Source organism: Oxyura jamaicensis, chromosome 17 (assembly GCF_011077185.1).
Source record: "Oxyura jamaicensis isolate SHBP4307 breed ruddy duck chromosome 17, BPBGC_Ojam_1.0, whole genome shotgun sequence".
Classification (NCBI taxonomy): domain Eukaryota; kingdom Metazoa; phylum Chordata; class Aves; order Anseriformes; family Anatidae; genus Oxyura; species Oxyura jamaicensis.
Genome location: NC_048909.1, coordinates 1,324,094 through 1,460,046, shown reverse-complemented (window position 1 = coordinate 1,460,046; position 135,953 = coordinate 1,324,094). Strand labels below are relative to the sequence as shown.

The 135,953-nt window shown below is 53.9% G+C and overlaps 3 protein-coding genes across 8 annotated transcripts; 1 reads left to right on the top strand and 2 right to left on the bottom strand.

The window, feature by feature from the left end:
* Positions 1 to 5: 5 nt before the first annotated feature.
* ALAD (aminolevulinate dehydratase) lies at positions 6 to 10,178 on the bottom strand. The gene is made up of 12 exons (XM_035341607.1): positions 10,108 to 10,178; positions 6,019 to 6,166; positions 5,743 to 5,793; positions 3,836 to 3,932; positions 3,152 to 3,287; positions 2,581 to 2,664; positions 2,225 to 2,313; positions 1,866 to 1,921; positions 1,130 to 1,217; positions 525 to 611; positions 172 to 301; positions 6 to 85 (listed from the first exon to the last, which is right to left on the bottom strand). Exons 2-12 carry the CDS (start codon positions 6,129 to 6,131, stop codon positions 6 to 8), a joined length of 1,011 nt encoding a protein of 336 aa, XP_035197498.1. The 5' UTR covers positions 6,132 to 6,166; positions 10,108 to 10,178.
* Positions 10,179 to 11,318: 1,140 nt separating this feature from the next.
* On the bottom strand, positions 11,319 to 14,374 carry POLE3 (DNA polymerase epsilon 3, accessory subunit). The gene is made up of 5 exons (XM_035341624.1): positions 14,340 to 14,374; positions 14,112 to 14,188; positions 13,402 to 13,487; positions 12,612 to 12,730; positions 11,319 to 12,140 (listed from the first exon to the last, which is right to left on the bottom strand). The coding sequence occupies exons 2-5, from the start codon at positions 14,175 to 14,177 to the stop codon at positions 11,980 to 11,982; spliced, it is 432 nt and encodes a 143-aa protein (XP_035197515.1). The 5' UTR covers positions 14,178 to 14,188; positions 14,340 to 14,374; the 3' UTR covers positions 11,319 to 11,979.
* Positions 14,375 to 26,430: 12,056 nt separating this feature from the next.
* RGS3 (regulator of G protein signaling 3) lies at positions 26,431 to 101,390 on the top strand. Of its 6 annotated transcripts, XM_035341563.1 has the most exons (23): positions 26,431 to 26,619; positions 32,455 to 32,505; positions 33,988 to 34,046; positions 34,688 to 34,782; positions 35,666 to 35,734; positions 36,364 to 36,424; positions 37,944 to 38,034; positions 38,380 to 38,447; positions 42,565 to 42,646; positions 43,487 to 43,592; positions 43,866 to 44,205; positions 44,647 to 44,686; positions 48,886 to 49,076; positions 50,596 to 50,679; positions 58,846 to 58,957; positions 65,057 to 65,097; positions 77,688 to 77,810; positions 91,662 to 92,294; positions 95,058 to 95,131; positions 98,396 to 98,497; positions 99,187 to 99,248; positions 99,854 to 100,020; positions 100,106 to 101,390. In XM_035341563.1, exons 1-23 carry the CDS (start codon positions 26,535 to 26,537, stop codon positions 100,289 to 100,291), a joined length of 2,922 nt encoding a protein of 973 aa, XP_035197454.1. In that variant the 5' UTR covers positions 26,431 to 26,534; the 3' UTR covers positions 100,292 to 101,390. The 6 variants fall into 6 exon arrangements, with proteins under 6 accessions (XP_035197454.1, XP_035197455.1, XP_035197456.1 ...); XM_035341564.1 differs by lacking the exons at positions 26,431 to 26,619; positions 32,455 to 32,505; positions 33,988 to 34,046; ... (3 more) ...; positions 37,944 to 38,034; positions 38,380 to 38,447 and adding an exon at positions 40,037 to 40,194; XM_035341565.1 differs by lacking the exons at positions 26,431 to 26,619; positions 32,455 to 32,505; positions 33,988 to 34,046; ... (3 more) ...; positions 37,944 to 38,034; positions 38,380 to 38,447 and adding an exon at positions 40,079 to 40,167.
* Positions 101,391 to 135,953: the final 34,563 nt, after the last annotated feature.

Genomic DNA, 135,953 nt, shown 5'->3' with positions numbered 1-135,953 from the left:
CGCGCTCAGGCCCGCCCCGCTGCCGCCTCCTCCTTCAGCCAGCGGAGCAGCTGCGGCGCGAAGTACGTGATGATGGCGTCGGCCCCTGAGGGAGGAGGAGAGGGGCCGGGAGCCGGGGCTGGAGCCGGAGCTCCCCCGGTCCCCCCCGGCCCCATCGCGGCCGGTTCTCACCTGCGCGCCTGAAGGCGGCCATCGCCTCCATCACCGCGGCCTTGAGGCTGAAGGCTCCGGCCTGGGCGCCGTGCCACAGCATGGCGAACTCCCCCGAGACGTGGTACACGGCCAGCGGGTGGGTGGCGTGCTGCGGACCGGGAGGTCAGCGGGGCAGTGGGGGACGCCTGCCGGGTCCCATCGGCCACCCAGGGCATGGAGGGGCGGCGTCCCCTCCCCAAGCACCCGGCTGTCGCGCTAAGTCGCATCCCCTCCGGTTTTGAAATGCTGTTGCTGGCCACCCCCAACCTGCTCCCCTTCCTCGGGGGTTACCCCGGGCCCCCCTGTGCCTGCAGGAAGCGTGCGGGGCTTACTCGATCCTTGACATCCCGCACGAGGTCCAGGTAGGGCATCCCGGGCTTCACCATCAGCATGTCTGCGCCCTCACGTACATCCCGGTCCTGTGAGGAGAGCACGCGCGCGATCCCTGCAGCTCACAGCACTTGTCCAGCAAGCGCCCCGTTGGTTTTCCCAGCAGTTTTGACCCGGTGTTTGCTTTTCCCAGGGGCCCAGAAGGGTTGGGTGAGCTCCTACAGGCCACAGGAGCCCATGGACAGGCTGCGATGGAGGAGCTGGCGCTGCTCTCACCAGCTGCCTGGCAAAAGCCAGGGCTGCGTGTTCCTTGTCCAGGGACACATCCTTGTTCCCCCAGGCCCCAGCAGGAACAGCACACCCAGCTCCATGGCTCCAAACACGCAGTCCTTGGGTCCCCGCTGTGTACCAGCTCTCTGGAGAGCTGGTGGGCACCACAGCTCTCACTTGTGGAGGGCGAAGACCCTCGGCCTTTTTGGCTGGTGTGCCTCCCCCCTCCTGCCTCCAGCTTGTCCCAAGCCCCTCTGCAGTGCTGGGTGTAAGGTTTCTTGCTTGGGCGCTGTGTGAGGGTTTTCCAGTCCCCACAGCGATAAAACCATGCACTCACCACAGCTCGCAGCGCCAGACCTCTGGCGCCTGGCGGCAGCTGGTAGCATCGCCGGTCTCCGAAGGCGGGTTTGGATTGTGCGGCATCCCTGGGAACAAGGCAGAGGGCAGAGATCGGCACCAGCACGGCTCCCTCTGCCTCTCACCCTGCACAGCTTCATGTGTGAGGACAGGCTGAGTCAACAGCCAGAGCAGCTGCTCCTTCTTCCCCATCCACACCAGGATGTGGGAACAGCCCCAGCAAGTGCAGGAGCTGTGCTTCCACACCCAGAGGGCTGGAGTGAAGTTATTTCAGACATTTCCCTTTTGCTCTTTTCTGGGCCAGGTCCCTCAGGGACTCTCTTGGAGTCATGCCTTTCTTGGGATGTCTGCTAGCTGGATGAGCAGAGGCTTGTCCCGAAACGCACCCTTTGGGGCAACACTGGCTCCTTTGACTCCCCTCATTGCTGCTCCTGGCAGCTGTAGGCAGCTCCCCATGCCTGCCACGGTGAGCAGATGCAGGGGTGGGACAGGAGATCACCCAGGAATTCACCCAGCACTTTCCTTTCCTACCAGCCAGCCTCTCCTGGGCAAGGTACATTCGTTCCTTCTTTCACCAACTAAGTAGGAAGAAGGTGCTCCAAAGCAACCAGGTAGGCTCCAGCCGCGGCGCTGGCTGAGCCCCATTCCCAGGTAACGAGCTGGGACACACCTGGCCAGCCTGGTGCTGCCTGGGGACATTCCCTGCAGAGCCTCACCTGAAGGGACCGTAGAAGCATGAAGCAAACTTGGCGCTGTAGCTCATCACCGAGACCTGCGGAGAATGGAGCCATGAGGGCCAGAAGCTCTGTGCTGCATCCTAGCTCTGGGGCAGGAGCAATTCCCTCCTACAGCTGGTTTATACTCTGCCCCACATCCTCCTTCCCCTGCCGCAGGCCTGGCACCTTGCTTGCCCGTGTGTCTGGCCGAGGACCTTCCCTTCCTGCACGCAGTGGGGCAGGAAAATGCCTGTGGTGTGCCATGAGCACGGTGAGGGTTCACTCCTTCCACCCTTTGCCCAGGTCACTTCGTGGTGTGGCTCCCTGTTGGTGTTGCTCCTGACAGGTCCCACGCTCACCTTGTTGCCCATGTCACTGGAGATCAGCGCCTGCTTTATGGCCGCGATGCGCCCATCCATCATGTCCGAGGGGGCAACGATGTGGCAGCCTGCGGGGAAAGGCCGGAGATGCCGAGACCTGCCCGGGGCTCTAACTGTGGGCAGGAGGTGACCCCAGACATCTCCCTCTTAGGGCCAAAGGAAGGGGTCTGGGGTCCCTGCAACTCCCCCAGGAGTGGCAAGTGGAGGCTTCTGCAGCCCAGAGTGAAAGCACTCCCACTGGAGCCAGGGCAGGGTTGGCTTTGGGCCAGCTCTAAGTGAGAGGGGGCAAGTTTGCAAGAGCCAAGTGTGGGTGCTGCTGCCCGGAGACTGCTCACCTGCTTTGGCGTAAGCCAGTGCCACTTCTGCTAGCCGCTGGCAACTGATTTCGTTCTGGATGGTGCCATCTTCACGCAGGATGCCTAGGGGACAAACCTGGAGTCGGGCACTGGGCAGCACAGCTGGGCGACTGCCTCGGTCCCCAGGGTGGGAGCGTGGCTCTCAGAGCAAGCTCTAGAGATGCTCAGAGCAACAGCGGGGAACGCATTAGAGAGCTGGGTAAGGAGGCCAACAGCACGGCCCCCATGGGCTGGACTCAACACGTGGGTGCTCCAGGGGAAGGAAGGCAGCAATGGGGGACCTGGACGGGTGCTCAGACAGATTCAGGGACAGGGAGCAGGTTCTTTATCCACACGTGCCTCCCACCCTGCCCAGCTGTTACCAGAATCCAGGAGGTCTCCCAGGCTTGATGCAAGCACTGGGAAGTCTTGAGGCAGGAGCTGGCCTGGGCCCACCAGCACCCAGAGCTCTTCAGCGGAAAGCAGCAAATGCCCAGAGCCCCCGTCAGGGGAAGGCGCTGCTGCGGGACGGTGCCTGAACAGCACCCTGGGACCCAGGCTGTGTGCTCACCGCAGTGCCCGTGGGAGGTGTAAGGGCACAAGCAGACATCACAGGCAATGAGCAGCTCTGGGAAGGTGGAGCGGATCTTCTTGATGGCCTGGATGGCAGGTGTGTCCTCTGCATCAGCGGCAGAGCCTCTCTCATCCTATGAGAAGAGAAATGCCTCAGGACACAGAGCTGAGGGCCTCCCACCAGCTCCTCCATGGCAGCAAATCTGCCCAAGAAACACGTTTGGACAGTGAGACCCTGTACCACCGAGCGCTGTGATCACCAGTGGTGGAAAAGGGCAGTGGAGCAGTGACACCAAGGTGAGCGCAGGTCTTGGGGCCACCCTGCAGCAGCTCCCAGTGCCAGGCAGGGCCAGGAGAGGGAGCACAGGACACGCTCCTCTCCAGCCACCCATCCTGCTTTCAGCAGTGCAGAGCTCTGTGCTCTCATCCACCCTGCAGTGTCACACTGCGTGCTCACAGGAACAGAGCAGAGGCACCCAGGGTTTCCGGGAGCATTTCAGGTGCTGCTGTGGTTTCCCATCCCCCCATCCCCATCCTGCTCTGCACAGTGGGGTACCAGTGTGCCACAGCCCCTGAGCTGCCCATGTTTGATATGGAGACCCCCCCACCAGTCCCACGCTGCTCTCCCCCACCTCCGTGGCCACCCCAAGCTCCCTGCCACCACCTGCTCACACACACTGACCTTGGGGACCTTGCTGGGCACCCCGAAGATAAGCACACACTTGAGGCCGTCCTCGACAAGGGGCCGCAGCATCCCTTCCAGCTTGTTGACTCCGTACCTAAGAAGGGCAAAGGGAAGTTCAACAAGGCCAAGTGCAAGGTCCTGCACCTGGGCTGGGCAGTCCCAAGCACAAATACAGGCTGGGTGGGGAATGGAATGAAGCAGCTCTGAGAAGGGTGCTGGCTGATGAGAAGCTCAATGTGACCCAGCACCGTGCTCTTGCAGCCCAGAAAGCCAACCGCGTCCTGGGCTGCACCAAAAGCAGCACAGCCAGCAGGGCGAGGGAGGGGACTGTCCCCCTCTGCTCTCATGAGACCTGACCTGGAGCCCTGAGTTCAGCTCTGGGGCCCCCAGCACAAGAAGGACATGGAAGTATTAGAGTGAGTCCAGAGGAGGCCAGATGATCAAGGGGCTGGAGCACCTCTGCTATGGAGACAGGCTGAGGGAGTTGGGGTTGTTCAGCCTGGAGAAGAGAAGGCTCCGGGCTGACCTTACAGTGGCCTGCCAGTGCCTAAAGGGGGCTGCAGGAAAGCTGGGGAGGGACTCTGTGTCGGGGGTACGGTGACAGGACAAGGGGTAATGGCCTTAAACTAAATGAGGGGAGGTTTAGACTAGACACGAGGAAGAAATTCTTTACTCCGTGGGAGATGAGGCCCTGTCCCAGGCTGCCCAGGGGAGCTGTGGGTGCCCTGGCAGTGCCCAAGGCCAGGCTGGATGGGGCTGGGGGCAGTCCCTGCCCATGGCAGGGGTTGGAATTAGATAGGCTTTAAGGCCCCTTCCAACCCAAACCATTCTGTGATTCTCTGGTTCCATAAAGGGGGGCTGCCAGGCACCAGCAAAGACACCGCGAGCGCCCCCAGTGAGTACCCACAGTGCCCCCTGCCCTAACAGTGCTCGGCCACCCAGCCGGCCGTTCGCAGGGCCCTGTCTGCGGGGCCGCTCTGATGGATCTGGGCTCATCACTAACTCGGGTGCTGGTCTGCAAGCAGCACCACACTGCAAGCAGCAGCGGGAGGTACAGGGGAGCTGGTGCTGGGAGGAACAATGCAGGACCTTATCTGGGGCTCCAGGACAGTTATCTACCCGGCAGGGACAGAGGGGGCTGAGCTCTGCTCTGTCTCTGCTCTGAAAGGACAACCATGCCCTGCCCTTGAATCCCTTATCTCAGCTTTCCTGTTGCAGCCCTGAAAGCCGAGTTTGGGCTCAGCACGGCGAGCGGGGCAGCAGGCGCAGTGCCCGGTGTGGCGCAGAGCACGCACTCTGCTGCGCACTCTGCTTGCACAACCGTGGCCACGTGCCCAGGGCCAGCAGAGCAGAGCCGTGAGCAGCGAGGGGCTGTGTACGACTTGGCTGGGGTGCCCGATGCCCTTCCCACACCAACCCACCTCCTGCTGCCCAGCAGCCAGGACAGATTTGGAAATCCTGCCCTACACAAGGGAGATCCTGCCCACCTCCTGACGGGAACCTCCCCCTCTGGCCTCCGACCAAGCCTTGCCAACGCAGTAGGGAGTGAGGACAGGAGGTGACGGAGCAACAGGACCTGAAGCAGGACAGGAGCCGTGTCCGGTGCTGCTGGGCTCCCCGTTCTCTCCCAGCTTCCCTGCATGCCCAGCCCACACCGTGCGAGTGCTTTGCAACATCACAGGGCCCTGGCACCCTCCCTGCCAGTCGGTATTTTCCAAACATCCCGATCTGATTCCTTTCTCTCCTGAAGCAGAGGGATGGTCCCACCCTGCCAGTTGCTGGGGAGTCCCCAGGGCAGGGAATATGAGGAGCTGGGAGGGTCACCCCTGGCCCGTGCTCATCCCAGGCCCACGTCAGCCCTGCTCGTGGCAGGGACACACAGCTCAGCGGGTCTGCGCTCTTACCTGGCTTGTCCAGGGAGGCTGGCGATTGGCTCCACCGCATCAGGGCTGTCACTGCAGAAGTCGGATGGGACAGAGATGTGAGCACTTGGTGTGAGAAGGAAGATCGGAGGTGGGCAGTCCCCAGAGAACCCAGCCCCAACCCAGGCTCCTCTACAGGGCATGTTTTGGGGGGGTCTGAACCCATCTGACTGCTCAGGGAGCACCCAAGCCCGTAGCTCTAAGTGCAGCCAACCTGAGCTTCGTTTGTCCCTAACCCAGAGACCAGGGCTCACTCACGTGACAAAAATTGGGTAGATGAGGTTGGAGGCATCGAAGGTGGTTGCTGTGCACTGCCAAGAGCGTAGCACGGGGTGGAAGTAGCCACTGTGAAGGAGCGAGTCCGCCTGCATCTTGGGAATTCACAAGGAAGCCAAGAAAGGAGACTCTGAAACACCAAAAACATCAGGTTAGTGGCTGGGTGCTGGTAAGCCGCTGCTGTCAGTGTGCATGAGGAGGGGGCTGAGGCCCAGGGACCCCGTGCAGAGCTGTCCCTGCGCTGCACCTGTGGGGAATGGGAGCTGCAGCCATACACAGGGATGGCACCAAGTCCTCCCTGCAGCCCCTTCCCATTCCATGCAGGAAACCACCGATTTAGGCCCACCAGCACCCTCCCGCAGCACAGCCAGGCTCACACGGCTCCATGTCACCACCCTGCAAGCTCCGCACAGCCCCGTGGGCTCACAACCCGGCCAGAGGGCACGTGGTGCTGGGGCACCCCACGGATGCCCCCGGGCAGCTGCTGCTCCCCCACAGCTGCCGCTCGCTGAGAAAAGCTCATTTATTGCCCTGTGCTTGCATCCAGCACCTCTTGCCTTGACAGGTACCAGCTCGAGAGCAGCAGGCCTCTGCTGTCAGCTGTAGGGGAGCCGCCCCGCTCCCTGCTAGCTGGGAATCCCAGCTGCAGGACTCAGCCAGTGACTGCGAGGTGCGTTAAGGGAGAGCGTGGCAGCCCAGCCTGGTTCTGGTCGGTATCTGGTGAGCTGCAGCAGGGCAGCAGCAGTGAATTCCCCGGGGCATCTGCTTCCCAGGCTGCGGGGGCGAAGCAGGAGCTTCTCACCCTGTAACCCAGTAAATACCGTAACACCTTGTTAGTGCCCAGCCGCGGGCTCTGTACCACCCCTGCATGGCCTCAGGACTTGCCCAGCGCTGCCTGGTGCTTTGTTTCAGCTTGTGGGGCTGGAACAGCGATTTTCTGTGATGAGATGGTCTTTGTTTAATTCACCCTACTTTTGCTTAGCTCCGTGTGATACAGCTGGGACATACAGACAGTGCTCCAAAGTTGGGCTGTGTGGCACAAAGTGGTCATGGTCGCGGTGGGAAAGGGCATTTACAGAAAGGTACGGGCGGTGCGTGAAGAAGAGAGGCACGCGGTGGTGCTGAAGCCACGAGGCTATGAACCGCGGTTACACAACAGCAATGCCCACTTACGTACCTCCTGATAAAGAAATGCAAACGTGGGAGGTGGGCAGGAGTGCTTACGGGGTAACGAAGAGCAAGTATTGAGCATGCACAAACCAAATTATGGCTGTGTTATTGTTGAAACTTCTTCCTTTAATGCTTTCTTTTTTTTCCCCCTGCAATAATTAGATCTCACTAATAACAACTGTGACTAGATAAGTCAGACTTAAGTTTCACAACAATAAATCCTTTGCTTTGCTTAAGCCACCCTGCCTTTTGCCCACAGAAAACCTGGGGGCGTAGCATAGGGCTGGCACCAGCGCACCCAGAGCCGGGGGAAGCAGCTGGAGTTTCCCAGGGATGAGGCGCTCGGCGCGGCACAGGAGCAGCTGCTGTGGTCGGGATGGCCTGGAAAGCACAGCTGAGGGGCAGGCTGCTCCTTCGGGGCAGCTTTGAGCACTTCTGGCTGCCCACAGCTGCTGTGAGCCCTGGGATAACCCCAGTGGAACCGGCAGCGCCGGCACCCTTGGGCCTCATCCAGACAAGGTCCTGCAACCACCCTGAGCGGAGGAGCAGCGGTGCCGGCCCCGGGGCGTCAGCGCAGGATTTAGGGCCCCCGGAGCACAGCAAGAGCAAGGAGCCCAGGCAGCTCCTGGGCAGAGGTCACGGCCTCCCCCCAGCTCTGCCTCTCTCCCAGGAGCTGAGGTTCAGCTTCAGGAAAAAAACTGCACAGCACGGACTTTGTTTTGAGCGCTTGAGGGCAGTGAGCTGGGGACGGGCTTCTGAAAGCAGCGGAGGTTCCTCCTCAGCCTGGCACCCCCCCTGCAAGGGGCTGCACGCTGCGGCCAGCCCAGACCTGACTGCGTGACCCATCCCGGGAGCAGCCCCCATCCCCAGTCCCATCACGGCCCCAGTACGATCACGGCCCTCCTGTTTGCTGCCGTAAATCCAGGAACCAGGAGGGATTTCCCCAGCATTAAGCCTTGCTGATTCCCTACCCAAGCCCCCTACCCAGCTCTCTGCAGGACACAGAAACCTCTGGGTCTGCCCGCCAGGACCGTGGTCCAGGGAAAGACATCTTACACGGGCACGTGCTACAGCAGGCAGCGACAGAGCTGGTCAGGAGATGGCTCTGTTCCTCTGCAAAACCTTTAATTTGAGGTGTTTTAATTCCTCTGCAAAACCTTTAATTTGAGGTGAGTGCTACACTGGGATAAGCTCAAGACCCTTCAAATATCCCCCCACAGAGCCAAATTCCCAGTCTGCATCAGACCACCCCACTTGTAACAGGGGCATCACGTTCAGGCCGGGCTTGAAGCGAGTCCTGGCATTCCTAGCTTGGGGATACAGAAAAGGCACCTCTCGATCACTTGCCAGCTTACATACGTAAAAGCACTGTAAAAAATGACAGCGGTGTTTGCGTGGGATGCAGACGAGCTGATGGCACGCTGGCAGTGTCACGGCACCACCGAGGAAATAACCAAGAGACTGGGGCTGCTGCAGCCCGTCCCTGCCCATGGAGAGCCCCCGGGCACCGCTTGGGCAGGGCTCCAGGCAGGCTGGCAGCGGGCAGCCACCAGGAACAAAGGGTTCAGTGAGCAAAATGCGCCTCGAGAATCCAGAAAATGCTCTGGCAGTTAATCCTGTGGGAGGCAGGGGAGGGGGACGGGGTGGGATGGGAGGCAGCCGGCTGCGATTGTGCTGTACGGGACAGATAGAGGCCACCACCCTAAGTGAGGAAGGTCCCAAGGGCCTGCGGAGCAGGGATAACAGCCACAGATGGGGGTACCCCGCTGCCTGGGGCCCCTTTGGCAGAAGCCGAGCTGCTGCATGCCCCAAAACCGCCTGAAAGCCAGGACAGGGCTGCGGCGGGCAAAGGAAGGGCAGCATGAGCGGCTGCGAGGTGCGGCCTGGCCGGGAGAGGTGTCCCCACGTGCTGACGGCCCCAGAGTTACACAGATCCCCGCACAGCTCCCACCCTGCTGCAGCTTGATTAACAGCCACTAACAAAAAGGTCAAGGCGTTAGGAAAGATTTCATCTTCCACCTGGAAACCAGTGCACTCTGAGATGCCGAGGGAGCATCCATGTGGCAATCGGCAGGGTGCCAGCACTTGCTGCTTTGCACCTTCCCCATGGCCCCAAAACCCGGTACAGGTCACAGCCGGGCTCGAGCTCTCACAGTGCCTCAGCGCCGGGGTCCTGGCACCAGCAGCGGGCACAGCACCGGGTGCCAGCTGGGTGCCTGCCACCGGCTTCGTCATGAAGCACAGCCACAGAACAGCCCGAGTTGGAAGGGACCCACAGGGGCCATCGGGTCCAACTCCTGGCTCCACACGGGACCACCCCAAACCAGCCCGTGCCTTGGAGCTTTGTCCAAATGCTCCTTAAGGAGCTCCAGCAGCTTGGTGCCGTGTCCCTGGGCAGCCTGTCCCAGCCCCCGACCACCTCTGGGTGCAGAACCTCTCCCTAACACCACCCTGACCCTCCCCTGTCCCAGCCCCATGCCATCCCCTCGGGTCCTGTCGCTGTCCCCAGGGAGCAGAGCTCAGCGCCTGCCCCTCTGCTCCCCTCGGGAGGAAGCTGCAGGCCGCCAGGAGGCCTCCCCTCGGTCCCTTCTGCTCCGGGCCGAACACACCGAGCCCCCCCAGCCGCACCGCGCCCCCAGCCCCTCAGCCACCCCCGCAGCCCTGCTCGGGGAACGCTGCAGGAGGACGCGGACGGGAAAACCGCCGGGCCGGGCCGGGCCGGGCCGAGCCAAGCCGGGAGGGCGCTTCCCGGCCGCGGAGCGCTGCAGCAGCCCCGGGCACAGCGGGGGGACGGCGGCACCGGCGGCACCACCACCACCACCACCACCGGCCCCGGCCCCGGCCCCGGCCCCGGCCCCGCGCCGCCACCCGCGGGCTCCCCGCGCCCCGTCCCGCGCTCACCTGCTGCCGCCGCTCCGGCCGCGCGGGATTTGCATGGCCCCGCCCCCTGATTTGCATGACCACGCCCCCGCCCCCCTTCCCGGGGAGGAGGCGGGAAGTCTCGCGCGGCGGGGCGCGGGAAGGCGGCGGAGCGCGGGAAGGCGGCGGCCACGGCCCCGTGCGCGCCCCCGTTCCCTGCTGCGAACCCCCCCCCCGCCCCGTGCCCACCCGCTGCTGCCCTCGGCCCTGAGCCCAGCCCGTTCTGTGGAAATGAAGGAGGCAGCGGCTGCAAAAAGAGTCTGGCTTTTATTTAAATATTGGTCCCAAATCCATACTAGAAGATTAAAAAAAAAAGCTAGAAAGCTAGAAGCACCACTTCTCTGTTACATAGACCAGGAAGACGTCAGCGCAGTCATTTCTCCTGTTACTGACTGCGTGCCAGGGGAAACCGGACAGCAGAAATTCCCTGGTGATTCAGCTCTCTCCAGGATCTGGGTCTCTGCGCATTGTCAGTGTGCCATAAAACTGGCAAGGCTGGAGAGCTCTCAGGGGGGTTCTGCACCCACTTTACAAAACACAGGACATACTACTCCCCTGTGCTTATGTTTAAGCTGCACATCAGCAAAAACGGGGGGTTTACTTAAATGTACCTAAAATGTTCATTTCCTTCGCTAGCTCTCCGTTAAGTTGAAGTATTAGGTTTATTAGTCTTGAAAAAAGACTAGTCAAATAATAAAGCACTGCATCCAAAAGAAGCTCATTCTAACAGGTAATTCTGCTGGTTTGACCCCATTTTCTTGATGGGGGTATATAAATAAAAATCACAGACTTGAGGCTGGCCTTCCTACGTAGGACTGCACTGCCCTCACTGCACTCCTGGAGGTAGGCTGCACACCCTGAATGTCCTTTGAAGTAATTAGTCCACTCCAATTCAGAAGAAACAAACACACACACACACACAAAAAAAAAAAACATCAAAAAAACAAAACCAAAAACAAAACAACAACAAAACCCACTGCTGTTCTAACACTACATCTAGAGTTGCAGAAAAACCGCCAACCTGCCTGCAGGAACTGCAGCTCTGCAGAGGAGGGAGGTGAGACCACCAGATCCACTGCTGCCCTGCAAACATCCCACGTGAGCCAGCCCTTTTTACTATTCCTCATACACATTTTTCCAGTTAGTTTTACTTCAGATTTTTCATTAAAAAAACCTTCTTTATCTCCAAGGGCTTTAAAGACACAAAACAAGCACTTTTGGTATTTAGTTTGCATTGTAAGTACAGTGAAGTTTTTTGATTTAGATTCATTTAGGGGAGAAAACCAGTTCAGTTCGCTGGCCCTTGTACAGTTGTGCTGCATGGCTGCATGCAGCTGGTAAGGCTGAAAGACACAGCATCACTGTCAGAGAGCAGAAACACAGAAGGCACAGACAGAATGCAAGAAACTAAAGAAAAAGATGTTACATAGATAAAAAGTTTAAACGGTCAGCTTCTAAGGCTCTTAACGTCATCGTGTAGTCTCTAAACCCCAATGGGTTAATGAAGATTCAGCCTCTGACTTGGTGTAAGGAGCTTATTCAATAGATCTCTCAGGTTCTCCTGGCCAGCTTCTATTTTTTTTTCTATTTCAGAGCCAACCCAGCATAAATAGCCCGTTACTGCCAGCTCAGAACCTTGGGAAGCTGCCAAGTCCCCTGCGCACAGGGATGAGGTGGTCCACCCACTAGAAATGTTTTAGCCAAATCCTTTATATACAAACTGAAGTCAAAAAGAGATGGACCCCAAAAGAACGGTACAATGCTCTACTGGAAACAAGAGGGGACACAGCAAGATTTCTTTACAGCATTTATATCCCTACAAAAACCCAACCCCTGCATGTCTCATCATAAAGCTCAATTGTCCACCTCCTCCTCCTCGTTTTGTTCTTCTTCCTCCATCCTTTCATCATCGTCATCATTCTCTTCTTCTCGGCTCTTATCTTGTTCCTCTGAGTCTGTCTTTTTGTCTTTATCTTTTCTTGCTTCTTTCTTTCCTTTCTGTTCACGTCTGTAAACTAAAAAGAGAACAGTGAAAAACTGCAAGCCAGCCACTGCTTGAACATTACAGTAGCTGAAGTCCAACGTCCACTGGCTCTCCAGGCTTACAGCAGGAGCAGTGAACTCAGAGCAGCAACTCACCCTATTATTTGAGCTGTGCTGACCAGCTCCATAGGAAATCAGGTTAAGTTTCAGCAGAAAAATGCTGAAAAGGTCGCAGGAGTTCACATTTACAGGCAGCACCTAAGATTTCCCTTAGATAAGGTAATAGGGGATTGATACCAGATGAGACTTTCTCAATCCTCATCAGTTGTGAAATAATGTTATCCCAGTTCTGCTAAGGTGCACATTATTAATCCCCAGGCAACCTGCAGGGTAGGATGCTGGGCAAAGAAAAGAGAAACAAGACAGGCAAGTAAGTGTTGCTTGTCCAGTGTTCAAGGACTTGCTGCTACCTCATTTCCCTTGACTTGAGTTGAGGACGATACCTTCCAGGGATTCTTTCAGAGGGGCTACAAATCGCTGAAACTCCATTTCCTCCATGGCAGAGAGCACATCGCCAGCGTTCAGGGTTTTCCTCTTCCCCTTCATGGCGAAGTTATTTGCACTAGGCAAAACCAAGGAGAAGACAGATAATTGATAACTGTCATCAATTAATTGTTATTTATTAAAGTCACAAACAACTTCAGGAAAGAAAATCTCCTAAATATTCAGGGCTTTTAAATCACTTACTATAATAGTTTAAGAGGCCCTCTTGCTTACACTGGCTGTTAGTGTTTTCATCTAGTTGCACTGCTTTCCCACATCTTTAAGTTTTCTGCTTGCATGAATCTTTTCTATGAATAGCCAGGGGGAAAGAAGGAGAAAGCCTGAACACGGGCTACAAGGTGGTAATTCCATAAAGCCAGGAAACAACACCAGGAAAGCAACTGCTGGCAGAGCATTTTCTGGGCAAACGCCCACCCTCATGCTCCCCACCCCCCAACGACGTTGCTGTATCCATGTGGCCAGCTCCAAGGCTGACTCTGCTGGCTCACATGTGCCCAAAGACAGCCACATGGCGAGCTTGGAAAGGCAGCCAAGGGTTGTTGCCTTCATCAAGTTGTAAAAGGCAATCCAAACCCAACTGTGGCAATCCGGTGGCCTGGGTTATGCTAAGGATTATTTTATTTAGTCAGACAATGCCAACACATGCACTGAAACAGATCTCCAGGACAGCCAGCGCAGAGGTGAGTTATAAACCCACTGCTCCAGTTACATGATGTGACAAATTCTTACCACGATGTTGCATAGAGCACGAACACACTTGCTGCTCGAGATATTGCGCTCCGAGCTTCTTTGGAAATGTTCACTCCATCAGGAAGCTAGAAAGCAAATTCAAGTTGTATCAGCAGCTGCTGTAAGTGACTTAACTTGCCTAACACACGTGTCGGTTCTCTGACAGCATTCAGGGAGCTGAGCAGGACTGGAAACTCCACTGATCTCAGATGCTACTGCAGGAAGTTTGATGCCAGCCAAAGGCCACCAGAAATTTGACTGTTTTCTCTCAAGCACAAGCCATGAGGAGGCAAAGACCCTTCTGCCTCAGCAGTGGACGCGGCCACCACCCCACCTGGTGACCGCCACACTCCCAATACCCTGCAAGACCCCGGGCTGCTCGCTGATGCCAGATGCCCCCAAAGCAAGCTCCCCGCTATGTGACCAACATGTGGAAGGCCCCTGCCCAGGCAGGGCATGGCCTCAGCGCTCTGCCCTCGGCCCGGGGCGCTGCGGGCGCTGCCCTGCCCCAGCCCCGCCGCGCTGCCCGACAGGGCCGGAGCCCCCCGGGGCTTTGGGCGGCAAACCCGCGGGACAGGGAACCCGGGCGGGGGTCTGTGTGTGTGTCCGTCTGTCTGTCTGTGTGTGTGTGTCCGTCTGTGTCCGTCCGTCTGTCTGTGTGACTGTCCGTCCGTCCGTCGGTCCGCCCGCAGCCCCCGGCCGGCACCCACCGCCTCCTTGATGATGCGCGTGATGACGGCGTTGGGCAGGTTCAGGTCCTCCGGTCTCTCCGCCATCCTGGGACCCCCTGCAAGGCAAAGACGGTGTCGCGGGGCGGGGAGCACGGACCGAGCCCAGCCCAGCCCAGCCCAGCCCAGCCCAGCCCTGCCCTGCCCTGCCCGGCCCGGCCCGACCCAGCCCCGGCCCGGTCCCGGTCCCGGCCCCGCGCTGCCGCTCACCTCCGTCCCGTCCCGGCGTGCCCCGCGGCCCGCCCTTCCCGTCCCGTCCTGCCCCGCGCCCGCCGTTGCCTGGCGACGAGGAGGCGCCGGAGGGGCGGGTGGGGGGCGTGAGGGGGAAGCTGGGGGGGGGGCGAGGCGGAGCCGTGGCGGTTCGGGGGAACCTGAGGGGGGCTGGGGGGAGCCGGGGGGGCTGAGGGAGCTGTGGGGAGCCCGACCCGCTGGGGACCGGGGGAGAGGGAGATGGGGGCAGAGGGCGAGAGCTGGGGGCCTGGTGCGTGTGGGGCAGGATGGGCGCCCGTGGGGCAGGGCTGGTGCCCGTGGGACAAGATGGGTGCCTGTGGGACAGGGCTGGTGTCCATGGGGCAGGACAAGTGCCTCACCCCCTCCATGGCTCCTTGCCTCTCCCCGCAGCAGGAGTCCCCACTGGGCTGCCGCAGCACCCCCAGGGCACCCCCGGCCTCAGCTCCTGGGCCTTCGCCTTGTGGCTGCCGCAGCAGTGAGGAGCCTCCGGAGGGAGAAATTCCTGTGCTGGCACCTGGACCTGGCACAGCGTGGGTGTCGGGGCGTGCAGGGCATGTGTGCTGCCTTCAGCGAGGCCATGTCGCCCGGCAGACCTCCACCCCAAAGCTGTTGTGCCTGGGCTCAACTTCTGTTCTGTTAATTTCACGAGTTTTCCCCTCTTTTGATAACCTGATGCGGTAATTAAGTAAACTCACAGTGCAAGAGGGTAATAGGTTAGTCGTAGCACTGTACTGTGTTGGGGTGATGCTTGAAGTTGGGAGCAGTAATTGGCCGTGCAGCCTTTTCCCCCATGAAAACATGCGTTTTCCTGTGGCAGGGGCAGTATCATCGTGGGGATAGTTTATGGGCATTCGTGAGACAAGTTTATAGGTAAAGGTTATAGCTTGCGTTACGTGTAACAGCATGCTGGGGATAGCGCCTGGCATTTGGAGCACACAGAGGTCAGACCTGAAGGAAGGCTTGTGTGCGTGACAGCTTGATTACTTTTCCACTTATAGTGATTGAATTAATAAAGGGCTATCACTGTACATTCAAATCACGTCTCTCGAGTCTCATTTCCAGCACGCTTTGTTCTGCTGTTAACTCTACGGTCACTCCGTGGCTCTCGGAGGTGAGATGCTGCAGCAGGTGTTGCATTACTTTTTAATGAAATAACAACTGATCGAACTGCTCCGTTTGTAACTGTAACAGACGGTGCTAATGCCGGCCTTGGACAGGCTGTCGACTTGCTGTTGTTAGAAGAGTCATCAGAAGCTTGGTTTGTTTTCTGTTTTGCCAGAGGGCGAGGTTGTTTCCTATATGCCTAATTTAAGAACAAAGCAGAGTTGTGTTATTGTGTGGTGGAGGGGGTAGGCTGGAGTTAAAACGGAGATGATGCTGGCCCAAAGCCAGGGGCACGACCCAAGGCTCCTCTGCCAGGAGCAAGGCTCGTTACAACAGACCCTCTTTCTTGGATGCAATGGTCACTAATAACAAGAGTGTGCGTGCTTCACTGTAAGCTGTAAATGAAACTTAATACTGCAAGTCATGTTTTACGTGTGTTATACGCGATGAGACCAGAAAAGGTATCTGAGTATAAAAGTTCTGGAGCTGTGGGATGTGATGCCAGCTTGTCAGCCTGTGGTGGCCTAGGATGGGAGAACCCACAATCTGATTCTCCACAGTTTTGTGCTGTTAACTTTATTTTACACTGTATATATCCTCTTTATTTATTTGTGTTTCCTGCTAAATTAATTTGCACAAATTTTCTGTTCTGCAGCCTGTTTAAACAGATGATGCCATCTTCCTGCTCTCCCGACTGGGGTGGTTGCAAAGATGATGCCTGCAGACGTGAGCCAGTGGGGTGAAGCTGTTTGTGGTGTGGTTACTTGAAAATATCTGCAGTGCTGGGATACAGTAAAGAGAACTGGGGAGGAACGTGCTTAGATCTGTTTAGGAAACTGATTCAGGTTTTACAGCCTTAAAGAGGAAACAAAGTTATGGTTAAATCTTAATTTCACTGAAGGAAGGAAAAGAGCATTCTTACTCTTGGAAAAACTAACTTAGAATCCTTGCGAAGTTAAGGCGGTTCTTGTTTTTCACGAGACAGTTGGTCGAGTTGAACACTTCTCACAGATTTAGTTTATTTTTTAAGATGGAAGTGATCATTAGGTTGCCCAGTCTGACCTATATAAAAGGTGTCTTCACCAGAATTTATCTCAATAGCTTGTTCAAATAAAGAATCTCTTCGGTAAGGTAAACTTGGCTCCTGACCTCAAGGAGACCATTTATTGCTTTTCTTGGCAGGTGGTTTCAATGACTTGTTGTGAAGTTTAGGAGCTCAATTTTCAACATGATTTTTCTCCTCATTTATATGCATAAAACTTCACTCATTAATGATTTAATTCTATGTGAGAACCTCAGCAACTTGCTGTGGTTAGGTCTTTGTAAATGAGGTTTGTACATCAGACTACCAGGAACTTGCTTTACGAACTCATTGATCACCACTTTGCTAGTGATTGCCTGTGGGTGTGATCTCCCATTTAACCAAGTGATTCATCAGTATTAGACAAAACTTGTGGTTCTGTCCTTAAAGGGTTTTCTTCTGGCTGTCCTCAAGAATTGGATCACCAGTGACAGATAATCAAGAAGAAGGAATTGCTGTGCTTGCCTTCTGTAATTTCTCAGGGTAGCGCTGTGCACAGGACTCTGGCTGTTGTGGTTGCAGTAACCTTCGTGCTCTTGGAAGGGCTGAGGGTCTGCAGGTCTCCTGCATGGCTCAGCAAACACCGTGGTGTGGGAGATAGCAATTTCTTGCCTTTTTAGCACATAGGCCCTAGGACAGTGGTCTGCATAAAGAAAAATTACAGTTGCTATCAGGTGAATTCTTGTTTGCTTAGCTGGAAATGCTGGCTGCTGTATAAATGGGGTCAGTACACTGACGGAGCTGCTGTGGCAGTACACTCCATAGTTTTAGCTATTTAGTCTTCAGTGCTCACCTTACGTTTGCTTTACTTTTCTCAGATTAATTTCTATCACCAGAACTTGTGAACATCTCCCTGAGCCAGTCTTCCAGGAGATAGAGCAGATGTTCCAAATGTCACAGAGCTCTTTCCACCTCTGTTGCACCCTCTCTTCTAAAAAGGTCAGAAGAAAATACTAATTTCAGGTGAATTACTCTGAACACCCACCTTCTGTGAGTTCTAAGCCTGTGGTAAGGGTGTACAGGAAGGTGGTAGCCTGCTTGTTTTTCTCAGAATTTCACAGAAATATTACATATATGTTTCTGCTGCAGTGGACACAGAGCTTACCAAGTGCCTTCTGTACTGTGAGGAACACACTGTTAGTATAAATGTTTTTGAATCTTGCTTAACTTCTGTGAAAATGATATTTCAGTATCATCATGACAAAAAAAATTATTAAAAAAAATTCAGATTATTCTCATGTAGAGTGGTTACAAATACATGTAGAGTGGAACAAATACATCATTTCCATTATTGTTGAAGCCCTGCTATGATAGATGTGATCCAAGAAATGCAGGTCCTGTAATATTGAGGCTGTTAATTTAATAATTTAACCTCTTCCTCTCCTCAAAACTGGGGAGGAAACATGCCAGAAAGTGGTTCATATACCCGCTGAAGCTCTGATCTGTGCAATCTGTGTGCTGAGCACCGCCCCGCTGGTTCTGCCAGGGTTGCTCTCAGGCTGCAAGACAGGTCCCTGAGCCTGCAAATTGTCAAGTGTATTCCTAACCCCTGTAGGCTTGCGAACCAATTCACAGCCCTTCCCCCTCGATGATAGGAACCCAAGGCTGCTATTCCCAGCCAGTTTTCATTGGACACAAGACAGGGGACTGTGAAGTGCTCAAGGCCGGAGCTGAGTGCATGTCTTACTGCCTCTGTCAGTGCTTGTTACAAAGAGGAGACCAAACTGAGACAAAGCTGAAGGCAGGCACACAGCTGAGATCAGAGTGACTTCAGTGGTATGGGATAATGGGATATCATTACAGGCATTTGTTTTTACTATCTTGTAGTTTAATTTGTCTTAGAGACTGTCCCTGGCTGCTCTGCTTCTTTTTTTTTTTTTTTTTTTTTTTTTTTGGTTTTGAGAGCAAATAAGTTTATTATTTTTATTTTTAATATCTTCCAAATTGTCAAGTATAACAGTCCTGAAATTTGATTCCAATGCTTGGAATCATTCCTTTTTCTCCATTTCCTACAGGAAAAAATAGCCATCGCCAAGAGGAGCCCAGTTCCCAGTGCTAGCACATAGGTGCCACTCACACTCTTCTCTTCCAGCCTCAGGTCTTGTCAGGGTAGATCACCTCTGATTAAGGTTCTCAAATCCAGTTCTTTCATCCTTGAGTTATCATTCTGGGATCCTCTTTTACCATAAGCCAATTCAGTGGTTTTGACTTTGAAAAATGATCAGCCTGAAATTCTAGTGATTGAACAGATGTTCCTATCTGACCGAAGAAAGATATTTGGACAAATTATGTGTACAAGTTAAGGAGCTATTTTCAGCTGCATGTACCAATTATTACATTAATGGTAACTTTGTTAATTCACTTTGGAAAGTTAATTCACTTTCCTTTTGAAGAGGAAACCTGTAGGGTAACCTCTGATTTGCCTTTCACACTGTTTGCTTGCATTTGTTTCGCCATGAATCTTGCTTCTATTTGTACTGCAGCTCAGAAAGACCTATTTTTTCAGGCCTGAACTCTGCAGCAGGGTCAGACATTATCTCACCTAGACAGATGAACCTCATGCTCTTTAATAGCATTGGAGAAGTGAATGTTTTCAGCGTGGGGGAAGGAAGAGCCCCTTGCTGACTACACAGAACGGAGCTGTCACGAAGTGAGGTGTGTAATAATCAGGCTATGCTCTGCTAATTGATCCAGAAGGCAAATGAATCTACAGAGGTGGCTTAAGGTGGCCACATTATGGCTGAACTAATGGTATGCCACCGCCCAAATGGGACGGCTTTCGGTGACAGTAAGCTGTTGGACCTGCCTGGCAGTAACGCACACCTTCATTCTTAGGGTTTGGTTTCCAGGCCACAAAGAGTTCATTTTCTGCTGGATCAGTGAGCTAAGCTGGCTCACTGAGGGGTTGGGTACTGCCAGACCCTGGGCGAAGCAGCACGAAGCAGAGCCCAGGTGCCCAGTGCCTGGCAGCTGGCAGAGCAGCTCAGCTTTGGGCTCCGCACACAGTTCAGCTCAGGAGATGGGCAGTAACTTTTTAAGCTGTTTCAGCTTTGGCAAAAAAATCGTTTGCGCTAAGGCAAAAATCATAGTTCCCAAGGAACTTTTACTGTATTAAAACTTATCTTTTATGATAAATATTTTAAAGACTGAGGTCGATCGTTATATCATTTTTAGTGCGTTAAACTGAATAAGCAATAGCTTAGTACTTAGCATTTGTCAACATCCAGTAATCCACAGCAACACTGCAGGCTCAGAATTGGCTCAGAAAAACATACCTGTAGAAGCATCTAATTATGCCATGGCTGTATGCTAGCTTTGAATGTTAAGTGTAATCCCTAGTGCGATAAGGATTCTCCCCTGCTGAGAGGTGCAGTTTTGCAGGAGCATGGTGCCTCGAGTGCATCCTGCCTATGGTGTGAGTGGACAGGGACAGGGCAGCAGTTTGGCGAAGGCAGCAGCAAGGGACACGTGGGGATGCGGTGCTGGTGCTGCGGCTGGCTCACAGATTTGGGCTCCAGTGGGACACGCAGGCTCCAGGATGTGAGCAGAGCTGGTGAGGTGTTTCTAAAGATACCCTTGCAGCAGCGGAAACCTGTCTCTGGTCACAGATTGGAAAAGGATTTACTAATCAGCCGGTCTGTGGCTCTGCTGGTTCCTCACTGGCATTTTTCAGGGAAAGACTGCTGTGCTTGCAGTGGAGATGGTGTTGGGGAATAGCAGCACCCCTGCTACACCCTGGACTCAATGGCTTCTGCAGACCCCAGAGAAGAGAGGGTTGCAGCAGTTCCACTGCTGGAAAAGTGCTGAGGTTTTGTGTCTGCCCGTTATGGCAGACTTTGGCAATCCCAGCAGGATTACCCAAAAATAGCCTTTCTGTTCCTAAAAATCCTCTTGTTGTCTGGGAGGGCAGGTAATTTTCCCAGCCTGATTTAGTTTTTGTAGTTTCAAAGCCAGATTTAACCTTGTAAGTTTTCTGTGTGCGTGTGGCACCGTTTTGACTGGCATAACTTTCTGAGCACGTTTGGATTTGAATATTCAGCCAAAGGTAGATCCTAGTGCTGACAAACTGAAGTTTGTGACGGAGAACTGTGTTAAATTTTAAAAGAAAGTCATTAACTTCCAAGCCAACCAGCTGAATCTGCAGTTTGCTGGGGACTCTAATAAAAATGCAGGTTAAGGTCAGTCTCCAACGGCTTGAATGTTAAGAGGGAAGTTAGAAAGAGTCGGTAACTCGCTGTTGGGAGCCTGCAAAGAGTGGGGCACGTCTCCACTGTCTCCTCCTGGCACACAATTCAATTTGTGACTTCTAAGTCACAAGCTCTGCTCCCTTTGGACATTTCTATGCTGTTTTTTCCCCCTCCTTTTCAGCACTACCAAGGCCAAAGGCTCGTGGCAGCTAAAGCACAGCGTGAGCGCCAGGTGCCGGTGCTCGGACGTTGCTGGAGCAAGGGACTGTCCTGCGTGGGAGCGATGGAGCAGCTGGGAGCACCGCTGCTGGCAAGTGAGTGCTCGGGTGGTTCCTCCGCTGGGTGCACAGTGCTGCTCTGCCTGCTGGGTGCAGCGTGCATCGTGTCTGTGCAGGTGCCAGGTTATCACTGCCGAACCAGGTCATGGTGCTTGGAGGAGATGAGGGACTGTATCTCCTGCACGCCCTTGGTGGGGTGTCGGAGATGCCCAGCTCTTTGTGGGTCTGCGTTTGCCAGCAGCAGACCGTTGGGCTTTCTGTTAGTGCTTTGTGCTGCAGGATGGAGTGGGCTTGAGGCTGCTGGGTTTGAGAATTAGGACTGATTTTTGCAGCTGATGAACCTCAGTCCCTCTGGATTTGTGGGGCTCCCATGGCTTTGAACCCTCAGAGTCCCACAGGGACTCTTCACCTCTTCTGTTATTTTGTTTGGATGGGAAAAAACCTCCCTAATGGGATTCTTTTACCCAAATCTGTGAGACTGACTGCTTTAGAGAAACTGCATTTATTTTTTACTGTCCTGTTTGTCTTTCCTTTGTCCTTTTAACAGCATTTTGCAATAAATACAGGGAGAGGGGAGACTTTGTGTGAGCCTGGGGAGCTCCTAGGAGACAGGATGGCCCAGTGAGACACCTCCAGCTGTGTGTGGCGGTGTGCCAGGGATTGCTGCAGGCTTGGTGTGCTGGAGAGGAGCAATGTAAGCTGTGGTCTTGGTGCTGCCGTGGGGATGTGAAGGAGGAAAGGACAGGGCAAGGCTGGGGCTGGTGCACACTCCGATTGTGTTAACAGAGATTCAGGGAGATAACTGGGGCTGTGGAGTGGATCCCGTGCTTGTTTCCCTGCTGGGACTGCTTGGTGTTGTGTGTCCTGTGGGTTGAGATGTGTTGTGCTGGTAACTGATAGCTGGGATGCTGTTCCCTGAAACATGCAATCCCAGGTGTGTCCTTTTATTTATTTATTTATTTATTTTCCCAAAGGGATAGTACATTTGTTGGGATAAATTCTTAATTTTGATGGGTGGCAGATGGAGATCACCAGGAATGTCAGCAAATGGGTTCAGCTGAACAAAATGAGGAGAAGAGATTTTGATAAGCGTGAAGGGAGAAATGTTCTGAAGTGCCTGTTTCCCTCAGAAGTTGCTCTGTATCCCTGAGCAGTGCCCGTCCCACCTGCTTGCTGGTTTCCGATTGCCCAGGACAGAGCCTTGACACCATTTACTTGTGAACTGGTGTATGGTGCCCCAGCATCAACAAGGCTTCTGGGGGACGCAGTGAGGGATGGATGCTGGGGGTGGTGGCAGGGTCCTTCTTCAACCCTCCCGTCCCAGGGGGTGACAGCAGCTCCAACTGTGACCCAAGGCAATCGGGAGGCTGTCTTCTGGGGACCTCCATCTGTGACCTTGCTGTTAGAGCTGTAAAGGGGCTTTGAGTCTTCAAGAGGTCTGTCTGCTGCTGGGGCTGGGATGATGAGGAGTCCCCGGACCCTCCCTGTGGGGAGGAAGGGAGAGCTCCTGTAATGCTCCATAACGTCGAGACATCTGACTTGGTTCCTCTCCCAGGTGGTGCCTGTGAGGACTGAAGGGGTTCATCCCCCCAGCTTGTCTGCTTTAATCCCTACCCATGCAAAGCAGCCATGCCAGATGTGGGAAGCCAGGTACTTGTTAGGGCAGAGATGCTTTAATCGCTGAGCCCGAAGAGCTGGGTCAGGCCTTTCTCCACCTGCATCCACCGTGCTCCACCAGACCTGGCCCAGGTCCGAGCTCGCTGTTTTGGGTGCCTGTAGGAGAGGAGGAGCCAACAGTGTCGGCTTCCCCATGCATCCCCAGGTCACAGGGTCCTGAAGGACTGGGGAGCTCCAGAGGCTGTAGGTAGCATGGGGAGCTGTGAGGCCTCCTGGTAGCCAAAGGGGTTAAATTGGTGGCCCAGGCTGCAGGACCTGGGCCTGTGTCACTGGGCTGCAAATCCTGCTCCCCTTGCATAGGTCTGACAGTGTCAGCCTCACCAGAAAACAGGGATCTGGCATTCCTCTGTGCTCAAATCCTGCAGTGTCATGGGACAGAAGAGGTGTGTGGGAGCTGCAGAGAAACCATGGAGGGTGTGGGAGCTCCTGGTGCTGTGGCTCTGCGTGTCCCACGGGGTTTCTGCTTGATCAAATAACCTCTGCTGCTTGTGCACCCTCTTAAGTAGGGCAGCAACTAAAGAAGAAAACACAACAATTTAGGGTCCTCCTCTTCATCCCACTCTGATCTCTGGGTCCCCGTGGAGGGGACAGGGGACAGAGCTGGAGCCCGCTGGGCTCCCAGGCATTGCTGTAGCGAGGCCAGGCAGCAGGAGGGCTGCTCAGGTGCCGTGCTATGCCTTGCTGTGCAGTGCCACGCCTGCAGATCACCTGTGGATGGTGCATGGTGTCTCTTCCTCTGTCAGAGGGGATGGATGTGGATCCCTGAGCAGGTCAGTGGCTCCCACACAGCCTGTGTGGACTCGGCTCTGGTGCTGGTGCCATGCTTGTGGCTCATGCTGCTGCGTGTGGAATGGATAATGAGGCACCTGGCCCCCTCCTGCTGTGGGGCAGGAGCTCTGCGTGGGAGCTGCCTGCAGAAAGTCCAGGACCTTGCAGGCTCTAAATATCTTGGGAGGCAAGTAAAGCGGTGGGTGGCGTTAGCTGGCTGCTTGGCCAGGCGCCTTCTCAAGGCCCATGCAGAATGCCAAGGTTTGGGCTGAGCGCTGCGGGGGGCAGGCAGCCCAAACGGGGCCGAGCTTTGTCTGAGGCCTTTGGAGACTCTGGGCAGTTATCTGTCTCCTCCTGCTGCCCAAGGGGGCTGTGATTTATGGCACTGGTACAATAGGTGTCTGTTGGCAATGATAAATTGGGCTGTCCAGAGAGCATCCCTCCCTCCTTCCCTCCCTTGCTCACTCTGTTCCTTCTGTTGCTTTTTCTGTAGTTTCAGACAGTCTTACTGGTGTAAATCCAGCTGGACCTGCCCAGCACCCCTGCCAGAGAATGTCAGACTTTAAGGGAAAACTTTCCTAGCAGGCAAACAGCCTTTCCAATTTGACTGCTTCCCCGTGCCAGGATGCTGTGCTGAGGGCTTGTGAAGATGGAGCTGGGGGCGTTTGGGCACCTGAAGGCATTGTGCTGTATGCTAGGCACTGTGTGTCCTGCTGTGCTCGCTGCTCCCAGCGGCTCTGCCTGCTTGTGGGGTGCCAGCGGTGCCATGTGGCTCCCCGCGATGCTGCTCCTTGGCTCCCTGCCTCGGGTCTGCAGGGAGGGGTTTTGTGCGGTCAGTAAATTGGCTGATTTCCTTAGCGGGATGCTGGGAAATCCAGTGAGTTTTGGAGAGCAGCTGCCCCAGCCAGGCCATGTCAGGGGGCTGAGCAGCACACCCTTGCTCCAGTGGGATTTTGATTTTGTATTGAGATCAGAGATTAGGATCTTCGGCTTTTATGGATGGTGTAGAGGGGCATGGCTGCATCATGAGACAAGGGGTGCTGCTGTGCCCCCTTGCCCTGGTGGGGGAATTAACCTGTGACTCTGCAGCTCAGGACATCCCACGGGACGTTAGCACTGCCTCTGCGTAAGGGCAGCATAAGACAGTTGTGCTGCACTAATCCTGTGCTGCTCACATCTGTGGGAGACACATAGGTGGATATTTATGACTTTGAGTAGTTAAGCTGGGCTGTGGTGGTTCCTTTGTTGCGTGCTGCGGTTGAGAGGTACCTCTCAATCAAGGCTCCCGTTTTTGGGTCTTTGTTGTCTGTGAGCGAGGAGGGGCAGGCTGGGGCCGCTGTGCCATGTGCAGGGTGCTGGCCACAAGTGAACCCCCCAATGCCTCCTTGCACGGAGCCTCCCTGCTGCTTGGAGCCTGAGCTCTGCAGCAGGTTGTGGGCTGGGTGCTGGGTCCAAGCTGGCACCTTGCAAAACTGTCCTGAACACCAAGCAGTGTCATGGCAGCACCTCCACTGTCCTGGAGAACTGTCCATGGGGTAATGAAGCCTGATAGGCTGGTAGCCTGTTTTAAATATAATTGGAGGTAACTGCATTGACCAAATTGACCAAAGAGGTTTTGGCGTTGACCAAAGCCTCTGGGATGCGGTTGGTGCATGGCACAGTGATGGCTGAGGCTGCAGCTGAGATGTGCACAGGGGGCAATTCCCTCTGAGCATGGGGCTCTGCTCTGGCATGGCACTGGCTGTGGCATATCGCTGTCTCTCCTCTCCATCCTTCCTGGGCAAGGGGTGATGGTGTGGGAGAGGGGCAGCACTGCTGGCACTTGCGTGGAGCTGGCCAGGGGAAGCTCGGCACAGACCTGGCAGCGTGGTGTCCTGGAGAAGGCTGGGGGCAAGGCGGGTACACCCTTGTGGCTTTTAAAACAAGGGGTACCACAGTTCTGTGTGTCCCCGCTCCATGTCCTGGCCCTGCCTGTTCCCATTACCTCTTTTCTCTGGCAGGGACGGGGCAGAGCCCCTGGATGCTGGGGCCAGAGCACGTGGCGGCGCTGCTGGAGGGTCAGTGCAGGGCTGTGCCATCCTCCCCACAGAGGCAGAGGGGGCCATCAGGGAGCAGGAGGAAGATCAGCCATGTGTGGGTGAAAGGGAAAGGTAAGTGATGGGGAGGGGGGGGGTGTGATTGCAGGCGAACTTGGGGCTCAGCCCTGGCTGGGAACGTGAGGAGGAGGGCAGGGTGTATGTGTCCAGTGTCCTGGACTGTGCAGGAGGTGTTGTCTGGACTGCTGGAGACTGGTTCCCCGTGGGGTCCTGCTCTGTGGGAGCAGGGCTGCGTGGAGCTGTGGGTGGGAATCAGAGAGCCCAGCCCAGGCACAAGGGAGGGGTTTTGCTCAGAGAAACCACCTCCACCTTTTCTCCGCATGCTGCAGACCTTGTGCCCCCCTCTGGGTGCCTCGCAGTAAGCTGTGGCAGTGTCTGCAACTGGTGGGCGTATTGACAGCCCTCAGGGGCTGGGAAGGGCTGCTCTGGGGTCTGCAGACCTGTCCCCCGCAGGGCTGCGTGCCTCTTGCCCTGTGACACGAGAGCCACGCACATAACCCCTGCCCTGCCGCCCCTTCCCTCCTTGGTTAACCCCCCAGAGGTGAATTCTCCTCCACCCCTTCTTTGCCTGTGGAAATTTCCCCAGGGAGCTGTGAATGCCGCTGTCCTGAGCTCACGCTCCCCAGCCCGATGGCAACCAACAGAATTACAGCCTGGCACGGCGAGCGGGAGAAGAAACATTGCAAGGTTTTGCCTTTTCCCAGCAGTTTGTTCTCGGCGTGTGGACCGGGGCTGGCCGGGGAGGGCAGAAGCTGCCTGCAGCCCAGTGCTGGGGCCGGGGCCTGTTTGCTCACCCAGGTGCGGTCTCCATTCAAATCCGCGGGGCCAATGGGAGCCGCGCCGCTCAAACGCCCGGCGGTTGGACGGCGTCCCTTGGAAACCCGGCTGCACGCCCGCCTGGCCCTCCTGGCTGAAACGGCCGCTCAGCTTTCCCAGGGGAGGCGGGGGGGCTCCAATTGCTGGCTAATTAGAGGTGTCCGGCCATGGAGTCCAGCAATGTCCGCAGGGTCTCGCTCTGCACCCGCCAGGCTGAACCCCTGGGAGCTTCCTTCTACCTCAGCACCTTCGGTAAGCGGTGAGCCCCCAGGGTGCTCGCGGTGCTGGGGGTGCACGCGGTGCCGGGGGGATGTAGCCATGGCCCTGGGTGGCACAGCACGGGGAGAGCCGCAGCAGCCCATGGCTGAAGCCCCCGTGGCTGTAGGAATGGCAGGCGCTGCACCCCCAAGGCGTTAACGCTGAGCAGCCCGCTCGCTTCTGCCTCGCTGAGCTGGAATAATGCGTGGCTCGATGGAGCAGGCATGCCGGGCAGCGCCCTGAAGCCAGGCTGCAGCTGCTGAGCAGCACTGTAGTGCTCGGCCAGATGCTGAATACCCGGGTTGTTTCGCCCCCTGCATGGGCACAAGCTGGGATTGCTATGTGTGGCTGGCCAGAGCCCCCACAGAGCCCCTGTTTCTTTCCTTGCCATGTGTGGGTGTTTCTGAGGCCACCTCGGAGCTGCTGTGTGGGCTGAAGAAGCCCGCGGGCTGTGGTGGGCTCTGCAACCTGCAGCCGGCCCGGCAGCAAGCCCCGTGCGGCCACCCTTTGAGTGGGTGACTGCAGCAGCAGGTGTCACGGCCTTTGCTCGTGGTGTGTGGCGGCTTGTCAGAGAAGGAAGCTGGGTGCCCTCCACCACCTTCTAAAGCAGAAGTTTACTTTCAGAGCTTCTGCTTGTTTCTGTAGATGAGCAGTGCAGGCAGTTATGGGAAAGAGGCCACAGGGTTGTGGAGAGGCTTACATGAGAGGAGCAGGGCATCCCTTGGGCAGCCAGGGCTGCTGCTCCGTCCCCTTTTGGCTTTTGTGCATCAAACTGCTCAGGACAGCATGGAAGCTGAAATCCTCTTGTTTTTGAGCCGAAGAATTTATCCATGCCCAATGCTGTGAGTTTTGTCGTGCCTCTTGCACTTGTAACTGAGCTGGGGCCAAGCATCCTCTTTGCAGCCGCAGCTCTGTTGCAGGCTGACCAGGCGTGGCGAGACGTGGTGCTGCAGGCAGGAGCACCCAGGCAGGGCAGGGCCAGCGCAGCCCCACTGTGTGGGTCACTGAGGTCACTTCAAAAGGGCTGGTGGCAGGGCCTGAGGCCTTGGGGTGCTCCGCCTTGTGCCCATGGGGACCTCCCGCACAGACACTGCTTTCCCCTGCTGAGAAGGCCCCCTGCTCCAAACAGATGCCATTCGTATGTGCCCTCCTTTAGCCCAGCAAACTTCTCTAATGGGTGGGAACTTGTTCAGTTACCAGCTCCACTTGTTCCTACCTGCTTTATCCATCTCCTTGTGCCAGCTTTGTTCTTCAGCTTGAATCGCCTCTTTCCCGGCTCCTGGGGGCCAGAAGGACGGGTGCTGGGTGCCCTCTCAGCAGCAGTGCTGCGAGCCTGGCTGAGCCCCACTCCCTGTGATGGGGTGGGCAGCCAGGAGCTGCATGCGGGTCCTGATGTGGGATGAGCTGCCTGCTCTTTCCCCTTCCTCTGACTTTTCACTGCACCTATTTTTATTTATATTAACCTTATTGATCCAGGCGACTTGAGAGAGCTGTGCTGGGACCCTCCTGCTAAAACTGTTTCCCTTGGCTCATCTTAGGGGTGCACTGAGAAAGGTAAACCAGGGGAAAATATTTTTCTGACCTTTTCCTTGTGGTGAGTGGTGGAAATGCAGCCTGAGAGCTTGCCTAGACAGGGGTTGTGTTTCTGCTCACCCAGTTCTGGAGGAAGGTTACTGCTCTGTGCATCTCAGAAAATGTGACCGCTGCCACTGAGCTGATCTGTCCAAGTGCACGAGATGGTGCAGGAAATCCCCTCCACCAGCTCAGGCTGGACTGGCTTCTTCAACAGCAGCTTTGCTCTCCCATCCTGGCTCCACAGAAGCACCGGAATTGCTGCAAACCCAGGAGTGCTTCCCCTGCGTCAGTGGGCTGGGATGCCCTTGGGGTCAGGCAGGGTGGCTGGGGCACGTGCATGAGGTGTGCGATTTGTCCTTTGTGGCTTTAGAGATGCTTGGGAGCAAAGGCATTGTGAGAAACATTTTCTGCCCCTCATGGGAAGGAGAGGACCTTTCCCACTGATAGTCCCACATCCTCTCCTACTGGGGGCCAATTTTTGGTACTTCTGGAGAAGGCAGACCTGCTTGTTTTCTCCTTGCTCTCTTCTATTTGGTGCTGGTGTCACCAGTGACAGAGGGGCCACAGGCACTGCCTCTGCACAGCTAAAACCAGAAGCAGCAGCAGCAGCAGTGCATGCGGTGCCAAGGCCGCGGTCCCATCGGACCCAATCCCTTGTTCCTTGGCCCTGGGGGCTGCCCCAGGAACTGAGCGGCCCCAGCCACTCTCAGGCCAGGGCTGGGTATAGGAGATTCCTCCCCCTGAATTACCCAGCACAAAAGCTTCCTTTCTCCTCCTCAGGGCTTATTCATTACTGGCCTGACTCCTCGTCATGCTTGGTTAGACAGGGCGTTCTGCTTTTGCGCTGCAGTGGTTGTTAAACGCTAATAGAAGAACAGCGAGATGGTTCCCACCGCGCTGGAGATCTTGAGATAGCAGAAGGGTTAAAGTCTTAAAAGGCTGGGGTGGCTCTGGTGGCATGAAACCAGGGGCGATATCCTCAGTGTCATAAGTTAATATTAGACAGAACTGTCCTGATTTACTCCACCTGAGGAAGTCTGTGTCCTGTCTTTACTTTCTTGCCTTGGTTTCACTTGCACATGCACACAGGCATACATTTCCACATGCACACATAGGTGTGCACTCTCAAACACACACGTGATCTGGGGAGGCATTTGAAAGTTTTCTGTCAACATTCTTTTATTGAGTGAAAAATGAGGTACAAGTTCTGTTAATTGTTTCAGCTTAAACAATCCAATAAGATATCCCCACCCTAGTAAATCGTGTCTTTTACTTTTTTTTTTTTTTTTTAAGTTGAAGTGATGTCTACATGTGTGCAAATTATTTTTGCAAGTGAGTTTTGTGTTTTTGTTTGTTTGTTTGTTTTTTGTATGCCAGGAAAAAGAAGCGTATCTGGGCTATTTTGCTTTGGACTAAATAAAATGTTGCACCAGAGATACTTTCCATCTGTTTGATTCTCCAGGAGTGTTTGAGAATGATTGGTTTTGGGTTGGTCCAGGACAATTACACAGATGTCAGACCCTGCATCACCCCCAAAATCTGCACCTTATACCCAGGCTGGTGTGGCGGCAGGCAGCAGCTCCCTGGGAGCCATTTCAGAGGCAGCTCGGGTGTCAGAGCCCGCTCCCAACAGCGGCGGTGTTTTGCCTAGACCCTGGAAAGCGCTGCCAGCTGAGCCTTTGTGCCAGCCTGGGTGCTGTGGGCAGGCTGCAGGGCTGATGCAGAGTTGAGAGTGCATGGGAGTAAGGACGTGTAGGGGTGAGCTGGCAGAGCAGAGCTGCTGCCTGCAGACCTGAGCTCTTGCTCAGCCTGGGGGTGGTTGCGTGTGGGGCCCTCCCAGGCACTGGGACCTGGGAATTGGGCTGTGACCACTTGGCTGTTCAATGCTGGGAATCAGCTGCCTGCGGACAGGTCCAGGCAGTGCCAAAAATCACAAATTGCAGCTCCAGATAAGAAGCGGGAGCTTGGGGATCTGGCATGGGTGTTGTGAAAGGCAGCAGGAACTGCAGGTTGGGTTCACAGCCGTGAAAGAGCTGGGTTTTATTCTCAGCTCTGCTGAAGGGCCATCACCTGCATGCAGTGTGGGCTGTAGCAGTGTGTTCTCCAGGTGTGGATGCTGTGTTTGCAGGTGGTGACTTTGTTGCCAGCCAAAGGTGTTATTTGGGATTCTCCTTTGTTGGCTTGTTCTTTAGAAATAATTCTCCCATCTGGTCCTTGTGTATCTGCAGAAGGCTTTCTGGATTCAGAAGCCAGCCTGGGTCCTCCAGCCTTTGCACTTGAGTTTCAGCTGGCCCTGTCCCTGACAGACTTTGATCTCTCTTCTGGTTTTATTTCCCCACCTGCAGTGGGGCAGAAGTGCTCTCAGAAGTGCTCTCGCTCTGCCCTCACCAAGATCTGCTCCCTTGGCTTGCTACCGCTAAGGGCAGGCATGGCCGCCCTGGCCTCTGCCCTGCCAACCCCCTTTGCTTTTTTATCCTTGCCAGGGCTCCTGGGGCCATGCCCAGATCTGGTTCTGACGTGTCCCACCTGCAGGCAGACCTGCTGCTCCCCCCCTGTGGGAGAAGGGAGGCAGTCCCACAGGAGGGAGCAGGGCTGCTGTGTGTTATGTGTCTCACTTGGCCCCGTATCTTGCCATTGGGTTGGAAGCATGATCTCCTCCCTGCTCTGGTCTCCAAGCCCTGCAGAAATGCAGTGTAAAACTTCCTCCCTTGTTTTTGTCATCCATGGCCAGAGGTGCTTGGTGGGTGTCTGGTTTGTCCCATTTTCTCTCCCCACCCCTCTGCACAGCGTCAGGCACTGCTGTGTGACTCCTGCCACAGACTCGGTCCCGGCCGCGGTGGTTTTAGCAGCTTGGGTAGGTCCCGATGGTCCAGGCGGTGCCGTCTCCCTGGTTTGCTCCCTAACTTCCATCTTTTGGTCAGTCCGATTCTGCTCCTGGTACAGACCCTCAGAGCCCAGGGCCAGCTTTCTGGAAATGGTGTTGGACCTGGAAAGCATGCCCGTGGCTTTGGCATTGTGGTGGTCACGTCTCACCCCCAGGCTGCTGGAGCCGTCCTGCCTGTGATCTCCTCACTCTGCTCACGGTGATGACAGGCACCGTGCCCACAGCCTGGTGGGGGGTTGCGGCCGAGCTGGGGCATCGGGGCTGGGGGATCTCCGTCCAGTCCTGCTGCAAAGTCATGTTGTGTTCATGTAGCTCCTTGAGGCTCTCCCTGACCTCCCTGATCAACAGCCCGGGGCTGCAGGATGGCGCAGAGCTGCTCGGCCTGGGGTTGGCAGCAGCTGGCCTCGTTGGCCACCTGACAACTATTCAGTGTCAAAACACGTCCGAAACCATTCTTGTTTAATCCTAGATTAAAGCAGGCACTGACTCCTGGTTTTAGGAGATTACCTGTCTGCTACCAGCCCCAGCTGGGATCCCCAGGGAACACAGCCCCGCGGGGAGGCTGCAGTGTGGGTGCCCTCCCCGCGCTTTGCTGCCTGGCAGCTGGGCTTGTGCTGCGAGCTGTGTTGTGCTGGCCCTTGTCACCACGTCCTCTCTGCTCCACAGTACATGTGATAACGAGCTGTTGCTGGATGTGACAGCCACTGAAGGGCTTTTAAAGCCTCCCCATTTCCTCCGCACCCCCGCAGCTGAGGCATGCAGCAGGGCAAGCAGGGGAGGATGTGTGCGAGGAGCATGGTCCTGCAGCAGCAGAGGCACCAGACTGGGTTAGTGCCCTGGCTGACCCTGTGCAGGCATCTTCCTGCCACTGAAGGCACTGGTTGTCCTTGGCCTTCATCCAGGCCGTCTGCAGCTTGGCCCACTGTCACCTCTGTGGAGGTGACAGCCCCATGCCCACACAGAAGGTCAGGAGAGAGGTGCAGGGGAAGTTGAATGCGGGCAGGGGGAGGATTTGAGCATGCTGCATCCATTGGCAAGGCTAACCTCACCCTCTGCTAAATTCATCTATTTGCCTTGATGCTCCCCCTTCCTTTCTGCCATGGGCTCGTGCCTCATGCCAGCAGTTTACAGCATGCTGAGAAAATGGTATTCAGTTTTTGTTGGAATGCTTTTTGCATCTGAAGGCGTAAGAGTTCTTTGATAGCAGATGTTCTCACCTCTTTCCCCTGGCTCCCTGAGCGATGCCCCGTGCCCAGGGCAGAGCAGGACAGCTTTGGCCATGCACAAGCCTTGGGGCTGTGAAGTCCCCATGCTGCTGAGCACTGGTGCGAGCTCTGCCTCCCTCACTCTCTCCCCTCTCCTTCCTCCAGGCCAGCTGAAGCTGTCCATTGAGCTACGGGGCCGGATCCTAGCGCTGCACGGTGAGTGTCACCCCAGGGTGCATGGGGAGGTGGCCCCAGAGCCGTGGGGTGGTGGGGACAGCACTGCCATGCCCTGCCTTTGAGCTCTTTCAGACCTGGGGGATTCGTGGTGCCTGTTGGGAACAGCTCCACAGCACAGCAGTTCTTTGGTTTAGTGGCCAAACCAAAATTTGTGGAAACTTTCATTTCCAGGTGACCACGGTGTGTTTTGTGTTCCAATTATATAAAGTTCTTATTTTGCTCTGTATGAAGACATAAAAAGACAAAAAAATAAAAAGGAAGAGAAAATCTGAAATGTTTTGTCTCCTCTGAAATGTCCTTTATATTAGCCAAAAATATTGGCAACAGCCCACCTTAAGGCCAGCCTCACCCCTGCCTGCTTGTAATGAAATGGGGGCAGAGGATGTTTTGAGCCTAGTGGAGCCATGAGGACTGGCTGAGCCATGCTCAGCCCCTGTTCTTCTCCACTTGCTGCCCTTTCCAGCTGTGCATGGAAGCTTTGTAAAGAAACAACAGCAGGAAAATGTTTTTTGGCTCCCACTAACCCAGTTCTGACATAAGCTTTACCCCAAATCCCTGCATTTGGAGCAGCCTCAGCATGGATGCAAGTCACTACCTAATTCTGGATGTTGTCCCCCAAAGTGGGGGCCAGGAGCCAAGAAATGGTTGAGCAGAGGCAGAAGTGTGCCCCAAGGCCTGGGACTTGACATCCTGCCGCATGCAGTGGGAGCTGAGGGTAGTCAGCGTGTGCAGGAGGAGGTGGGTGGCGGTGGAGTGATCCATCCTATTTCTTCATTCTCCACCCCAACGCCTTTAATCCCAAAGCAGGTCTGTCTGAAGCAGGAGACTCCTAGTGGAGCCTGTCCTGAAGGAACCTTGCAAACTGCTTCAGAAGGCACCAGAGGGTCTTGCAGAGCCCCTTTCGCTTTGTGCATGGGGCTTTCTGCCCAGATTACCATGGTTCTTAGGAACACACTCTCTCCCTGACAAAGGCACCCCTGCCTTGCAGAGGATGTTAGGAGCGAGCTTAGCATCACCCTGGGAGCCTGTCCTGTGCTATCGGGGCTCTGCAGCTCAGATATTGCCTCCAGCTGCGTGCCTAGGAAGGGCAGGGCTCTCCAGTGATGGCAGCAGGATGGTGCTGAGTCCTCGCTGCCGTGGCTGCCTCGTGCAGCCCTTGGTATTTAACCTGATGGGGCGTTTGGCACCAGGGCAGGGAGCACAGAGGTGTGTGAGGTCTGGCAACTTGCCATCCGGACACTGAACTAAATCTGCTGCCATCCTCGCCACAGATGCCAGTAGAGCATGGCTGTGTTAAAGAAAAAATACAGCACAACGTCTGCCTGTCTGTGGGTGCCTGGCGGGGAGGTGTGCGGGGTCCAGCAGGACGAGGCAGGTTCGGCCCCGCAGAGCGGAGCGCTGCGGTGCCGGCAGATGCCTTCCCTGGTGCTCTGGGCCTTGACTACCTTGTTTCCTTTCCAGTCATGGAAGCAAAAGGTCTGCTGGGGAAGGAGTGCCGGCCGTGCAATTCCTACGTGAAGGTGGGTTCTGCTGGGGCTCTGTGCGGGGCGCTTTGCTGTGCGGGTTTTGGGGTTGGCTCCTCCAAGCATGCTCTGGGCTTCTCTTTCCTCCTGGGGCTTCTCTGCTCTGGCTGAGCACCCACAGTGTGCAGGGAGGTGGCTGGCCTCTTCCCAACCTTGTGGGGTTTGTTAGCACAGCAGAGGAGGAAAGCAGAGCACACCCTGGTAAGGGCTGTGGTAGCCATTCTGTGCAAGAGCCTCTCACTGGGTGACTGAGGGAGAAGTGTGTGGCCAGCACCACGTGGCCCCAGGCTCTCCTGGGAGGCTGCTCCCGCCACAGGGCACGCAGCGCAGGGAGCATCTGCCCGGCACGGGGGCTGTGGGTTGGAGAGCAGCCAGCAGCATCTGCACACATCCACCCCTGATTTTCTGCTGTTCTCCTTCCCCTGCGCTCTAGGGAGTTTTGTGGTGCAATTGCTTGGCGTACATAGGGTAGAGTAATCTAAACCACCCATTAGCACGGGCTCAGTTGGATCTTTGAGGCTTAGCCACTCGTAAAAGTGGCTGTGCCATCTCCTGCCACCGCAGCAGCAGGGTTGCCAGCCGTGTACCAAGTGCCTGCTTTGAGATGGCTGATGTGCTGCTTGTTTCCTTTCGTAAAGATGTCGATCGTGCCAGATACTGACTGGAAATGCAGGCAGAAGACGAAGACTGTGCCAGACAGCAAAAATCCCGTTTTCCATGAGCACTTTCTTTTGTGAGTATGATGGGGCAGCGGCAGCCCCGGCTCATTGCTCAGCTCTGTTCCCACTGAGCGGTGGGGGACCCGCGTGGCTGCTGTCCTGGGCACCCTCGCGACGCCAAGACGCTGTGTTTGCTTTTGCATTATGATCTGTAATAAACATGCATCATGCATGAGCAGGTCTGCTGCCGAGATGAGGAGTGACAGACGTTATTCTGCTGGTTTTTATAGCTGAAATGCCTTGACCTTTTGGGCAGAGCTTTGTGGAGGCTCGTAAAGCTGTCAGCACACAGCGTGGCAGTGGCGCTCCTGCATGGTTGGACTTTCTTGGTGGGCAGGATCTGGGCAAACACACTCCATTTCCTAGACTTTGCACCTCTGCAATAGTATGGGCACTGGTACAAAGGAAGAAGGTAAAAGGATTTGCTATAGCTAAAGCATGTTTCTGCATGAGAAAGGAGCTGTATGGCACATAACGTTTTGGTAGAGCTTGTTATTGCTAGCAGACCAGTCTGTCAGTCCTCTGTCCTAGTGCAACATTTAATCTGGGTCAGAACAGTTATTTCAGAGCATGAACTGTTCCTTGTACTTGCTCTTCAATGGTGGATGTGTGTCTTTCTGCATGACACTTTTTTTTTCTCCTTAAACCACCTGAGCAGTGCCCCCAGCACCTGCCCAGCAGAGATCCTGTCCCTTTGTGGCTGTTTTTTCAGGGATGAGTAAATCAGGGCAGCAGTGGCTCATGTGGGGAGATTGCCACCTGGGGTGATGCTGCAGTGCTCTGTGCAGGGAGCAGAGGAGAAGACCTGGCTCAGGGGGCCATGAACATGAGGGCAGCCCTTGCTGAGTGCTCCTGGGCAGAGCAGTGCTCATGGGCTGTCCCCTCTGCTTGTTACAGCCCCGTGCAAGAGGAGGATGAGCAGAAACGTCTCCTGGTCACAGTCTGGAACCGAGAGAGAAATTCCAGGTATGGGGCTCCAAGGTGCATTTTGGTCTCTTTAAAATGGGGCTGGCGCCGTGGTGAACCCATCATCTGCTCTGGCCACCCCACGTGAGCTCCTCTGGTGCCTCAGGCCTCGAGCTCTGTCCCTGACGTCAGGGCAGAACGCGCAGGCTGGGGAGAGGGAGTCCTGCCCTTGGCACTGTCTGCATTGCGGCTGCTTGGTGGCTGTTACCGGGGCCAGCATTTAAATGTCCTGGCTGCACCACTGGATAAAGCCAAGTGGGGCTGGAGACTGGGCCAGGGAGCTTCCCTCCCTCCTGGGGCGATGCAGGGAGGTGCAGAAAGGTGCAGCAGCAAGGGGCCTGGCATCCCGCAGGCTGCCTCTGCCTCCTCGGCTGGGCTCCTGCCAGCAGCAGGGAGGCTGGAGGTGATCAGGATGCTGCTGCCCAGCTCCTCCCTGCCCCTGCGGCAGCCAAGCCGTGTGGTTACACCACGTTTGCTCAAAGCACGGGGAGAGGGGCATGTCCTGGGCACTGCCCAGCTGCTGGTGTGGGCAGGGATACCTGCGGGGTCACTGCAGAGATGTATGTGGGGGAGATGGTCTGCAGGGAGGTTTCAGCAAGCACTTACTGATGGTCTCTGACTCTCTGCAGACAGAGTGAACTGATCGGCTGCATGAGCTTCGGCGTTAAGTCCCTCCTGGCCCTGGACAAGGTACCTCCGTGCTGGAGCGCCGCGTGTTGGGCTGGGGCTGACCCTTGCAGGCTGGTGGCTGGACTTGGTGCACTGTTGGGGCAGGAGCAGGGAGGAGCTGGCTTCTTGCACTGCGAGGCAAAGGTGCTTGGAAGGTGCCCAGGAGCTCCCTGGTCCCGCTGCCAGTATGGACGGCCACTGGGAGACTGGTGTTGGTGTGACGGCCAGAGGCAGGGATGGGGAGGCTGCTGGAGGAGGGCTCCGAGGCAGGGGACAGTTGCTCCTTTCTGCGGGGACACAGCAGCCAGGGGCTTCACAGGCGGAGGTGATGCTGGGGAGGATGAACACAGAGGTTGCCACATCTCGAGATGTTCCTGGAGGCAGCGGTGCTGCCAGGTGCCCGTGCTGGTCTGTGTCCCTGCTGTGTCCACTGCTGCTGCCCCAGCCTGGCTGCCGCCTGCTAATACAGCTTTCACACCACCCGGGTTTGCCTTCCTAACGAAGCCTGCAAGGCTCGCGCTGTAAGTGGCTCCTGCTGACCCCCTGAAACACTGAAATGTTTCATCCTAGCCACCAGCGGTTAGGGTTGTCACCCTGGGCAGCCCAGGCCTGGTGTTGGCACATCCAAGAGGACCTAGGGAGGCTGCAAGGGCTTTGTGGAAGCGTTAATTCATCCCCTGAGGTGTGGAAATGTGCTCCCTAGCAAGAGGTTAAAAAGGAGCTATTTGTTGCAATTACCTGAGACAGGGATAAGAGGTAGCCTGAACAAATGAGATGCAGTGTGTTTGTTTTTTTTTTTTTTCTTTCTCTCCCAGCAGTGCAGATAATTAGAGCAGCTCTGAACTGCAGCTGTCCCCAGGAGCAGCCTCTGCTCTGGTCGTGTTTGTCCCCCACAAGATGTTCCCTCCTTGTCAGACTTTTAGATAGATCCCTCTCCTCTGGCCTCTGGGAATGTGGGTCCTGCAACCCCATCTGACTGTGGGGCTTGGGCCAGGCTGTTTTGTCCTCTGTTTTCTGCTGGCTGCCAGGGGGGCAGTGGGAGGCTGCGGTGGCTCCCTGGCAGGGATGTGAGGGGTCCCCAGGGCCAGCTCTGCGCCCCTGCCACGCAAGCGTGGGGCAGGGGCAGGGGGAGCTCCACTGTGGGACACCCAGCTCTGCTGCAGGTTGGTCTGGGCACCCTGCTAGGGTGATGAGGCTGGAGCCGTGTGCTCCCTGCGAGGCTACCAGCAGCTGCAAACATGATGTGGATGGTCTACTTGGGACCAGCTGTTTGCCTGCCCCCCGTCTTTCTATAACACCCTAGGAGCTCATTACTGTTGTGCTGGTTGGTCCCTCCTGCACGGGCATGGGGGTTTAGTGGTCCATGTCTCCTAAGAGAAGGGCTCCAGGCTGAGCCTCTGTGCATGAGTCTGTCTGGGCGGCCTCACGGCTCTGGCCAGGGCAGCTCCAGCAGCAGGACCCCTCTGGAGCTTTGGGCAACCAGATTGAATTAAACGGGGCTGGAGTACCTGCATCAAGCAGCTTCTCTCCTCCTGCTCAGGAGATCAGCGGCTGGTACTATCTCCTTGGGGAAGACCTGGGCAGGACCAAGCACCTGAAGGTGGCTGTGCGGCGGCTGAAGCAGAGCAGAGGTGCGTCTCCCACGGGGACTTGGGGCTGGGCTCCAGCTCTTGGAGTCCATGCAGGCTTGTGGGGAGCTTTTTCTCCTACCTTGGTCTCCTTGACATGCTGCCAGGGCTGGACAGAGCAGGGTGAGGGGGCTGTGCCTCTTCCACAAGTGCAGACCCCCTGGGGGGGGCTTCCATGCAGGGCTGCCCTGGCCAAGAGACGGCCCCAAGCACATAAAGATCTTATTTGCAGTGTGTGGATGTGGCGTGGGGTGAGAGGGGCTGTCAGGAGCTGTGTGCTGTTGGGTTGAAGTGGCTTTATTATTATTAGTAGTATTATAATCATTATTATTTATTTTTTTCCTTAAGAGCCAGTGCCGGGAAGTCAGGGTGCAACGTGTGAAAGCCAGGACACCACCAGCATGAAGCAGCTGAAGGTAGGTGCGGCAGGGCTCTGACCCACCAGGTGTGTGGGGATGTGGGGCTGGGAGCTGCTGGGAGCAGAGCCATGTGTGGGGCTTTCAAATGAGCTGGAGGGTTGGAGTATTATTGAGGATGGTGCTGAGGTGGGAGCTGCGTCATCCTCCCTATCGACACCACAGTTTTTGTCGGCAATTAGTGTTCCCAGTCAAGCACTGATTGGCAGAGGTGGGCAGTGGGGCTGGTAACCCCACACTTGCTCCCTGTTGCTATACAAGGACCTCCTTGTTTTCCAATGTATCACCACAGAGACAAAGTACCAGCCGTGTACAGGGAGTGACGGGAACCAGGAGCGATGAGGACAGGGCTGGCTGGCTGCCGGCAGCACAGCATCGGCCCCTGGCCGGCTCCAGGGCTCCACGGACGGGTGCGTCTGCTCCCCTCCTCCTCCTGGGGCCGTTTGCTCTGGGAAGGGAAAGGCCCACGGTGGAGCCTCAGTGATTTATAGGAGAGGCAAGGATGGGAAATGGGAACGCAAACACATGGCCTGCATCGGAAATCGGGCTCAGCTGGCCCCGTGATTTATCTGTGCTGAATTCCGCTTTGCTGCTTCCCTCAGCTGCATTTTCAGTTATTTGTTTTAAAGCGTAGGATTGAGCAAGACAAACAAAGCCAGCGCCCCTCTCCTCCCTTCCTCTCCGGCAGTCGCCGTGGACTTGAAAGATGGTGGCTGGGAAGGAAGACTGATCCTCCTTCCAGCTCCAGCCCGGCGGCTGGGACAATGCACCCGGAGCAGCCCCGGGAGTGCCTCCGGCAGCTCCGCCACACTGCTGGGTCCCCTGGGAGCACCGGAGCTCCTTGCACAGCCACCCTAGGCGCCCTCGCTCTGCCACCTGGGCTGCTGGGCAAGGGAGTCCGGGGTTTGTGTTTCTTCGAGCCTTTCCTCTCCTTTTCCATCCCCATGTAGGGGTGTAGAAAGTTGTGCTGCGGTGCTGGTGATCGGGGCTGCGCCGTGCAGACTCGGTGTGCCCTGCTTTGTGCCCTGCTGCTGCTGGGGTCGGAGTTTCTCTTTGTCTTTAGTTTTGAAATTACCCCATAGGTACAATTCAGCTGGCCTCTCTGCTCCCCCTCTGTGACTCTGGGAGCACAAAGCATTGGGATGTGCCTATCCTTCGGGTCTGTGCTTCCAAAAACAAACTTTTTTTTTTTTTTTTTTTTTAAATCCTCTCTGTTGTCCTCTGTGAGTGTAATGAGTGCAGGCTGTCTTTTTAATGAAGTGAAGCTCGCACAGCCGGTGCCTGTGAAATGCCGCTTAAACATCCTCAGAGTGTTTGTGAGAACATTGCAATAACAAAGTGCTCCGTGCGGCTGAAGAATGCCGCGGGAACAAAAGCCACATCAACAGAGCGGGGACTAGGGAATACTAAATAGTTGACAGGAATTTTAATATAAAACTCTCTCTCTTCCTTGTCACTTAGGGTTTTCAGGAAGCCCTCTGGCTTATCGTAAAGCGGCATACAGTGCAGACAGGGGCTGGGGAGGTGAAAGGTGGCTTCCTGCCATTCTTCTCTGGAGCTGGGTTCCCATGGGCGGTCATGCCAGTGTGACTGTGGTTTATTCCACACTGGTGCGACACGAGGAGATCGGGATCACGGCTGCTGTGGGGGACTGGATTTTCATGGGCTAGCGGCGAGTTTTGGGTTCCCAGCCATGAACCGCTTCAATGGACTCTGCAAGGTGTGCTCAGAGCGGAGATACAGACAGGTCTGTGCGGCCCCGCGCCCGCGGGGAGATCCGTGTGCCGCAGCGTGCGCGCACTGCTGCAGCTCTCGCTTGAGTTCACAGTGGTCTGGGGGCTTTCTCCCCCTTAGGAGCCGTGTGTGTGTACTGCTGCTACTTGTTGATTTGCTCTCCTTTGTAAATGGTAATATTAGGAATAGAAGGAAAACGTCTTTGGCTGGGCAGCTCTGGCTTATCTCTGCACATTGCTGCAGTGTGCAATGGGGGTAGATGCAGGGAGCGTTTACCGTGTAACTTCAGGGGCTGACTTGGCACGCTGACTATGAAGGTGCTAACCTGAGAGGTGTTGCCTCAATTTAATGCTTATAGAGGACTCGCAGGCACACACGCAACCAAGTCTCTGCCGGGCTGCTGCTTTCTTTTAAAAGGTGCTTTAGCATGAATGCATATGGGAATGAGGCGTTGCGTGAAGCTGGCTGCAGCCAGTGGCGACCTGCTGTGTGAGAAGCAGGTCTCTGCACTCTGCAGAAGCTGCTGCGAGTTCTCTTGGAGCCACTCAGTGCACAACGCTGGTGCTGGTTTTGCCTGCACAGGTCCCAGTCTCTTGCACTTTCAAACAGTTGTTCCACTGTAGTCTGGGCTGGGGCTTCCAGCTTGTGGTCAGCTTTCCTCTGTGCTCCCGTGTTAATCTTCCGTGTCGTGGTTTAGCTCAGTGGGGATTGCACAAAAAATTAGCTTAATTAAAAATGACCAGTTCTTATTGGGGCTATAGTGACTGCCTCATGCAGGAAGGCTGCTCTGTTTTGTATTAGTGACAACAGCGACTTGTGTCTTGGACCTCCTCATTTCGCTGTTCTGGCAATTTCTGCTGCACCTTTTGATGAAGTTTTGGGCACAGTGAGTCTGTGCCAGCCGTGGTCCTGGAGTCTGCACCATCCCGTTGCCTTCCTTGCAGCTTGTGTCAGAAGCTCATATTTCTTAGCTCTGTGCAGTGGCAGCAGGGGATGTTCAGCTCGCTGTTATTGGGCATGGTGGTGGGAGCTGAGGACAGTGAAGATCAGCAGTGAGAAGCTGCTGTGTAGGGAACACAGGGAAGGTGTCTCCATTGGTGGTGGGCAAGGGCCAGCCAGCTCGTGGAGGGGTGGGAGAGCTCTCGGCACGCGGAAAGCTTTGGGCTGGGAGGTGGATGTGGAGGGGAGATGCTGGGCTGGCTCCTACGGTGCTGGTGGTAATGCTTCTGCAGAACTCGGATCCCCCAAGCTTTGCATTTAAGGTGTGAGGTTGGTTTGAAGGCATAGAGCAAAAAGCAGTCTCCTTGCTATTTGTGAATCCACCAAACTCCAGAGAGAAAAAAACATTCAGCGTAGTGGGACTGGACCTATTTTATGATACTGTCAAGCAAAGACAGTTTCTCCTTTGAAGCCTCCCCCCCCACCCCTTTTGTGTGTGTGTGTGCTGAGCAATTAGGTAGGGGAAAGGTGCAAAGAAATGAAAGCTTGCTGGATTTGCCCTCCCGCGGTAAAGGAGTGTGGAAGCAGTTCTCCTTGGCTGCTTCACTGGATTCCTTCTCTTCTCTCTGACTGCTTGTTCTCTAAATAACACAGGTCAGAGATGTTGGATTTTTTCTTTTCTCTGTCCGTAAAACAAGAATCTTGACAAATGTCTTGGGGATAATCAGGTATTTACAGGAACCATCATGCTGAGCTGCTGCTGGAAGCCGATGTGAAAAAATAAATATAATTTTATTAATAAGCTCATTGTTTCTAGAATCAGGAGGAGAAATGAGCCTAAATCAACACAGCATCCATCCTATTCAAACTCAGCAAGAGCAAACATACCCCAGCTAACGGGGTAGTACACGAGAGCCTGCTCCAGCACAGATGCCTTGCAGACAGGAATGCACTGATCCTCATGGCTCCTCTGGAGAAGAGGAGGGCTGCTGTTTGCGTACTGCCCAGCTGGAAATGAAATGTTTAAGTGACTTGCTTGGAGAAACTGTGTTAGAAATCAGTGTCAGAGTCAGACTGCCAGGCTTTCCTTTCCAGTGGCTTGTCTGACCTTTCCTTACACTTGCAAAAGCCATGAACGGAGACTTGCTCAGTAAACACTTGCTTTGCGTCGCTCATCTCCATTGGTCTTTGGACTTGATTTCACACTGCTTTTTAGTGTTCTTTCCATCCCCTCGGCTGCAGCAGGGGAGAGACCCATTGCCTGGGGGGGGTCACAGAGTGACAGTGTTCCACGTGGCAGTTCCTTTGGGCTCTGCAACAGCTTCTGGAAATGCTGTGCGTCTGCGTTTCTGAAAGCAGCATGTGGCTGCAGTGAGGGATGCTCACTGATCACATACGGTGGGTGCTTTCTATTTAAAAGGGTGACTCTGGTGTCTCTTTTCAGATTACGATCCCTCGAGGAAGCGATGGGTTTGGCTTCACAATCTGCTGTGACTCCCCAGTCCGTGTGCAGGCAGTGGACTCCGGTAAGAGATTGGCTCATTTTCATCCCTCTTGATTTGAATGACTTTGCTCCTTTTTGCTTCGTGGAGCAGGCTATGGCTCAGAAGCTCCCGTGCTTTGCTCTGGCTACCTTGAAGAAACTTCACTTACGGAGTTCTCTGTTGCCTCTAATGAGGACAGAGGCCGCTGGATTACTATTTTGGCAGTGAGTTGCTGTAATGTGCAGAGATTTTTTTCCCTCTCCAACCTGAGAACTGTCTGGGTGGTTGGTAGACCTGCAGGAGGCATCTGTTGGGAGGAGCCAGATCAACACAGGAGGAGCAGAACTGCAGGAGCCCTTGGTTGCCTGAATGGATCCTCCTGGTGTGAATCTCCAGGACTCAGCGTCCCCCTGGTGCTCCCCACTGCTTCCCATGTCGGACTATTGGCAACACTCTCTCCATGACGAACAGTGCCTCTGGTCACAAACTAGAAGCAGAGACCCATCTGTTCACGTCCTGGAGTTTCTACACAAAAATAATGCATTCATATTCTTTTCCTAATTCCTAATGTTAACATATAATGCATATTTAACACAGCAAACTGCTGAGGAGATCATTGTGCCTAAGAGCTGTGAAAGGCATGGACTTCAACAGATTTCAATCAGTTCCTCGGTGATGTATCTAACACACAAAAAATACTATGTATAAAACTGAAAAACAACCTTAGCTCTGGTAGGGGAAGCAGATTAGTTTTGTTGCAGTGCGTGGTGCAAGCTGTGAAGCTGTGCTACGTGGGTGTCCCCTCACCTCAGGGCATCCCCTGCCCCAGCACGCTCCCTGTCCAGCAGGTGACTGACACCCACGCATCCCTTCCCTCTGCAGGTGGCCCAGCCGAAAAGGCCGGTCTGCAGCAGCTCGACACAGTGCTGCAGTTGAATGAGCAGCCCGTGGAGCACTGGAAATGTGTGGAGCTGGCACATGAAATCCGGTGAGCATCAGTGCAGGGCTGTGGGAGAGAGAGCTCGAGGGAGCCCAGGGCAGGGGAGCAGGAGCTTTGGGTGGCTGCGGGAAGGGGAAGGCTTTGAGGGATGCAGGACTCTGGGAAGGACTCCTTGGAGGGGAAGAAGAAAGGATGTAGGGGCTGGGGAGGGAAGGGCAGAGGCACTGCAGGGAGGAAGGGCTCATGGCTGTCCAACTGTGCCTCGGGGTGCCTCACTCCCTGCTGCTCCATCTCTGACTCGCCTCGTGCTGTCTCTGTCAGGAACTGTCCCACTGAGATCATTCTGCTGGTCTGGAGGCTCGTCCCGCAGGTCAAATCAGGGCACGATGGCATGATCCGCAGATCCTCCTGCAAGTCTGCCTACGACCTGCAGTCACCGCCCAACAAGCGGGAGAAAAACAGCACCATGCCCCCGCGGGCCGAGCAGCGCCGGAGCTGCCACGTACTGTACGATGGGAGCGACGGGCTGGTGCTGAATGGCTGGGAGAGGTACACGGAGATTGGCAAGCCGAGCCCCAACACCATGCCGCCCCTGTCCCGGGTGCCCTCTGCTGCTGACCAGAACTACATCATCTTAGCGCCCTTGAACCCGGGGAGCCAGGTAGGGCAGCCTTCCAGCCCCGCGCTCGAGTTACTGCACGCGGCTCTTGGCTGTGCTTGCTGGGTTCTCACTTGGCCCACACTTACGGGGCATCTCCTCTACATGTCTGCTGGAGCACATGCCATGTTTCTAAGCCAGAGCTACCTTGGGAAACCTTCTGCTCTGTTCCTAAAGCATTTACCACTGGGACTGTAGAGCCGAGGCCAGTGACCTGCTGCCTCCTCTCAGGGCTCACTCAGAGGACAGGGGTATGGGAAGTGCTTCCACTGTGCAGGCCACGGCACAGAACAAGTTCTCTTTTTCTGGTGGGCATAAAAGATTTTCACCTCTCTGGAATGCTTTGGCTTTGCTGGGTTGGGCATGATGAAATTTGCTGTTGTTGTGACGTCTGCCTTGAGCCCACTTCAGGTGACGGTCTCCTTTCCGGGTTGTGTCTTACAGCTGCTGAGGCCTGTCTACCAAGAGAACAATGCTACTGTGGGTAAGTTGCTGATGTACTGGAAACACTGCTCAGAGCTCCCAGCAGAGCTAGATCCAGCCTTTCCAGTGCTAGCTTTTGCTCTCAGCCCTGCACTGGAGTCCCTTGAATTTTGAGGACAGTGACAGGAGCCTGAGGCTCTTGGCTGTGGCATCTTCCCATTCTTTTGGTCAAACATAAAAGCAAGAACCCTTCCACCATGCCCCGAGGAGAGCACAGCTGCTGATGTGACTGAATGAGCCTCATGGTGATGAGAAGGGCTCTGTGGGTGCTCACAGCGCGGCTGAAGAAGGGAGGCTGGTGGTAGGGGCTTTCGGCTGGGGGATGATGAAAGCATGAAGTGTGAAAGTGCTAAATATTTATGATATGGCAGTTCCCTAGGCATCTATGGGTCTACCCGTGATATGTTTCCCTTCTCAGGCATGATACTGTACTAATTTGCTAATAGTGCTAATAGCGTCCCCCTGCTCTGCAGTTCATTTTATCTCTAGGGGAGTGAGGATGGCCATGAGCTGGATTTGTGCAGGCAGCAGTGCAGGCTGAAGGGCCAGGTTTGGGGAATATTCATTTCCTGGGCTGCTGCAAGGTTGCTGGCAGTCTCTGGACCAGCTCTCCTTGAAAATCTTTGAAGCATAAACTCACTTTTTGCAATGGATCCGCTGAAGAACCATGTGTGGCTGGGCTTACAGGGAGAGTGGGGTGGGGTGTGCGTCAGGGCTGGGGGGACTGCATGAATGCTGGGCTGCGAGAGAGGGAGTGGGGGCCAACGGGAGGTCTTCCTGAGCAGGACAGCAACAGGGGACTGTCACTTGGCAAGGGAGACCAGGCTCACAAGCAACCCAAGAGTAATGAGTTCTGGGGATACTCCCCAGTGTGTTCACTGGGTGCTGTTGACTTTATTAACAAAATTGCAGTTTTCAGCATGTTCAGCTCCTTGCAAAAACACCTTTTGCCTGCTGCTTGATTCAGGAACTTTGGGAGGCAGCACTTGCACTCTGCTCTGTTCGGATGCCCAAGGGTTATCTGTGTGTCCGTAGCAGAGCCGACCTCCTAGGTATGATCTTGCAGGAGTCTTTGACTCCGCTGTCCCTCCCTGGTGCTGGCACTATTTTCAGTGCAATTTCCAGCTAGAAAAGTTTGTGCTGCTTATAAAGATTGGGCAGTGCTCCAGGATGGTGAGGTGTGGGGCTGGCAAAGCCGTGATGGGGACGCTGGGGAGCAGGAGGGAGCCCCAGTCTTTGAATGCCCCCATGCTTGGGGCTCTGCAGCTGGAAGAATTTCCCACAGCTGAGCTGCAGAGGCTGTTCCGCACCTGGGATAACTGCAGCTCTTCCCCGCCATTTGTGGAGCCTGTGCGAAGATGAGCTGAGCCGTGGGGACTTGTTCTCACAGCAGAGTGGAATTTGAAAGACTCAGGCTTCTTCCCATAGTAATTTTTAATGATTATTTTCAGTTTATTTAACGCTAAGCCTTCAGAGAGAAGAACACAGTAGTTATCCTGAGTGATGATTAAGCACGGCAGTGTGGAGGTGGCCACCAGTCACACTGAGACAGGAGCTGATGCTTCAGACAGGCTGGATGTGCTTCTGTGCCAGCATGCAGAAAATGGGACTTGTGCAGGTGATGAATGCCTCAAATGAAATGAGGTGATTTAGGGATAAGTGGAAAAGCAAACCCTGAGTGGCCCAGGCAGTTTATATCTGTCCTGTGTTGGGCTGTCTCTCATGCTTTGGTTTTTATGTGGCAGCACAACCATGAGAAAGGGAAGGAGAAAATGTCAGAATTATTGTACTCAGAGGTGGAAACAACCCCTGGGTCACGAGAACTGCCCCCCTGCAAAGGCAGGCTGTTAAAGCAAACAGTAAACAGCAGGTTTGGATTGCCAGCAGAGTGTGGTCTGGCTCTGCTGGCATTTATCTGAAAGTAAACACACTACTTCCTAATACTTAGCGGAATATATAATGTTGGGTAGGTTCATATGTTTGCTTTGGACCAGACCCTATCTACTCTGAGCCATGTTCAGGAGTGTTTTGGCCCATTTCTGCTCAGGAAGGCTATGGGTGTTTGTTGCGGTGCAGAGGCAGAAGCCACCACGCTGAAAGCTGCTATGATGGGAGGAAGGGCACAGGGCTGCTCGGGGGTCTCTGCTGCGGCACCCTTCTAGTGGGGGCTGCAGGAGGGTTTGCTCCTCATGGTCCTTAGACATGGCTGTGGGTGAGGATCCTGGGCTAATGCTCCAGCTTTTTTCCTGGTCTACCTGCTGGACCTGAGCTGCTTTGGTTCATCAGCTGTTGGAGGGAGGAGATGCTGTAAGTTTTCAGCGGGGCTTCTTCAGAAGAAAGCTTGAATTTTTGGTTAGAGACACATTCATTTCCCAGGGCACTTGTTGCCTGTGAGTTTTAGGACAGAGCAGGGTTGACCAGGGGGTGCTAAGGCTCTGGGACCTGATGGATCTTGTGCTCTCAAGAGGAAATGTTGCAGAGCTGCTCCCTGCTGGCAGCCAAGCTGTCCTCATGCACCAGAGAGTAGAGCAGCACAGAGGGCTGCTGGGCACCTCCCTTCTGGTTCTGGTCCTGCCTGTTGGTCTTCCCTTGGCTCCATCTAATGGGTCTGGGGAGGAGGAGATATGTAAAGACATCCTCAGCACTGCTGCCTCCAGTGCATCTGAACTGTTTTGGTGCTCATAGGTGCTTGTGAGCAGAGGCACCAGCTCCCAACAGTCTGCGATGCTCTCACCTCATCACTGAGATAGTTTCTGCCCAGGGACAGCATCCTCAGGGCACTCTGTGTCCTGCGCCTGCACTCATGAGGCAAAATGCTGCTGGGAGCTGGCTGGATGTATTCAAAGGCTGGGAGGAAATGGTTTAGAAATCCTATACAGCAACCATTACCCAGCAATAGGGGGAGGAAGGGCTCACTCAAGCAGCAGGTAGTATGGAACAAGAGTAATACATAATGCTTTTAATCAGAGAATTATCAATTCTTTTAGAGATTCTGGGACTGGTCTGGCATATCGTCTGATGTCTACTGGCCTTGAGTGATGCAGGCTGCAGGCGTGGAGTGGCCATGGGAGTTGGAGTGGGCTTGCTGGGAGAAGTCATAGCTGTGCTCACCCAGCTGAGGCTGGGTTACACCGCTTCTGTGTAATCCCTCTATTGAGTGAGGCTTTTTGTGGTAAAGTGGGACAGAGCGAAAAGCAGTCAGGCTGCTCGCACTTCTTCCAGCACCAAAATGTGATGCTGAAAGACAGGGGATGATGTTGTGCCAGCCTCATGCAAACTGAGGTCATCCTTTTCAAAGTCACCCACATATCTGAGTAACCATCACATCCCGGAATGATTTGGAAAGATATGGGTTGATCCCCACGTGTTGATGAATGTGTTCATCGCTTCTGTCCCTTTCTCTAATCTGAATGTCTTCTAAAAGCTGTGATTAAAAGCATCAACCCCACCCCATGATGTGAAGTTCCCGTACTTTTCTAACTCCCATGCCCTGAATTCAGCACAGGCAGGACTTCAGTGGATAAAAATGTCCCAGGGCTTACATTTCAGTGTTCTTTCCCCACCCAGAGTTAATCATAGATGATTTTCCCCCACTAGAAAGGGAATGGCTGTAGGTCGGTGGTGCAGGCGGCTATTTCCTGATGGGGGGAAGCTCCTCGGTGCTTGTGTGATTCAGGTTGTGTTTGGGGTTGTCCTTTTTCTTTATTGTTTGTGTTGTGCTCTCGCTACAGCATAGGGAGATATATGTAATCACACCACGTCTCTTTCTCTGAAGCACTGTATTCATAAACTGTACAGAAGACAGCATACACCCAAATGCAGGAAGATGTGCTGGCCTGCAGTGGGGGTGGCTGTGACTTTGGGTTCATGTTTGTGTGCACACGGATGTGTTGGTGCTGTGGGGTAACCCAGTGGAGTCCTGGTCCAGCAAGAACGTAGCTCTTGATTGTGCATAAATGTGACAGGGCATCTCATTTTGCATTAGGAAAAATGAAGTCAGTGCTGTTATTTCATGAAACCCCAAGAGACTTTGACAGCAGAGTGATGAATATCCCTGCAGCTCCAGGCTCCAGCTATTCCCGTTAGATTTTGTGCCATCCTCCAGCCTGTGAGAACAGAAGCCACGCCAGTGATATGCAGTAGCTCTGCGAGAGCTCTCTTCTGATTTTCTGTGTCCTTCTGCTTCCTCTCTTGGTCCAGGAAATGGATGCAAAGGGAAGTCACACATGGGCTCTGGGAGAAAATCGAGGCTGATGAAGACTGTGCAGACGATGAAGAGCTATGGGAATTACCAGAACTGTACCATAGTGAGGCCACACATCCCACACTCCAGCTACGGCACATACGTGACGCTGGCTCCCAAAGTGTTGGTATTCCCCGTCTTCGTGCAGGTGAGTGTGGCTGGAAGTACATTAGAAGTACATACCAATGCGTGGATCCCCTGTCAGCCTCATCTCTCTTCCCCAGAGCTGGCTGTGCTCGGCACAGTGCCAGGTACTTTCTCTGAGGGAGCTGTGTCCTGCCCAAGCTGGACTTTCCCTTTTCAGCTTTCAAGTCTGGCCCTTGGGTGCTTGCTTGAAACAGGAGAAGGTGTACCAGTGTTCAGGCTTCAGCAGCCAACTTGGTGTAACTGAAGATCAATGTGGGTTCTTCGTGCTGTTATTAGTGTGTGGACAAAGGTTTTGTAGTCTAGTTGGTGGCCAGCACTAAAATAATTGACAAGGATCCAGAGCAGTAGTCTTAGCAGATTATGTTCTCGCTCCCCAGTTCCACAAATGACTTTCATAAAATCACACCCTAAATGTGGTGGTGGTAGCTGTAACTACTTCCATGCCTTCCATTTTTGCCCTTCATATGGCCAAAACCCCAGAAGGTCTGTATATTTGGGGACGTTACTGATGGATACAGCATCCCTGAGGCTGTGGGAAGCTATCGGTCCTCCTGTTAGTGGCGATACTATCGTGGCAGCTCAGGCCGTCTGCTTTGGGCTCAAACCCATGATCTCTGTTGTCTGTGACTCTGGCCTGAGATGGGGAACTCCTCAGGGGCAGACTGGGGCTGGTGATCGGGGCTGGCCTTGTGCTCACCTCTGTCCTCCCCAGCAGCACTGAGGGGGCTGCTGACATTAACACCAGCCACGGTTGCGCGCTCCGTTTGGTGTTGGGTAGGAACACAGTTAGCACTCCTGGCTATTTACTCATCTGGCCAAAATTTGTCTTAGGTTGAGTCTGGGCTGTTTCTGCCACTTCAGGAAGTGGTTTTTATGCTTTGCACGGTCTCGTCCTGCACGGCCCCTGTGCAGGGTCCCCTGCTGGCTGTGCTGCTCCGGAGGATCCTTCGAGGGCTGTGCTGGGCTGCCCGGGCTGAGCAGCAGCCAGGACAGCTCAACCTCTCCTGCTCTGCTCTGGTGTGAAACTGAGACGAGCTGGAGGCGCTGACCTGTGAGCTGGATGTGTCATGGGAAGGCCAGCCTTCTTAAAGTCATTTAAACTTACGTGTGAGGCATCCATAAAATCATGTCTGAGGGAGGTGGGAACCTAACGTGCTGCTGCTGTGGTTGTGCTTCCTGCTGAAGAGCACCCATAACCCAGCCTGCGTGGTGCAGAGCTGTTAAAGTACAAAGCAGTGAGCAGCTGATTATTGTCTTTTTATAGATGAGCCTGACGTAGGTGTTAGGTGTAAGGTTTTCTTTTCTGTCGCGGCGCTGGACTGCAGGCTCTCTGTCCTTTTGAGGGCAGCGTGGGGCGGCCCTCCCTGAATGAGTTACAGCCTGAAGTGAAGACAAAGTGGGTTTGGTGGGTGGAAAGTTTTTCTGGCAAACCACACTTCCAGTGGAAGGTTTGACTGTTTCTTTCTTTCTTTCCTTTTTTTTTTTTTTTTTTTTTTTTTTAATTTTCCTTTCAAATGTAGCCCTTAGATCTTTGCAACCCAGCCCGGACTCTGCTTCTGTCAGAGGAGCTGCTTCTTCATGAGAGCAGAAGCAGGACTATACAGGTAAGACACTTTCCATGCTGTCTGAGCTTTCTAAACTCGCTTTTCTGCACTCATGTAGTAGATTGAGAAGGGAAATGGTCTACTGTGCAGTACTTCTATTACTATGATATTTAGAAAAACTTGTGGTCAGGTTACCATGGGATAAACTAAACATTGATATGTCCTTTTTGGTAGAAATCAGCTCTTTCTTGTCTTCCTTCACACTCATGAAGGAGCAAATGTGCAGGGCAAATTCATGCCAGTCTCAGACAGACCCAGGAAGAGGGAGTTTAAGAATATTTTGTGCCAGTTTAGAGACCTAGCCATAGAACGCATCACAGGGCTTTTTAGAAATTTAGCTCATGAAGCAGGTCTCGTGTCCTTTCCAAAATCCTCTCCTTTGTGTTATTTCAGCTTCTTTTCTGCAACATTATTAGAAAGCTATTAAAAATCTGGGGAAACAACTAAGTTTTGGTTGCACGCTGAACCCATGTATTTGACAGCTCTAAACATCCAAACTGGCATGGCTTTGCTCGCTTCTAGCTGTAAAGTCTGCAAACTGTGCAACGTGGGACAGAGAAGGTGTCTCAGTGAACAGTGCAGTTGGGAGAACCCACTCGTGCACTGCTCACTAGTGCTGAAGGAAACTACAGTTTCTTTTGGGGCCTTTTCAGTGAATCTCAGTACAGGATACACTGTACAGAATATTTTGCATTTAGTTGGACTGAACAATGTGTCATCTTCACAGAACCATAGAGGAACTTTTACTTGAGTAATCTTAGTTTCAGTGTAACACCTTTTGGGTAGCAGAATCCCAGAAATGATTTGCTTGAATGGTACAAAGCCATTCAAGATTGCATTGAGTGACCTCTCTCACTGTCCCTCTGGTTTTCAACATGTAATTCATCTCTTATTTTGACTTGATTTATTTATTTTTTTCCTGCCAAGCTCCGTGAAAAATTGTATCACCCATTAGCGAACTTGCCGCTCATTTGTAAATAAAACTCTTCCCGTCTGTCCTGCTGTTCTTTGCTGTTCAGGGTCTTCTGGGCACCTGCCTGAATGAAAAGTCAGATAAATGCATGGCTGTGCAGCACAGCTGTGCTGCGATGGCTTGGAAATGTGGTGGCTACCTTGAAGTCAGGATGCTTCTCCTGGATGGTTTGGAGTTACTTGCCTTCAGGTCAGACTCAGAGGTCTGAAAAAGCAGCCAAATATAAAATAATTGAGTAATTCACACCATTTTTTAGCCGGGGTGAAGCATGTGTGCATGAGGACGTTCATATTTAGATGATGGAGAGTCTCAGGACAAGCATGTTTGAAGGAGGTGTGCTGTTCGGTCACCAAATGGCCACCTTAGCCATTTTGGAGACCCATCTGTGGACAGGATTAGGAGGAGGTTGTCTCAGGGAAATGACTCTGTTTGCTTATGATGCCCTAAGGATGAGCGTGAGGCTGGAAAAGGATTTCCCAATTGGAGCTGCTGCCAGGAAAGGGCAGGATGCTGTACACTGGCCAGGAACGTGAGACAGCCTTTGAGAATGATGGTGCCTTGAGGCTGTAGTATCTGTGAACGCCTGGCAGAAGGGCAAGGCAAGAAGCTGTGACTAAGTGCAGTGAAAAAAAAATAGAAGCACTGAATGGGAACAAGCATGTGGCAGCCCCTGCTTTGGAAGGCAGGAGTCTTTCCCTCAGCATGAACTGGGGTGGGGTGCTGAGCCTGGTACTGTCAGGAGCCAGGAGCCGTAGGTAGGACCCTGGAACATCAGCCACATCCCTGGGAATGTCTGCAGTGCATCACTTACAGGGTCTCAGCAGAGCTTTGAAGGGCTTCAAGGAATCGGTGTGTACTTTTCTGGAAGGCCAGAGACCTCCCTTCTCTGGTGGGGCAAGGCAAAGGTGTCTGCTTTAGTCCTGACAGGCTGTGAGAGAAACTTCTGAGGCCAGCAGGACCTAAAGTAGCCTGGCCACAATGGAGATTCCCTGGTTCAGAAGGGCTCACAGAATCACAGAATAGTCTAGGTTGGAAGAGTCCTCCAAGATCACCAAGTCCAACCCCTGACCTAATGCTAACAAGTCCTCCACTAAACCATATCCCTAAGCTCTACATCTAAACGTCTTTTAAAGACCTCCAGGGATGGTGACTCAACCACTTCCCTGGACAGCCTATTCCAGTGACTAACAACCCGTTCAGTAAAGAAGTTTTTCCTAATATCCAACCTAAACCTCCCCCTGGCACAACTTTAGTCCATTCCCCCTTGTCCTGTCACCAGGCACGTGGGAGAATAGTCCAACCCCCACCTCACTACAGCCTCCTTTAAGGCACCTGTAGAGTGCAATAAGGTCACCCCTGATGCAGGACCCGGCACTTGGCCTTGTTGAACTTCATACCGTTGGCCTTGGCCCATCGGTCCAGCCTATCCAGATCGTCCTGGAGAGCCTTCCTGCCCTCGAGCAGATCGACACATGCACCTAACTTGGTGTCGTCTGCAAACTTGCTGAGGGTGCACTTGATCCCCTCATCCAGATCATCAATAATGATGTTAAAGAGGACTGGCCCCAGTACCGAGCCCTAAGGGACTCCACTAGTGACTGGCCTCCAACTGGATTTGACTCCATTCACCAACTTCTCCAACTTCTCTTTTCACTTGGGCTCACTCCCTTTCCAGGCTTCTCTGCTGCCTCAATAGAGGCCGTCTTGTTTCTGATGGCTCCTTTCTACCTTGCTCCTTGTGTCTTCCCATTTTTCCATTGCTTCTGCCATGCAGCCTCTCTCAAACTGGACCACTGCTCCTGTGGTTTGCAGGGCTGCTTGTTTTTCTGCTTTGCTTGAGTGGCTTGAGAGAAGAGAGCCCAGGTGAAGGGGCTGGAAATGGAGATTGTGTCTCATTTTTATTTTTTAAACCAGAATCTTTTCCCCTTGGCAGTTTCCATGCTTGGCAATGCATCCTTAGCAAGCTCTCTCCCATCTCCTAAAGGAGTCAACCTATCTCTCTGGAGGCTTGCCAGAATCTGTCCTTTCCCTGACCTTACCTCTGGGGCAATCCTTATTCAGGCCTTAATCACATCCTGTCTAGACTTTGTTGCAATTCCCGCTTTTACGGTCTTCTGAAATCCCTCCAGCCTGCGGTGTGCCAGAGGAACCTGTGTGATGCAGGCAACTGCGCTCAAGGTGTCGAACGTGGGTTTTGTCCTTCTTGGTGCCTTTCTAACAAACCTGGAGGCAATTTCCCAATGCCCTGTGGTACTTTCGCACCACAGACCACACTCAGCTCCTTCTCAGCTCTCTGCCATCCTGGCAGGGTGTGCAGGTCATTACGGTCCTCCCTTGAACCCCAGAAGCCCCAGCTCTGCCAGAAGTCTGGTGAACGGAGACCAGCACACCCAGGCTTTAGGCCTTTCTCTGCAAGGCAAGGGCTTTACATTATTTTTCCCAGGTGTTGAATGCGAGTTCTTGGCCCTCCTGGCCATTGATGGAATTGCCATTTCCCTGTTTCAGTGTGTGGCTGGGTTTGGCCAACACAATGGATTGACTAAAACCCTACTCTCTGGCACAGATGTTTCAAGATCCTATTTTCAGTCTTTTTTTAGACAGCTTCATTTGTCTGACAACATCAGAAGCTTGTGTTCACCTCCTCCCTCCACCACATTAGTCCTATGCACTCCATTCCTACTTCTCCACTGCCTCTTTATGTCCTCATCTTCATAATTTCTGAACTGGGTGATACCATTTCCCCATCTGCTCAGCCACTGCTTATACTTATGTTTGAGCATAGATGCACAACCCTTTGAAGCCTTCAGTGCTTGCCCTCTCCAAATGCTCACAGTAGAAAAGGGTTTGATTCCAGTAAGCCAAGGTGAGGCTCAAGATTGACAGTTGAAATCACCACCATGGATCTGCTTTGGGCAAGTGTGGTGTTGTGTCTTCATCAAAGTCTAGATGAGCATATAAACTCCTTGCGGAGTATATAGCCCCCTTGCCAATAATCTTGACAGAAAAAATGTGTGAGGTTGTAAAAGGGTAAATGCATTGTGGGCTGAAAGGCTTGGGAAGTCTTGGTAGGAGAGCATCTACTTAGTACGGGCCCATTTGGAAGTCAAAATCCAGGATCATGGTTAGAGGGCTAGGGCTGTAGCATGGCAAGCAGCGACTCAAAGGCTTTAGCATATACCGAACCTGATAAAGTTTCCCTGACCTGGGAAGTTCCTGCCCATCTCCAAAGCACTGTGCCCAATGTGTGTGCACCTACCCTGCCCACAAACTTAGACCGCTTCTGTACTTAGACTGGGGCTCAGCTGACTGATGCTGATATACTAAGCTGTGGAAACTTGATTATTTTTGTTTGTGTGCTCCCATTCCTGTGGTCTCTGTGAAAATCAAGTGAATTACAGGCCGTGCAGAGAAAGCCCAGAAAGCTGTGACTTTGAAGCATGTAACTGGGGAGCAGCAAATAGAAGTGAGTGGGTGTTAGCAGCCTGTATGCGGGGAGCAGTGTTATTCGTGGTCTGGTGAGTCCACCAGTCATGTCTGCTTCCTAGAGTATATGAATTTGCATGCCCCCCCTCTCCCCAACAGCCACGAGGATAACTCTAGATTTGGAAAATTTGAGGAAGATTAAGAAAGCTTCGTTCATTTAGATCATCCCAGTGACTGGGGACACGTGAGCCTTGCGGGTACAACCCTCATGCTGTTCTAACTGGACTTTGAGGTTGCACCTATTTCTTTTGGAGGAGAATCCAGTACTAGTAAAGGGATACAAAATGTGTGTGGATCAGTCCTAAGGAAAGATGTGTGATCGGGATACCTGGGCTTGCTCTAGCCAACTGCAGACAGCAATCTCTGGCCAGTGATGCAGGCGATCACCACTGCGTGATCAGCACACAGAAACTGCTGCTGGAGTAGGGGAGCTGTGTCAGCAGGCAGGGTTGGCACTGACCCGTCCTGCCGGGGCCGTGCTGGTGCACTGCTGCAGTTACCGGCTGCAGACCCCTCCCTGCCCTACCCCAAACAGCAGCGGCCGTGCGTAGGTGTGCAGAAGAGGACAGGCTTAGGAGGAAAGTTCTTAAGCCTGACTTTGAAGGTGCTTTGGCTGCAAGGCTTAATTCCTGAGCACCTTTTTGTCATGTTTTGTTTTGTTTTCCATGTTTTGCTTGACGAGGCACAGCCATCACTTCCCCCTTCCTGTGGCAGGGCTCTGTGGCAGTGTGGTGCTGGTCCCCTGTTCTCCTCCTGGGGAAGCACATAACCCAGCACTTCCCACCTCCCCCCTGGCTTTCATTTTCTCATGTTTTCTTTTATGAAACTCTTTAAATGTACCTCTTCCTTCTGTAACAATATTTTGCTAGTTACGTTCTGTAGTTAGTCAAATCTACCTGCAGAAGGGTCTTTGCTGCTTGCTGTGGAGCAAGCACACACTGATGAACAGTTTCTGAGCCGTCAGTGTCAGCCTCTCCAAACGTTTTTTCCTGTAAAATCTACTTACTCCCACTGAAATGTCGGTGTGATGACTGCCATGTGGCCATGCTCCACTCTAGTAATAACACAGGTGTGCCTGTCTCCGCCTTCAGAGGAGTCCTTTCATCATCCCATTCATTTTCTTTCTCATTTTAGAAGGCGAAGTTAGTTCTGGAAAACAGACAAAGATATTCGAACTCTCTGAGGAGCAGCTCTGGTGGATTCTGTGCCATGCCTGGATGAGTGCAGGCGCTGTGTTTATTTTTCGTTTGCTCTTTGGGTTTTGTGAGCCCTGTGGTGCATCATGGCAGGTACCAGACCTGTCTGCAAGGGGCTGTTAGGGGCATGCTGCACTTCGTTGGCAGCATGGTGGCAGCTCTGGGCACAACCCCGGCCTGCTGGCTCCAGCCCTAGCCTCTTCTCCCACCTCCTGGCTGCTGCCCAGGGATCGCCAGGGCTCCAGGCTCCGTGCTCAGCCCTGCAGGGGGGTCTTGCTTACACCTCTGCCAGCAGGGCTGGCTCGAGCCCTGCCCCACAGCACTGGGGTGCTGCTGGTGGGCTTTGGCTGCGTGCCTGCGAGGGGCACACTAGCATTGTGTGTCCCCTCCCCTCCCCCCGACTTCTGTAAACCTCCCTGCTGTGCGGAACTGCTCTGAAATCAAACGTCTTCCTGGAAGCAGCATCTAATAGAGATGCTCTTACTTCAACCACACCAACCGTGTTTTTATCTGCTCTGCATCCTGAATTCAATCAGTCCCATCTTCCCGTAAAAGCACAATGGTACCTGCGAACACTTCGCATGTGTTTGTGTTGTCATGATTCCCTATTTAAATCCACTTGGTTTCAAAGTTTTTTCCCTGCTAGTTCTTCTGTCCCTTTTTCGTTCCCTTTAAAATTCCTTGTGTGTTAGGTGTGCATTTTCTTTCCTTCATTTCTACTCGTATCACTTGCTGGTCTTGCTTTTCCTTCCTTGGCTTTGCTGAGCTGCTCTTCTCAAAATGCCTGAACATCTCATTGAGACTGAGGGTCCTGGGCTGGCACTGGGGCATGTCCCTGAAAGAGTACTGCATGGAGCAAGAGAGGCATGGGAGAAAGTATAGTGTGGTTTGTACTTTGTTGTTCCTTATATTAGTAATAATGATGTCAGAAGTAATGAAGAGGGGAAATGTGGGCACTAGGCCAACACTGTGTTGAGAGCAAGGGGAAGGGATTTTCCAAATAATACAGAGAGAAACAGACACTCCCTGGTTTAATTGTCCATTAAAGCTATGCTGGTAGCTTTCTGCTTATTAAGAATCCCACAAAAATGAGTTTGCAGAGCAAGGAGAAATCATGTGGGAAGGGCCTGATTTTGGTTGCAAAGTCAGATCCGCTGTCCTGACACGCGACACAGCGCCGTGTGATAAATTGCTGCCCAGCTTGTCCCCCTCCTGACATGTGCCCGTCAGCCGCCGGGCACGGAGACAAACTGTACCGGGAATGCGTCCCCGTAAACAGTGACTCAGACCCTGTCCTGGGCAAAGTCACCTTTCAGAGGGTGACTTGGTGGTGGCAGTGGTGCCAGCCCCTGGGATGCTGGGTTGTTTTCTGCTTTTGCAAATGAGTTGCTAAAAGGCCACAAAACCCTCCTTGCTGTGGCTCAGTGTTGCAAAGTGCTCTCCTTTTGTGCTGGGAGGCATTTGGGAGCATCCTGAGGAGTGGCTAAAAGCAGCTGTGTGCTCATGTGCCGTGTCCTGAGACCAGAGCAGAACTTCGTTCGGCGTTATGCAGAGTGTCCAGCATCAGTGTGCCCCCTGGCATGCTGCAGCCCCTTCCTGGCATCTTCCAAGCTTTGCTGCATGCCCCCACCTTCTGCTGAAGAGCTGGACAGGCTCAAACCTCAGCTCCTGGCACAGCGATTGCACCAGGCCACACAGCCCAACCAGGCTTCTGGGTCAAGGATCTCCAGTACGGCGGAGGAGCTGATTTTTCCATTTTAAAAAACACAATAATCTGTACTGATTGAACAAGCAACCTCAGGCAAGAGCCAGAAGCAGAACAAAATCTGCCTTTTGAGTTGTGAGCTCTGGAGTAGCTCCCAGCTTCTAGGACACTTGAGTGGCTGCTCAAGCTCAGAGCTGGGCAGACGTGCAGTTCAGTGTTTGCTTTCTACCTGTCAATGGCATTTAAAAGGTATCAAGTTTGCTCCCTGCAACTGCTCTTGTGGGTTCTGCTTTTGTTAAAAAAAAAAAAAAAGGGTGTTGTTTTTTTTTTTTTTCCCTCAAAGAGAACAAAACAGTGCATGCAAAGAGTGAAACCAGGGAGAGGCTCCTCCGTGAGTGTGTTCAGGTAGACCATGTTTGCTTTTAGGCTGCAAATTCTGCAGTGTGCTGGGATTAGTTGGTAACACGTTCTCTCCTCCTGCTCCCCTGATTTATAACTTATGTAAATGGGAAGTGACACGAGAGAGCAGAGAGGGTGTGTTTGCGCAGCGCTGCACTGTCGGGCAGGTTTATCCCTTCTGTCACGGGACTCCACAAGCCTCGGTAGGTGGCTGCCAAGCTGGGGGAGCCTCGTCCGAGGCTTTCTGGCAGCACCCCAAGGGGTGTAGCAGCAACCAGACCCTTAAGGCAGGGGTGTCTGGGCTGCCTCTCATGGCTGGTGCGTCTCCTCAGGGTGGAGGATCTTTCCAAGACACTGAATGCCAAGAGATGAGTTCCTGATACCTTCTTTGCTACTCTTGTGCCATCCAGGTGACTCTCTTCGTGTACTCGGACTTGCTGCTCTTCACCAAGGAGGACGAGCCTGGGCGCTGCAATGTGCTGAGGAACCCTCTCTACCTGCAGAGCGTGAAACTCCAGGAGGGTGAGTGTCTGTGCCAGCAGCTGGAGCTGTTTGGGGCATTTTCTGGGCTGCTAGCTATAAAGCCACCTGGCCAGCAACAGGATAGCACCCCCCTGTCCCATTGCTTCCAGTACACAGCAGTACTGGCCTGCTCATGCTGCCAGATCGTCCTTTGTTGCAGTGCAGGTACAGCAGCACCCTTCCCAGCCCTGCACTACCCAGTCCCCGGGAGCTCCATCCCCTGGCATGCCCCGGGGACACTTGGGTGGCACCTCTTCGGAGCCCTGCCTGAGCAGTTTGGGACTGGCACTCCCTGGGGTCTTGCTCTGCTGGGCTGCTCCCCTCACCACTGTTACCCTGCCTACAGCGAGGGCTTGCTGAGAAAGGAAACGAAGTTTTGAGGTTTTCCCCCACAGTGCCTCGAGAGAGCTCAGAAGTTGTCTCCAGAAGAGGCTGGCTGAGCCCTACTGACCTTTGCTTTGCTACTTCTCCCTTCAGCCGCCCACAGTTTCCCTGCTAGCATCGCTCCCCCCGCACACCCCATCAGGGAGGAAAGAGCAAACCCTGGCCTTGGTGGGAGGCTGTGGGCTGTGCCCTTGCTCGCTTCACCTTGGTTGGGTTTTCACATCCAGCTGAGGGCTCAGGGAGGGCTTTTAGGGCAGGGGCATGTCTTGAAATGAGTTATTTTGAGATGAAATTTTGAGGCTGTGTGGCTATGATGGCCATAGCTACTCGGGGTCAAAAGAGGAAGGAGCAAATTGCTCTACCACATCCTATTTCCTACAGTGGAGCCACTTCTTGGCCACAGGCCCAGTCCCACCTTGTTCCTTCTTTGTTGTGGTCGCTCTTTGGCCACGGGCTCATCTTGTGCATAGCCGCCCGCCTCCGGCCACGCAGGGCTCTGGCAGCCCCAGGCAGTGGGTGTCGCTGGATGGGGCTCATGGAAAGCTGGCGTTAGGTGTGAGGAACAGCTTTCCTGTGATGAGGGTGGTCAAATGCCCAGAGAGGCTGTGGGACCTCCATCCTTGGAGGTGTTTGGGACTCAAATGGACACAGCACTGAGCACCCTGACCTGGGTGCTTTGGGCAGGGGCACGGAGCAGAGATGGCCGCAGGTTGCTTCCAGCCCAGATTGTAGTTGTGTGAGCTGACATCTCTGGGTGGTTCCGTGGCTCTGACCAAGAGGGATTAATCCAGAGTGTAGCTGCTCCTCCAACAGAAATAATTTTCAGGATGACTTTTGTCACTTCCCATGATTTTCTCCAGCCACACAGGGAGCTCTGGTGTTGAGCTGCGGCTCTCCAACTACCCCGCGATGTGTGAGCCTTGGTTCTGGGGATCTGCAATGGCACTGTGGGCTGCCCATCTCTTATTTCCCATTTCCAACAACTTTTCTGCTCCCAGATTCATTCACTAACCTGTTTGGTGGGGGGCAGAAACAATGAGGAGGAAGAGGGACACAGAGAGCACAAGCTGGTTAGAAAAGCCACTGAGCTTCTCTGGGATTTGTTGAGTTTGTTCTCAGCAGCGTTTGTTTCTAAGAAAAGGACAAAAGAAATTGTTCCTTGCTGAAGCACTTGTCAGTCAGCGTCTGCTTCATTGCACGTGCGGTTCCTGGCTTCTCTTAAAGGCTGCTGCACAGCCCTGCTCTTGTTCTCTTCCTTGAAGAAATCACCTTCGTGCTGCTCGTCCTGGCGGTGCAGCGGCGGCTCCGTGCACCAAGGTCTGTTTGCAGCTCGGCACAGGAATGTGGCTCCTAACCTCAGGCAGAGCAGTTGGATTTCATGAGCAGTTTTCTGCCACTTATTTCCTTGTTACCATAATAACTTGGCTAGATCCCATCTGGAGTAGCTTAGGGAGCCTCTCCGAAGGGGATGTTTGTCTCAGCCGCGCTGGACCGCCCCCCGTACGCCCGGAATCCAGCACAGTCGGTTTTCAGGCAGCTTGCCCTCCTGGTTTGGGTAGGGCTGCTTCAAAGGCGGGTGGAACAAGCGAAAAGATGCCTGTCCCTTTTGGCAGAGATTTTCTGTTGGTCTCCTAAATAACTGAATGGCACATTAATAGGAACAGGCGTATTGCTGAGTATAACAATTGAGACATCTCCGGTACACTGAAGACCATTGTGATGTTTCCTGTTTCTGCCGCTCGCTGCACTGTGCGAAAGCAAATCAGTATAATCTGCTTTACAATGCTCTGTCTTCCTGCTTTAGAAGCCGAACATGGCTGATGAGCACCATGCCGGCCAATGTTTCCAGTGCGACAGGGCTGGCTTCCTCACTAGATACTGTGGGAATTTCCATGTTGCTACGGCTGCCTTGCTGGGATCTGCCCCCCTGGGGGTGTGTGCTGGGCTTGGGGACAGAAGAGCGATCCCATTTAGCAACCTGAGTGAGGACCCCCACCCGTGAGCCCCATCCCTAGGCCGGATCCCGCTGCTGTCCCCACCATCCCAGGCTACTCTGCCTTGCAGCCAACAGCTTCACGATGTCCAGAGGCCCAGACTCTGATTTTTGAGGTTTTTGCCCTGCCCTATGGGCTCGCACCCAACCACGCCTCCCTGGGGACACATGCCACAGAGGGTGACATGCTTGTCCACTCCCAAGTGCTCGGTTTGCATGTGCACAGCAGGCTTTCTCACTTGCCACACACCCAGGGCACCCCAGCACCCTGTGAGCTCCTCTTAGGGTACTGGATGCAGCCCTGCCCTCGCTGGGGAGATACAATGACTGGGGAGCAGGGTGCTCTTGTTGTGGCCATTGTCACTGTCCCCTGTGCCACACAAGGAGGCTGTGGAAATGAGGACCACTTTTTCCCATTTTCTCCCATCTTCTTGACCCAATACCTGGTGTGCATCACCCGAATCCCATGAGTGGCACGTGTTTTCCTTGGGTTGCACAGGGAAGGTGGGCAGAGGCAGGGTGGTGCTGGAGGCTACTGCTGTGCTGGGAGCTGCATAAATGCCTGCCCCACATCAGCATAGGCACACGGGGCTTAGCTGGGGATGGGGACGTGTCCCCGCAAACCTCGCACACTCCTCTTGCCTGCGCTGAGCCTGTGCAGCAGCCCAGCCCTGGGGCAGGGATGGATTGAGTTACCCTGAAAGACAAGCCGGTCCCTGTCACAACACGTCATGAAGAAACGGAAATATCTTAAAGTGATTTTTTTTTTCTCCTGCTTATTTCCTTTTAGCATTTCAGGGTATTTGGCTGAGGGTATTTGCACTCTTCGGCTGTTGAAAAAAGGCACAGACAGCATTGGGTGGGGATGGAGCCCTGCGCGGGGCTGCAGCTGCCCCCTTGTCCTTTGTGGCCTTGGGCTGCAGGGCAGGGGATGAGCAGCATGAGCAGGGCAGCTCCAGCCTGGCCCTGCAGAGACTGGAAAATCCCCAGGGGAAGAATCCCAGCAAACCTGGTTTGTGTTGAAATCTGCGCTTGGGTCTGTCCTTCCTGGCACTGCCGTTGCTCTCCTGCCTCCTGTCATGCCTTTCTGGGGATCGGCATCAGCTGGAGCCCAGCTGTGGGGCTGGGCAGCATGAGGAGTCTGTTAGTTCCTAGTTTTTCCCAGCTGAAGGCAATTCTTCATGGAAGAATGGGATTGTGGCAGCTCCTTAGTCTAGGCTGGCTCCCTGCTCTGCGTGTCCGATAGGCGCTGTGCTGCCTGGCCACGTGGATTATGAGGCAGCGAGCCTCAGGGATGGGGACAGGACCTGCTGGCTGCGGAGGTCACAAGCACTGAGATACATAGAAGGGAATTCAGAACGGAACTTAATTCTGATGGTTTTGGGCTTTGTTGGATTAACTTCTTACTATGGAAAGCCAGAAGGGATAAATAGGGGCTCAAAGAGCGGGGTCTTACCCCAGGCTGTTGCACTCCAGCATCACCTTTCCCTGCCAAGGGTGCACATCTCTGGGGGTGGCCTCTTCCTCGGGTCAGACAGGGTTAAAGCTCCTGAGGACAAGTGGCTGGGCCATTGCTTCTCCTGCAAGCTGCTTTGCAAGATGGGCTGGGGAGCTTTGGAGCTGCTCTCTGCTTGCTGCCTGGATGATGCCCCTTGGGCCTCTCCCCTCTGCGGTGAATTTTGTCATGGCTGATGCTGTGCAGAGCCCAGCCGAGCAGATGGGACTTCTGGTGGTGTTGACCACCATGGGAAGCAGAAGCAGCAGAAAGGGTTGATGTGTCCCAGCAGGAGGCTTGGATCCTGTGTCCAAACCCTCCCTCTGTGGGAAAAACTCTGGCTGAGGGACTCCCATAGAAGGCTGTGGCTTAGCAAGGAAAACGCTCCCTGATGGTCCTGCTGGGCTTTGTGGAAGAGGGTGCTGGGAGAGCTTGGGCAGGGCCGTGGAGAGCAGCGGATGGGTTTTGCATGGTACAGAGGTGGGCATGTGCTCTGTCACCACTGCTCTCCTGGAGGTGAGAATGCAGCTGGGCGGCACTGGAGCCTCTTGGCCAGGCTAGAACAGGGTGGGACCCCCACAAAAATACCTGGGAGCTTCTCATACAGAAGGTCCTTGATACCGGTACTGTTGGGGCTGGGCTCCAGCAGCGTGTTATGGCAAGGTGTGCCAGTGTCCCTTTAGTGACTTTCCAGCCTGTTTGCTGCAATGTGCCCTAAAAGCAAAGCTGGCAGCGGAGGCAAGCCTGCCATCCCCCAAAAGGCAGCTGGAAGAGACATCCAGCAAACGGCTCCAGGCTGTTGCACTTGTTCACGGGCTTCTTGTTGCCTGCAGAGGGACTCAGGTGACATCTGAGCTCTTCAGTGGGTCACAGCCCTTATCTTTACCTCTGGGCTGCTGCTTGTGGCAGGAGAATCGCTGCCCTCTGGGAGCGGGGCGTTTCCACCGCTGTGTGGAGCCTGTTCCCATTGTGGGCACAACACGGGCTGTTGAAACGAAGCAGAGCCTGTGCTTATGCTGCTTTGAAAAGGATCTGCAGCTGTGCCCAGACTGTGGAGCTGATCTCACGGCAGAGATAATGTTGTTAAAAGGGTTATGAAAGCTGCTGCCTAGCAGTGCCACACACTAGCGAGGACAAAGCCTTGGCAGGGTACACTGGTGGGAAGCGTGGTGACAGAGCAGCTCCAGGAGGTGGGTGTCCTGCTTCAGAGCCGAGAGGACCCAGTCCCGTGGTGGCTTCATGTCCTCCTCCTGCGAGGCTGATGTGTGCCTGGAGCTGGCTTCCCCTGGGCTGGGCAGACTTGTGTTGCACCAGTGGGGATCAAAGACCAGGGAAACCCTCAGCAAAGCCTTTGCACTGGGGACAGGGAAGGCTGGGCCTGCAGGAGACAGCCTGGTGGGGCAGTCAGAACATGACACATCTGTCCCCAGGGACAGTGGATGGGGAGGAGACTGGGCTGCTCTGTGATTTAGCATGACATGGGTTGCAGCGTTGGCCCTTGCATTGCCTCCAGCACCTTCTCCCTTCTCAAAGCTCTGAAAAGGGAGGTCCCTTGGAAAGGTCTCCTGAGTGGCACCGTGCTGGCAGGACCTTGGGGAGCTGCCCTCAGCCTGGTGGAGCAGGGTGGGCTCTTGCCACTGCCCCATCTCCGTCACCTCCCTGTGCCCTGGGGTTTGGCTCCAACTCCTTGGAGAAGCACCGACCCCAGCTGCTGGCTCTGATGGAGGCTGGGACAGGCAGCACTAGGCAGACCTGCCCTTTCTGAGGGCTCTTGGGAGGAGGGAGAAGCTGGGAATGAGCAAGGACGTAGGAATGGGAGCTGCCCTGGTGAGCCCTCCTGGGAGCCAAGCATTTGTGGAAATGACCTGACTCTGGTGCCCAAGACAGGCACCCAAAATGAATCGAGCTGCACATGCTGTGGCACACCAGGCAGGAGAGTGCACACGTGGCCTCTGAATGAATCAACCCTTTTCCCAAAAGGAGAAGCCCAAAGGAGAATCTGTGATAGCACAGTGAGTTGATCCAAGAAACCATGCAGGCGCGGCCTGCCCGGTGCATGGCCCCGCAGATGCAGCATACATCACTCCCAGATCACAGCCTGGTACTGTAGGATGACAACAATAAATATTCATTAAATGCTGTCTCTTAGCCAATTCCTCTGTCAGTGTCTCCGCTTGCAGAAATGCAGTTGTAGCTTAATTTTGATCCTGTTTTCTCTTCTTTATAGGTTTGGAAGATCGGAAATTCTGCATCCTTTACCTTGCAGAGGTGAGTGTTGCTGGTTTCCAAATTAACTTTCCAGTGGGAACTGATCACGTACTAACAACTCTGCTTCTGTCTGCTGGGGCAAGAAGCACAGGACGGGTTGAATTTAACTTCCTTTTTAATTTGTTTGCCAGAGGTCTGGAAAGGAAACATAATGGCTGTAGCCAGAATATATTAGTAAGAAGCTGCTAAAAGGAGTCTGAGAGCTGAGAGAGGCTGGGCGGCACTGAGACAGGCTTTCTGCCCCCCCACCCCCCCCTTGTGCACTGCAGGTGGACCTTCCTCGCTGCATCTCACCTTTGATTTCTCCTGGGGTTCTTTCACCCGGGGATTCCTTGCCAGCTGTTTTCACTTTATTTTTCAGGGATCTTGCTTTTCTCATTTTCAAGCGGCCAGGTTTGAAGCCCTCTAATAAAATAAGGAAGCTCAGTGTAAGACAGACACAATCATAGCTCTAAAAATGCGCGTGGCTGGTGCACGGCTAAATGCTCTAAACAGATTTGAGATCGCTCAGACGTTGGCACGGTTACTTTTGTGTCGTGAAGCAGCCAAGGAGACTGTGAAATTGGTTCACAGTGACTGGTCCTGCCTAATCACTAAATGCTGCAGCTGTTATTATTTTTTTCCTCTCGACTGACTTTAGCGTGTTCCTGGTTTCAAGGCCTTGTGTTTTCAGCATGGAAGTTTGGGTCTGGGAAAGATCCCCAGGGCGCTGAGGAGAAAGGCAAACATTGCTCAGCAGCACCACAAAATAATAAGCTATTGTGAAAGTTGGATGAAAATGTCCAGGATGGAAGTTGTTCACCTTGAGCGGCTGGGACTTGGGCCAAAGCCTGACTTGCTGCGCAACCGTGGGCTGACAAGCTCTCTGTCAGGTCCCCCTCTTGTTCCTTTCCCGTCTTTATTTCTTCTCGGGGCAGTCAGGCAGGACCTGCCTCCTCAGGGCCTTGCTCAGCGTGGGTGATGTCTCTGTGCCCAGCTGCCCTCATGCTGTGACTCAAACGCTGCAGCAGCTGCCTGCTGGTGCTGTCCTGGCTGGGCGATGGGGCTCTCCTGCCTTCTCTTGTGTTCTTGGAAAAATGCCTGTGGATCTTGGAGTTTAATTCAGAGCTCCAGGCCCCTAAGTAGGAGTAAATGAACGAGAGATGGCTGTGTTTCATGTGGCCCTGTGAGGCTCATCTTCGAGATGTAGCAAGGGCTTAGCTTTCACCTTCTAGTGGGCTTAGGTGGCCCTAGCTCTCAGGGCTCTGCTGAGCCCATTGCACTTGGAGCATTGCACTGCATAGAAAATGTGAAGCATTTTGGCCAAGAAGGCCAACGGCATCCTGGCTTGTATCAGAAATAGTGTGACCAGCAGGGCTAGGGAGGTGATCGTCCCCCTGTACTCGGCTCTGGTGAGGCCGCACCTCGAGTACTGTGTTCAGTTTTGGGCCCCTCGCTACAAGAAGGACATGGAGGTGCTTGAGCGGGTCCAAAGAAGGGCGACGAAGCTGGTGAGGGGCCTGGAGAACAAGTCCTACGAGGAGCGGCTGAAGGAGCTGGGCTTATTCAGCCTGGAGAAGAGGAGGCTCAGGGGCGACCTTATCGCTCTCTACAGATACCTTAAAGGAGGCTGTAGAGAGGTGGGGGTTGGCCTGTTCTCCCACGTGCCTGGTGACAGGACGAGGGGGAATGGGCTAAAGTTGCGCCAGGGGAGTTTTAGGTCAGATGTTAGGAAGAGCTTCTTTACTGAAAGGGTTGTGAGGCATTGGAACAGGCTGCCCAGGGAGGTGGTGGAGTCACCATCCCTGGAAGTCTTCAAAAGACGTTTAGATGTAGAGCTTAGGGATATGGTTTAGTGGGGACTGTTAGTGTTAGGTTAGAGGTTGGACTCGATGATCTTGAGGTCTCTTCCAACCTAGAAATTCTGCGATTCTGTGATTCTGTGATTCGCCTTCCTACAGGCATGCTCCCCTGTAGAGGCGGTACGTCTGGACAGGCCACGCTTATGAGTCTCTGCAAAACTCTTCTTGTTCCTCCTGTCTGCCCTAGGTATTTTGGAGCAGGCAGCCTTGTGCCTGTAGCCAACAGTGCCTGCGCTGTGCCAGCCCCGGCTTTCAGGTGTCTTCAGGGCAGCCTCTAGCTTGAAGGTGGCATCCTGCTGAGCAGGAGATGCCCTGTGCCACCCAAAGACCTCCTCCTGGACCCCTGGGATTGCTTTGGGTCCTAGTGGTCTAACCAAGGTGGGGAGATTTGGTTTGATGTACCCCAGCCTGAGGGGTACGTGGGAGGATCCCCCAGCCCCATGGCCTTGGTCTTTCCTGCAACAACAGGAGAAAAAGGCTTTTCTTGTGGCTCAGTGAACTGTCCTCAGCGGAAGGGGACCTCAGGTGGATGGAGATGGGCTCTTGCTAAGTGATGAGAGGCTGTCCTGTGCACCAGCCTGGGGGTGTTCAAGCATCTTCCTGCAGGAGAGCTAAGAAGAATGTCACAATCAGGTCACCTCTCTTTTTTCCCCCCACATTCGCTTCCCAGCAGTGAAGCTTTAGCTGCAGGGACCTGACGCTGTCACCACGAGGCTTTAAGACTCGGTAGCCCCTGGGAGGAAGAGAACGGTCCTTTTTAAAGGCATTCCTGTGGGCTGGCTGTGCATGAAGGCATTGCATGGGCTTGGATGCTTTGCTAAGCTGGTGGGGGCATTGGCTTTTGCTGTTAAGGGTATTTCTATGGAGGGGCACGTTTGAGACATGGCCTGCTGTTAAATAAAAGCAGTGACTGGGACCCACCGTGGCACTCCTGTGTTGCAGTGGCATGAAGGGTCTGTGCTGGGGGTCTCCAGCCCAGCCCAGCCCCATTGCCTGATGGACGTGGGGTCCGCTGGGTGCCAGGCTCCTGTGTGTGACCTCCTGTTGTGCTGGTGCAAAGCTCAGCATCCTTGTCTGGGTAATGAGGTGGTTTCCATCTGCAAGGATGGCTGCCTGCAGAGAGTGGCCAGCTCTGCTTCAAGGCTGTGCTCGGGGCAGTGGGAGGCTCATGAGGGTGTCCCCAGTGTGGTGGTGGCTCTGGCACACTCCTGGCACCCTCAGGGTCCCAGCACTGTGGTGAAGTAGTGCTCTGAGCCTGCATCCTGATGCTTCTGTCCTGCCAGATGCTTCTGTCCTGCTGCCCACCCCTGTGACAACCCCTGGCAGCTAGAAAGCTCTGAGGAAGGGTGCATAAGGAAAGGACTCTCATGTGGATGAGCCACTCATGTGGCTCTTCTGTCCCTTGTCACCCATGAGGGGTATTTCTCCCTCCTGACCTGCTCCTGGCCTGCCCTTTGCAGCCTGTGCCCCATCCCTGGGCTGGGCAGCAGGGCCTTGTCCTGCTGGAAGCTGTCCGTGGGCTCCGCGCTGCGGGGGCCTGGCTGGGGCATTAGGGATGGTCCCAGCTCCCCTGTCACCGTGACCTGGGCAGACAGGTCCCTGCGCTGCCGTGACAGGGCCTGTGGGTGGGTGGAAGCATTCGTACTGCTGTTTCTTACCCACAAATCATCCTCAATGAGCTGTAATGTACTTAGTGCCTCTGTGAGTTGAAAGGGAGCCCACGGGGCCGGGCTGACTTAACATTTGCCACAGGAATATGGCTTTGCTGAGGCCTTGAGCAGCCTGCTCTTTTCTTGTCCAGAGGGGTGATGTTGTGGGTGATGTTTTGCCCCCAAAGTTGGCATTTGTGCATTTGGATTTAGTGCGATCTGAAATGAAGTATCTTTCAAAATGTCTAGGGGTTGCTTAATTAACTTCCAACAAGAAAGAAAACTCCAGCCTTCAGGGAAACTGGTGTGTCATGGAAAAGCTGCTGTTAGTCATCCTGCCTAACCACGTGTAAATAAGACACTCACAGGGCTTAAATCCTGTGCATTATAGGCATTTGCAGGCAGATGGTAAACTGTGATCTTTACAGCCTGGTGTAGGTTACAGCAGGAGCGGTATTTATTTTACAGGCTCTTCAGGGTGTGAATTGTGATGTTTGGAGGTCCTTGTGCAAACGGCCCTGATCCTGGTGGGGCACATGGCCTCCTGGGTGGGAAATGCTAAATGTAGGTTGGTGTTGGAAAGGGTGCAGGACCAGAGGAGGGTCCTGCACTGAGCTGTCCGCTCTTGGCTCCTTGTAGTGGTCATGGGGTAGCTGTGGTGGTCCCAGAAAGCCAGGATTTGGGTAGTGAGGATGGTACCTTTTGGTCAGGTAGACCTGGAAGCTTGTGTAACTGCTTTAATTGCCAGCTATCGTATGAATATGCTACCAACACATACAAACCCAGTTCTGTGTCAGTATTTTAAATCCAAATGAAACGGTTTAAAGTCAGTTGTGCAGCCCCTGCTGGCAAAAGCTTTGGGCTGAGTCAGTGTGGGCCCCATTTCTCTACCCCATAGGACTCTGCGTATGGGTGACTGGCCCCATCGACCCCTTCCTGCAGGGCACAAACAGCCCCTGTGATGACACGTGAAAAACCTCTCAGAGAAAGCACCTACTGTGCGACGGGAATGGATCGCCTCCCAGAGGAGCTGGTCCAGAGACGTGAGCATGGTCCAGGGCCATATTCACACCCTTTCCCGCTCCGGAAATATCCCACTGATAGGAAACCGCAGATCAGTGTTTTATTGCATTGTTAGAAATTTTTGATTCAAACTCAACATGTTCAGACCAAACTGACCAAATAGCTCATTAAGTTTTTCATTGTAGCAGCGCTAGCAAAATCGATCTTTTTCTCTGGAAGTTTTCATCTGCAGACACTGGTGTTTCTCTGGGGAAATTGTTCTGACAGAAAATCTTTCCAGTAGCAGCTCCTTGGCCTGCTGCACTGAGCACGCTTACAGACCTGAGCAAATTAATGCTGTGGATCTGTGCTTGATCTTGTTCTGCCTCAGAGATGTGTATCATCTGCACGGGAGATCCTCTAGGCAAGCCTCAGAGAACTGACACCATCCCCCCAGCCCTGGGTCTCTACGGCCACATCCCTGTTCCCGTGTGGTCCTGTGGGTGCTGCTCCTGTTTGCATCCCCCGCTGGGGATGGAGCTGTGTCCCAGCTGCTGGCAAGGGCACCCCTTGAAGTGGCTCCTTAACCTGAGCCACTGCTGCACTGAGGGCCGAAACTGTGCCTTGTGTAACGTGCACACCTCCATGGCCTTCCTGGAGATATCCTCGCTTGCTCCATAGGAGAATTAATTTTCCCCGTGGTGTCCTCTGTTCCTCCCAGGAACAGGGCATTGTTAAATTTAATTCCCTTTAAGACCCAGTCTCCACGCAGGGAATCTGAACCTAGAAAAGTAGTTTACTTGTGGTACAGAGGCCTTAAAGGCTCAGGGACACACTGCAATATGGTAGATACTGGAGCAGATGCCCTCAGAGGCACTTGGTTTGCCATGACGCAACACTCAGCCTGGAAACCTAGAAAGACAGGAAATTGCTGTGGTACCTAATAAATAGTTAAAAACCCTGGTCTGAAACCTCAACAGCATCATCTGTGAGCATTGCTCTGCCTGGGAGAGCTCGGGAAGCCTGGCTCTTGCTTTATTGCATCCAGAATTGTTGTTGACATGGTAGAAAACAGCAAATCATGCCTGATAACGTGTGTGTATGACTCAAAATTTGGGGAAGTAGGAGTTGATAAAGAGGGCAGTTAAGTGACAGAGCAGTGGGGGTTAGTTGTTAAGGTGGGTCAAAGCTAATGCTGCTTTCACAAATCAGGAGGTTGAGAGGACTGTACGCACAGGTCTGCAGGGGTAAGAAGTGACTGAGGAAGGTTTGTTGGGGAAAGAAAGGGTAATCAGCAGCCACAAGCTCCAGCAGTGTAAAGATGTCATCAGTAATGATAAAAGTTTGGGATTCAGTTTGGAATTTTCCCTAGTCCTCTCTTCTCTGACCCAGAAGTGACAGCCAGAAGAATTGTATTTTGGGATGAATTTGTTTCCACTCCAAACAGGATATTTCTGGCAGTCAAAACCAAGGAACTTGTTTCCCTTTTCCTTTTTCCTGGCATTTTAGAAGACCTGGTACCCTGGGTTGGGCTCTGTGGTGTGGTTGCCCCTCCTGGTTCCTCTGCTCCCTGACGAGGCTTGAGCGGCCTCCACAATGTTTTGGTCCCTCCTTGTGAAGTGCTCAATTTCTACTTTTGGTGTTTAATACAAGAAAACACCCACAAATGGCTTCAATTCAGTGCCAAAAAGGCCAGCTTAAAGAGATGAGCTCAGAAAACCTCAAGGCTGTGCCCAGCTCTGACCCCAAGGCAGCCGGAGGGCCCGGTGTGTGAGCCCCCAGCACAACTCGCTGCAGGAGGGCTTTAACTGCAGCTGCTGGACAAAAAATAGCAGTGATTTAGGAGTCCCTCAGCCTCAGCTAAACGCGAAATCCTGAGCTTTGTGCTGTGATGGCCTGCCTGATGCTGGAGTGACGTGGGGTGGAGGTAGCTGGGGTTCTGGTGCCTGGAAAAAGAAAGTCATGCTGGCACCGAGTGCTGCATGCAGGATGGGAGAAGGTGGGAGATTAGCGGTTATCTGTGGGGTGGATTATGTGCTCAGTTCAAGTCGTATCTCATTCCCTCAAATTTGTAATAGGAAAAGAGATGTTTGTGAGATCTGTGGGCAGTGTTATTTGTCAGATGAGCTCGTGGCTTGGGCTTGTGCTGCAGTGAGGTGGAAGATTCTCTGGGATTTCAAAGTTCATCTCTCCCAGGGGCTGCAATGGAGCAAACACCTCAGCCAAGGCTAGAAATGTTGGAATTGTTCACACTTAAGGGCTTCAGTAACAAAAATCCAGGCACACTCCTTGCTGCCTGCTCCTGTCAGTTTTATTACGTTAACTTGAACCACATTTAGAGAAGATGTGATGTGCTCCTCTGCATCCCCCTTCCTGACCCCAGTCCTGTTTGGCAAAAAGGATGATTCCCTCCCCTACCCACTGAGATGGTCCTGCTCAAGAGATGTTGCCAGATGAAAAATCCCTTGCTGCTCTTTGACATTTCCTTTGGTTCCTGTGTGTCTTGCAAGTGGTAGTTCATTTCTGGGCTGCTGGAGCTGCACACGCGGGGCTGTGGCGTGCATCACCTTGAGTCACCCAGCTCATGTGAAAGCTGGATGCTTGATCTGCACATGCTGAATCTCTGCCGTGTCATGCCTGCAGCAACAGCTTAACTCTTTCCTGAACGGAAATTTCCATTTTCCTCCACCCAAAGGATGGCAGGTCCCAACCACTGGATTTCTCTGTGCACAGCGCTGGGAAGTCCAAACTGCAGGCACAGGGATCTAACACCAGAGCAAGGCTGCCAACGTCTTGAAAAGTGCTTCTTAAGGATGTCATGATGTGAACCCATGTACAGATTACCCCAAACACTGATGCATTTCTAAAATATAACCCTATCCTGCATCCCCAGGATGTGCCCCACATTTCAGTGCAACTGGAGTGCTTGCAGTTGTATTAGAGGGTCTCTTCTTCAAATAATGTTCATTTGGTTCAAGCCAGCACTCTCCTCGCATTTATGCTGGGCCAGAGCATGCAAAGCTGTGGCTCTGGAGCTGGTGGCCAGGCTGTTCCTCTGTGTAGACAGAGCCCTGGGCTCTGTCTCTTCTGCCAGTGCGTGTTCACCCAGGTTAGATGATATGAAGTGACACCAGCGGCAGAAGCTCTGGGTTGGCAAAACCCATGGCCAGGTGTTACGACAGCTCCCAGTTCAGGGCAGAGCAGGGAGGGCTCATGTTCCTCTTGGAGAAACAGATAAGCCGGGGAACTTTGCTTCCTTGGTTCTGTGAATCTTTCTGCTGTTCAACATGAACCTGAGTTTTGAGATGACCACAAAATGTACTGTTTGGAGAAGTTCTTATATTTTTGTTTTATCCTGGTGCTAATTCTGTGGTCTAATTCCTAGAAGCTGGCAAAAAGAGCAGCTGATATGGTGTGGTTAAAGTCTTAGAGAGATTTAAAAAAGGCTCAGGCACAAGCCCCACTTCCTGCCTGAGAGTGAAGGGTGCTTGCAGAGCAGGAAGGTGCTGGACCTGATCTCTGTTTGCCCAAGCAGTGTTTGCAGGGGGAGCTCAGTATCTAGCTAGTCTCGGGGCTGGGGATTCCCGTGAAGGTTGTCACCTTCATCATGAACCACTTAAGGGCAGCCTGCTGCTCTGCAAAACCAAATTGAGCTCTGTCCTCGTTGGCTGTTCTGAAAATGGGTGAAAAAAGGTTCTTTGTGTTGGCTTATCCTCCTGGAGGCTTAGCACCTTCCAGGCTGTGCCCCTGTGCGGTGTCCCTGTGGCATCGTTCCTCCCCACATGCTCAGCAGCAGCATCACTGTGCCAGGGACTGGCCCTGGGGGAGCTGGGCTCACGGGTGGCTCTGCAGGGGTGGCTCTGCAGTGTGCAGTGGCAGTGCTGCCTTCATGCCGGCACCGCTCCCTGTCCATGGGTGGCTGTAGGACAATGAAAACCCATTTCCAAGGAGCCAGCCCTTGGTGTTGCAAGCAAGGATGGGATGCTTCTGTTCTTTACCTTCAGCTACAGAGCCTCCCTGGCCAAAAAATAAGCCACACAGCCACAAGCTGCTCTTCTCTGCAGAGATGGCTGTGCTCCATGAACGGCTGCTCCATGCACGTCTTCTGCTCAAGCACCCGTGAGCTCCTTTGGTTATCCTGGCTTTCAACAGGACCCGTGCTCTTATCACCAGTGTTTGATTTTTGGGCACCACCGGTGTGCCCAGCAGTCCAAAAACCACAGGAAGAGAATGGCCCCCATGCCCCCCCCAGCACAGGAGCAGACTGAATTTTCTCATCAGACCTAGCTCTGCGGGTCATGAAGTAACCAGCCAGAAGTTGCCCATGTTTTGTGCACAGGATATTCCCAGGGCTTGCTGTTTCTCTGGTGGAGGGTTTGCTCTGTGATTTGAAAGCTATTGTAGTCTGGAGCCCATTTCCGAGGTACTTCCCCTCTGGGATCTCTGCTGGCTTTGGCCGTGGACCAAGGCTCAGAACGATCGAGGCTGGGGGCCGTGCAGAGCTGAGCTGGGCTGTGAGCTGTGGCCCCACAGCACCTTGCCATGAACCTTGCAGGGGGGTTATGGAGCTGGGGAGGGGAGCCAAGCACATCCCCTGATCTGCTGGAGAAAACAGGGACCTGGCTGCCCTGGGATTGCATCTGCTGGTGTGAGGGGTGGTGGCAATGAATGGGCTCAGTCTCTGGGCCGGGCTGGTTGCTGAGCTCAAGGCTTTGAAGGCGTTAGGCTGAGGCTGGCTTGTTATTATTGCATCTCTGCTTTGCAGTGATGTGTAGAGCTGTGCTTGTGCACACAATGCTGTTGTGCTGGGTCCTGCACTGAGGGACGTGTCTGCAGCACAGGGACTTGGTTGTAGGGTCTGGGGGCCCCTCCTGTGACGTGGTGCTGCTCTCCAAAGGCCCTCGGCTGATCTATGGGCTGTGGAGCCAGTGTCCACCGAGGGAACCTTGGAGCTCTGCCTGCCATGGCCCCAGTCCTGCCGTCTCCCCGCAGTGGGGCTGGGGCTCAGCTCGGGGACACCTGCAGCAGGGAGCTTTTCCCATGTAGCAAATGGGAATCATCCTTTGGGCAATCCCTGGCTGAAAGAGGGTGCATATGGGGCTTGTGTTGGCCAGTCTGGGTCCTCCTCCACCTACACGTGTTTTACTCCCGCTCTCCCATGGGCCCGGCCCTGGTGTGGGGTCCGGCGCTGCCCCAGAGCCACGGGCTCACCGGAGGCTCCCGAGTGGCACCTGCAATAACATGTTTTTCGAAACGCTGGGGTGAGCGCAGTCAGAAAGCAACTGGCAGCCACTTCAGTCGCTCACTTTATCTGGTCACAAACGCCCCCTTCACGCCATCTGCATCCTCCTTTCCCAGCACTGTGAGATTAAACCCTGTTTTCTCTTTGTAAATATTGGCAGGCGAAGCGGCAGCCTCCCTGAACGAAAACAATAGCGGGGAGGCTGGTTCCCAGAGCGGCTCCCGAGCAAGGCGGCTCACACTGCAGCCCCGCTTCCCTGCTCCAGGCTGTGCTGAGCTGCTCAGCTTGGTCCCCAGGCTGGGGCTGGCCTCTGGGGACATGTCCCGTTAGGTAGAGCTCCGTCCCACGTAGCAGTCAGTATGTCTTCTGTCTGGCTGGATCCCAAAGCACTTTGTGAGCAGGAGCGTGTGCTTTAGAATCTGGGAGTGCTCAGCCCTGAGGTTTGGGCTGCGTCCTTCCCCAGCACAGGTGCACATTATCTGGGGGAGCAGTTTGATGAGAAATGGTGAAACAGGGTTCTTCTCCTTGAAAATGTGTTGGAGAGGTTTAAGATCACTGTAAAGGTTCTGAGACCTCACTGCTGTAGAGTAGAAACGATCGCAAAATATGTACAGATTGGGCAAATGCAATTTTGGCCATTCACGTCCCACCTCAGCCCTGCCCACGGTGCCCCAGGGATCAGTCAGCCTGAGCTCCTGGGTTGGATAAAACTGAAATACAGCTTGGAAAAAAAAAAAGGAGGGGAGAGCAGTTGGCTTCCCCATCTGACTTCTTGGACTGGACCAGAGGACGATCTCCTCTCCTGGCCTTAATACCACCGAGCTGGGACTGAGCAGTCTCACCGGCTTGCTGAGGCTGAGTGGGAGGCAGAGGGGCACTTTGCTCTCGGCAGCCAGTGGCGTCTGAGCATCGCTTTATGCCAAATTCAATCAGAGAGATGGGGACTGTAATCAAATCAGCAAGGGGCTGCACAGCAGGGGCAGGTGAGCCGTGCATCCATCATGAGCAAGGGGAGATGAGACGCCCTTGGAATTGCTTTAAGCCTTGTGCCCAGGGAATTGCAAAAGCTCGGTAGGGAGCGGAGCGTACATTAGTTACAGCATCATTGTGGTGCTGGGCTCTTTGCAGCTGTGCTGATATTTTTTAAGCTCCATTGAGTCCTTGCCATTGTTTGCTTCTGCCCCAAGAGCAGGGTGCGTAAGTGCCAGCCTGGATTTCCAGCACGGCAGATGGGCACCCATCCCCTCTGAAAGCAGAAACAATTCAGTGTCATTTGAGGGACGAGTGGGTGTCACAGGGGTACAGCCTGGTGATCTGCTGGCATGAGACTGGAAGGAACCAAGACATCAAGTGTGGGAAAGAGCACTGTGCTGCACCAGCAGGTGCACAGAGCATCAGAGCTTTCGGGATACGGGGCAAGGGGAGACACCTGTCCCTGAATCACAAACCTCTGTTTGATTTTGATGGTTTATAAGCAAGCCTGAGTATGCATTTTCAATATTTAAGCCCATTTCTGCTCTAGGAATAGATGTTGTGATGCACAGACATAAGAAAAATCAAATCTTGTCTCTCTGGAAGTCTCTCTGGTGGGGCAAAGAGCTGGACTAGAGATCTGTTTTTCTAGAGCTGACATAGGAGGCTGGTTTGTTTACCTCTTTAGAAGGAATTTTGAATTACACGTGAACGAGTTAGCATCCAATGCAAACAGAGTTTTAAATGGTGTGACTAAATGGCATTTCCCCTTTTGGTTGTGTTGTCTCTGGAGTCACAAAGTGCAAGTTCCTTAGTTCTGTCTGACCTTTCTGGGAAAAACAGGCTAGCAGAGTCCTGCCCCTTTGCAAGGAAATCCTAGGGGGAAATGAAAAGCCTTTTTTATCCCCTCTTAGTGTGCGACTTTTTTCTTCCTTTGCAGTTCTGTCCCAAAGTTCCACTCTTTTTCACATCTGACCACACAAAGAGGTAACCCAGCCGTGGGCATTTCTGGACCCTTTCTAAAGTGAGACCTGCAAAATCCCAACGGGCATCAGTTGCTACTAAAGCCTATTTATTTATTTACTTATTTAACACAAGAGATGAGCATTTTAAGCACTGGGAGACATTTCTAAGAGATTTTGCTCAGAAACTTTCTCAAATGAGAGGGACCTGGCCCAACGAAGACATGTCAAAGAGGATCAGGTCAATATCACAACAGGGCTGTGTAGGGAAGGGGCTAGGGCAGTGGGCAGGCCCTGAGGCTTGCGATGGGCTCAGCTGGGGGTGGGTTCCTGGCCTTTCTCTCCACTCCTCCCTTGCTGCACGTTGCTCACAGGCAGCGCGTGACCAGAGCTGGAGCATCCTCCCCCAAACGACCCCGACACGTGCAGCAAGGAGCTTGGGATGAAGGAGCAAGGGAGAGCTTGGCCTGCCCCTGCATCCCTCCCAGCCCTGCCCAGCCCAAAGGCACTTGTTTTCATCAGTTTGCGTTACAGCCCCTCACTGATGTTTGCGTACAGCAAAGAGCAATTTCCATCATCTAATTTAGCTGAATAAGCAAGTTTGCACTGTGATGGCACAGGGTGCAGAATTGCTGGTGCTCTGCCCACGCCGTACTGCTCTGCTCCCACTTATTAGAGCAGAAATCTGCTGCTCTGCACCACAGCAGCCTTTCTCCCTCTGTCTGGAGGAGATGCCACTGTGCAGCTGATTTCCCATCTGTTTTACTTTCTCATGCCCAGAGCGCCGGACGCTGGTGCGCGCTCTCCCGTTACACTCGCGTTCATCTGACGGTGTGTTGGAAGCGAGTAGTTTGCAAACAAAGCTGGGGCCTGCGACACACAGCTAATGACCTTCTCTCTGCCTGTGTTTCCTTTACGTCAGAAGTCGGAGTGCTTATTAAGTTTGGAGGCTTACTCCCAGGAGCAGAAGAAGAGGATCTGCTGGTGTCTGGCTGAGAACATCACCAAGCAGCAACATCCGGCATCGGCTCCTACAGAGAACAAGGTAAGCGACCCGTGCGGACACAGCCCTGCTGCTTGAGATCCCTGCTCGGAGCGTCACGGGGCTCTGCCTGCGGTGGGAGCTTTCCTCTGGTGATGCTGCTGCCATGCGAGCCGCTCCAGGGGCTGATTTTTGCCAGGTGAGGAGTGAGTCTGCATTCAGACGCTGCTGCGTCTGCAGATTCCCGCCCTGCTCGGGGAAGCAGTGGCTGCATCTGCATCCGCTGACCCGAGTTGAGGCAGACTTCAGCGAGCTGCCAGCTCCTGACGCCTCCTAGCATCTGTATTTGGACAGCTGAGACCATGCAACCCAGTGTACTGCCTCTCTGGAGAGCCTGGCTGTAGGGCAGGACTCAGTCCAGAGGGAGAGGTTGAGGCCATGATCTCTGGGTCCTGATTAAAAGGCTCAGGTCATGGGAGCAGCGGTGCGGAGACGTGTCCTTTCTGTGCACTCAGACGGACTCTGAGGCTTGGTCTGGCCCCCTCTGACAGCCTCAAAGCACAGAAAGGCCCTTTGAGCACTGGTTTTCCTGCCTAGTATGGCTGCACCAGCACTTTCCCACACTGAAGAGGTTCAGCCTGGCCTGGGAGTGTGGTCTCGGCAGTGCTGGCAAGAGAATTGTGTGCGTGGAGCCTGTTTGAAGCACTGTCGGGCATGTGTGCCTGGTGTGGATGTGGTTAACACCTCCGTCCGCTTGCTTTGTAGCTGGAGATGCTGCTAAGGGGAGGTGTGTGACAACAACAGTTTGAGCTGGGCTCCTCTGCTCCCCCAGGGGCTGGGCTCTGACGGCTGGTGGGTGACCTGCAGCTGTGGGACTAGGGAAACACGCTGTGCTGAGCAGTTAAAGTGCTTTAAGTGATGCAAATGCAAATCCTGGGGGCAAAACACCCAAATACCTCCCTGTGCCTGGTGATGAGAAGCTCCCATGCCCAGCTGTTGTCTGGGTGCAGCCTTGGTGCTGGGTCTGGTTGGGCTCGAGGGCAGGCGGCTTTTGCTCTCGCCGTACAAGTGGGCGGCTGCGCTGCTGCCAGACCCAGAGCGCCGCGGCTTGTGCCCTGCAGCGTCCCACGCTGGGTCAGTGCAAACATCAGCTCTGCAGGAGACGGAGCCTCCGGATGCCTTTTCCTGCCTGTTCCAGACCTACCAAAATAGCAACAACACAGAAAGCCTGAGAACGTGGTTAACAACCAAAGCTCTAGCAATGTGAAGAGGCCCGGGCAGCTCAGTCTGGTGACAAGGCTCTGCCACCCCTCTCACTTGCCTGTGCTGAGGCTTGCCAGCACAGTGCGGTGCTGTGGCTCTGCCCCCAGCTAGGTGTGATCCAGCCTGGGCTAGGGGACCCTCCGAGACAAAGCCCTGCAGGGTCTCATTAAATGTGAGCTTCTCCAATGGGGGAAATGTCAGCTCTCCATCACGATATGAGCTCCCTCTCCCTCCCCACGCCAGACTCTGCATCCAAGGCAGGGTATGGGGTTATGCCCTGATTCTGGCACTCTGCTGGACCTACAAGCCCTGCGGCTCAGAGCAAATCTCAGGGGGGTGCCTGCTTCCTGGGCTATTTCAGGGGCCTGGCCACCAGACAGGTGAAAAAATGCTGTAAGAGAGGGCACAAACCTTTCTAAGGCTTTTCTGTGCCTCTGTGAAAGAGAGAAAGCTTTGGAGAGTGGAGGACAGCCAGGGTGAACCCTCCAGGGTTGTGACAAGGGGGCTTTGTCTACAATTGCTGAAGCTGTTGGAAATCCCACTGGTAGGAAATAGGGCTAGAAGGGAGAAAAGAAGTGGGAGCAACTGCCCAGTGCTTAACCGAGTCCATAGCACCATTTTCCATCCCAGCAAGGTAGAAACTGCCCTGCCTGCAAGTTTAAAACAAACCTGGTCCAGAAGGGTGAGAGGAAACAGCGCGGGGAGCAGCTCCCGAGCAGCAAGATGAGGATGCTCAGGGTGGCATCAGAGTGCTAGGTGCCTGCGCACGTGGCCGGGCTGCAGCCAGGGCTGCCGTGAGTGGTCTGTGCCAGGGCAGGCATCCCTGGGGACACCGGCACTGCGGGACGTGTGTGGGGGGCAGGAGCTGGGAAAATGTTCCAGAGGACATGGAGAATGTGTTCTAGAGAACAAGTCTTATGTCTACTACTACTGCAAAGGGGGTTGTGGCGGGGTGGGGGTCGGTCTCTTCTCCTGACCAACAAGCGATAGGACCAGGAAATGGCCTCAGGTTGTGCCAAGGGAGGTGTAGGTTGGAAATCAGGAAACATTTCTTCACTGAAAGGGCTGTGAGGCATTGGAACAGGCTGCCCAGGGAAGTGGCTGAGTCACCGTAACTGAAGGTATTCAGAAGGTGTGTAGATGTGGTGCTTAGGGACATGACTTAGTGGCGGACTTGGCAGTGCTACATTAAGGTCTGGACTCAATGATCTTAGCGGTCTTTTCCAACCCAAATGACTCTGTGATTCTGTGATTCTAAAATCGGTTTCTTCTTGAAATGGAGAAGTGGTCCATTAGCTTTTGCTTGTTGCTTGCAAGCCATTTGATATTAGGGCTATTTAGGGAAATCGGCCGGTGTCTGTGCCCTGTGAACAGGCAAATTAGGCTGGGAATATCAGCTTCTGCATGGCTAATTTCTACTCCAACTGGAAATCTGATTTTCAAAGCCTTCGAAACTGCTCCAGCTTGGCGAGAGGCAGCTTGTCTGGGGACGTGGGCTTTGCTGGGCGGCGGGAGCCAAGAGCCGGCGGTGCCAGGCAGAGCCGCGCGCTGTGCCAGCTGCGTGCTGCAGCCAGAGGAGGGGACGCTGCTTGGGCAGGGAGTGGCTCCTCCGCAGCCCCCACGGAGGGAACAGCTTCTCCCCCCAACACAGTAATGCTGCTGCTAGTCCTGCCCCGAGCACACAGTTTGTGATGGGGTAAAGGTGCTCCTGCAGGACGATCCCATCTGGAGAGCAGGGGCTGGACTAGCTGAGTAAAGTTGCATGGTGGTGTGGGAATTCAGATAGATTTAGCACTTTGGGATGGCACTTCTTGGGTTTCAAGGCCCCCAGGGCCATGTTCTTCTGGCTCAGGGGCACAACTCTGTGCAGCCGCTGTCACCACCTCTGGGAGCATCTCCTGGGAGGTGAAGCTGCTGGGTTCTGGGAGCCACCAGCACTTGGTGCATCCAGCTCTGGAGGTGTAAGGAGATAAAGCCCTGAGGGATAAATCAGCTCCAGCTGTGGTCCCGATGAGCTTTTCCTGCCAGTCAGTGCAGGCTGAATGTGTGGTCCTGCTGGCCAGTCCCTTGGTGCCTCCTGCAGAGGTGATGGGGCATGGGTGGAAGTGGGGCTCTGGTGGCTTCTCTGCTGTCACTGTAAGACTTGGCTGAACTTCCTTGGATGGTGAGCCTGTCCTGTGGGCTGCAGCAGCTCCCAGGAGTTGTTCTGTTGGTATTTTCTCCATCCACAAACCCTTCCCAACCTTGGTAATCAGATCTGGGTCTGCCCTGGGTAGCTGCTCCCTGCCCTGTGGTTGTGCTGGGCAGGGATCTGTGGACCTGCCCTGTAAAACACATCACTGGGGTGACCCCACTCGGTGACAAACGTCCCCAAACAGGGAGGTGTGGAGCTGGGAGGTGGGCCAGTGCTGGTGAGGAACCACAGCCATGGCAATGTGATTACAGCAAAAGCAGCTTTATGAATTAATCGAGTTAGCCAGGCTGCCTCCTTGGTCCAAATAATGGCCATCTGTGCAGAGCACGGTGCTTTTTTTAACCCTGCATTGCTGCACTGGTCCAGTTTCCACATTAGCAGGACTGATGAGAGGGCAATCTGCAGAGCAGGGGCGAGGACGAGGCACCAGGGCTGGAGCTGCTCCAGCTGCTTTGGCTGCCGGGGCAGAAACTAGTGGCACAACACCCTGATGATAACGAACCTGCTACGACCGTCTGATTCTCACTGCTTGTTTCTTTGTGTCTTCCACACTCAGAACGGCTGATTACTCTTCCTTCTGACTTCATGACCTGAGATTACCTCGGAGATGATGGCTGGCTGTATCTGAAAGATGTAGATTATCCTTAAGCTAAATAATTACGGACACTTTGTGGTGTGGACTTTGGGCCGTGGGAGCCCAGGACGGGCGCTCCCCTTGTTTCCCGTGGGAGGTGGTGGATCCGCAGCACTTTTCAGATCCCAGCCGCCGCTCTCTGTCCCGTGGCAGCCGACGGTGTGAGCAGGCGAGGACCGATCCTGCGCCCCGGCCCTGGGGCTGAGCCGCCCACGGGAGGGCCGGGCTGGACCCATCCTGGCCCTTCCTCTGATCAGGAAGGGCAGGGCTGATTCTCTCACTATTCACAGCGTGCTTGACAAGTGCAAGTAAATGTGCTGTCAACAAAAGCAAACGGTGTGTAATGGAGCGATGATTTAAACCAGGGCCCGAGTGGTGCGGGAGGGCTCTGTGCCGAGGCGGTGGATCCACAGCCGGAGGGGCGGCCGCACTCCCCAGGCACCTGCACAGCAAGGAGAGGCTCCTGGCGGTAGGGACGACCCTTCCGCTGTCCCCCATGCCCTGCCTCCTCTTCCTCACCCCCGGGCCCCCGGTGTGCCCCTTGTTGTGTGCCTGCATCCCTCTGCCCTCCCTGTGCCCAGCAGCTCGCTGCCCTCAGCAACCCGTTTCTCTTTCTTCCCCATCCCTTCGGAGGCTGGCTGTGTGCGCCCTTGAGCTGGCACAGCCAAGGTGTTGGGGTGGCCGGGACAGTGCTGGGTGGGGGACGCCGGGGAGGTGCTCTCCCTGACCCAGCACTCATGGGGCACTTGGTCAGCACCATCGGTTTGAGGGGGAAGGAGGGGAGGAATCTGCACCTTGCTTTGCTTTTGGACCAGGGTTTCAGTCCACATCACGCAGTACCCACAGGGCCAGCCCGGCCCCTGCCATGTGCCCTCCCAGCCCCCTGCTCCTGCTGTCAGGCTGCTCAAATGGAGGAGAAAGCATCGGGGTTTATTCTGCCTCAGTAAGGGTTAAAGCCTCAGTTGGCAGTGCTTATGAGCCAGGTTACAAAAGTAAAGCAAATAATTGTGTTGTTCCAAGCCAGCGAGCACAGCCCAGTCTCGCCCTGGGCCGGAAAAACTTGTTATTAAGGACAGCCACAGGCTGCTCTGGTAACTGTGAATTTGGGAAGCTGCAGGAACGGAGACCCTGTCCCCCTGCGAGCCAGGGTCCAGCTCCGCTCTGACCACTGAGAAGTCTGGAGGAAAACATCTCCGCTGGAGGTCCCTGTGCCATCAGAGCGAGCGGGACCTTGAATCCATGCTGGTGACCTCGATGCATGCTGACATCAGGAGCTCGCCCTCGGCACCCGATGGGCCAGCAGGACTTTTAATTCATCCGCAATAGGTGTTAAATAGATAGCAGTTTGTGTGAATGTGAACACAGAAGTAGATGCAGCTTGAGCCACCCTCGATCAAGCCATCCTGAGCATTTAGTGGTCATCTCTCCCGGGAGGCTGGTAGCTGTCTTCCACAGGAGCAAGCCCAGACACAACCAGGCCATTGGAGGTTACGTGGGGGGATGCTACATCTCCCTGTGAGGCTTCAAAGCATGTCCCAAGCATCCCTTTATGAACATAGGGGTGCTCTTTATGCAGGGTCTTGGCCTGACCTGGCTGTGAGCTCCCTGCACTACAGACGAGCCCATGTGGGTGCAGGGGCTCCTTCATCCCCCTGACCCCTTCGTGCACAACAGTTGGCTTCCACTGCCAAGCACAAGGATGTGGTGAAAAGTGTGGGGCGGCAAGGGTTCACCTGGACAGGCTTTTCAGCATTTCCGCCTGCACCAAGCCCTGGCTCCATCATGCTCAGTGTCCACCACTTGACGGTGGCACAGAGATGTGATTGGGATTGGGGCCACCAGCTCGGGATGGCTGCTTGCAGGCTCCCAAGGCACGCGTGTACCAGGAGGGGCGGCAGAGCAGATGGGGCCAGCTGAAAGCCCTGGCTCCAGCTTTATTTGTTCGTTTGCTTAGCTGGACTCCAAAGCCATTAGGAGAGCAGACCTCTCCCCTCCAGCAAACACCAGCTCCTGTTTCTCTGGCGCCGTGCAATGTGCTTCTGTGTGCAATGTGCTCCTGCGTGCAATGCCACTTTCCCCCAGAAAGGAGGACCTGGTGGTGGAGTGGGGGCTGAAGCAGTTGCCGGCACCTCTATCACAGCCAGGGGCATTTTTAAACCCTTGAAGGTTGTTTCTCGTGAATCCCCAGAAGGACTCGTAACAGCGAGCATGCTGGAGGGAGCAGTGCCAGCAGCCGGGGGGGTGGGGTTGAGCATCGTTGAGATCATTTGCACGGGGCTGTCAAAGGCACAGACTAAGTGGTTGAAGCCAGTGCTGATGTGATTTAATGAAGGCGCTGGAAGTGCTTTGGCGCAGTGCTGCCTGTGGCGGGGGGATGCTGGCTGTGCGAGGCAGGGCTGGCACCGTCTGCTGGGCTGGAGCGCTGCTCTCCTGCACCCAAACAGCTCCTGGTTCGGGAAGCTGCTCTTTCCTTCTAGCAGGGGGCTGCGAATGCACAGCCAGGCTGGCTCTGAAGCTGCTGGTGTCTGTGCCCCGTGCTGCACAGCTCCCTAAAGCATCACGTCCGCACAGTGCCAAGGTGTTGATGGGGGATATTGGGGTGGTTTTGCACCAGTGCCCTTGGGGACCCCCTAGTGCCCCAGGGAAACAAGGTGGCCCTTGGGAGGAGGGGTGTCACTGATGCCATTGCAATAGTTACTTGAGCCCTGAAATTTTTGCACAGCTGAAGGATGTTATGTTTGAAGTGCTGGGGGGCTCTGGGTGGTGATGCCAGGGTGGTGCAGGAGTGGGAGACAGCTTCATCCTGCTCCCTGCAGGAGCCTCAGCACCCTGCCCCGTAACAGGGACCTCCTGATGCAGCTGCAGGGGAAGGCTTGGTGACCGCAGGTGGGTTGTGTTTGGCTTTGTAGCCACCCTCGGGGTCTTCGGCACCATGGGGCTTCCTTCAGACACAGCCCTGTCGGTGCTGGTCACAGCCAGAGCTGCTCTGCCAGATCCCCTCTCTAAGGCGGTCATTTCCTTCCACCATCAATGCCAGCAGCAGCAATGGCTTTCAGCACCGACCTTGTGGTCCTGCTGTGAGTGACACCGGGACGAGTCCATCGCGACAGCTCTGCAGTGGCTGAGTGCAGCAGCTCAGGCTCCTGCCGTCACCCCCCTCATCCTGCACAGGGGGACAGTGCTCTGCCCCTGCTGATAACACCACAGAGAGGTTCCCCTCCAGCCAGCACCACACCATGTAACATCTGCCTGCTGCCCCAGCAGGGGAAGGATGCTGAGGGCTCTGCCCTCGGGATGTGGGGACACATTTTGACCAACTGGGTTTCAGCCTGGCTGCGCTGGGTGCGGGAGATGGCTCCGCATGGCCATCAGGTGGCTCACCTATACCCGCTCTGGGGATGCCAGCACGGCCCCATAGCCATCCCCATCGGGCTGTGGGGCTCTCCTGGGGACATGCTGGGGGTGGCAGCAGTGGTTGGGGTCTCCCCGGGCAAGCCATGACCTCTGGGATCACACAGATAAGGGAAAGAGTTGGGATTTTGCTCAGGGCCAGGACAGGACTAAAGGTCGGATGCTACAGGACCTGCTCAATTTTGTGTGCTGATTGTGCCCCTCTCCGAGCCCTGCTGTGCTGCTGCTGCTGCTGGGATCTGCTCCTTCTTTCCCCTTCCCCACCCTGCTGCTTTCTTACTGCCAGGGATATTTATGACCCAGACATCATCTCACTGCCTTCCTGCGCTGGGTTACCTGGGTCGGGGAAGCTGCAGACCAAGGCTGGTGCCCAGCTTGGACAGACTGGAGCCCTATCTCCAAGTACTGGGCTGGGGGTGGTCTGAATCCCAGGAGGCACACCCTGGCACGGTGACACCCTGGGCTGTGCACCCCCGATGAAGGGGAGCTGAGCACAGCATGCCCCTGTGGCCGTGGGCATCCATCAGTGAACGGTGGTGGTGGTGCAGATAACTTCTGGCACACCACACCGCAGAGCATCCCCCTCTTCAGAGCTGCCCCTTTTTCATAGAAAGTACTTTGGAAAAAACCCAACCGCCCACCTGCAGCACGGTTTCATCAGCAGCACCGAAACTGGTCTGCGGCTCAGCGTCGCTCAGGGGCAGGACAGGGCAGGAGAAGGGGAGAGCTGCGGAAGCCAAGGCGGTGGCTTTCGGTGTGATGCATGGCTCTCCCTCCAGGCAGAGCGGACATCCACTCCTACCAGCAGGTAATGGTGCCCCCAGGGATGGCTCGCAGAGCTGTAAATAGCACGCGGGGCACGAGGGAGCGGTGTCTGGGAGAGGCTGGGGAGGCTTCAGCTGCTGCCTGACACAGACATTAATAACGGCGGGGGCAGAGCCGCGCTGCGCCAGCGTCCGCCAGACCGCGGCCACGGGCACATGTCGGGGCTGGAGGGAGATGCTGCTCCAGCTGGGATGCATCTGAGAGCCCGCATTTGGTATGTTTTGCTTGCAAAGTTTGCCGCCTGAGGGCTGTAGCCTTGGTTGGGCGGGATCTGGCAGGTCGGGGAAGCCGTGCCGAGCCTCGGGTGCGGTGCTGTCCTTTTAAATAACAGGTCCCGGTCCCCGCGGCTGCTCCTGGCAGTCTCCTGGGGAACTTGCTCCTCCCGCCCGGCTTTGTTTGTGGCAGCATTGGAAGGGTTGGTAAAGAGCAGCGCTGGGGGGCACAAGGGGGTGTTTGCAGTGATTGGGACTTTCTGAGGTTCCCCTGCAAATGTGGGCTGTGTGTGGCTGTGCCATCGGCTCCACATCGGCTGGCTCTTGCTGTGGAGAGTGGCATCGCAGCGTGACAGCAACATGCACCTTCTGCCCCAGGGCTTTTGCAGCTTTTTGGAAACTCTCTGTTTACTGGCACAGGGCACAAGAGAACAAATTCAGCCCATGTCACTGAATTCAGAGCTGGACGCGTGTTTGTAGCCTCAGTGGGGAGAGAGGGCACTGGGCTGGGGACAGGTCGGGGGCCAGGGCTGGGGTGGCCGAGGCTGTCTGTGGACCAAGGGCTTGGTGCTGTGCTGGCATTAAACCTACATTCACCGGAACATATGGCGCGGGGAGGTTTTGTCCCATGTTGTTTGTTGACACCTTCAGCCATCTGATCCCAAAATGCAGAGTGAAGAGCCACCCGACCTGGCTCCGTCCTGTGTGCAGCGGGACCTGACCCCTGCAATGTAAAACCCAGGTCCTGGGCTGCTGCCCTTGGCACGGCAGCGGCTCCTGTCCCCTGCCGCGTTGCAGGGAGCGAGCAGCTTCGGGAGAGGCACAGAGTGCGGCTGCAGGGCTGGGCAATGCCCCAGTCAGGGCCCATTTCCAGAGCCATCAATTGGGGATGGCGGTAATGGGGTAATGGGATTAGTGCAGGCTGCTGGTGTGGGATCATTTCCTCCCACGGAGGGCAGCTTCTCCTTCCAGGACTCCGAGACATTACAAGCCCAGTTTTTCTGGGGGCAGTACGAGCGCTCACACTGCCGTGGGTGTCTCACTGGAGGCATACATCCACCCTCGCCACCCCGCCACAGAACACTGTCGGATCCTGCTGTTTGGGATTATACATCCCTGCTTGCTTCTGCTGTTACGTTAATTGCTCTGTATCAATTATTCATCGATGCAGTAATGAAGCAGGGAATGGGAAGAGAACCCTACCGTGCGATATGCCCTTGGCCTCCGGCCACGCTGCGCCTAGCCTCTGCAGCTCGGGGACAAGGAGCTGGGGGGGGATGCTCGGGAGCACTTTCAGAATGACCAGTGAAAATTTTCTCAAGTTTTGGTAGTTCTGCTTTGAGTTTCTGGCTTCATTTCATTCCTGTCAATGCTGTGTCTTTAGATGCTGCTTCCCAAAGTTATGTGTTTGATTGGTCTTAAATGGCCACTTTTTAAGTTTTAAGGAGCTCATCATCAATGATTTTGGTAGCATTGCAGAGGGCCAGTTAGAAGTTTCTGATCTGATGGCTCTGCACACAGTCTGTCCCATGCTGAGACCCCCAAAATTATTATTATTATTATTATTTTCCCTACCACTTTGGGAAAAATGTATTTTGGAAGCATTGGTGTTTCCCTGGGGGATGTAGGTGCTGCTCCTGCATCCCATCTGCCCTGGGGAGGGGTGTTCCACTGCACAGGGACCGCTCTGTGCCCTCCCCAGAATCTCCCTGGAGAGAGATGTGGTCTCATTGCCATGGGGTTAAATGCTTGTAGGTATGGGTGAGCTGGGGGCACCTTTGAACAAGGGTAGGATTAAGGGGAGGAGGCACCAGAGGAGTTCTTCCATGGGACTGAAGGAGGACAGGGATGCTGCAGTCCAGGGACAGCCCATGGGAGCAGCTCCTCCAGCAGTACCTCGGGAGCTCCAGCGCAGTTGGAACAGCATGTTCTGTGCTCTCCTGCTCTGCTCAATGCCCGACAGTGTGGTACCTGCAGGGACCTCCCTATTTTCCCAGCCTGATTTTTGCTGAGGAAATGCCTGGGCACAGGGCACTGTAGTAATGGGCACATTCAGCCTCCTCTTCCCCAGTATCACCGCAAGAGAAAGATGCCCATTGCAAAATCTGAGCATCCAGGTTGTGAGCCAGGAAAGGCTGAATTCAGTTTTCTCGTGTCCAGGCTTTGCTTGAGCCACAGCATCTCCATCGTCATGAGGAGCACAAGGTTCTGAAATAAGAAGCTGAGGCCCTCAAAAAAATCCCCTGACCTCCCATAGCCATGGATTTAGGGCTGTCAGATATCACAGCACTTCTGGCAACGTGTGAGAACTGGCAGCACAAGGGGAAGGCCAGCTCAGGCTTCATCTCACAGCTGTGCTGTCACTGTGGCTGGTGTTTTCCCAGCTGGAAATCCCAGCCATGGGCCACCACAAAGGGCACGTTATTTAAAGAAATGCTGGAGAAGTCGAGGCCGCGCTGACAAACGCACATCTGCTGGTTGAAGGTTGCTCTGCTGGTGTCAGAGCAGCAGCAACCAGGAAAACTGGATCAAATTTCAGACCAAAACACAGAGGTTTGCAGTCGTTCTCCTCCATCTTGGCACCAGGAAAACCTCCGCGGCAGTGACTGATGAGTTGCCCAAAGGCAGAGGGAGTCCAGGCAGCAGGTAGAGATGAAAATGCTGGAGTAGGCAGGGTGAAGTCTGGCTTTTTTGAGGTGTGATGAGTTTTGGTCAATGGGGTAATCAATATTAGGGACTGGGTAGATCTCAGAGCAAGCCTTCTTCTTCCCTAACACTACCCCAGAAAGCCATGCTGGGGCTTGGAGGAAGCTCTTTCTTCTACTTTCTCTTCCCCTTCTTGGGACGTGCTGCCTTGGCAACAAAGTCTGAAGCAGAAACTGAAAGAGTGATGTGTGAGATCCCCTGGGGAGGAGGCAGGGAAGCTCCTCAGCCTCCCTTGCTCAGGACAGGGAGACCCAGGTACGGAGGACAGGAGGATGCAGACCTTAAAGATGGAAGACCCAGATGTTGAGGGCAGTGAGACCAATTTGCTGAGGATAAGAGAATTTGGATGTTGCGGATGGGGAGACCCAGATTTTGGCTGCTGGCACCTGAGCTACTGATGCTGGCCAAGGGAGAGGGACCCTTGCTGCAGGAAGACCTCGGGGTGCTTCAGCAGAGTCCTTAAGTTGTAAGGACAGATGTCCCCTTTACCTCCCTGCTGAGACAGCAGCAACACTGCCTCCATCTCCTGCTTCCTCCTGGAGCCCCTTGGCCATGCTGATGGTGAGAAGGAAACCTGGCCGTAGCCGTGTCCTCACTGGCCCAAATTGGCCTTGCCCAGCAAGGTGTCCCCTGGCTCCGTGCTGATGAAGTCCCTGGAGCCACCAGCCCTGGTTGGGCACATTGACCAACCACGACCACGTGCCTGTCCCATCCTTCCCTGCATTTCCCCACCACCAGGTGACATTCAGCAGAGCTCATCCATGGCTCTTCCGCAAGGACAGGATTTCATGGCCCCGGTGATGCTTTCAACCCGAGATGAAACCTTCACTCGGTGGCAAGTCTCCTGCTCACATCCTCTGCGCCGCTGAAGAGCTGCAGATTCTCTGATTGAATTAGCGCAGGGATTTAATTTAATCCCCAAATGTCTCTCATTTTAAAGGAGCCTGTTCGTTTCCTTCTAGGGCCTTATCAGATGTGGGCAACCAGAAACGTTCAGCAGGACAGGACAGATAGGGAGCTGTCAGGGACAGGGAGGGCTTTGCCGGGGTGAACTGAGGGCTACGTGGGCTTCTCCTCTAATTATTTCATGAACTAATGACAACCGTGATTGCAATACAAATGAGACATAAACAGCATCAATAAAACACACGCTGGTGCAAATAGCATCCTTGCATGGAAGGTCTGGAAACATCCCCTTTTGCAAGAAATTATACTGGGGGAGTGAAAGAGCCCCAGGGATAGGCTGAACCCAGAGCTTGCTTTGTGCCTCCCGCCTCATCCAGCTGTTCTGGGGCAGGTCAGATGATGCCAAATTGCTGGCTGCTGCACATCAGGCTGCAGGGGATGGAGCCGGGTCCTCTCCATGGTCACTGGTGTAAGGGGGCACCTCTGGGGCTGACAAAGGCACAGGCAGTCATAGGTGAGCTGCCCTGTGTGCTGCCCAGGTGGCAGCTGGCTGTGGGCGGCTGAACCTGAACAGTTCTTGGAAACCTGGCCCGCTTTGGGGCCCTTTAGGAGGTCCCTGTGGTGCTGCTGGGTGCTGCTGAGGTTTGCACCCTCGCCTCTCTTTGTACTGGGATGTGAGGCTGGACAGGCTAATTCCCAACTCTTTTTGGAGTAAACCTAATTTATGTGGGGGTGGTGGCTTTGTTAACTCTGTCTTTCTGCTTTCCATAGGGATCTTGAAAATGCCTGGATTTTATCCGGGGTACTGTAATGGTTTTTGCTGTGCGCCTTGTTACCTGGGGTCCTGTATAACAACACCTGCCCCAGCACACCAGCGTGGGCTGCGCTTCCCGGGGTGGGGGCTTTGTCTCTGCTTCACCCTGTCTCCCCTGCCGAGCTGTTGCTGCCCCTTTGGCTCACCCAGCATCCGTGCCAAGGGAAATTCGGGGGGACAGGATCAGCTCTGACAGGGAAGTTTGTCACAGGCTGCCCTGGCTCATGAAAAATCCTTGGAGGTTTTTTCCCTTGGGCTACCCCAGGCATTTCCCTTTGAAAGGGCAACGCTTGCTGCAAAAAGACGGCCCTGAAAGCTTTGAAAACTGACCAGAGCTGGTAGGAGCGGCTGTGGTTTTGCAAGGGCACAGCGTGTGGCCATGGGGCACCCCGTGGCCAGGGGAGGCCGAACTGCTCGGGGCTGTGGCCAGGCTGAGCCTTGGGCAATTGGCCGATGAGCAGAGCCCAGCACTTCCCTCCTGCCCTTAATAATGCAGGGCAGGAGGGGATGGAGCTGTTGGGTGAGTGTTTCTGGGTTTCCCCACCTCTGCTGAGCTCCTCAGCGGCTCCCAAAGGGACGAGGGAGCTGTCGGGGTAAGGATGCTGCTCTGAGCTCTGCCTCTGTGGTGGAGCCACTGACCCCATCGTCCCCGGTTTCCTTCCAACCCGCTCGCCCACGGCGCTGCTGGAGCACAGAGCTGGGTGGCCCCATCCCACTGCCACCCCATAGCCACTGGGGGGACGTGGTGCTCTGGAGAGCAGGATTGGGACTGGGTGCTGGGGGGGACAAGGGGATAATGCCCTCCCACCCCTCTAGAGCACTGTTAGGGCTGTAGGGTTTGGAGCCAGCCTTGTGGTTGGGATGTTAGGAGTGGAGAGGCTGCGTGGGAGGGTGGCCAGCGAGAGATCTGTGGCACTCCTGCCTTCATCCTTCTTTATCTCCTGGGCAGATGCTGGAGACGGACGCTGAGAAGCCGGGGCAGATGCACTCAGAGGATGGGAAGGCGGCTGCAGGCGAAGCTCCTCCAGCCGCAGAGGCCCCACCTCCAGCCGAGGCACCGGCAGCTGCCCAGGGGCCTCTCCCGGCAGAGAAGCAGCCGGAGCAGGGAGAGGAGCGGCACGGCGCCCTGCCGACCTTTGTCATCCCCGAGGTGCGGCTCGACAGCACCTTCAGCCAGAGCGCGGTGGGCACGGCCGGCGGCACCACGGACGGTGAGGACGAGGAAGATGAGGAGGAGGATGAGGAGGAGGACGAGGAGGAGGAGGACGATGATGACAGCGATGAGAACTACCTGGAGAGGAGTGAGGTGAAGCGCAGCAGCATGATCGAGACGTCGGGCTGTCAGCCCGTCTACACGCTGAGCGTGCAGAACTCCCTGCGGCGCCGGACCCACAGCGAGGGCAGCCTGCTGCAGGAGGCCAAGAGCCACTGCTTCACCTCTGACACCACCCTCAACTGCTCGGACAGCCAGGGCACCAAGGACCACTGGGCCCTGCCCTCCCCCAGGACCCTCAAGAAGGAGCTCACCAAGAACGGTGGCTCCATCCACCAGCTCTCCCTGCTGTTCTCGGGTCACAGGAAGGTACGTGGAAGGTGCTGGCTCCACAGGGCAGCTGGGTCCTGCTTGGCCCTGGGGATGGGTGATGTCCCCATGGGGGAGGTGTCCCCATGCTGGGCCCCTCTCTCTGTGACCATGGCAAAGCTGGTGTCCGACAGGCCAGGAAGATCCCCAGCGCCAGCTCTGGGGGACACTCAGCACCCTGGGGATGTCACCATGTGCTGGTGCTGGGGTGGGCATCCCCATGGTGCCACCAGAGATCACAGGGCCCCACAAGAGCCACCATCTGCCGAGATCCACAGGGAGAGGCACACATGGGTGTTTGCACGTGTGAAATGGTGCTCACAGTGGCAGGGACGGGACAGTGCCATTCTAGCTACAAGTGCAGAGCACGGCACTGTATGGGCTGCTGCAGGGAAAGTTAACACCCCAGCCAGACCACCACACCCAGTCCCCAGAGGTGAAAGCGCTGAGGGTGGCCACGTGCTGTACAGCCTGCCTCAGCCCCTGCCAGCAGCTGTGGGTAGGGCTCTGCTCGGGACTGCATCGCGTGGTTTGGGGCCGTGTTGTGCTGTCTGGGACTGTGCTGCATGGCTTAAGGCCACGTTGCATGGCTTGGGACCTTGTTGCACAGCTTGGGATCTCATTGCATGGCTCAGGACCGTGTTGCATGGCTCATGACCCTGTCACATGGCTTGGGACCTTGCTGCACAGCTCAGGACCACGTCACACTGCTCGAGAGCACCGTGCAGTGCTCAGGACCACACTGCATGCAGCTTCACCTCAGCTGGCTCCTTGGCAGGAGGTGCTGGTGCCAAGCCCTGCACACCACCAAGCACAGTAGCATGATGGGGTTAAACCCTTGATGAGGTTAACACTCCCCATGCCAGCCACCTGCTGCTTCAAAAGCCACCTCTGAGGCTGTCTCCTGGAGCATGATTTGGGATCAGAGGCCCTGTCCAGCTGGTGAGATCCCTTATAGCGCTGACAGAGCAGCCAGATGGGGCTGCTGTGCAAAAGGGAAGCCCCAACCCTCTTGGAGGCGGTGGTGGTGGCGAGGCTCCTGAGGTGCCGGCGTGGCACAAGGCAGGTTTCAGGGTGCCGCTGTGTGTGCGGCCCAGGAGCACACAGCTCAGCAGCGAGGGGCTGCTGCAGTGCTGGCTGCCACCAGGCTGCAAGCTGAGCTCCCCCGAACGAAACAGCCCCGATGCCTCCCCAGCCAGGTGTTTTCAGAGCAGGGACAGGGACAGACAGTGCTGGAAAGGGAACCTCTGAGTGTCCCTGTTCCTACAGCGGCTCTGTCTGGCTCTGGATGGCTGCTGCCTCAACCCGCCTTCCCCCGGGTCCGCCACCCTGCTCCCACCGCGCTGCCTCTCTGAGCACAGGGCTTCATTCCCCCGCCTACCCTTGGGAGGGACTTTTGGAGCTCGGTGCATTTTGAGGAGTCCAGTTAAACCCTCCAGGCTTCCCCAACCAGGACGCTGCATACAATGTACAGTTCCTCTTTGCATCCCCTCCCGCAGCAGCACCGAGCCCCAGCAATGCCTGCAGGACTACGGCACCCAGTGGCCTTGCTGTGTCCACTAGACTGTTTGATTCCCCAGCAGCACTGCAGAGGGGCTCGTGTTGTTATTCCTTTTAACACCATCATGCCCACGGATCCCTGCAGCCCTGCTTCCCTCCTTCCCGCGGTCGGGGCCCTGTTGTTCTAGGAGCACATTGTGGCCGTGAGCGCTGGGACCCCTCGGTCCGAGGTCTGCCACTGCTGCCTTTTGTCCCTGAGCGCGGCGGGGCCTCTCCGCACAATGGCAGGAAGCGTGCCCCGGCTGTGCGTCGCCCTGGCCGGCCCGCCTGCCGGACCCTATCTGCGGGGGGAAGGTGCTTTGCAGGGGCCGCATTGTTTGGGGCCGATAAACTCCGGAAACCTGGGCGCAGAATGGAAGGAAGTGTCACAAGTCTCGAGCCCGGGGCCGCTGGGCTGCGCAGCTGGTTCCCACGGCATGGTTGCGGGATGGCGATCCTGGAAAGCGCCCTGAGCAAGCAGCGTGGGGCTGTGCTGGCTGTGGGGCTGTGCTGGCTGTGGGGCTGTGCTGGCTGTGGGGCTGGGCTGGGTGTGGAGCTGGGCTGGCTGTGGGGCTGGGCTGGGTGGGGGACTGGCTGTGAGCCCCTTCCAGCCGTGCTCAGTAATAGGTGAAGCAGCAAAGCCCCTGAGCTAAGGTGGTCCAAGGGGTCCCCATGCCTGGCCCTGGGCTTCACAGCTCAGAGGCTGCAGTGGTGCCACCCCAACCTTGCAGCCCCTCCGAGGTCCCCTTGGTTTGTCCAGGCCACCCCAGGGTGGTGGTCAGGGAGAGGAACCCCTGGGTGCTCCCCAGAGCTGCCATGATGTGGTTCAGTTCTGGCTGAGCCTCTCTGGGGGATCCTGAGTTCTTTTGGGTGCCCAGCTCAGCTGGGATAGAAGCTTTGGGAAGGGGGATATGGGTGTCCTTGCAGGAGGTGCTGCTGTTAGTACTAGAGGGGAACCCGGGCCACCACCTGTGTGGTGTCCACTGTGGGCTGGGGGTGCCATGGGATGGGCAGGGGGACGCAGGCTCCCATGGTGGAGGGGAGAGGAGCTTGGCTCCCCTCACTTTGCTGCAGCCAGATGTGGCTGGGGGAAGGAGCCACGTGGCTGCTGTGTGGGCACGGGGACCCGCAGGGGATGCTGGCAGGGCTTTTTCGTGGCACTTGGCACCTACATGGTCATGCACCAGTACGGTGATGCAGACGCTGTTTTTCTCTTCCCTACAGCTGAGTGGAGGCGACCCCGAATGCAGCTGTGATGAAGGGGATGAGACCTCCCGCAAGAAAAGGAGCAGGAGCCTGTAAGTGTCACACCGTGCTGGCATCGGACTGTGCCATGGCTGCTTCCCATGGTCAAACACCCAGGCCAAGCCCTGCTCATGTGGGAAACCTTTGGGGTCCCCCCATCACATTCACCCAAGCTTTGCCAGGAGGAAAGCAGCAAAGATGGGCACAAGCTATGGTTTCACATAGTTGTGATGTTCAGGGAGGAGGTGGGATGTGCTCTGGGGACATTGCCCAGCCTGGCGGGGAGCATCCCTGGCTTGGTGTTACTTTGACGGATGGGACGAAGGAGCTGGGGGGATGGGTATGCAGCTCCCTGGGGCCAGCCAAACTCCTCTCTGGCCACGCTGGGTTCAGTGAGAGGATGTGTGAGTTGTGAAACGTGACCTGGGGCCTCCTTCCCACTGGTCCCATGCCAGGAGGAGGTTTTGCCCTGCAGGGACAGGCTGTGGGGCTTGCACATCACAGCATACTGGCAGCATGGTGGGAGCAGCCCCGAGCATAGGGTCCACCAAGGGACACCCACAGCCCTGCCACTGCCAATAGGGATTTGGGATGCTCCGGAGCTGGTCCAGGCAAGGACAAGGGAGCCGTGGCCTTTGCTTCCCATGATCACAACTGCAGCTTGCTGGAAGCTGGCGTGCCGGCAGGGCCGTTTTGGAACGAGCTGCCCTCAGTTTTGCATCGTGGCTGCAGAGTGCCAGGGCTCGGGGCCATCCCCGCTGCACGTGGCTGGGGCAGGAGGAGCAGCCACACGTGTTTGCAGCTGCCCTGGCTGTGCGGGCGGGTGGCTGCACGCGCCGGCTCGACAGCTTCACGGCCATGCAGCCTGCCAGCGAGCGGCACTGTTGTCCCACGCGCTCCCACGCACCGCTGCAGCTGGCTATTTTTAGCTCTTTTCATTATCTCCCCCCCCCCCCCCCCCCCCCTTTACTCCAGACACTTGAAATTAAAATAAATCCCTTGCCATCTGCAGCAGGGACATCCCCCATGTGAGCTGGGGGAATCGGGGCGGCGGGGGGCCGGGGGCGGGTGCAGGGAGGGTTTTGTGCTCACCTTGAGGCAGCCGCGGGCGCGGGGAGTGCGGCGCATCGCACCGCCCGGCTATTGGCTGCGCAGCCGGGTGGCCAGCTGGCCACCAGGAGTATTTATGGTGCAAGTGGCTGGGGTTTGGCACTCGCCTCTCTGGCACCGTCTCTGCTCGCGTGCGGGTGCTCCCCGATGTACCACACCATGGTGGACTTTTCTGAGAAATACCTGGAAAGGTAGGAGCGGAGCTCCCTGCGGGGACGGGCGATGCGCTTTGCAGGGACAGGGCTGGATGTGGCACCGGGAGACAGGGCTGGACGGGGCCTTGCAGCTGTGCTGGGGGCAGACCACTGTAAAGGGGTGACTCCAGACATAAACCAGCAATTTCTTATGAAATGTTATTTTTGCTGTGGCACCTTATGCTGTGGATTGGCTGCACCTGGGGGCTGTGCACGCCCACAGCTGATGCTACCAGGTTTTGAGCTGTTTGCTATTTATTTACAAGCATCTGGAGGGCGAGCAGTGAGAGTGCGGTATCTTGCAGGTTTTAAATGTGGGAACTCCTCCGGGTGTTGCTTCCTGGTGTATTGCAGCTGGCAGATCTGCCGGGGAGCACCTGCAGCCCGGCGCAGTGAGGCTGCCCGCTGCGGGTGGCTGGCGCCTTGCAGAGGGCTGTGTGGAGCGGGCAGCCCACGTGTGCTGCTCCCTCGCACGGATGTGCACACACAAGGGCTCCTCAGTGCTTTGTGAGCCCCGCCAGGCTCCCAGCTGCGGTGGCTGTGTTGCTAAACTGGGAACAGTGCAGAAATTGTTGCTCAGAGCTGTGTGGGGTGGCTTGTCCCGCGCGGTGGCTTGCTGGTGGGGCGGTGATGGGATGCAGATGGGGTTTGGAGCGTGAGGCTCCTCGCCTAGATCCATTTGTCCCGTGTTAGTGCTGTGGTGGTGCCTGGCAGCAGCTGGGGACAGCTGTGGGTTCAGACAGCATCAGTCAGAGTGGGGCAACTTAAACCCTCCCATGTCCCGTGTGTCCCCAGCCAGCCCTGGGCACACTGTGGGGCTCAGGCCACATTCAGGGGTGGCTCCTCTGTCACCCAGTGATGTGGGACCCGTGGGAGGTGGCTGGGGTGACCTGGCCATGCCACCCTGAATGTCCGTCCACCCTGGTGGCCTCACTGTCCTCCGTGCAGGACAAGCACCCTGTGCCCTGTGTCACCTGCGTGTCCCCTGTGTGTCCCCAGCATGCTGTGGTGTCATGAAGGAGCTGTGCCACGAGGGGACAGCATCGTCCGCGCACGTCCTCACCCCGTCACCTCTGCCACCTTCCGCTGCCCGCTGGGAGCCTTGGCAGGGCCGGGGCCTTTCCCATGGCAGCTGCCAAAATTTGCTGCTTCGTGCTGGTGGCAGCTTCCCGGGCAAATGGGGAGCCCTTTGCCTGGGTGCACGTGTGTCTGTCTGTCCAGAGGTAGCGGTGCGGGGATGCGTGCAGGGTGGCAATGCCAGTGCTGTGGGTCACCAGCATGTCCCAGCCACCCCATTACGGAGACGTCCCCGTGGCCGTGCCCACTCCAGGCTGGCACCAGACAAGTGTGAGCACCAGAGGGTCCCAGTCCCGCAGAGGGGACACAGCGAAGTGCCGCTGTCCCCACTCAGCTCTGAACCCCGCTCAGCCCCACCGCCGGCCCCGCCGCATTCCCCAGGACGCCCGCGCTCTATAAATAGCGCTCGTAAATCCCCGCCACAATTATTTTCCCCGCCATCCCTTGAAAGGCCCCAACTCTCCGCCCTCGGCGCTGCTTTTTCCACCTTTCCTTGAGTTTCCCCAGCAACGGCGGGGCCGCCCGAAGCAGCGGCGGGGCTGACACAGCCCTTGCTCACCCACGCCTCGTCCACGCCACACAGCGCTCGCAGCGCCCGCGCTGAGCCCTCCCACTTCCGCACCCGCTGCCCCGGGCAGGAGCACGGCTCCGAGCCGGCGTCAGAGCGCCCGAGCGCTTGGCCGGGCCGGTCACGCCGGGAGCCGCCGTCCCGACAGCCATGCCCTTTTTCCGTGACCTTTCCAAGCCGCAGCCGTTGGAGTTTCACGCCGAGATGCTGCTGGGCGTGCAGCGGCCGCACAACGGCAGCCTGCAGCGCCGGCACACCATGAAGGAGTAGGTGGCGGGCGAGACGAGGCTGCCAGCAGGTCCCGGTACCCTTGGGTGCTCTGTGCGCCCCACCTTGCCCGCCTCCTAACACTCGCTCTTCTTCTCTAGAGCCAAGGACATGAAGAACCGGCTGGGGATTTTCCGGCGGAGAAACGAGTCCCCAGGAGCCAACCCCTCCGGCAAGCTGGACAAAGTGCTCAAGTCACTCAAGTAGGTGCCGCGGGCGGGCGGCGTGGGGCACGGCACCGGGGAGCACCCAGGTGCATGGGACTGGGGACAAGCCCTGGCTGGGCTGAGTGTCACCTCTGGGGTGGTCACCCTGGCTGGGGGGAGGCTGCGGGAAACAGCTCGTGTAGCCAGAGCTGCGTTAAAAACATTTTTTGGCTGAAAACCCCCCTCAGGCAGCGGGGAGGTCCCTGCCCTGTGCCAGTAGCACAGCAGCAGCTCGGGCTGGAAATTTCCCTGCTTCTGCCCAGTACGTGAAACTTTCAACTGGCTGGAGGATGCTTTGGGAAACCGCTTGGCTCTGGAGGTGCTCCAGCAGCCGGAGACGAGCCCTGCCCGGCCTCGTGCCCGGCAGCTTGAACAGGGTGTCTGAAATCCCTGCCGTCACGCAGCTCCTGGGCATTGCCCCGAGCTTTTCCAGTGCTCGCTCAGCCACAGCTGCCCAGCCAGACCTCTGTATATCGGATTTTCTTCCTGCCACTCCAAAGGCAGAGCTTTCCTTCCAGCAGAGCTGCTGCCTGTGGCTGCTCGCGTGCTGCGGGTGCCGGTGCTGGCCGTAGCAGGGCGCACGGCGATACTGCTGCTGCTGGAAAGGTTTTTGCCCGCGGGCAGTGGGGGCAGCATGTGGCAGGCAGCAGCCACAGCTTTGCCAACGCACGGCCCTTCTCCTGCAGGCCTGCACCCGAGGAAGCTCTCAAGTGGGGGGAGTCCCTGGAGAAGCTGCTGTTGCACAAGTGTGAGTGTTTGCCCCTCTCGTTTGCCTTTGCCATCAGGGAATGTCCAGGCATGTGCATGGGGAAAGCTGGGATTTCCTCTGTTAATCCCTCCTGTGCCTGGGAGGAGCGGGGGGTTGGCAATGAGCTGCCCTTTTCCTGTACCCATTTTTCTCCTCCCAGGCTGGGGGGGACTTTGCTATAGGAGCTGGGGGGAGCTCTTGGCGAGGGAAAGGCAGGGATTTGCATGCAAGGTTGGGGTCTGCAGAGCAGGAGCTGCTTTAGACCCTTTCCCCTTCTTCACATATCGCAGCTGGGGCACCCCACATCATGCTGACATCCCCACAGGGATGGCAGGGGGTCCCATCCCCATCGCTGCCCCTGCTCCCCACCAAGCCTCTGCTTCTCAGCTCTGTGTGCACGCCGCTGGGCTGAGACCTGGGCATTCAGCACACATGTGGCTCACATCAGTACTGCCAGGCCAGGCAGAGCTGCCTGCACCTTCTGCTTTGCACAGGAATTTGAGAGGGATTTTTTAGGGGGTGATGCAGGGAGGGATTTTAGGTTGCACCTCTGTGGGTAGAGCCGTGTGTCTGTCCGGGAGTAGAGCCGTGTGTCTGTCCCGCAGATGGGCTCGCAGCCTTCAGGGCCTTCCTGCGCACCGAGTTCAGCGAGGAGAACCTGGAGTTCTGGCTGGCGTGTGAGGAGTACAAGAAGATCAAATCCCAGTCCAAGATGGTCTCCAAGGCCAAGAAGATCTTTGCGGAGTACATCGCCATCCAGTCCTGCAAGGAGGTGAGGCTGGCTCCTGCCCTGGCGCGTGGCTCCGTGCCCCATGGCCATGCGGAGCCGCTCACGGTGCTGCTCTCCCTTCCCACAGGTGAACTTGGACTCGTACACACGGGAACACACCAAGGAGAACCTGCAGAACATCACCCGCAGCTGCTTTGACCTCGCGCAGAAGAGGATTTATGGGCTGATGGAGAAGGACTCGTACCCCCGCTTCCTGCGCTCTGACTTGTACTTAGACATAATTAACCAGAAGAAAGCCAGCTCCCCACTGTAGACCCAAGGACTCTCTTGGGACAGATTGGGAGCTGCGTGTTTACATGGAACTGGCGGCGGTGGCCTCGCTGGGGGAATGGCAGGAGCGTGCCTTCCTGCTGCTGGTCGTGCCCCCAAGCCATACCCCTGCGGCCCTGGGACAGCCAAAGGCACCGAGCACGAGGCTGAGGGGACCATCAAGCCAAGCAGTCTGGTACTGCTCCGTCACCCACCCCATCCCACCATCGCTGGTACGACGCCTTCGGGGTGGCTCCGGCATGGATTCTAGCCAGGAGGGAAGCTCCCACAAGACTACTGTGAAGCCAGAGCTGTGAGCATCGCTGGAAGGCGATGAGTGATCCCGACTCGGCGAGCAGGAGGAGGAAGACTTTTGTGCAGGGCTCTGGCAAGGGGAAAACATCACCGAAGTGAGCACCATCCCTGGACAAAAGACTTCTGAACTGGAGCGTCCCCACGGTGTTGCTGCACTTCCCCTGCCAGAGTTGCCTCCTGGCTACCCCGAAGCAGCCAACTCGCAGGAGCCCAGCGCTTCCTTCGCTCATGGCGGGTCCTTGCCCTGCGCCACAGGGGTGCAGCCGACCCTCCTGCTCCCACCCCTCGCCTCCTGGTTTATTTATTGACCTCCTGTAGCTGGACGCATTGCTGTATAATAGGAAATCCTCGTGTCCTTTCCCGTTCTGAAATCACAAGTGCAATATTTGTGCGTGTCGCGGCGGAGTTCTCCCATGGAGCGGAAGCCTTCTATTTTATGAGTGCGTGCAACATTTTCTAAGTTTGCAGGTTTTATCTGAAAAAAAAAAAAAAGAAAAAGAAAAAAGAAAAATGCGTTCCCTAGCAGCGGGCCGCTGGGGGAGCCTAGGTGTACATATCCTGCCCTGACGACAGAGGGTTTGCTGATGGAGATAAGCAGCTCTGTGAATCAGATGCTCTCCCTACTCTGGATAAAAATATTGCGTTTTGAGACGCGGGGGTTGTTGCTGAACCTGGCGGAGCTGGACGGACTGCATGCGTCCGGGTGCCCAGTTTACAGTGCGAAGCATCTCTGCAGCTAGCAAAAATACATTGTCATGGTCATAGGTAAATAAAAGGAGAATATAATTTCTTGTAGCCCTTTCTTCATGGCATGTTTCTCAGTGCTGGCAGAGCCAGGCTTGCCCCGTTTCACCAAGGAGCGTAAAATCCTGTTATTGCATAGCTAAAGATGGGAAAAAGCTAGTTCCATGAATTTCTGAGCTGCTTTTTATGATGCCGTAGCTGCCAGATGCTCCCGGGTTAAAGGCTGAGGCCAGAAACAGAAAGTTTTGCCCAAAATGAGTCTGTTCCCAGGGACAGCATTTTCTGTGTATACACAGCAGGGCACGAGCCTCTGAATGAGGAAATGCCCAGAAATGTAAGTGACCTCGGGTAGCACCAGGTCCCTCTGGGAACACACCAAAAGCAGCAACAAAAAGCCTGGCATCACTATTTCAGGTCTGGGCTGCATGGCTCAGCAGGGCTGCTCCCCCGGCACAGCTGGGGTCCGTAATGGGGATGTTCTGCAGGGGCCGGTCACGGCGCGTCCCATAGTTAAAATGTCTCATGCCCATCGCTGCAGCCACTTGCAGTCGGGCTCGGATGGCTCGATGTGCCCGTGGCATCGTGGGGCTGTGGCTCAGGGAGCCGTCCCTTTCGTGGTGTGGAGGGGCTGCTGACGATGCCTGGGGATGGAGGTGGTGTGGTGCCCCTGTGTCCTGTGGGCACAGCTCCCCCAGCATGCGCAGTCCCTCCTGGGGATCCATCCGCGTCTTCCTCCTTATCCAGCCAGTGGGTGATGCCTGGGTGGGGAAACTGAGGCAGGGCTGAGGGACCCTCCGGGGCCGGCTGAAAGCAGAACACGTCCAGAATGCCTCCAGGCTGCAGAATGCCTGTGGGGCTCTCCTGGGGCTGCTTTTGGCACCCCTGCTATGGCCCCCAGCTGTGACCTGGCCACCATTGCTGGGGCAGCCTCCTTGCAAGCACTGCTGGCCCTGGCTGGTGTAGGTATGTCCCCTCATCCCCATCACCCAGGCAGAGCTCTCCTCCCCAGGGTAATAGTGCCAAGGGTCCTGGTGTCCCGGCTTTTTTAAGCCCCAACACATGGCCCAGGACATCCCCATTGCCCCAGGATGTCCCCATAGCCCCACGAACCACCCTGTGCCTCCTGTGGGGCAGGGCTGCCCTGGCTGGCTCCTCCGAACTCTCTCACTGTCGCCATCCTTGAGAGCCTTCAGCCCCTCTCCTTCCCCCCGGGGCTGCCCTGCTTGGGGGGGCTGCGTGCGCAGCTCAGTGCCTTGTGCTGCCTCTGGCTGCCATCAGTGCCAGGCCCAGCGGCCCCTCCTGAGGCTGGGTGATGCCCTCACAACCATGCCTGCTCTGGGACACTTGGAGCAGGAATCTGGTGCCCAACTTTGCATCACCACCACCGAGCTCCCTGCAAACAGTCCCCGCAGGGACAGAGGCACCGGCGTGTGTGAAAGACGGAGATACGGGTGCTCGGGGTCGCTCCCTGGAGAAGACGGAAATAGCCCCGCATTAGCAATGGAGGTTTGGTTATTGCTGTAACAGAATTTATTACCAGCAGCTCAGGTTAGTGTGAGTCATTCTGCAAACACCATCTCCACATGCTTCGGAGATGCTGTGATCTGTCCGAGAGTTGGGGCTGGGGTGGGAGGTGGAGACACCAGGTGTGTGTCTCTTGTTTGGGGACTGGCACTGCCCTTTGCTGGCCCACGGCAGCAGGATGTGTCTCCTCACACACCCCGTGGTGACGCTGGAGCTCCAGCTTTGTCCCCGCTGTGTCACAAAGCAGATGAGCTGCCCCATCTTCTCCAAGACTTCGTGCTCTGGCGTGAAGGGCATGAGAAACTTGTAACACCTGGGTGGGAAATGGATGAGGACAGTGGGTCATGGATGGGGTTGTTCTTGCAGGGATCACCTGGCTGGGGGACGCACTGCAGTGGAAAGAGCAAGCTTTCACAGAGAAAAAGCCATTACCTGTGCCCAAGAAGTGTGGCAGCACCCTGGGTGCTCTAAAAAATCGCTGCCACAGGCAAATCCCCAGTGGGAAATCTCTGCCTCCCAAAAAGGAGGGATGCTGGAGCGGGCCTTATCTTGGCAGATAGCAGGGATTTATCCTGGGGCTAAAACTCTGTGGTTGCGCGGCTGCTGGTAGTCACAGCTCAGCTCTGTTTGCTGTGTGCACACAGGGTAAAGTCCGCCAGGCGCGGGTGCTCACGGGATGAAGCTCACCAAGGGGATGGCAGCCAGGGGGCAAAGGGCCCCGAGGAAATACTTTAAAGGGGAAAATGGGAAAAATGATCCGGAAGTGCTGAAGGGCTGGTTCAAAAAACGCAATGACCCTAGAGGTGAAAAAGGTGAAGACTGCTTGGTAAAAATGTCCTGGAGCCGTGGGTTTGTCACCATGGTTTTCCCACACTCTCAGAGGTGAGGGGGCTGGGGTGAACCAAAAGGGCTTGCAAGGCTGATAAGTCAGGTTTACCAGGTCTTCACGTGTCCCTCAGCTCAGGACTTCATCAGCTGAAGCAGGTGGAGAAGGGTGTTGGGGTCATCTGTGATTTACAGAATCAAATGAAGTTCTGAAAATAGAAAATTAAAATATTTTTAGTTGCTGAGCATGTTGTGGATGAAGGTTTGTTGGGAGAAGGTAATAAGCAGCGTGGCCATCCCACAACAGCGGGGCCAGGCGCGGTCAGCACCGCTCCTCGTCTGCATGCAAAGGAGCAGCTGCAGCACGTGGGGACATGCAGCGCTTTGTGCACTCAGGTTCAGCATGTCAGCGTCATGTCAGAGCTGCCAGCAGCCGTGAGCGTAAAGCCTTTATCTTATTTCTGCAAAATTAGAGAAGAATTTGCCTTTTGTTACAGGTGTGCGCTGTGTCCCAAGACACTCCAGCACCACAGACTTTCTTGGGCTTCTCCAAGGCACCCATCCTGGAGCATAAACTTATCTAAAAAAAACAACTTTTAACTGAGCAAAATAATTACTTGGACCCCTGATTAGACAAATATTCTCAGAATAGAAACAAGGCTACTTTATAGCCATAGACTAAACACAACTCAACAGCTAGATACTGAAACTGCAGACACAAGAATTCCCCTGCCCCAGTGAAACAGCTGACTTTCTGTGTGAGCCATGCTCAGCAAGTTATTTAGGTGGTCAGGAGCACACCGAAGTCTTTTTTGGGTGGCCGAGTTCTCCCAAGGTGTCTGGTGACCTGCTGAAGGAGCACCCAGCCTAGGATCACCTGCACGGTGGGGCTGGAAACTGGGGGTCTCTGGGTTTGTCTGGGGACTTTTGCTTCCCCTGAGATTGCTGCGGGCTGGGGGCTGCAGGGGAGCATCGTGAAGTTTGTGCCCTTCCCAGCTGTGACCTGGGGGGCTCCGTGCTGCCCTGCCTGGGGCCTCATCCTGCCCAGGGGAGCAGCAAAGAGCAACACACCTTCCAGGTGCATCCTTGGATATGGGGCTGGAAAGACAAGTGCCACCAGGCTCTGGGGCTGGCACTCATGGTGCTGCTCCTGCAAAAATCCGGGGGAGCAAAAAGGGAGAAAATATCACACTCCTGAAGTAAAAATAAAAACAGACTCAGATGCTGTCTGTCAAGGAAATAAAGTAAGCCCGGCTGGGCTGCTGCCAGGACAGGAAATCCAGCGGTGGTAAGAGTCCCCTGGGTGCTGCTAACTCATTCGGGAAGCATTGTTATGACCCTCTCATTGCTCATTTTCTGATTCTTCTCTGCATTAGGTCATTTTTACTCAGACCATCCAGCTCACACATTCCCTGCCGCGGGGGGAGGAAGGCTAACAATGCCGACTCTCTGCTTGCCCGGAGGCGCTGCGGAAGGCAGGAGATGAGAATGGAGGATGAAGGATGAAGGATGAAGGATGAAGGATACTTCCCTTTGCAGCCGAGCACTCTGCAGGGACATAACATGGGGAGGACAGGAGGGACTTTCTCCACAGAGTGAGCCGCCACCAGCATCCCCTGCTGCCCTCTGGGGAGCTGTGCAGGGGGTGTGGGCAGAGCTGGAGGTGGCAAACGGGATCCCCACTGTGGGAACACCCAGCACCCCCCCCCCACCCCCCACCCCCCATTACCCTGCCTTCATCCTTGGGCAGAGGAAGAGGAAGGTGGGAGAGGGGGAAGAGCCAAGCGGGAGCAGGTTGGGACCAGGGACAGAGTGTTTGCACAGGAGCCATGTGTAAGTCATTTCTTGTTCCTTCCTGAACTAATAGGGTAATTATTTTAGAAGCGTGCACGTGTTTCTAATGGAAAGTTCCACGCAGGCTGTGCGTCAGATTATTGGTGCAGCACCCCTGTTCTCCCCGATGCCTTGCAGCACTTCTAGGCAAAGACAAATGGGTGAAAGCTCCTGCTCATGGGACCGGGGATGGCAGTGACCGGTCACCAAGCACCAGACCAACCTCCTGGCACAGTTCTGCAGCAAACAGGCTCACGTGGCACAAGCTGGCTGGCAAAGCAGGACAAACACTGCTCTGCTCTTTGATGCACCTCCCATGTGTGTCCCCAGGTGTTTGGACTGGTGTGTCTGTTTTTGTGGCCTGTCCCCTGCAAGCAGCTCAAGATGGAGGTAGAGATTTGGAGAGGTTCCTGCAGAGGCTACCGAGGTGGACATGGACCTGGGCACAGGACGTGCAGAGGGATGGAGGAAGCTGGACTGCTCCAGCTGGGGGACAAGGACGCAAAGGGGGCACCTGGCAGCACCCTGCTGCTTGGGGAAGGACCATTACAAAGTTGATTCACCCAAACTCTCCGTGGTAGCACCAGGTGACAAAACAAGAGGCAAGTCACAATGTGTAACAACTTTCAGACCTTCAGGTTGGACATCATGAAAAATGTTTCCACAATTACACTGAAAGAGCAGAAAAGCAGGTCTCCAGAGATGCAGGGGTCTCCATCGTTGCTGTGGTCACGACTTGGCCAGACAAATTCATCCCTGACCTGAGTGTTGGTGAGGGATTGGGCTGGAGACCCCCGGGGATGTGTTCCCCGGCACACCGAGTCTGACCCTCACTTCACTGGTGAATGTGGGCAATGTCTTCCAGGACATGAGCACGCAGGAGATTTGGGATGGAGATGCAGAAGGCTAAGATCCTCATGGGACTGAGTTGAGGCAAGAGCTCCTTCCTTTTACCATCTGACTAGCTCTGAATCTGTTTTGTTCTGGGTAAAAAATGGGAGCTGGGTGCCAAAGATCAGCCTGCTGAGGGGCTGTAGGATGGTGACATGGAGCACAGGTTTCTGCCCTGTCCATTAGCTGGGCAAACTCATTTCCATAAATGATAAGACTACAAAATTTCAATCCCCAGATTACCCTGTTTTCCAGTACTAATTTTAAAAGTATTTTTGGCCCCAAAGATGTGCCAACCAGATAACACCTGAGCAGCATCCTGATACCTGTGCAGGAACCAGACATGGGATGGGGATCATGGAGGGCTCTTGCAGCTATTACCCTACATACTTCATTTAATCTGTCATTTGAACACAAACAATTGACTTAATTAACTAGATTATTTTTCAGGAAACCAAAAGGTTGTAATAGGTGGGAAGCCTGATAAGTTAATGCAGATAATCTTTCCTTTTCTAAGATAAATAGAAAGGAAGGAAGCAGAATGGGAGCCCTTGCAAGTCACGTTTCAGCGTAGTGTCAACTTTTATCACTAAGCCATAAATTAGTAGTTACTGAAGCACTGGCACAGCGTTAATTAGATGAGAATTATAGACATACTCATTACTGCAGCTTCATTACAGCCCAGGAATTGACTCCGGCAGCGAGCATAACGGGTTCTGCTGTACCAGCACCCACCTGCTGCCAGGTGTCCGCGTGTCGGGGAAGTTATTTCCCATGAATGCTCAGGACCGTGCTCAGCGTGCTTCCCACCGGCTGAGTGTCAAACCAGGGGGCTCAAATCTGGATGTTGTTCTAGGTCATGTTGGTATTTTCAGGATATATGGGGCCTTTAACGTGTGCTTACAGACAGATCTCGCAGGAGGCAATCCATTTCTGTCCTCCATGCAGCGCAGAGGCTGAGGATCAGTTTTAGGGTCACTACTTGAAGAGCCAAAGAGGGCCCAGCTTGGACCTCCTGGTCTGTTGCTGCAGCTAAAAAGGCTTCAAGGGAACTGGCCCCTCTGCAGGGAAGAGTTGTTGAGGGATGAAAATTTGCTGGGAAAAGTATTAGGCCTCATTCAGACACACTCCCCTTGTCCAGAACATACAGGTCTCCACCAGAGCTGGCCTGGCTGCCAGGTGTCTGCCGCGCTTCTCCTCTTCTTCCTCCTCCTGCTCCTCTTCCCATTGCCCAGGACCCGCTGGTTCGCTTACCCACCTCCTCCATCTTTGCCCACACAGATGGGATCCCAGCCTTCAATCAATAAAAGTAACAACAACAACAACAAAAAGACAATAAAAGTAAAAGCTGGCAAATCCTGGGACATGTCATGTTGGCAAAGCCTCCTTATGTGGCTTTGCATCTGGTGGACATTCTCTGGGTGCTGGGTGGGATGGGGACGCTGCTGAAACTGTGCCACCAACTTTTTGGCTGCACAGTTTGTCTTTGCACAAAAATCACAGCCAAATTTCAGGTGGAGTTCAGGAAGAGCAAAAATCATCTGGGCCAGACAGGAAGGCCCCAGAGGTCCTTCTTCATCTGGTCTGAGGCTGATCATCCCCAAGCACCTCAGCTTTGGAGCCCTCTGCTGCCTGGGCCCCATCTGCTCTGCTCCCCAGCCAGGCTCCCGCAGTGCCTCCTGCCCGCAGCTGCGTGGGGTCACTGATGCCTGTGTCAGCTCCCCGAGCACAAGGACAGGCAGAAATCTTCCCCTGCCCCCATGTCCACACAGCGCAGCCCCCACGGTGCCAGGCCAGGTGAGGAACGTGTTTCCCAGGCTGGAAGCTGTGCAGCGCTGTGCTCGGTTCTTTCCAGCTGCGGCTTCTGGAAATGTTCGGCGCCTTCGCCACTTTTAGCTCTGGCGGCTGCTCTTCATTTCTGGAAAACTTCACAGTGCTCCAGAGTGTCAGAAGAAAGGCAGGCTAAAGGAAAACAGAAAACAAAAATAAAACACAACGTTTTTCCAATCTAGCTACAGTGGTGGGTGTTTTTTTTTTTTTTTTTTTTTTTTAAAGGAAAAAGAAAAAACAAAACAACAAAAAAACACAACAACACACATATCTGTTTTCTTCCTGGATCAGATTGGCCCTGCAAACGCACTCCCCATTGTGCTGCACTCCTAAAATAGCTGCAGTTTTTCATGGAAATAAAGCCCTGGGAGATTCGCTCATTTGCGTCTCATCAGGCTGATGCGTTGCAGACCCTGCTCGGGGTTGCGAACCTCTGCAGGAGCAGTCCTGCTTGCATCTCCGTGGCTGGCATGAATCAGATGCAACATGGGGACGGCCGATGCTCGCACGGTGGCTTTGCACATCCCAGGGCTGTGCTGGGGCTGGGGGTGTTTGCTGTTTGCCCATCCCACCAAGCACAGCACGTGTTCATACAGCCCCTGGTTAAGCTGGGATTAAACAAAGCCCAGACTAATTTGGAGATGAGAGAGTTGAAGATCTGGATATTCCAGGTCAGGAAAATGAACAGTCATAGCACTCCACGTTGGAAATCCCTTAAATAGCTTTTTTAAGCCCTTTTCACAAATCTTTTCCTCATCTCCTGCTGTCTCTCTGGACAACAGCTCTCCAGATGCTGATTCAGAGCAGGAACCTCAGCATCTCCACGGATCAGGAGCCAGCAGGAGCTCTGGAGTTATCCTGGGCACTGGAGCTGGGCCATGCGTGTCCCCCAGGACACCTGCAAGCCCATCCCTGCACCCCTCTCTGGGTGTTGCAGTAAGGGCAGAACCAAAGCAGGTGGCCCCAGAGGTCCCATCCTCAGTGAAGGTACCAGGATTAGTGTCAAACCTCCCTGGCAGTGGAGGGGAAAGGGAGAGCTGTCCTGCTGATGGATGGTAAAAGTACCCTCCTACCTTGCAGTGACCCTCCTGGGAAATGCTCATTTGTGGTGGCTCAGGTCTGCAGCCTTTCTTCTGGAGATGTGCTGCATGAGTAGGGCTTTCTTCTGCTTGCTGTCCCACCTGGGTGCCACTCCAAGTCCATGGGAAGCCCTGCCTGCAGCCACCTGCAGCACCCCAGGGGCTTTCAGGGCCTTTCTCACCACGTGGTGGCCTTGTCCCATGGTGGCAGCAAGCGTGAGAGCCCCAAGAACTGAACTGGGGATGGCTCCAGCCCTTATCCTCCCCTCCTGCCTGGCCTCACTGCCTACTCTTGCACAGCCACAGATATGTTTTGTGGGGACCACTCTGGACATATTTTGCAATAAACCACAAAAATCCTCCAAAAATACAGATTCAAGACCAGCCTCTCTGGGGACGGTGCCTTGGTTTGGGGCCACAGTGGCTGCTGGGCATGGCTTTGATTTCCTTTGAAACAACTGAGCTCTGCCAGGGCTTTTGCAACAGGACCCTGCTGCTATCAGCAGAGCAGGCTCACATCAATCGCGGTGTGCTGGTGCTTCTCTGCCTCTCTGCTGCCTGCCCCAGCAGCTTATCAGTGCTCACTCCTCAGCTTGGCTTGTTCCATCCCCATCCTGCAGCCAGCTGGGAGGGCAGCTCCGTGGGGAGCAGGCTTTGGAGGAAGCACAGTCCGTGGCCAGGGGGGTTGGGGGTCGAGTGTTGTTGCCTCAAGACTTTCCAAAGGCTGGGGTACTGCTCCCCAGAGCATCAAATTGCTGAGTTTGCTGCAGAGGCTTGCTTCATTTTAATTTGAGGGTCTGTGGGTCACCTTTTCCAATATTTTCTGCTGACCCATGTAACTGGGAAGCCAGCATGTGGACAGGAATGGATGTACCTCCTCCAGACACTAGGAAAACCCCAAGAGTACTGCGAAGTGGAGTGGAGAGAGAAGACTTTGCCCCAGCCATCCCATGCAAGGACACCCTTGTGTTCTGGGAGTCCTCACCCTGAGGGGGCTGAACACCAGCCCTGGCCAGCTGCAGCACCTCTGCGCTCCCTGGTCCCTCTGCCTGGTCCTTTCCTGCCCCCTTCTCACCTTGCAGAGGGTTCTGCAGCCCCAAACAACATCACGGCAGCGGCAGGGTGAGTTTGGAACTTCTGAGCCCCAGTTGCTCCGACCCAGATGTCTCACCACAGCCAGCACCGAGGCCCTGAGCACGCATCCTTCCCTGGCAGGTTTTGGGCAGGCCACCCATGTCTTTTCCTGTCCTCTGGCTGAGGTCTTTGGGAGAACAGGGCACATGGCCAGGGGCCAGAGGTCTCGCTGCTCATTTGGGGCTGAGGAGCCACAGGAGCAGCACTGGGGACTCCACTTCTCTGCCAGATATGTTTCTCAACAAAAGGCAGGAGAACCAGCTGTGCTTAGCACAGCTGACCCCCTCAGGGAGTGCTTGCCTGGGTGGCCATGGGGAGGAGATCTGGGTGGCTCTGTCCCCTGCCAGCGCGAGGACATGGCTCCCCTGGCCCTCCATTCATGCCCTGAGCTTTCTGAAGCACTCATGGTCCTCCTGGGAGCAGTCTCCAGTTTGGGACTGTATCCAGTTTGTTGCAGTATTGTTTCTTAGAAATTGACTGAGCTTCTGTTTTAGTCATTTCTCTGGCTGCTTCGCTCCCGCCTTCCAGCCCAGCTCCTGCCACGGGACTATTTTCATTTCACACACACTCTCATTTTTGCAAGCCGTGAGCTCTTCTGCTCTTGCAATAGCTACACAACAGGCTGGTGCGTGGGTGGGGAAAAACAACAGAACAGGGTATTAGCCAGGAATGTGAGAGTAAAGGGCTTTACTCATGCTCACCTCCAGTGCTCCTGTCCCCAGGGTGACGAGGCACCTTCTGCACACGATGGAGGGTGAGCTCACCTGCTGCCCTGACCCTTCCCATCCTCTGACCCTGCCCTTGGGGTGGCTGGTCTGTGGCAGGATTCCTCCAAATGTGGAAAAAGCTCCAGGTTAATATTGCTGTGAGGCATAGCTGCTATCGCCCAGCGCTGGGAGGGGAAGGGAGTGGTGGCCCTGTTATGCCCTACGTAGTGGCACCGTGGGCTGAGTCAGGAGTGGCATGGCATGCCCAGGTTCGTGGGGTTTGGTGATTCAGCTCAGGAGGACATCACAGAAACCTTGGCCAAAATGGTTCAGAAATAGGTTTTCTATAGCATGGGCCAGGATCTTGTGGCTGGGGGGAACTTGCCCCTTGGGTCACAGCAAACAGCCTGTGTGCAGGAGGGCAACGTCCCCTCTCCTGCAGCTGTGGGGGTTGTGTTGGCTAAGGATGGGCAGGACAGGGTGTGTTTTGTGTACATACCCTCTGAGGGGCATGTGAGGATGCTGAGAAAGTCAGACTTGTCCTTCAGCTCCTCCCTGTCCTCGAGCAGCTCCTCTGCATGTGGAGTGTGCGCATGCTGCCTCCCAGGGATGGGCTCTGAGCTCCTCTGCTGGATGGGTCGGACTCGCAGACCACCCAGGGCTCCTGTGTATCAGAGCTGAAGAAAGCAGACCCCAAAGAAGCCTCTGCCCAACCAGGGCCCCTCCAAGAAGGAGGGCTGGCTACATTTGCACATCCCAGGAGGATAACTCTGGTCTGCGCTGGTATTGCCTGAGCCAGCCTAGGTGGTCCTGCAAGTGTTTCCAGGGCATGGTGTGAAAAGAAGAGCTTAGAGCATTTATCAGGGCATGTGCTTGTGTGATGGACAGGCCATGGCCCAAGAAGACAATGAGCAGTCAGGGCAGCCTGCCTGCTGTCCTTCCTTGCAGGAGCAATGGGATTTTCCTAGAACATCCCTTTTGATGTCCAGTGTAGGCTGGTAGGACAGAAGAAAGCTGAGGGAGAGGGTGTTAGCAGACACTTGTAGCACTCCTGGATCTAATCCAGCCCTGAGTGTGTCTGGCTGGCACCCCCATTGACCCCAGCATGACTTGGAGGCACTTACCTCCACTGACCACATGACAGAGTTCCTAATTCTCCCTGGGTCAGGACCACTCAGCAGGACAGGAGAGCTGTGTCCCTGTGTCTGCTAGCAGAGCCTTGGGAAAGCTTCCCTGCGCTGCTGCTGCTGAGCGAGCCCCTCGCAGCAGGCAAACGAAAATCCACGTCCCTTGGCTTCCCTGCACTCAGCATTTAGGTCTTTGTTCATGCTAGTCAAGCTCAGAGAGAGAAAAGGCTGGGGTGGTGCCTGCAGGATGGGCACCTAGCAGGGCTGGGGGCAATGACCTGCACCAGGCTCCTGGCTGGGGCATGGGCAGAATCACAAAATCACAAAATCACAGCATCATATAATCACAGAATCGTGGAATCGCAGAATCGCAGAATGGCTCAGGTTGGAAAGGACCTTAAAGTCCATCCACTTCCAACCCCCCTGCCATGGCAGGGACACCTCCCACCAGATCAGGTTGCCCATGGCCTTGTCCAGCCTGGCCTTAAACAACTCCAGGAATGGGGCACAGCTAATCTAAATCCCTTCTTTCAGCTTAGAGCTGTCCCCCCTTTTGCTGTCATTGCCTGCCCAAGCATACAATGCTCCCAGGTGAATCATATTGGAGGTCAGCACCTGACCAGGCTTCAATGGAAAGCACTGACTGGGTGCTATTTTACCTTAAAACGACAAGGTGTAGCCTGGGGGTGATGCAGTAGCTGCTTAGCAAGAAAGTAGTGCAGGGGCTGGACCCAAGGTCAGCGGTCCTGAGAGAGCCTAGATGGCCCTGACAAGTCTGCGAGGAATGCTGCTGGGATCTGCACAGCACAACCTGGGGAGAGCGATGTGGTCCCAGAGGACCCCGTCTGAGCTGCACCGGAGCAGCAGGCTGTAGTGATGCTGTATGCTGCTGTGCAGGTTTCCTTCCAGGGCAATCCTACTTGGACCCACCAGCATCAGTGAGACTTGAGCCCATCTCCGGTGATGGCCTGCTCTTGCCTCCATCTGTTCAGCTGATCCTTCCTCCACTTCCTAGTGATTTTTGGTGTTGCTGCTGCCTCGTGCTTTCTTCTTCAGCCCATGGACTTCTTGCCCCATAGCAGTCCCTGCTGCCAACACCTTGGTTTCTTGGCTTTTTTTTTTTTTTTTTTTTCAAATACAAACCAGGCTGGAGGCTTCCAGGGTGTTACTGCAGGGTGAAGACTATAGCACATTTTAAGGCCTTCAGGGTGAGGTTTGTGTTTAAGTGTTTCTAAAGCAGCTGAGGTTGGGCTGAGGGTGTTTTTTGTCTGTGGCTGCATCTGTTCGCCCTCTGTTCCCAGGGGTTGGTACCCAAGGGTTGGTCTGGGCTGCAGCACGGGGCTCTGCTCTGTAGGGTCCCCTTCAGAGGGATAATACCTGGTTGGGGAGCCAGCAAATGGCCCATGCGTTTGGCTCCCCATCTGCCCTAAGGTTTGGCACAGGCTCTAGAACATGAGTTTACTGAAAAAAGGCTGAACTCAACTCTACCTAGGCACAGGCAAAGGGAGCAGGACAGCGCTCATCCTGGATGGCCTGACCCAAAAGCTGATCACAGCAGAGCTGCTGCACAAAGCATAAGTGCAGTCATCTCAGTGTTTTGTAGCAGCTATCTGGACTTCCTCGTCAGTCCTTCCTCAGGACCTTGATGCTGCATTTGCAGCAATTTCCAAAAGAAATAGCCTTGGGCTCTGCAGCTAAGCTCCAGCTGGGCATGAAATGGTAGTCATGACTGGGCAAGAGGCCAGCACGAGGCTCAAGAGCATCCTCTGATGCTTGTGCAAGGGAGATGACTGGGAAATGACGCTGTGAATCTGGGTCTGTTTGTATCTGGGCTTTGTGGGGGAAGTTCCCTGCAGTTAAGGTTTCAAAAAGAGGCTGCAAGCCGCACAGGCCATTGTGCACATGCAGAGATTGGTCCCTCACCTGTGTGTCCTGTGTCTGAAGGGCAGGGCCAGCCCCATTCCTTCACCATTGCAGTTCCCAACAATGTGGAGGTGATTTAAAGCACGTGCCACGAGCCGCTAAAGCCAGCTGCTGATGAGGCTTGCCCATGATCAGGATGCTGGGGTGGTACTGGCTCTGTAAAACATTGTCCGTCTTGTGCCAGTGGAGACCTCCGCAGCTGTCCCACAGCTCTGGGCTGTCTCAGAACTTCAGTGGATGACTCCAGGAGATGGGGCTGGTTCCTGGCTTGCAAAGCAAGCAGGGGTGTGTAACCCCCCTTGGGCTGGGGAGAAAAATCCCTGCGGGATGGCTGTCTCCATGCTGCACACCGAGCACGAGGAGGGCTGAGCTGCTCGTCCTGCCTGCACTGTCCCATCTCTGGGGCTGCTCCAGAAAAACGTGCTGTGTGGCCAGGCCGGTTCCCTGAGGCACAGTCTCCCTTTGCTGGCCTTCAAAGAGCAACATTTCTGGTGGCAGAAAAAGCAAGTGGGCAGCAAGTGGGATGCATGGTAGGGGGTGCGGAGGGAGGAACAGACATGCTATCCACAGCCACTTTCAGAGGAAGATTCCTCAGATACTTTGCAAGGGTGGAAATATTCTAATAGCTGCATCTCAAAGAGGTACTTGTCTGTGATGTGAGCCTGTGTGTCAGCTGGAACCAGAGAAACACTGAAAAGGAATGATTATGAATTTTTAACACCAGAAACTCAGGGGAGTTTAAAAAAAATCCCTCAATTTCTTTGGGCTCCATCCCAACCTATAAGGATTCACAGGAACCAGCCAGGACATTTAATTCTACATTTCTCCTGAACACACTGGATGTTCCCTCCTTCCTCAGAGACCGCTGGAGATAAGAGCTGTGACCTGGCACCAGCTCTGGGAGCTCAGGAATTTCTAACCTCATTTTCTGATAAGAGCCCTGACAAAGCCTGCCCCAGGATGTTAGAAACAGTCGTTTTTCATGGGTACTATGCAAGGTCAAGTCATCTAGCAAGGACCACCCTGCACTTATGCTGAACAGACCAAAATAATGATGGGGAGCAAGGCTGTGGCACAGCAGATCCTGCACCTCACGGCAGGGCACAGACCCCCTCCCCCCCTTGTGGGTTAAGAAACGTGCAGATCCTGCTCACCCAGGAGAAGCAAGGAGGGGAAGGGCATTAGGAGACCTGAAGCTGCAGATTGAGATGCATAAACTGTCCCTCTGCAGTGGGAAGGGACTGCTACCTGATGGGTTTGTGTTGCCCACCCTGGCCAGCAGAAATGCCTCCATGTCTGGAGTACCATCTCCAGTGAAGAGCATCATCTTCTGGCTTTAGGTTTGATTAGAATTTGGAATTTGCAGAGAGAAGCAGTGCTTCCCCACCATTTTGAGGCCAAACCCAGTGTTGCATCCTCATCAGGGGAGCAAGCCTGCTCCCCTGAACAGGGCAAGAAACCAGGCTATATCTGAGCAGAGCTGGCTGCCTGCCATCGGCTGCAGATCACTAACCCTGCTTCCAGCTCAGGCCCCCTCTGTGTGCCATATCAGTGTGATGGCCCTGTGTGATTCAGCTCAGCCCAGCAAACTGCCTCAATTTCCTTAAAATGGAGCAGCTTCAGGATGCCCTTTCTGGCATTCAGCTCTGTTTCACAGCCCAGCTGATTGCTCTGTGCTTTCTGTTGGGTTTCATGAGGCAGACGACTCACGCAGAGCACTGTGATGGCCATGATGTCAGGACAAGACATGTGCTGAGTGTCAGGAGATCTCTAGGCTGGGTATGGCAGGACAGTTCCTCCTGCTGCCAGATGCAGAAGGGGGAGGCCAGGGCAGGCAGGATGAGCAGGACACGTCAGGGTCTTGCACCACCCCCTGTACTGTGGTAGCATTGAAAGGTGCTGGAAAAATACTGGTGGTTGAAAACTATCAGGCAGCTGGGCCTGTTGCTGCCTGGAAAATGTGGCTTCCACCCCTTGTACCTGCTCACTGAGCTGAGAAAGGCCTTTACATCCCCAGAGGATGGGCTGCTTGATGGGAAAGAGGTCTTGTTAGAAGAGGTCAGGGAGTCACACTCATCCCAAATCCCTCATGTGTTTGCCAAAGGGGCAAGTGAGGAGATGGTAGGTGCCTTGACCTGCTGAGCAAGCTGGCCTCTATACGGGAGGCTGTGCAGGCTGGGTCCCACCCTGCTGCTGATGGCAGCCACAGGGGGAACACCTGGGTCCCTGTGAGTGGTCCTGCAGGGGTGGTGCATGGGGCTTTGGTGCTGGCGGCGCTTTCTCGTGCATGCAGACTGCTTATTTAGGAGCTGATCCAGCAAAACTCTCGAGCACAGAGGTACCATTGAGTTCAGAGGGACTGCTCACCTCCTTAAAGGAGGTGCTTATGTGTTTGAGACTACGGACCCCTCAACGCTGTTTGCTGGATCAGGGCCTTAGGGTGTAGCACAGACTGCAGGATACTGAAATGCTTCAGGGCTGAGATCACTCTTGGCTCTGTGAAATGAGTGTGGAAGATTTATCGCCATTTATCTTCATTGCCATAGAAAAATGAGCAGTGCTTGGGCCAGAAAGTAAAAATCAGACTCTTGGAAAAGGAACACAAGGTGGTTCCAAAGCTGCTGTGTACTTCGATGCAGAGTTTGCCCCAGCCTGGCCCTTGCAACGCTCCCGTAGTAATGCCCCAGCTGCATGCCCATGGGAGATGTTCCTGGAGCCAGGGCTGCCCAGAGGGGTTGAAGCTGGCCATGATGGGTGGCTGTGTGACATGGAGGCTTGGTGAGAGCCTGTCCCTGCAGAAGAGGGGCCAGGACACCCTGGCGGAGCTGTTGTGGGGAAGGGAGTTTTACCCTTGGTCTCCCAGGTCACCATGAAGGGTTCATGCCTCAGTCTTGGGGTCTGGCCAGGTCAGAGCAGAACTAGCACTGTGACCTGGGGCAACCTCTGCCCACCACGACAGGGTTTGGAGCAATTCAGAGATTTCTGGCCATGTGAAGTGAGGACCTTTAATTACATGCAGCTAATCAGTGTAAAGGAACAGCTGGCAAAAGAGGGAGAGTTAGGAGTTGTTGATGTGAGGCCAGAGTTGTAGCGGGCACTGTTGGTAGGTCCACACAGTTGTAGTGTGTATCTCCTTGAACTGGAGAGGTATTGAAGGGAACCTCTGAGACCTTCTTGGGCATGGCTAATGCTGACCTGGTTCCTTGGTCTCCCTAGCACCAGGTATGGAGCAGGGCTGGCTCCCTGCATTGGTACTGGGAGGGCTGAAGGCCCTCCTGTGGTTAGATGTTGTACCTTATGCTTGGAGGTTCTCTGGGGAGTGGTGAGGACCCCAGGGTCTGAGCACTGTGGCAGATGGAGGAGGTGGTTACAAGGACGGTGGCCGTGTGTCCTGCACAGCCAGTTTGGTCTCCCAAGGTCCATCCTGCATCCAAGCAGCAGAAAAGATACTTGGGCTGTTTGGGAGGCACAGATGCTTTGTCTGAGTGCACTGGGATGGCCAACTGAACCAGAGCAGCTGGTGACTGCTTGGCTGGAGGCTGTTACTGCCACACAGCTAGGTTTGGTTGGGCTGTTCTCCACCTCTGCAGGGACAACCGAGCATTCCCCAAAACACCAGGACCCACCCAGAGGCAGATGAAGGCAGGGCTCTGCATGGGAAACCTGCCTTGGGGGAGCGAAAATGTGCTGCCGGGTGTGGGGGGTGAGACTGTCCTTCTGAGCAGAGGGTCTTCTCCCCCACAGACACACCAGCCTGGACCTGACATCCTTAGCAAACATCTGGAGATACTCTTGAAACACGGTCTTTTGATACTGCATGTCTGAGAACTTTGCTAATGCCCTTTGCTACTCTTGCGATGTCTCATTTTTATTTTTTTTTCCTTGCTCCGAGGCATATTTTTAGCAAGGAGCTGCATATGCTCTGGCCGCGGCTCTCCTTGTGAGTCCTCCAGCACAGATAAGGAGGCAGGGAGGAAACAATTGTGGCCTTGGTTATTTTTGGCTATGAGAAGAACCTTATTAACAGCATAACTTCTTAATAAACAAAATACCCCTTCATTCAAGGCGAAGGGGAAACAATCAGTCCATTTATTCCCTGTACTAACGAGGCTGCAGAAAAGGGGCTAATGGGAGCTCAGTTGACTAAGCAGAGAAGGGGCTGCAGAACAACAGAGCTATTCTGGGAAGGGCAGGAAAGGCTGCCGGGATGGGAGGCTGTTTCCTCTCCACCAGTTGCTGTCCCCGGGTCTGTTCCCATCCACTGGTGCTGCCTCTGCAGCCAGCTGGGAGAGGGCAGAGCTGTGGATGCTGGTGGGTTGGAGCTCACCCACCCACCACTGCTTAGTCTTTTCCTTGAGGGGATGTCCAGCCCCTCTGGAGGGGCTCACCCATCCCATGCTTCCTTCAGGGGTAGTTGTAGGTTTTGAGAGCCCTTTGGAGCCTCTTTCCTGGCTTGGCCAGACCTTGCTCCCTGCCCAGAGCTGGGGCCACATCTGGATGCTTGCCCCTTGAGATGTCTTGTAGCAACCTGTGGTGGGAGGCAGAAGTGCCTGAAATGCAGAAAGGGCCCAACAGCCAAGTCTGGAGAGGAGTGGTGTTTTGTTTTGGAGGCTGCAGAATGCATACCCCCTCTCTGCTGTCCCTTGAGTGCTGCATGTGGCAGGTGTGGGCACCCTGGACCTGACTGGTGGGTCCTGGCAGAGCTCTCTTAGTGCCTTCTAAACCAAGGGTCTCACAATGTGTGGGCGAGGGAGCTGGAATCTGCAGCCTTTTCTGCTGATGTTTCCTTAAGCACAGCTCACAGCAGTGTGGGTGCTAGCAAAAGGATCTGGGGGTGCACTCTGGCGATGGCACACCGTGCTGGGGACCTGAGCCACCAGTTGGTGTGAGGTGTGGAAGGGTGTCAGGTCAGCTCTCCACAGCTCGCTTTTGGGATTTCAAATCAATGTGCATGTCCCGGTTTGATCTCTGGCTGGTTCCAGGGGTGGGAAAAGTAGCAGTTTCTCCCCTCTTCTTTTCTACCTCCACCCCAATGTCCTTAGGGGACAGAGACAGAATTCCCTAAGCCCCTCTACCAGCTGAGGCTGCACCATCCCTAACTGGCTGCTTTTGGAGTCCTGCAGGGCAGGAGGGATGTGTGTCTTCTGCAGCCCAGGGGCCATGATTTGGGAGATTGTCTCTGCAGTGAGAGCAGCCAAAGGCAGCTGGGCGCCTGCTGTGGGTGGCACAGGGACACTGGTCAGGAGAGGGCTGGCCCAGCACAGCACGTCCCATACTTCTGCCTCCCACGGGACCCTGCGGCTCCCACGCTTGTTGTGCCCTTAAACACCGGGGCAGCTAAAAATTATTTTCTGGCATTTCTGTTGAATCAGGCAGTGTCCTGGAAAACAGGAGTACAGCCATGCTCAGAGCAGGCAAAATCACCTTGTCTCTGTACTTGCTGGCCTTGGTTGTCTGGAGACTTTTGGGTACCCTGTGGTTTCGTTTTCTGTGCTCCACGAGGGAGCCTGGATCACTGGGAATGGGTCGTGAAGAAAACATGAGATAAGGATATCCCATAAATCCCATAAATGCACTTTAAGGTGAGGAATATACCTTCTGATTCAGGCTGTGTGGTCCTTATTAAAGTCCTTTGGAGATGCTCTTTTTGTCCATCCTAAGTCTGGCAATGAGGTGACATGGGGCACTGGCTCTGCCCCAGAGACTGGAGCAGCAAGAGATGGGGTCTCTGCTCCCAGAATCACACTCACATCTCTGCTGAGTTTCTCAACTCTCTCCTGTGCAGTTGGCCAACCTTAAAAAAGAATAAAGTCTCCTCTGGAGAGATGTGGTAGGCATATTTATAAAAACTTTCAAGTACTCTGAGCTCTGCAGATGAAAGGGGCTATGAAATTGCAAAGCATGGTCTTCTCATAGATGCATTAACCTTTTGTCTGATATACAGCCCAATTTACTCTGCTATGTGGAGCTTTTCAATTCATTGTGATTGCTGCGACAGCAGACCATTGCAGTCAGAAGGATGTATGTAAAATCTCCTGCAGCAGTAACAACAGATTGCAGCAACCAGCCCCTTCCTTGCAACCTCCATTCAGCAGCGGTGTCAGGAGACATGACTTTCCTGGGAAAGTGTGCACCTAGGAGCAAGAAAGGCAGACTGACAGGAAGATAAAAGCAGATTTTGCTTTTATTTACAAGTCAGAAATGGAGCAGTGGGTGTTTGGGCTGCATGGGCTTGTGTTCAAGTTGATTTAACGTAGACTTGGCCTCTTTGCTGGAGGAACAGGTTGACCCTGGATTCTCAGATAGGCCACATGGCAACATGAGACCACCTCTTACGAGTCCCCAGCTGTGCCATCCAACTTCTCACAGCATTTTCTGTGTGCTGGTAAACCTGCTCCTGCTATGAACACTTTTGTGTGAGTGACTGCTCCTCCAGTGGTGACTTCCTTCCATGAGATGTCTGTGTGACATCTCCACTGAAAGCTGGGGTCTGCCACAGTGGCTGGAGGAACAAAAGAGAGAGAAAAAAAAAATAAAGTATTGCCTGAGCTGTTATCTGTCTGAATCTGCTTAGTCTTGCACTATTCTGGGAGGCTTAGATGTGGTCAGGGCTCTGGCTCTGGAGGAGGTGGAGAGAGCTGGCAGGCAGACAAGCATGACTGGAGCTCTGGGGATGTACTTTCCAATCAAGTGATCCCCCACAAGCTGGGTAAACATCCTTTGATTCCAGCAGTGCTCCAGCAGACAAAGAGATCCTGTCATTGTGCTCTACCGGCTCAGCAGGTCCCAGCACCATCACGCTGTTGTCCAAGTTCCATCTGAAGCCAGATCTGACCCTACCAGTAAAATCCACAAAAATAACCATGTTGGGCCCAGGGCTGATAGGTTAGCTCTGGAGGGGAGGGAGTTTTTTGTTTGTTGGTTTGCTTTTCTCTGGAGGGGATGATGAATGGCTTGATGGCTTTCAGGGATCTGGCTGGTGATGTTGCCTTGGTGCAAGGGGTCTGAGCCCAGGGGTCCGTGAGACCACAGCCCCACAGCACCTGTCTCATGGCTGCTTGTCCCCAGAAGAGCAGATGTTTCCCCTCAGAGGTTGGGGTGTTTCTCTGGGACAGTCTTTCCTCCAGGTTCCAGCACCAGTGTCCTGGTGCTGGGTGTGAGCTGGGGGAAGCCCAACTCATCCCCGCCCTGGGGCTCTGATTTTGGCCATTCTCCTGCCTGGGGTTTGTGGTTGGTTTGATGGCCTGAACAGGCCGTACTAAGCTGTCTTCTGTCAGTTGTGAGGTGATCTGTGGCCATCAGGACAGGGGCAGCCTGCTTTTGCCATGTTTTTCTCTCAGCCGGTGATATTTGTGCCTGGAGGTGCCCCTGCACCAGGCTGTTTTGCCAGGTGGATGTTTCTGTGCTGCTTTCTACCTCGCTGGTTGACCTTCACACCAGGCTGGGGAGGAAGCTGCACTGCGAAATGGAAAATAACAGGTGGGAGGTAAGGCCAGGACAGGAAAACCACCCCTGCTCTGTCCTCGGGGGAGCAGAGTAATGTGCTCCTTCCTCGGAGGCCCTGGCGAGGGGCCACTTCTGCAGAAAGGAAAAAGTCCAGGGTGAGACCTGCGGTGGCGATAGAGCTACCAGAGATCAGACACCCCGCATTTAAGACGAATAGCTCAGGCACTGCTCCCTGTGCCTGAGGTGGCTGCCCTCACAGGGCAGGGTCTTCCCTGGGATCTGAATGCCACATCGCCTGCTCCTCCTGCAGCCCCTGGGCCAGGAGGGATCAGTGGTTGCAGAGGCTGGGCTCCTGCATAGCGAGGCTTCAGCAGCTCCTTGATGATCACTCTGCATCTGGTCTGCCTACATTAAGTACAGATCTTGGCAATGATCATCTGGGGAGCCAGGTCTATGTTCCTGCCCTTCCTGACATAAAGCTGGGGCTCAGCTTGTGGTTCATGCTCATGGACACTGGCATCTAGTGCCTTCAGAGATAGCCTGGCTTGTCCTACCTGACTTCCATCTTCAGATCAGGACTGCGGAAATCCCGGGCTGGGTCATGGCTGTTTAGGTACTCTAACATGTCTCAAACAGAACTTGGTTCCCAAGTCCAAGCACTTGACACCCACTCCAGGTTGCTGGGCTGTGCGTGCTGCCATACAGAGTCCTTTGTTTAACAACAGGGAAAGCTGGAGAAGTTGTTATTGAGGCAGGTCAGAGTCTGGAGGTGGCTTGGTCCATCCTGCTTCTGACAGGAGCAGAAGGGCTCTCCTGGAATGAACTGGCAATAAATTTAAAACACACAAGAGGAAATATTTCTTCCCTCAGCCTGTGCACAGCCTGAGGAATTCACTGCAGGGGGGGAGAGGTGATGGATGTCGTCTTTGAATTGGAAAGGAGGCTGGAGCCTTTAATGCTACGCTGCTGGTCCCAGGGGCTCCCAGAGGGTTAATTCATCTCCTGCTCAAGACTGGGGGAAGAAGTGGCCTTGGGAACCCTGCAGTCCTGGCTAACTGGATGCACAGTGAAATGCCATTGCCCTGAAATAATGAAGTGCCAGTACCATGGCACCCGCTGGAAGGGGCTAAGGGTCAGAGCTGTCACCCCAGGTCCCCAGAGTGAGAGAGTGGTTTCAGGGCTGACTTCTGAACAAAGCTGTAGGAGCTCTCAGGTTTAGTCCTATTGGCAGGAGTGCACAAAGTGTGGTTGCTGAGTTACAATTTTTGTGTGTGAAAGGTGGGGAAAGGCTGGAAGTGGAGCATGAATGTGGTCACTCAGGTGGAGAGGGATGTTTCCAGCCAGCTTGTTGATGTGTCTAGTGAAGCATAGCTGGATGCCTGAAGGCAGGGAGCAGTGCTTGAAACATCTCCTAATTAATCAAGGAAACAAGTTATCCCTAGGGGATGTGGGAAGACATTTCCTAAGTCTTTATTCACTCATCTCAGAAAATTGACTTTATATAAAGGCAAACAAACAAGCTTAATCCTGGGTCCTGCTCAGCATCCACAAGTGTGAAAGCAGAAATTCTGAACAGGAGCCCTGGCCACGTGCTGGTGCACAGCAGCCCAGAGGAGAATGAAAGAAACCTTTGGCTCATCTTGGTAGAGCCAAGCCTGTTTTCCTTTAATTTCTGCTATCTCTTTTATACTGTTTGTGAATGTATTGCTCCTGTTTGACTCTTGGGAATAATAGATGCTTGCTTGCTTACACCATAACCCTGGCTTGTGGTGATGGTAATTTCCCAGCTGGCTGCTAGACTGTGAGTGATTGCATTTCTCTGAGCACAGCAGACCCAGAAAACAGGGAATGAGCCTCTCCTGCAGCCCCAGCAGGCCAGAGCAGAGAGGCACATACCCTGCCTGACCTCCACTTTGCAATCTCCCTGCTTCCATGGGAGCTTTTGGTGGGCATCAACTGCACTGTGGTGCTGAGCAGAGCAGACGGATGTTTTGGTCTTGCTCAGGATGTTGGATTCCTTCTGTGAAAGGGTTTTGAAAGTCCTTCAGCTCATGTGTGAGCAGGTGGGTGGCAGCAACAAGTGGGTGGCAGTGGGGCTGAGGCTGCTGCCGCTGTCCCTGTGGGTCCCCGCTGTGGTGCCTATTGCTGCTTGGCCTCATCCTGTCTGGTGCTGGGCACATTTCATGGGGCTGCTCAGAGGTGCAGGAGTGAGAAGGGAGCCTCTTGCTCCATGTCACTGCTTCCAGCTGAGCACCCTGTGCAATGCATGGGTGATGCTGGGTGACCTACATGGCCCGTGGATGTCCCAGTGGCCACAGGGCTGGGTGAATATAGGCCCCAGGCAGGAGGACGTGACAAATATCTAGCCCAGTTCCCAAACCCTGCTTCTGAAAGTGTTGTCCCATAGGGAATTGGGGGACTGGCAAGGCATCCCAGGAGCATGGGACGTGATGCCAAAGCAACCAGTTCCTGTAAGGATCCCAGTTTTAGGCATTTTGTACCACTCCAGCGTGTTTGTCAAACTGCATACTTCCCAGTACCTTACTCCAATCCTTTCTTTTATAAGCAAGGAGACTGTTTTAGCAGCAATATATTTCTGCAATTTCATGTTTTCTTCCTGCATCCCATGTATCATGAGGGCAAATCTTCCTCTGCCATCACGAAACTGGAAACAGCATCTCTGATGAGGGATCAAGCTGATGCTCCCATGTCACAGCTTGTGCTCCCATCAGTGCCATTTTCTCCACATAAAGATGGAGGCATAAATTACTTAAAGCCATGAATGCCAAGGATTCCACTGGATACTTCAATTCCCATTAAAAAAAAAAAAAAAAAAAAAAAAAAAAAGCACTCCCTAGAAAGAACTTGAATGATGCATATTGTAAGGCAACAGTGGTGATATGTGAGTAATCCTGGGTTTGGGGCTGCCGTAGCAAGCTGCCTGCCTTGCCGGGATGTTGCCCAGCCCTGCATGCTCAGAGCTGTGCAGTGCTCTCGGCGGTGCCTGGAGCTGACTTTCCAAGCACAGAACTGCTAACGCGTGGAGAAAGCCCCTTTCGTACATCTTTGCTCACTTACCGCTCCTCTGCCAATTGAAACTAAATGAAAACCATAATGCCGTAAAATCTGGGAAACATCCAGAAGAGGAATTATGAAATCATTTCCTCTCGGTGCAAGTAAGTAATCAATCTCTCTCAGCGAAACTACTTGTAATTCTTATATAATTACACTGCTTTTCATGATGCTAACTAATGATCCACAGCATATTTCCTAACATGATTCTGAATTATTACTGTTTTTGATGTGGGAATCTTTTCTATTTCTTTTGAAAGTGAACAACTATAATTCCACGGTTTATTTGATATACAAATTCTAAACGTTTATGTATTTCAACAGTAGTGTGTTGTTTTTCCTAAACTTTATATCATTGCAAATCATGATTCCCCTCTTACATAGCCCATGACTGCTTTCTACACAAGCAAGATAGGCACTTCTGCCATTTTTTTCCTTATGACTGGTCCGGAACATGCCTAACAACTACTGATAAAGCTGAGATAATAAACACCTAAACTACTTAGCTTTCATAATATAAATGTTATAGTGGCAATAATAATAATTCAATATATAACAATAGCATAAAGCAATAAATTACATTACAGTGGAAAGGAAAGAATATTGACACACCAGGACTACAAATTCAACCCCTGCTCTTTGCTGGTGTTATTTCCTCAAAATTACTGGCTGTGGAGGAGAAGACAAGTGTCTCAGAGATGAGCATCTCTTATTCTGGAGAGCACGATGCAGGGCTGGCCGTGGTGGTTCTGCTAACGCACTGCAGACTCAGGGTGGGAGCGAGGTGCTTGCTGCTTTCTAAACTCAGAGTTTGGTGCAAGAGCAAAGGTAGGGCATGCATGGGGATGCAATCAACACTTTGTACTCTGTTTAGGAAGATGATGTCTCAGACTGCTGGCAGCATTTACTTTTAGAAGTAAATAATAAACAATTTAGAAGTAAATAATAAACAATAAATGCAGATTTTACGCGGCTGTGCTTCCCTGGGCACATCTCATGCTGTGGACTTCATCAGCAAAATTTCTGCCTCTTTTCCACTGTTTCAAGTTTCAGCCCCTTTCCTTCACTGAAATCTAGGGGCTGAGATAAAGGAGAAAGAGGGATTTGGAGGGAGAAAAGAGGTGTGAAATGGCCCCAGATGATACCATATGTCTCTGGAGCAGAGGCAAAGGGGTGGATCTGGGGTCTGGGAGCTCAGAAAAGCAGGAAGAAGCTGAACCTGACCAGAAATGATAACTGTCAATAAACATCAGCCAAAAATAAAGGTTGATTTTCAATCAGATCTTGCCAGCTCTAGCTGCAAGCACTCTAGCTGTGATTGTAGATTGTGCCAAGCAGTGTTTGCTCCAAATCTTGATATGATGCCCTTCAATGGTGTTTGTGATCAGCCTTGGCCTGTCTTCCAGAGGAGGGGACAGTCCCTCCACTCTGCCAACAGCTCTGAGACCACCACCCTGATAGGTGCTCAACTTTTTGTGGGCCACCCATGGCATTTCTGGGTCAATTTCAGCTATCTTCTGCCTTTTCCAAGTACTGGCAGCCCGTCTTGCCCTTTCTCCAAATTACTCTTACTCTTCATCCTCTTTGCAATTTATTCCAGGAGATTGGTTTGTGGTTTAGGCTTCTTGTTGCCTTTATAAATCACGATGTTCAGAAAAGCTGCTTGGCTCCAAGCTGGGGAGTAGACAATCATGTCCCCCATCTCATTGTTTCTTTTTAAGCCAAGATATGATTTTGATTTTAACCCATTTTCTCTTTAGAAACAACAATCAGAGGAAAGGAGAGAAAATCATGGCACAATGAACGAAAATGAATGTAAGAAATCTTTCTTCACTGCATCTTTCTGCAAAAGCATGAAGAGCACAAATAAAAGTTAGCTACTTTCCCTTCAAAATGCATCTAAACTGCCAATTTTTCTGATGCTGTGCATTGCCTACCTGTAGCAATGTGATTACTTGTTTTGTGTCTTTCAGCCTGAAGCATTAAACCCAGGCACATTGTACATTTTTATCTAGAGGAATCTTGTGGGCAAGAGTGCATGCCAGTGCATTTTGTTTTAATTAGCTTGTCCCTGAAACAGCAGATAGATGATGAACCAGACTAGCCCTGTTTAAACCAGAAAAGAAAAATTCTTCAAGACTGGACACCTGAATCCTTTGAATTGTAGATGAGGGCCTGGACTAATAGCCCTGACTCACAGCGCTCTCATGCCTCCTGCAGCAGGCTTCAAAAATACCATCAATACTTGGATGGTACTTGATGGTAATTACAGCTTCTGAAATCTCAGTGGTCTATAAGCACCAAAAATCACCATGAAATTCTGCCCACTGCACCCTGGATCCTATCCATGTGCAGACACTTTTTGGGGCTAAGACCACCTGTGAGTGGGGGAAGGCAAAGAGATGTTTTCAGTTGCTCTTTATTAGGACAATTAAGGAGCAATTCAACCTCCTGGACAGATGTGTCCAACACTTCTGGATGCTATGGGTATCCCACCTTGCTCCAACTATCCCCAAGGGATGTCAGCATCCTACAGCTTCTATGCCATATGTGCCATCCCATGGGAATGTTCCTGCAGCATCCAGGCTGGCACAAGACACTGATGTTTCAGGAAATGAGCTCTTCCTCTCATTCCCAGCAGATCTCTGGTGCTTGAATGTGCCCTTTGCTTGCTCTCTGTAGATCTCTTGCACAAGCTGCCACAGGGAGTAGGGAGGAGCTTGGAAGAGTGTCCTGCAGATGTAGAAATCCCATATTTGTGGATTTTTTTCATCCATCTTTGGATACAGCCCTACTTGGAGCAGGGAGGTGAACTAGAGACCTGCAAAGATCCCTTCCAGCCTCAGTTACTCTCATTACTCTCTTCTGTACAGCAGAAAATGCAATAAGTCAAAGACAGAGTGAAGTTCTAAATCTAAAGGAAAACCCCAAAAGTCGGCATTCGCCCCAGAACAGATAACAGATTTGCACTCTGTAACACTGAGGTGTTTCTTTCTGTTAACGTCAGAATATAAACATTAATATGATCACAAGACTCTTTAGGATCTATCCAGAGCATCAAATTTAATATGCTGCATTACTTTTGAATTAGGACATTATTATTAAACCATTAATTTAAATCAATGAAATGCACAGCCTGTAAACTACAAATGAAACTGTCCTGGCAGAAACATGAAATTAGAAATCAAACATTTCATTTTGGCCTGCTCTTATGAAAAGTTTTGGTTCCTGTGTGACCACACTCTCCAGTGGGAAACTTGCTCCCAGAACAGCTCTGTGGCGAGGTTTTAAACTGATTTTTCCCATGTGCTCTATTTCCTGCTTTGTGGCTCCTCCTGGGCCTCAGGGAGGGTCTCAGCCTGGTTCACTCTCTAGTCCTGGCTCAGCTGCACTTGGAAGATGTTTGTGTGCCTAATAACACGTGGCTAAGCACCATGTGCCTCCTCTGCAGAGCTTGGCACGTCCCCAGGGTTTGATCAATATTGTCTTAGTTCATGGTCACCTTTCACTGCTCATTGCTATTCTGGGGTAAAACCTGAAAAACAGATTTTTTTTCCACGTGTTCCTGACCTGTGGAGGAGCAACCTTTGCAGTAAAGACACAGAGCAAGTGCCTGCTGTTCCTTGGTGACAGCTAAATTTTTCAGGTACCAGCCTTTTCTTCTGACTGCGGAACTCAGAACTCTCCCCACGTTATCATCATCCCACCCTGCCTTTCGTGGCTGAGACGAGCAGTCAGTGGTGTGGGCTGGCAGCAGGAGCAGACCAAGCGAGTGTGGACACCGTAGACCTGCCTCTTCTCTGCACGTCAAGGGTGGGCTCAGGCTGATTCCCAGGCAAGATGAGGCTCAAATAAGCTCTTTTTGTTACAGTGTTGGTCACGGGGAGAAAGATCCCAGACTCAGCCTTTGGCGGTGGAGTTCACCAGCTGCTTTGCCAAAGGGCTTGGCTGGTTTGCTGTAAATAACTTCTGGAGCCTGACTGTCGTGTCCCAGCCTGTGACGGCAAAAGATGATAATCGACTTCTGTGCACATGACCTCGCTGGCTCCTGTCCATCGCAAAAATACCTCGTGAAGGACCCATTGATCAAGAACTGCCCTGTGTAGCTGGGTCACTTAGAGTCTCTAACAATGTACATACAAGAGCAGCCAGGAATTATCCGGCCACAGAGCACTGCTGCTGAGGGAGGTTTGGAGTCCAGCAGAATCCACATGACCAAGGAAACTGAGAACTGAGGCTGGAAGCTGGGCTTCTGCTTCAGCCCCAAGGAGCATCCCAAAGACAAAACTTTCAGACCCTTATGCCAGACAGCAAACACTGGCCAAGGGTCTCCTTTCCTTGTTTTCTCATCCTCCTTTTGGCTTCAAGATCTTATCCACCTTCTGTAGATGTTTCCTGCCAGGAGGCCCTCTTCCCACGGCCCTCTTAGATCTTGCAGAACTCGTCAGTTGCACTCCTGATGCTGAAGGTAGTTTGTTCTGGTTGTTGCCTGTGCTGCTGCTCCCCTCTCTGATCTTTTCTGTTCTTCATTGTGGTCCCGTTAGTTGCCCTCTCTTGCAATGAGTTGCTGGACAGGCTTGCTATCTACTGCCCTTCTTGTGACACGTTGGGCAGGCAACCTTCTCTCCTAATGTTCTTCCAGGTAGAAGAAAAACATCAAAATACTCTTCCAGCCCACTCTCAGCTCGCCTCACAGGGGCTCGATGGGAGGCCTATGTCCATCTGGGGAGTTACCCATGCCCAAGTACAGGAATAAGAAGGACTAGAGGAAGGACTTCTGAACCAACCTCAACGCATCTCCCATGGGTTAATGTGAAATTCCTTGCTTTGGTTTTCATCAGTCTAGAGGGAAGCAGTTCTTGAACAGGATCTTAGGGGGTGCCTGTGTAAAGGGGAAAACAGATTTGGAGGAGCAGGAGAGCTGTTCTGTTCTCCACCTCCCTTTGACATCTGAACTTCACAAATATTAAAAAAGTCCCCTTGCTTCAAAGAAGAGCCTGAAAAGGCCTCTGCAAGTCCTATATAGGCACTGACATGTCACAGGTCTGGAGGAGGAGTACTGATCTGTATGGATGGACTGCAGGGGAGGGAGGCACGACAAAAATGACATATGAAGCCCAGAGCAGGGTTAAAAGATGCTTATGACTGGGGAGAGGCGGAGTTTCCATTTTGCAGTCTTGCACTGCACGCTGCCTGTGCTCAGCCTGGGATATTAATCACTCACTTTCACCAACATCAGAAAAAATAAATCCCTCCCCCCATGATACAATAATCAGAAAATTCAACAGCTCCAGTTTAACCAGAGCCAAAAAAACTCATTCTGGAAATAACGCTCCATTTTTCAAAGTTTGTATGCCTTTGAAACTAGCTCTTGATTTTATTGGGATGACTCTCCCTTCCCAAAGAGAGCTCCAGCTCTGTCTCTGCAGCCCTTCTTCCAAACCGTATGAATCACTCTGGCCTCAGGGAACTGCCACAAGTCACTTGAGCGACTAAAAATATCTCAGAGGAAGAGGACAAAAATACACTTATCCGCTGCCGTAATGCTGGGCTGAGGAGGGCACGCACTGAATTAACTTGTTCCCTATTCTGGTGCTTCACTCCCTGTAGGTTTGTTAGTGAAAGCAGATCTGAGCAGACACAGAGGTTTGTAGTAGATATTTTGAGAAAGCTGCTTTTTTCGTGGGGGAGGAGGGCGGAAAAAACACATTTTTCAAAGATGGCTCTCAGCTCTGATTTCCAGGGTTTTCTGGCGAGGGGTTCTGTAGTATGTTGTTTTTTTTTTTTTCCCAAGTGGGGAGCAGAGCAAAGCAAGGGGAGCTGAAGGGCTTCTCCCAAGGCCTCCCCTGGGTGGCTGATGGTACACTTGATGGTCTGCCTTGGTCTTCAGGGCTGGGTGTAGTGAAGTGGCAGCAGTGATTCACCTCCGCCATAAGTGTCTTCCAGGACTGCGTGCTTATCTAAACTGTTCCCACCTGGAAAATTTCACCCCTTCAACAAGAGAAGCCACTGGCAACAAGGGGCCAGAAGGAAAAGGCACTGAGTGCCTCTATCTGTTAAGAGTGATGAGTCACCTAGCAGATGTTTTACCTATCTGCTGGTGTGTGTACCATGCAACGGGTTTCTCTGGGGGCTGGAGATGAGTCCTCAGGCCCTCCACAGAGAAGCAGCCACGGGGATTCCCAGGCTGCTCTATGCAGCATGGCCAGAAAAGGACTCCGCTATCCCATGTATCTCGGGAGGCAAAAATACCCAGAAGTAAATCAGTCTGTATGGAAAATGCACTCTTCTTTTCTTACATTTCCCACAATGTCCTGCCCCAGACCAGACTCATCTATGTCCAGCAACATCCAGTCTTGGAGCAAGGACACCTAGTCAATGGCTCTAAGCACACGTGGGTTTTTGAGTCATTACACTTGGAAAAATGGGACTGATCTTACCCAGTGCTCACAGACAGACTCCAGCTGAAGCCAACTATCTCCTGCAATCATTTCTGTTCCATCATCTTATACCTTGAATTTATGGCATTGAGCTGGTTTCCTCTCCACTGCTTTTAAGGGGAGCCTGGCAGCGTAGCTCAGATGGAGACATCTGCACGTGATATGTTTGCAGTCAGAGTGATGAGTCTGTCCCTGCGTATCCTCAGGGGAGTCTATGCTGTCAGAAGACAATATGCCGTCACAACCAGCAATCCCACAACAGCACTGGGGAACTGCCAGTTCAAAGTGAAATCAACTTCATAGACTCCAACTGTCCTACACGCTCTGAGAAACATCACCTAAGTGATGAGAAGCTAACCAAACACTGAAGTCAGATGCTCTATGTGTAAACACATTTAAGAAAATGTTTCCAGCCCGAGGATGGACGTGGACTATTGTTGCAGCAGCTATAATGTGTGACTACCTGTGCCAAAGATAACAGATGCTCTCAGTGCTGGTTGCTGTATATAGAATACTTACTTAGGCTTTATTACAACTTGGAAGAATGTCATGTCCTAAATGGAAACTAGTTATTTCTAAATTGGTTGTTTCTCAACTTCTGAAGCAAAAAAATGCTGAAATGGTAGGGGACAGACATTTAGCTTGAAAAAATTATTTTAAAAATGGTGAATTAGACTGTATTGTATTTCTTCAGATGAATGTAGATACTGAAAACAAACCAAAGAATTAAAAAAGTTGGAAACAGTCAAATAAACATCCTCCATGATGACACTTTCAGACTCTAGATCCGTAATCCAAAACCGGTCTGGATTTGTTTATGCTGGAAGCAGTCATATCCGAGTTGAGGATTATGGCATATGCTTTCCAGAAACAGCCAGAAAATACAACCACTAAACATCATCTCTTGTACAAAGGTTATAGCGGCCGATATGGCATACCAGAGATCACCAGACAGCTCATGCCCATGGGTTGATGTCATGAACATCAGTGTTTTGCTTGGCATTGCAATAATTTATCTTTGAGCAGAGGATACCCAGTATCTAATTAACTTACAGAAATTTTGGGCAAGTGATTTAAGTAAAGTTTATTTCACTGTGTTTTAGATGATTCCATACTTCCTACATCTAGATTGCTGCAGTTATTATTTCTTTTCCCCAGGTCTCTTTTAACAAGATGAGGTCTGAGTACCAGGGGGCAGACTGCTCAGATGGAGACCCCCAGGCTGCTGCATCCTCCGTTTCTCCAAGAAAAGAGCACCAAAATAGAAAGCAAAGGAAAACAATCAATTTAAGCCCTTTTAACCCATTAGCATTTGCTTTATTTAGGTAGTACTTCATTTCCCCTCCCCAAAGGCAGGCAGGAGAGGGGCCAGAGCTACACGTCCCTATGGAGAGCTTAGGGCCAGCTGGTGCTTGTGGGCACAAGGCCAAGGAGCCCCAGCACTGGTGCTTGGGTTTCTCTGAGCAAAAGGAAACATGACATGTGGGTCTTGGCCTGCCCTCCAATCTGCTTACCCCATGCTAGTCCATAAGAGAGAGGATTTTTTATTTTCTCTTGGGAGAAACTCATTGGGATGAAGAAAGAAGTTAATAAGCCAAATGGAGACTGTCTCGCTTCACTGTGCCTCTTGGCTCCCTTCCAGCCTAGGCTGTTACTAAATTACCCACTGTGACTCCAGAGAACAGGAGCACGGAGCCCTGTGCACCAGCTTTCCTAGCAGCCTTTGTTTCTGATTTGTGCCCATCAGCCCCAAAGCGTGAGCTGGGCAGTGGGACAACTCCATTGAGCTGCAATGCCTGGTGCAGGAAGCTCACCACAGATGCTGCCAAACCAGGTGGCAGCTGCAAATTTGGCTGCACACAATGGCACTGCCAGAGCTTTGCCCTGAAGCCAGCAGCTCCCAAGAATACAAGCAGGACAATTTGCAAATTGGAGTGTAGCTTTTTGGTTGTCTCAAATGCTGGAGGGTTTTTGTTTGTTTGTTTGTTTGTTTGTTTGTTTTTCAGTGGTGGGGTCTCCACTTCATGCAGCCAGCATGGCCCAGCTGTCCCTGCTGGTGGCAGCTGCTCAGGAAAAGGGGAGGGCATTGGGGTCCCCCTCATTCCACTGGGGTTATTGTTCCCACTGCAAAATGGTGTTGGGGTCAAAAAAACTTTTGGGAGGTTATGGCTTTCTCTAATGGAGGTATATGGAGGGAGTCTCTGGGGGGTGCAGGCATCTTTGAGAGCCTTCTTGCCAAACCTGCCTTATTTAAGAGCTTGTTATTGTTGTTTATAGAAAGGATGACAATGAGGTTTCCACTCATCTTTTTTTTTTTTTTTTTTAATTCATCCATAAACACTTAATATGGATAAATGAGGTTAATTCAAGACTCATCATAAAATCATTAAATCATTCACGTTGGAGAAGACTTCTAAGATCATACAGTCCAACCCTTAACCTAGTACTAAAGTCTACCACTAAACCTTGGTACTAAGTTCTACTTCTACATGTTTCTTGAAGACCTCCAGGGATGGTGACTCAGCCACTTCCCTGGGAATCCTATTCCAATGCCACACAACCCTTTCAGTAAAGAATTTTCCCCTAATATCCAACCTAAACCTCTCCTGGCGCAACTTGAAGCCATTTCCCCTTGTCTTATCATTTGGTGCTTGGGAGAGGAGCCTGGTCCCCACCTCACTACAACCTCCTTTAAGACTATTGTGAAATACAGTAAGATCTGTCCTGAGACTTCTAACTCCAAGCTAAACACCCAAGCTCCCTCAGCTGGTCCTCATGAGACTTGTTCTCTAGAAGTTTCCTCTAGCTGAATTGATATTTAGCAAGTTGTTGCAGTCCAGACCTGCTTATACAAGGCACATGCTGAGACATCCAGAGTGGTGGCATAAGATCCCTGTCATTTTGTGGAAAAGAAAGAAATGAGATTTTCAGTTTCCTAATTAGACCCTTCTCTAATTCAAGAGTGCTCATACACGTGCTTACTCACTCCTGATACACAGAAGCGTCCCACAAACCTGCTCTCAAATTTCAACACTATGGTGATGTTTATGATTTCCAGAAAAGTCAGCATTTGTTTCGGGGAAAATGACTGAATCAGGTTAAGTGAATTTCATTTGCTGAAATCACTGTGAAGCCAGGTGTTTGAAAGCTTCTGCACACAGCCAAACAAAAGCCTTTGCTACTTATTCTGCTCTGCAGTGTTGTTACATTTCTTTCAGAGGGGCCGTTGCTCACAGCCAAGGAATTTGTTGTCAGTCCTTGGCTGTAATTTACACTTCAGTGAATGCATGTCTTAAATTTTGGCATGAAAGGATTGATGTAGTCTCATTTTAAAAGTACTATTATGCATTTTAAAATTATCATTGCAAACCGGTAACACTCGCGCACAAAGTACTTTCCATATCCCTGGCCATCTGTATTGTATTAAAAGATATAAAGACCTCAGCTGTGCTATTTCTCTGGAACATGCTGGGATAACTTTCATATGAAGAGAGGGCCATTTTATGAGGGGCTGCCTCAACATTTCCTTGTATTTAATATGAGAGAGATCCCAACCCCTTTGATAGGGGAAGGAGCTCGTAAACTTATTACTCAGCATTCGAGATCACACAATGAATTCACTCCATATTTTTCTGTTTTGCATATGTGAGATGAGCAATGAGAAGCAAATATTCAGCCCTTTTTTTAAAAAAAAAAAAAAATGGACAAAGTAGTGACTTTGAAAATCAAAAATTCGGTGGCAAATGATGAATCATCCTCAGAACTCAAACCTTATGATTGAAATACTTTTCACATTTTCAAATATTCCTTGTGCTGTTTCATCCTTGAAAATAATCAGACAGCAGATTATTACCCTTTTAATTGAGTAGTGCTAACCTATCTGAAAGGCTTTGAAATCCTCACGGTTCAAGACTTTAGTAACCACAAAGAAAAGTATGAACATTTTAGCCAAGTCTTGAATAATTTTCTCCAAAGAGTAGCTAATGCATTATTGGTAACACACGAAGCTTTTGTCCTACCACAAAGTAGCATTGTAGCCATGGAAAACAACTGTATTTAATTTGCTGTCACAATTGAGTTTCTCTGTGAATGATTATGAGCACCACTGTGGTACACATCTGTGTCTTCTGCAGCGATCGTTTGCTTATTTTTATGTTTTGCTATATCTTAGCAACAAAAGGAAGTTTGAAGAGCTTTTCTTCTTAACAATTACACCAGAACTGTTTTTATGACCCTCTTTACACTTGACAGTGCACCATGAGCATCTGAGACATTTCCTTTGCTCATGCTGCAAAATGCCTTTTGTCTACTACCACTGTCTGTACTCATCCTTGTGCTATCTCTTCTCCATTCCCACAGAAAATGCAGCACTACGTTTAAGACCCAAATATGCAGATTGAAAATTCCCATTGTAGTCAGTCACAGTATAAGTCTCATGTACATGAGACCATCATCTGGCCAGGTCCAGGTGCCTAAGCAGTGTTTAACACTGCTTTTGGTCATGCCTTGCATGAAGAACCGATGGAACCCCCTGTATGTAATCCTGCCTGGAGCCCCGTCTTCCACCTGTGCTGTGTAATGCTGCAGGAGCTTCAGCTGCAGTTCTACTCAGGCTTGGGTAGTCCTGCAGCTCAGGTGTCTGCTGGGCCACTGAGTCACGGAAATGCAACTACCTTTTTGATCTAATCTGGGCCTTTGGCTCAATATAAGAAACAGAAGTTTTTGATAAAAAATTTAGAAACTTTTTTTTTTTTTTTTTTTTTTTTTTTTTTTTTT

Excerpts from the sequence above, each read along its gene's own strand:
- RGS3 (XM_035341563.1), top strand. The coding sequence starts at position 26,535 with ATGGAGTCCAGCAATGTCCGCAGGGTCTCGCTCTGCACCCGCCAGGCT. Across the intron at positions 50,680-58,845 it reads GCAGAAGCAGGACTATACAG|GTGACTCTCTTCGTGTACTC; the intron begins GTAAGACACTTT and ends TGTGCCATCCAG. Across the intron at positions 95,132-98,395 it reads AAGAAAAGGAGCAGGAGCCT|AGCCAAGGACATGAAGAACC; the intron begins GTAAGTGTCACA and ends CTTCTTCTCTAG.
- ALAD (XM_035341607.1), bottom strand. The coding sequence starts at position 6,131 with ATGCAGGCGGACTCGCTCCTTCACAGTGGCTACTTCCACCCCGTGCTA. Across the intron at positions 2,665-3,151 it reads CACCTCCCACGGGCACTGCG|GCATCCTGCGTGAAGATGGC; the intron begins GTGAGCACACAG and ends TTTGTCCCCTAG. Across the intron at positions 1,922-2,224 it reads CCAGTGACATGGGCAACAAG|GTCTCGGTGATGAGCTACAG; the intron begins GTGAGCGTGGGA and ends CATTCTCCGCAG.
- POLE3 (XM_035341624.1), bottom strand. The coding sequence starts at position 14,177 with ATGGCGGAGAGACCGGAGGACCTGAACCTGCCCAACGCCGTCATCACG. Across the intron at positions 13,488-14,111 it reads CGCGCATCATCAAGGAGGCG|CTTCCTGATGGAGTGAACAT; the intron begins GTGGGTGCCGGC and ends TTTGCTTTCTAG. Across the intron at positions 12,141-12,611 it reads TCTGAAAGAATCCCTGGAAG|TTTACAGACGTGAACAGAAA; the intron begins GTATCGTCCTCA and ends TTCTCTTTTTAG.